The sequence below is a fragment of the Halichoerus grypus genome, chromosome 1, assembly GCF_964656455.1.
Source record: "Halichoerus grypus chromosome 1, mHalGry1.hap1.1, whole genome shotgun sequence".
In the NCBI taxonomy this organism is placed as follows: Eukaryota; Metazoa; Chordata; class Mammalia; order Carnivora; family Phocidae; genus Halichoerus; species Halichoerus grypus.
In genome coordinates, this window is record NC_135712.1 from 216,372,434 (window position 1) to 216,509,942 (window position 137,509).

At 56.7% G+C, this 137,509-nt stretch overlaps 6 protein-coding genes across 12 annotated transcripts in view; all 6 read left to right on the forward strand.

The window, feature by feature from the left end:
- The first annotated feature begins 12,859 nt into the window (after positions 1 to 12,859).
- CIMAP1D (CIMAP1 family member D) lies at positions 12,860 to 20,050 on the forward strand. The gene is made up of 4 exons (XM_078059591.1): positions 12,860 to 14,053; positions 15,769 to 15,876; positions 17,698 to 17,811; positions 19,566 to 20,050. The coding sequence occupies exons 1-4, from the start codon at positions 13,543 to 13,545 to the stop codon at positions 20,048 to 20,050; spliced, it is 1,218 nt and encodes a 405-aa protein (XP_077915717.1). The 5' UTR covers positions 12,860 to 13,542.
- A 2,605-nt stretch (positions 20,051 to 22,655) lies between these two features.
- Positions 22,656 to 52,014, forward strand: SHC2 (SHC adaptor protein 2). The gene is made up of 13 exons (XM_036100741.2): positions 22,656 to 23,195; positions 36,633 to 36,703; positions 38,458 to 38,518; positions 38,694 to 38,813; positions 39,997 to 40,050; positions 40,211 to 40,262; positions 40,357 to 40,483; positions 41,780 to 41,942; positions 42,600 to 42,663; positions 45,603 to 45,746; positions 47,530 to 47,840; positions 49,986 to 50,119; positions 51,713 to 52,014. The coding sequence occupies exons 1-12, from the start codon at positions 22,731 to 22,733 to the stop codon at positions 50,112 to 50,114; spliced, it is 1,761 nt and encodes a 586-aa protein (XP_035956634.1). The 5' UTR covers positions 22,656 to 22,730; the 3' UTR covers positions 50,115 to 50,119; positions 51,713 to 52,014.
- A 4,671-nt stretch (positions 52,015 to 56,685) lies between these two features.
- On the forward strand, positions 56,686 to 60,937 carry C2CD4C (C2 calcium dependent domain containing 4C). Its single transcript, XM_036100762.2, has 2 exons — positions 56,686 to 57,270; positions 57,882 to 60,937. Exon 2 carries the CDS (start codon positions 57,923 to 57,925, stop codon positions 59,183 to 59,185), a length of 1,263 nt encoding a protein of 420 aa, XP_035956655.1. The 5' UTR covers positions 56,686 to 57,270; positions 57,882 to 57,922; the 3' UTR covers positions 59,186 to 60,937.
- A 19,962-nt stretch (positions 60,938 to 80,899) lies between these two features.
- SPMAP2 (sperm microtubule associated protein 2) lies at positions 80,900 to 93,310 on the forward strand. Its single transcript, XM_036100722.2, has 9 exons — positions 80,900 to 81,201; positions 82,325 to 82,438; positions 83,212 to 83,283; positions 83,707 to 83,768; positions 84,640 to 84,709; positions 85,946 to 86,063; positions 89,225 to 89,384; positions 93,050 to 93,196; positions 93,231 to 93,310. Exons 1-9 carry the CDS (start codon positions 80,900 to 80,902, stop codon positions 93,308 to 93,310), a joined length of 1,125 nt encoding a protein of 374 aa, XP_035956615.2.
- Positions 93,311 to 98,259: 4,949 nt separating this feature from the next.
- MIER2 (MIER family member 2) lies at positions 98,260 to 123,242 on the forward strand. Of its 4 annotated transcripts, none has more exons than XM_078058790.1 (14): positions 98,260 to 98,310; positions 104,960 to 105,050; positions 106,193 to 106,335; positions 111,243 to 111,368; positions 111,801 to 111,924; positions 112,670 to 112,761; positions 113,185 to 113,254; positions 116,256 to 116,407; positions 117,647 to 117,728; positions 117,819 to 117,913; positions 119,993 to 120,117; positions 120,205 to 120,332; positions 121,359 to 121,788; positions 121,976 to 123,242. In XM_078058790.1, the coding sequence occupies exons 1-14, from the start codon at positions 98,302 to 98,304 to the stop codon at positions 121,977 to 121,979; spliced, it is 1,671 nt and encodes a 556-aa protein (XP_077914916.1). In that variant the 5' UTR covers positions 98,260 to 98,301; the 3' UTR covers positions 121,980 to 123,242. The 4 variants fall into 4 exon arrangements, with proteins under 4 accessions (XP_077914916.1, XP_035956542.2, XP_077914910.1 ...); XM_036100649.2 differs by having other exon boundaries at positions 122,232 to 123,242; XM_078058784.1 differs by having other exon boundaries at positions 113,185 to 113,245; positions 122,232 to 123,242.
- A 6,433-nt stretch (positions 123,243 to 129,675) lies between these two features.
- Positions 129,676 to 137,509, forward strand: part of PLPP2 (phospholipid phosphatase 2) — a 12,047-nt gene continuing 4,213 nt past the window's right edge. Inside the window, exons 1-3 of one of the 4 annotated variants that reach the window (XM_036100651.2) lie at positions 129,676 to 129,918; positions 132,811 to 132,962; positions 133,186 to 133,463. In XM_036100651.2, coding sequence (XP_035956544.1) covers positions 129,795 to 129,918; positions 132,811 to 132,962; positions 133,186 to 133,463 — 554 coding nt within the window. In that variant the 5' untranslated portion in view covers positions 129,676 to 129,794. Of the gene's footprint in view, positions 129,919 to 130,394; positions 130,955 to 132,810; positions 132,963 to 133,185; positions 133,464 to 137,509 lie in introns of those variants that run through there. The other 3 variants (XM_036100652.2, XM_078058808.1, XM_036100653.2) reach the window with 3 other exon arrangements.

Sequence of the window (137,509 nt, forward strand, 5' to 3'; positions counted from 1 at the left end):
CACTCCTCCCCACCTCAATTTTACTTTCCCCAGCTGCGTTTTCCTTGTAGCCCTTAATGACGTCATGTAGCTAAAACCTCATTTCCCATTTACTGGAGGTAGATCTTGTCTGTTGCGCAGCTCCACCCCACGACCCCAGACCCCATGCAGAGCAGGCATGCAGGAAGAAAAGAATGGAGGGTCCTGGTGTGCTTCAGGTTGACCTCAGTGTGTGGCTGGTGCCTCGCTTGCCCTGGCTTGGGAATAAAAGGAGGGACAGCCGGGCAATGAAGGGTTGAACCCCACTAGCTCTGCATCTGGGCCTCCTTCGTGTCTTAATTGCCAGAGGCAGAAACTGAGGGGTGAGAGGAGGGGCTGGGAGCAGAGGGGGGAAACTGAGGCCTCGGTGAGGTAAGGGTCCACCTGTGTGAACTTGGGAGTCCTGTTTTCCTTGGTCCCATCCCCCCTGTAGCCTTGTGCCAGGAAGGGTGGCACAGGAAGGTGGACTCCTAGGTGAGGCCCTCCCCAGGCCGGAGGTGTGGGCCTTTCTCGGGAAGCTGGGCTCTTAACCCGGGCAGGGGGCAGTGGGCCTGGTGAATGGGCCTCTTCCCAGCCCCTGACCCTGCTTCCTGCCTCCCTCCCAGCCAAGGCCCCTTGGAGGGCGGGACCTAGCTCTCCAGGCCCTGCCTCCCGCATCCATCACCGGTCCTCCATGGTGCTCATTCCAGGCTCCAAATGCTCTACCCGTGTGGATGGCAGACCTCCACGCTCAAAGACACACATAACTCTAAGAGAACAGAAGGAGGACCTGGTGATATGGGTGCCCAGAGGAAAGGGGGCAGGTGGGCTGATCAGACCCAGAGGGTTCTGGGCAGAGGTAAGGAAAAGCTGGAACCTAGGGTGGGGAGGGGCAACAGAGCGACAGAGGGAGGGAGGATGGCAGAAGAGGGAGGGGGCAGGGGCCTAGAGAGAGGGGCCCAAGACCAGCAGTAGCAGGGACTGAACCACATGTCCTGCCTGCATCTGGGACATCTGGTCTTGTGCTTGGGAGACTGAGCCCATGGAGCCAGCCGCCTCCGTGGGGACTGAGGTCATCCCTCTACCTCCCCCTGCCCCCGCAACCTGAGCTTCCTGCTGTGCTTGCCTGCAGATCCCCTCCCCTTCCCGGCATTGTCCCCACCCAGGAGGAAGTCCTCAGTGGCCTGAGCAGGAAACCTCCTTCCCATGGGGGGTCCCAGCCCCCCCAAGACCTGTCATCCTGGCCTCAACCTTCCATGACAGCAGCAGCGCTTTGAAGGGGACCTGGCCTCCTCAGAGGGTATCCAGGAAGGGCCAGCTTGCCCCAGCCCCCCAGAGATGCCCATTCTCTCCAGGGACACCCTTCTCACCTGGGCTGGGCCAGCTCCACTCATTGGTACCACCGGCCAGTTGGGGGCTCACAGCTCTTTCTTTGGGGTGGGCTGGGGCCACAAGAGCAGTGTCTTTCACACTGGAGGACCCCCTACCTGGGACATGCCCCCCTCCCCCCCCCCCCGCAGTCACTCCCTGCTTCTGTGGGTCTCAGGGATGGGGGAGGGGGGAAGGAAAGGGAGGTTGTGAATGATTATTTATTTATTTATTTATTTATTTATTATTTTTTGTGAATGATCTTTTTTTTTTTTTTTTAAAGATTTTATTTATTTATTTGACAGAGAGAGAGATAGCGAGAGCAGGAACACAAGCAGGGGGAGTGGGAGAGGGAGAAGCAGGCTTCCCGCCGAGCAGGGAGCCCGATGTGGGACTCGATCCCAGGACCCTGGGATCATGACCTGAGCCGAAGGCAGACGCTTAACGACTGAGCCACCCAGGCGCCCGTGAATGATCTTTTAATAAATACCCATAGAAGGCTCTAGAAGGCTGGAGGAATTGCCCTGAAGTAGCCTGGCTGAGCTAGACCAAGGGGGCTTGGCAGGAGGGATGACACCGAGGGCACCAAGGTTGGGGGCCAGAGCCCCAAGTAAATAACACCACATGCCCGTGAAGACAACTTCTCTCCGGGGCGCCTGGGTGGCTCAGTGGGTTAAGCATCTGCCTTTGGCTCAGGTCATGATCCCAGGGTCCTGGGATCAAGTTCCGCATCTAGTCCCGCATCGGGCTCCCTGCTCAGCGGGGAGTCTGCTTCTCCCTCTCCCTCTGCCCCCCCCACCCTGTGCACTCTCTCTCTCTCTCCCATATAAATAAATAACATCTTAAAAAAAAAAGACAACTTCTCTTTCTCTGGGAAGCTGAACCCCACACTGGTGGTGGCCAGGGCTGTCAGAGCCTGGTGTCTGCACACTGCCTGACCCCTTGAGGCCGGTCTGAGGGCCTGAGATTTAAGTTGTCATGAGCATCAAGGGGTCGGAGGCTTTGGGCTGTGACATCTGGGTTCAGACAGACTGGATGGAGGCCCTTGGGGGTGGAGTAGGGTCAGGGTGGCCCTCAAAGGCCCTGTAGCTGGGCCCAGCATCCCTGGGGACTGTGGCTCGTCCCCTACCAGGAGTGGAGGGTTCACGCTGGGGTAGCCCTAAATGACCTGAACAGGCAAGGGTGAGGGCCTTGAGGATCCTCAGGCCCCTCATCTGCCCCAAGGAGCAGGAAGGCACATCTTGGTGAGAGCTGATTTTGGGGTGCTGGCTCTACCATCCTGAGTCTGGGGCTCCCAGAAGTATAACCCCTGGTCTCAGGTCCTGTTGCTAACTCAGGCTATGCTGCCCTCCAGCACAGCTCCTTGCTGATGGGGCCCCCACCCGAAGGGCTGTGGGACAGCTTGGGGACCCCCACCAAGCTCCTTGTGGGCCCTGGGCTGCAGGGCCAGGTGACTGTGCTAAGGGGGGTCAAAAGGGTGACCAGGGGCTGGAGGAGAATGGGGCAGGTGCCAAAGAGAAAGAGTGGCCCAGGATGATGGTCCAGTGAGAAGAGAGGCCAGTGTGGTGTTCCTGTCCCTGGAGACAGGCAGGGGGACAGGTGGGACACAGGTGGGTGGAGGGTGGGACCTCGTCTGAAGGGTTTGCCATGTTGGTCCTGGCAGCGTTGTCCGGGGCCCCGAGCCACCATTTTGCTCAGCTCCACGTGGAACAGGTAGAAGACGAAGCTGTAGAGGGTGGGGCCCTTGCACAGGCCGAGGATGCTGGTGATTATGTTCTGCCCCACACCTGGGGATGGGACTGCAGGCGGGTCACCACCCCCCCAGACACCTGCAGGGCAGAGGGCAGAACACACCCAAACTGATCCTAGGAGGTGTGGGCAGACCAGGGTGGAGTTCAGGGGTGAGGTCATCATCTATCAGTCTAACCAGAGACTGACACGTTCATGCATCATCCACCCACCTGCCTGTCCATCCGTCTTTCCACTTATTGACCATTCGTCCACCTACCCATCCATCCATTCATCTGCCCATCGTCTGGCCATCTACCTGTCCACATGTCCATCATCCATCGCCCATCCACCCATCCAGCCACTCTTCTGTCCTCCCCCAACTGAGCACCCTCCCCATTCTGCCACCCCAAGCTGACCATGCCCTGTAGCCATCATGGAGTGGGGGCCAGCGGTATCTGAGGAGATAGTCACTGCTATGACCCCACAGAGATGCAGACCCAGTGTTGATGAATCTTTGGGTTTTCTATGAGGAGGTAGACCATCTCCCAAAGCAGATGTGTGGTGATAAATTCAAATAGTTCAGAAGGATTTGTCCACGGTCACCAGGTCCAGGGCTGGATCTGCTCTCCAGTGTCCAACCATGTGCTAGAGCGGCCTGGCTGCCCAACCCCCGGAGAGCTCGGCTGGAGAAGTGTCAACGCTGGGTCACACGACGGAGGCTAGGGCAGAGCTGCCAGCCATGTGTGCCTACTGACCACCTGAAATGTAACTTTTAATTAACATTTCAACTTAAAAGCAGATACTTGACTCATTTACTGGAAAACCTTAAAGTGACTTTGTAACAACTTGGGTTTGTGAATCTACTTTTATTTAATTTTTAATTTTTAAATTTTATTTATTTTTAAAGAATTTATTTATTTATTAGAGAGAGCACGTGAGCGTGAGAGCGCGGGGTGGGGGGGGAGGAGCTGAGGGATGGGGAGGGGGAAAGAATCTCAAGCAGACCCCTCCCAAGTACGGAGCCTGATGTGGGGCCTGATCCCAGAACCCCAAGATCCCGACCTGAGCTGAAGGCAGATGTTTAATGGACTAAGCCACCCAGGCATCCTGATTTTTATTTTTAAGTAACCTCTCCACCCAGTGTGGGGCTGGAACTCACAACCCCAAGAACCAGAGTCGCACTCTCCACCCACTGAGCCAGTCAGGAGCCCCTATTTATGCCACATTTTTTCCTGTTTTTTCAACATGGTTGCTGGAGAATTTAAGTGACCTGTGCGCTCTAGTGAGCAGGGGGCTTTGACCTCAGGCTGGGTTTGTGGCCTGTCCTGAGCACCGAATGGAAATGTCCTTTCCTGAGGTGGGGAGCTCCCCTCTGCTCCACCTAACCCCAGGCTGAGATGTGGGAACCCCTGGTGTTTTAATGGGTTAGGACAGTGGTTCTCACCCAGGCAGTCCTGCCCTGAGGGGACACTGGGTGATGTCTGGGAGACACACGTGGTTGTCAGAGCTGGGGTGCTCCTGGCCTGGAGTGGATGGGTGCCCCTGCTGCTCAACCCCCCCACGCCGCCCAGGGAACAACTCAGCCCCAATACCAGCGGTTGGGAAACACTGGGTGGGTAAGCCTGGGGGAGGCATAGGGGCTAGGCTGGGGGTCCCAGAGGCCAGACTGTGGAGGGAGGAGGCGCTGAGGCTGGGGGTCACAGTCAGCGCTCAGACCAGACCCCCTCAGGGAAGCTCTCTGCCCAAGGAGCTTCTTTCGGGAGCAGGGTCTGCACCTGCTCTGTGAGTGAGGCCCCGGAGCTTGAGCAGCATGGGAGTCTAGGAGCCAGGTCTGGGTGATGAGGTGGGGCCAAGATCAGAGCGTGGTTAAGTTGGAGCTGGGGGTGGTTCTGCAGGGAGGTGGGGAACTGAGGTTGCAGGGCTGTGCCTGGGTGTCTGGGTGGACCACGCTGGGTTTGGGGGTCCTGGGGAGGGAATGGCGCTAGGTTTCAGCGTCCAAGGCTGAGACTGCGAGTCCCAGCCGGTCCAGATGGGCTGTGCGTGCCCAGTAGGGTTAGAGTTGGGGGTGGGGTCCCGGATCGGGCTGGTGCCGAGCGCTCTCGCCGCCACCGAGCGCACTCTCGGTGACCATGTTCCTAGCCAGCAGGGCGCTGCGGTTCAGCCGCTTCTTCGTGCCGGTCGCGGGGCCCCGGCCGTGCAGCGCGTTCGCATCCTGCAGCCCTGCGCCCACTGGGGCCCCGGCCCGGCTCAGCTCCTCCCGCGGCGCCCTGCAGACGCTGCCGCGGCGGCCACAAGTCCCGGTGGGCCCCGCGCTCGCCCCGCGCCGCCGCACTACAACTCCCGGCATGCCGCGGGCCCCGGGGCGGTGTTTCCTCCGAGGTCGCGCGGGTCGCTGCGCCTCCCGGGCCCTGAGCCGCAGACCCGCAGGCCCGCAGACCCGCAGACCCGCATGTCGAGGCCAGCGTCCTTGCGGGTCCGGGCCCGGCCGCTCGCTGGGGGCCGAGGGCGGGGCTACGCGCACCCGGCGCCTCCGGTCCGCGCGACTCTTACAGGGAATGACCAGGACGCCGTGCTGGCCCCCCGACCCCGCGGGGTGGGCACCGTCCGCAGCCGGGAGGCCCCGCGGTCGGATGTGTGGGTCGTGCGGCCCTGGGACCGGCCTCGGGGAGGCGGCGAGGACGGCCCTGCGTGCCAGAGCCCAGAGGGCAGCGGGCGCGCAGGAAATCCGTGCGGAATGACCGGAGTCAGAGGCCGCGGTGTTTCTGCTCCCTTCCCCGCGACCGCGGGAGCTGCGAGGGGACCGGATTGCCCGGCCTAGGGTCGGGGTGCTAGGGAGCTCGAGGGATGTATCTAAAGGTGGAGGGTGTTTCTGGGGTCTGGCGAAATGGTGCTAGGGACCAGGGTCATGCCGAGGGGTGGTTCGTCATGGGGCCTGATGTCAAAGTTGGAGAGCAGTTGCTAGGGATGAGGGTCACTCGATTCAACAAGTATTTATTGAGGGCCTGCTGGATGCCGGGGTGACTGGGCAGACCCCTGCCCCTAGGAACTTACATTCTAATGGAGGCAGGAGGAACCAGAGGCCACAAGCACTAAGTGTAATGAACAGGCAGCTGTGTGTTGATAAATGTTGAATCCTGGCTTCAGCCGCGTAAAAAGCCTAACTCTGTAGTGCATGCTGATTCCTGTAGGCATTCCCACCATGGCTGATTTCAAGCTACCAACATGACCTCAATCAGCTCACAAAACTCCAGCCCACCACCGTGCAGTGGGTAAAGGGTATACTCTGTTTGCTGGTGATAAATGCTGTGAGCAAAAGAAAAAGTAAAACGGAAGAGGGTCTGGTAGTGTGGAGATGGGGCACATTGTAGGATTAAATTGAGCACTCAGAGGAAGATTAGATGGAGAGGCCTGAGCAAAGACTTGGAGGAACTGAAGAGATTTAGCAAGCATCTATGTGGGAAAGGGCATACCAGGGAGAGGGTACAGTGAGTCCAAAGGCCCTGAGCCTGGAGCTGCCTGGTGTGTTCTAGGAAAGCAAAGAGGCCAGGGGGGCTGCTCCAGGGGGATGGATGAAGCCAGAGGGAGAGAAAGGACCTGGTTGGGTGGGACTCTGTAGGCTTCAGGAAAGCCGGCCGAGACATCTATCCAGCCCTCCAGTCTTCTGAATACAAGCCTTCCTTCCTCTGAACCTCAGTGTTTGCGTCTGCAAAATGGGGACTTGGCAGACATGCAGCCAGGTATTCAGAACACAAGAGCTGAGCCTACCCCTGCTCTGTCCCACATGGAAAGCGGCCACTTTCCCGGATGGAGACAGGAGGGGAGGCTGGCAGGTTCACTGAGTTCTTGTCTTGGGGAGAACAAGTCTTCTTTGTTAGAGTCCCGTCGGAACAAAGGGGCAGGCAGCCACAGAGGCGCATGAGTCAGGGGGCTGGCCTCGGGACAAAGGACAGTTGCAGATGCCCTGGGGGAGTAGGTGGGAAGTGACAGATTGTGGCAGATGGGAGGTCAGAGCTGCATCTGACACTGGAAGGGGCAGCCTATGAACACCTGTTCGGCTGCCACCCGCTTTCCAGCAACAGAAGACAGCAGGTCACTCAATAAACCCAGCCTTCTGGGGCGCCTGGCTGGCTTAGTCGGTGAAGTGTCTGCCTTCTGCTCAGGTTATGATCTCGGGGTCCTGGGATTGGACCCCACGTCGATCTGCTTCTTCCTCTCCCTCTGCCCCTCCTTCCTGCTTGTGCTCTCTCTCTCTTTCTCAAATAAATAAATAAAATCTAGGGCGCCTGGGTGGCTCAGTTGGTTAAGCGACTGCCTTCGGCTCAGGTCATGATCCTGGAGTCCCGGGATCGAGTCCCACGTCCGGCTCCCTGCTGAGCAGGGAGTCTGCTTCTCCCTCTGACCCTCCTCCCTCTCATGCTCTCTGTCTCTCATTCTCTCTCACAAATAAATAAAATCTTAAAAAAAAATTTTTTTAAAAATCTAAAAAAAACCCCAACAAACAACCCTCCCCCCCCAGCGTTCTGGGGGCACATCCTCACTTTCAGCCTCCAGATGATTTTAGAAAGGGATGGTAGGAACTTGGACCGACAGCAGCAGTAATGTCGACGAGGGTCCCCTTCACCCACGTGTCAGTAGGAGTTCGTTGTGCGCTGGCTCTGTACTCCAAGACACGACAGGCAGAGCCCCGGCCTCTTCCTGTGCATGTTCCTGTGCGGTGTCTGCCCGGGCACGTTACGTGCAGGGGTGCGGCCGTGCAGGGGTGCGGCCGGGACAGGCAATAAACAACTAAAGGAATCGACAGGCCCCTCATCTGGGTTCAGCCTCAGACCTGTTCTTCAGGAGATTCAGGTCAAAGCCTTGTAGCCATTCTTGACTCCTTTTCTCTTATACCTGACGTCACCTCTCCTCTGCCCAGAGCCCTTCAGGCTGCCCACCCCCCTCAGGGTAAAAGCCCCCTCACCCTGCCCTCATCCCCTCCCTACCCTTAACTCCTCTTTCTCTCCCCCCACTTACACTGCTCCAACCACAAGGGCCTCCTCACTGTTCAACACATAAGCCCAGTGCTTCCCCAGGACCTTTGCACAGCCTGGAATGCTGAGAACAGCATTATCTGCAGTAGCCTCAAAGGGAAACTCCCTAGCAGCTCGTCAAATAAAGTGTGCTGTCTTCATGCGATGGAATTACACTCAGCAATGGAAATGATTGGTCTACAACCACACCCAGCAAGAGGATGGATCGTACACACTAGGTCTAGGGAAAGAGGCCTCATAAGAATGAAGTGCACAGTTCTGTTTATATAAAGCAAAAAAAAAAGGGGGGGGGAGGGGCGGCAACAGCCTCACTTCTGAAGTCAGGACAGTGGTTACAAGGTAGAGGGAAGGAGACGACTGGAAGGGGGCATGATGGGGCTTCTGGGGGGCTGGAAGCATCTTGTCCCAGGATCTCAGAGCTGGCTACACGGGTGTGCTTGATCTGTGAGGAGGAATGCTGGTTGCAGCCCTCTGCATCAGGCTACCCTCCGCATCCCTGGCCCCCACACACTGAATGTCAGGAGCACCCTTCCCACTCAGTCTTGGCAACCGAAAGTGTCCCCAGATATTGTGCAGTGTCCAGGGGCCGAACTGCCCTAGGCTGAGAACCACCAGACTAAGGGAACTCTAAATCTAAAGCACTCTAGATCTGTGCTGACGACACCGTGGCCACCGAGTATTTGAACTGCGGCTGGTCCAAACAGATGTGCTGTGAGTGCAAGACGCACACTGGATTTTGAAGCCTTAGCGGGAAGGAAAGAATGTAAAATGTCTCAACCACAGTTTTTGTATACTGAGATGATACTATTTTGGTTCTGTTGAGTTAAATAAAATGTATTATTAAAACTAATTTATCTTGTTTCTGTTTTTTGATGTGGCTACTAGAAAACTCAAGATGGCACATGTGGTTTGCATTCTGTGTCTTGTGGGCGGTGTCGGTTGCCCCCGCACAGAGGCTGGTACACGGTTGGTGCCCAATATGTGCAGTTCCTGCCCTCAAAGCCAGACATAGGCAAGGTTAGAGGTTTGGATTTGTTCATGGCATAAGGAGAGCCAGGGGAATTTTTGTAAGCAGAACATAGACACGGGGGTAACTTTCGATTCCAAAAGATCATTTGGTTCTTGTGCAGAAAATGGGTTGCAGGGGAAGAAGGGAGATGAGTGAATCTGGGGGCAGTGATTGAAGAAGGAACTAGAGGATTCAGGAAGAGATGGAGGGAGTGGAGAGAGGGAAGAACCAGGGCCCTTGGTAGGGACACCTGCTCACCATAACTGTTATAAATAATATCAGCTCCACCTGGCATATTGCTGAGACTTTTTCCTTTGCTGGCTTTGAAAAACTAAGCAGCCAAGTTAGGAGGCCACCTGGCCAGAAGCCAGTTGGAAGGGGGCTCCCAGTCCTACAACCACAAGGAAATAAATCCTGCCACAACCCGAGGGAGCTGGGAAGTGGATGTTCCCTGTTGGAGCCTCCCGAGTCAGCCCTCAGCCCCGCCAATAGCAGCAATGCAGCCTGAGCCGAGGACATAACTCTGCCACCCTCCGAAACTGTGACATACTAAATGTGGGTGTCTTTTAAGCCACCGAGTTTGGGGGACTTTGTTAGGTGGCACAGAGAACCTACAACCTGGACCCGCACAGCTGCTGTCCACCAGAGAGGCCACATCCCACCGTCCCAAAACTGAACTCTGGATCTTCTCTGAACACCTGCGTTTCCCCTCCCAGTCACAGGCAGCTCAATCGGGTCCTGTTCTCAGGCCCAAATGCTGGAGGCAGCAGATCAGATGGGCCCACAAAACCCCTTGGTTTTAGTTTTAAAATAGATCCGGGACCCACCTGCTTGTTACCTCCTGCTCGACCACCAGCTGATGGAGCCTAACCCTTCCCCCCCCCATTTCCCACCCCCGCCTCTTCCCATCTCCCCCTAATTCCCCATCTCCTCTCTCCTCTCTCCCCCCACCCCCCACCTCCATCCTCCTCATCTTCTCCCTCTCCCCATCTCCTGCCCCCACCGCCTCCCCCCACCTCCACCCCCACCTCCATTCTCCTCCTCCCCATCTCCCGCCTCCACCCCCCACCTCCACCCCCCACCTCCATCCTCCTCCTCCCCATCTCCCACCTCTCCCCCCACCTCCACGCCCCACCTCCACCCTCCTCCTCATCTCCCCATTCTCCCCATCTCCTCCCCCCACCGTCTTCCCCCATCTCCCCCATCTCTTCCCCTACCTCCATCCCCCACCTCCATCCCCCATCTCCCCCCGCCCCACCAGCGCAATCCCATTCCTCCTCGCCTCCCGGCGCCACCCGCGGTCTGTTCTCCACGCGGCAGCCAGAGGGCGCTGGTGAGCACCGAGTTGGGCAGGTCCCTGCTCTGCCCCAGCCCTCCCCGGGACCGAGTTGGGCAGAGCTGGTGAGCACCGAGTTGGGAAGAGCCCCAGCTCTGCCCCGGGTGCCTCGGCGCGCGTAAAAGCCCCAGTCCTCTCCCGGGACCCTGCACGACCTGCTCCCTCTCTTTACCCATCACTCACTCCGCTCCAACCAATACGGGTCTCCTCGCCGTTCCTCCGGAATGCTAGGTGCACTTGAGGCTCAAGACCTTTGCACCTGCTGTGCCTTCTCCCCAGATCATCCCCTGGCTCCCTCCTCACCTCCTTTAGGTCTCTCTTGAATGTCACCTTCTCAGTGAGGCTTCCCCTGACCACTCCATTTCAAAACTGCAACTACCCACACCTCCAAGTCCTTCTTGGCCTCGATTTTTCTCCATGACTTTGCCTTCTAAAGTAATGTAAAACGCACTCACTCGTTTGTCTCTCTCAACAAAAGGGTGAGGAAGGGAGCTGACGGGTTTTGTTCACACCTGTTTTCCTAGCGCCTGAACCGTGCCTGGCACACAAATAAATAACAGTCGGATTGATAATTATGAGCATCGATGCTATCAGCTCAGTCCCTGCAGCCTCTTCTGGGGGTACTGAGGCCCAGAGCCTGCCGTCCATCACCTGGGCCCCCCCAGGCCGCATCATATTGCTGAGGCAGGAGCCTTGCACCCTATCCCAGTCCAGGCTTCCTTGTTCTATTTTGCTCATTTGCTCTCCTCTGTGGATTAAAAACATGGCTCATTTGCATGGGTTTAGAATTAGCTTCTCATTTACATGCCATTACTTGGCGGTGGTGAGGAGCTCTGAGCCAAAAGTGAGTTGGTGGAGAGAAGCTGGTGTGATCAGTTGGAGGACCGGCTGGGGGGGCGCATCTCTTGGATAAGCTCAGTCTGGTGATATTGCTGGACCTTGCGGTCTCCAAAACCTCCCCTTCAGGCTCAGGCAGTTATTCCTGTCTGTTTCCCACCCCGCATTAGCGCTTTGCTTCTTCCCATGTCACGATGGGGAAACTGAGGCAGTTGGGGCCAAGTCCCAGCTGGAACGTGGATGAAAGATCATCCTCCGGCCAGGACCCTGGTCCTTTCTCTGCCTGGTCCTGGGTCCTTGAGGCTGATCTCGGTGATGGTATCCCTGGGTTCCTGCACTTCTGGCCAGTTTTGGTCAGTGGGACAGACTGATTGGCAGGAGGAGGAGGTTGGGGTATTTACCTCCTGTCTCCCTCATCAATGCCTAGTTCTGTTCACAGTGCTGGGGTTTGTGCTGCTTCTGGAAAGAAGCAAGTGGCTTGTCCAATTTGGGGGGCCCAGAGGTGACTGAGAAAGGAGCTGGCTGTGGGCTGGTTTGTCGGCCAAGGTGCCCCAGGTGGAGGGAGCTCAAGTAGGCACCCTGAGGTGGGACCTGGTTGGAGTGGCTTCAAGGAATAAGAGTGCTACTGTGACCAGAGGAGAATGAGTGAGGACTGAAGGATCAGAGGCGAGGGCAGAGGGGAGGAGGGCCAAGACTGTGCCTGGCACTGCCTTGTGTGCCAGCGAGTGCTTGGATTTTATCTTTGGGGCTGTAGGAGTCCACAGTGGGTTTTCAGCACTCCCAGAACAGTGAGCTGGGATTAGAGTTTGGGAGAAGCCCTTGACCCTAAACTTTGAACTAAAATCTGAGTCAGAATGTCCTGGATTCAACTCCTGGCTCTGCTGCTAAGTTACTCAGGGACATGCACATGTCACCTCCCCTCTCTGAGCCCCAGTTTCCCTATCTATGACCACAAATGAGGTTTAGCCACGGCATTTCCCTCAATGGGATGCTGAGATAATTAACCAACGTGATGCACATGAGGTGCCTGAGCATAAAAAGGATGGGAGTTTTTCTGCTGGTAGCTTCACATAGACCCTATCATCCCTTTAAGGCGTGGGGGTCTGTAATGATGTCTCTTTTCCATTCTTGATATTGGTCATTTATGTTCTTTCTCATTGTTTTTCGGTCATTCTAGCTTGAGCTTTATCAAATTTGTTGATCTTTTTAAAGAACCAGCTTTTGGGGGGAGGGGCTTTGTCGATTCTTTCTACAGTTTTCCATTTCATGCATTTCTACTATTATGTCTTTGATTTCCTCCCTTCCACTTATTCTTCTGTTTCTAGCTTCTTAAGGTGGAACCTGAGGTCACTGGTTTTAAGATCTTTCTTCTTTTTCCCCCCTTTTTTCTAATATAAACATTTCAGACTCGTTTCATGAACTTTTTAACATTTTGATTAAAAAGTTAAAAAACTATAGGATGTATTAAAATTACATTGAGGAGTGAATTGCATCATATGTAAATTGTCACTCAATAAAGCTGTTAAAGGTGACAGTGCAAAACGGCCTGGCAATACAGCGACACACATGGAAGACATAGGAATTTGAATTCTTAGAGCCTGACACAGCGGTTGCCTTTAGTGCAGGCAGAGAAATAAACTCTAGTTGGGGGGTAAATCTCTGTTGGCTTCTGGGAGGCTGTGAGTTGTCCTGGAGGACTGCCATTGCCCTCTTGCCATCTTTGCCTCTGCCCCAGGGCCTTTGCACGGCCATTCCCTTAAGACATGCTCTCCTTTCACCTTCTCAATTCAGTGACCTGTCCTCCTGCCCCAACACTTGGCCTGCACCTGCGCTGCCATCGAGGGCTCCCATCCTGGCCTTGTGTTTTCTAGCACATTTAACACCTTTCTTATATACTATTTGCTCATTTATTAATTCATTGTTTATTTCCTTTGTCCCCTACTGAGAACATCAGCTCCTCATCTGTCTATTCCTTCGTGTCCCCGCCAACCCAAACAGAACCTAGTACGCAGTAGGTGCTCAATAAGTGCATATTGGATGAAGGGAAGAAGGAGGGAAGGAATGCAAGCAGGCAGGTAGGCAAGTTTCTTGGCCTGAAGTTGCAATTCCCATACAGGGGCAAACTCACCGTATGACCTTGTGCTGTACCTCAGTTTCCCCAGCTGTAGAAATGGGGCCACACTGCCCAAGACCTCACCAGTCCCTTCTGCTGCAAGGCTGTAGGTGTTGTGTTTATGGCTTTGGCTCTCTGGAGGCTTCTCTGGCCCCGGCTGCCCAGGTTGGCTGCTCCCTGGGGACCTGCTCTGCTGACACAGGATTCTTTCCTGGACTATCCAGCCCCAGGCCGACACTCGATCCTGGCCCCACTTCCAGGCCAGCGTCCGCTGATCGGCCTGCTAGGGCCAGGGCCCCAAGACTCTGCAGAGGGACAAGGGACTGTCTGTGCAGTCTCCGGGGGGTGTGTGGTGAGGCCAGGGCCCTGCCAACATCAGCACAAGCCGCAAGGACTGAGGACAGTGCCGGGACCTGCGGCCCAGAGCTACTGCTGTGGAGGAGACAGCACCAGGCGTGGGTGCTGCCTGGCCCCTGTGCTCCTTGCAGCTCCTCACCTGCTCACCATGGGGACCCTCAGCTGCAGCCCTGATCCACGGCTGACCACAGCACCCCAGGGCTGGCGGGCCACTGAGTGCCAGATTCTGGAGACCGGCTTGAGGAAGTCCTGCGGGATGGACACTGTGGAGAATGGTACGCTCCAGCTGTGGAGGAGGGAGGCCGTGGTGGTGGAAGCTTGCCCTGCTCTATTTTCCCCAGCTCCGCTGTGGCTTCTGGAAAGTTCTGGGAGCCCAGCTGGAGGTGGGAGTCTCTGACAAGTCCTTGCCCTTCCCCAAACCTCAGTTTTCCTCCCAGTAGGATGGGTGTGAACGTCACATTTCCGTTGGCTCTTGCGTGGGCTTCCACCCAACAAGCACTGAGCATTTCATGGGCAGGCACCTTGGCAGGGGCTGATGCTACAGCAATGACAGAGTGGCAGAGGTTCGTGGGGGAGACAGACGCGAGGCAAAACAGATAAGAAGTCTTTGGTGTATCAATCAGTGAGGAGAACCTTGAACAACATAAAGTAGCAAGGAGAGAATAGATGATTGTGAGGCTTGAAGGTCTGGACGTTCTGCAGGGTCCTGAACATTCCCAACTTGAGGCTAACTGTGCGTTCTCGGTGAGGCCCCGGCCCTGGCTCCTGCATCTGTGCGCAACAAAACAGCAGGAGTTAGGCTCCGGGGCCCTGATGTTCCTGCCGAGGCCACCAAACACTGCAACTGTGACAGCGTATCTCTGCATCTGGGCCTGGTTTCCCCACCTGTGACAGTGCATCTCTGTGTCTGGGCCTTGGTTTCCCCCCCTGTGACAGCTTGTCTCTGTGTCTGGGCCTCGGTTTCCCCACCCGTGACAACGCATCTCTGTGTCTGGGTCTCAGTTTCCCCACCTGTGACAGTGCATCTCTGTGTCTGGGCCTCAGTTTCCCCACCTGTGACAACGCATCTCTGTGTCTGGGCCTCGGTTTCCCCACCTGTGACAGTGCATCTCTGTGTCTGGGCCTCGGTTTCCCCACCTGTGACAGCTTGTCTCTGTCTGGGCCTCGGTTTCCTCACCCGTGACAACGCATCTCTGTGTCTGGGCCTCGGTTTCCCCACCCGTGACAGCTTGTCTCTGTGTCTGGGCCTCGGTTTCCCCACCCGTGACAGTGCATCTCTGTGTCTGGGCCTCGGTTTCCCCACCCGTTACAGTGCATCTCTGTGTCTGGGCCTCGGTTTCCCCACCGTGACAACGCATCTCTGTGTCTGGGCCTCGGTTTCCCCACCTGTGACAGTGCATCTCTGTGTCTGGGCCTCGGTTTCCCCACCTGTGACAGTGCAACTCTGTGTCTGGGCCTCGGTTTCCCCACCCCTCTGTGTCTGGGCCTCGGTTTCCCCACCCGTGACAACGCATCTCTGTGTCTGGGCCTCGGTTTCCCCACCTGTGACAGTGCATCTCTGTGTCTGGGCCTCGGTTTCCCCACCTGTGACAGTGCAACTCTGTGTCTGGGCCTCGGTTTCCCCACCCGTGACAACGCATCTCTGTGTCTGGGCCTCGGTTTCCCCACCGTGACAACGCATCTCTGTGTCTGGGCCTTGGTTTCCCCACCATGACAACGCATCTCTGTGTCTGGGCCTCGGTTGTCCCAATGTGCCCTAAAGCAGGAGGAGACTGCTGGCCCTGTGGCCCCTCCTACCTTTGACTCAGGTTTGACTCACAATGCCCCTCACTCACTTTCCCCCTGTGGGGGGGTGGGCAGCTCCCACCCCCACTCCTGCCATGGAGGGTGGCAGGCAGCCCAGGTCGGGGCTCAGGGGCTGGGCCCTGGGTTCCCGCCCCTGTGTCAGCGTCTGGAGCCGCAGGCTGTGACCTGAGGGCTTCGGTCGCAGGCTCAGGGCCAGGCTTGTACGTCCTGCCGTCCACCGTGGGCTACATCAACCACGACTGCACCAGGGCGGTCAGTCCGGCCTACTCCCTCTTCTGGAGACCCCGCCCCAGTAAGATCGGTAAGATTGGGTGCCGGTGGGGGCTGGACGGGTGGGGGAGGGGCCCTCTGAGCCTCCCGTCTCCCCTAGGTCCCCGCGGCCCCGTCCCCTGCTTGCGGAGTGACCCTGGGGAAGCGCTATGTCCTCTGTGTCCTTGGATAAGAAGGGAAGGTAGAATGCAGCGTGCTGCCGAGCCCTGAGCCTGTCTCCTGGGCCTCGCGGCTTCCTTGCTGCCTGACTTTGGACAGGCTGCTCAGCGGCTCTGTGTCCCAGTGTCCTCCCCCACGAACAGTGACAGTGTGCCCCTTACAGAGCTGTCCTCACATGAAACCAACAGGTGCCTGCAGACGTCCGTGAGCCAGGATCAGTGCCTGGTGCCTAGACAGCGCAGTGGAAATGGGCTTCACGGGGGTCCTAGTCTCAGTATCTGCGTCAGCAGGACGGGGCTCCTCACAGACAGCTGTGGAGAGGGCAGGGTGGTGCGGACAGCCCGTGGGCGGCGGGGCTGGCCCGGTCAGTGGGGTCCTTGCTTCCGCATCGCCCACCTTGCCCCTGGCCAGAAGAGCTGCATCAGGATGTGTGCGAGGGTCAGCACCGTCAGTGCCGCTAATGTGGGTGGCCGTGGCCCCAGCTCACTGCTCATTCCTGTTAGTGGAATCGCTGCCACGTTCTAGCAACACTCTGCCCTTCACATGAATGCCCACAGACTCCATCACCCCATTTTCTAGAGCTGAGGTCCCGGAGCGCCCTGGTTGGGGAGAGTCCCGCACGAGGACTTTGATTCACAGGGATGAAGGTTTGGGGTGGGGGTGGCTGACGGACGTGTGGGGCAGCAGCTTCTTCTCAGCCTTTAGAATCAGCAAAAATCCCAACCCAACCTGAAACAAAACTCCAGAAGCTCCAAGGAAGGGTTAAGAACTTCACCTCTGGCCCAGAGCGGCCTGGGTTCCCCAGGGACATCCTGGGACAGAGGGACAGACAGGCCGGGGAGTCAGGGGTGGATGGGGGGCCAGGGTAGACTTTGCTGGTTCCCCAGGGAAGACTTCTTGGAGGGGGAGGCATGTGGTCTGGGCTTTGCAGGATGAGGGGTTCAGTAGAGCCCCCAGGAGAAAGGGACTCGGTAGGGCTGGCAGCAGACGCATGGGCCTGGAGCTGGGACGTGCTTGTGCGCCAGCTCGCATGTTGTGCCACCCGGTGAATCCATGAGCTGGCGTGTCGTGCCACCCGGTGAATCCGTGCCAGCTCGCGTGTCGTGCTGCCCGGTGAGTCCGTGCCAGCTCGTGTGTTGTGCCGCCCGGTGAATTTGTGTCGCAGCCATGACACGCAGAGGCATGAGCATTTATGGCTCACCAGTGGCGGTGACATCAGTCCCAGCGACTGGTCCCAGCAGTGAGGTGCCCCGCACTGGGCCGCCCTCCACGGACCCTCCCGCCATTCCATCTCATCCCGCCACTGAGGAGACCGAGGCAGAGACGCAGCTCACGGGGAGCCATGCTGAGACCCACGCAGTCCCACCCAGGGACAAGCCCAAGCATGCAAAGAGCCCCTCCTCAGGGTCTAGTCTTGCTGTACGTGCAATTCCAACCAACCCACCAGCTGCTTCCCTGGTCTGAGGGCTGGGACAGCTGTGATCACAAGGACACAGAAATGCTCATCAGGACAAAGTTAAGGCAGAGACCCAGGCCCCTAGGTCAGAGCAACCCTGCCTCAGTGGTCCAAGGTGGGGCTGGGGGCTGTCTGGAGGGTGGGAGTGCCTTGGGGTGGACCAGGGGCACTGAGCGGGGTCGAGGGGGCATCGGAGGTGCCCTTAGGACTCTGGGCTCCTCCCCCCAGCATCTCCACAGGACACCATCCCCGGGCCTGTCTACTTCCTGGACCCAAAAGTCACCCGGTTTGGCCGAAGCTGCACCCCTGCCTACTCCATGCAGGGCCGGGGCAAGTCTCGGGGTGAGTATCTGACCAGTGCTGCTCCACAAGGACCCTGCCTTTTCAGAGTCCTCTCCTTCCCCTCCCTTCACCCAGTTCCTGGAACTTCAGTGTCTTTGGATGACAAAATCAAGGGGCTCTGAGGAGGGGCTGGGGGCCCTGAGAGAACCTGAATGCGTGAAGTGGGCCAGGGTGACAGTGACACTGAGCACATGTGGTGCTGTGAGGGCAGCTGGGGCTCATCTTTGGCATGGGGGGGACAAAGGGCATGGTAGGGACTGTGGAGCATACAGCAATCCCCTTCACGGGCTCCAATCAACTCACTTCCACCTGACATACCTGATTAAATGACCTGATTCCAGTCTCCCATCCACCCACCCTTTCATCTTTTGACCTATCACCCATTTGCTCATCCACTCACTGATCCTTCAGTTCATCCATCCATCCATTCACCCACCTATCTATTCAACCTACCCAACCATCCACTTGTTCAATCATCCAATCCATCTATTGATCCACTGATTCATCCATCAACCTATTTATCAATCCATCTATCCCTCCATCCACCCTCCATGTATATTATCCATCCATCCATCCATCCATCCACAATCCATCAACCCATTTATCCAGCTACCCAATCATCTACCCATCCAACCACCCATCCATCCTTCCTTTCATCCATCCATCCATCCATCCATCCACCCACCCAATCATCCATCCTTCCATATCCATCCATCCATCCATCCACCCAATCACCCATCCATCCATCTATCCATTCTTCCATGATCCATCCATTCATCCTTCCATGATCCATCCATCCACCCAATCATCCATCCTTCCATCCATCCCTCCATCATACGTCCATCCATCCATCCATGATCCTTCCATCCTTCCATCCCTCCCTCCCTCCATCCTTCCTTCCATGACCCATCCATTCATCCTTCCATGATCCATCCATCCACCCACCCAATCATCCATCCATCCATCCACAGTTCAGCTATTGATCCAACTATCTACATATCCATGGATCCATTCATCTACTTATTCACTCCTTACCCAACCACTCACCACCCATCCTTCTACTCATTCATTCAAACATGTATTAAGCTGAGGAGATGAAGTAGATTTGACATACCCATGCTTTTTGTAAGACCCCAGTCTGGTGGTAGAGTTAGGTCCAGGTGGAGACCATCCCACCTCACTGTGCTCATGTCTGGAGGGGAAGACCCAAGCCTGGGGGAGGTCCTTGGAAGGGCTGCGAGGGCTCTGCCTAGGAGGAGGGGGTGGGAAAGGCAGCAGGAAGGAGGGGCCTTTGGGGCTATCTGGAAGGAAGAGAAGCAGCTCCTGGGAGGTGGGAATGGGAAAATGGAAGGTATGCCTGGCAGAAGGTTGAGTGTGGGCAAAGGCCCGGAGGCTTAAAAGAGGACGGGGCAGGGGGGTACCTGGGTGGCTCAGTCGGTTAAGCATCTGACACTTGATTTTGGCTCAGGTCATGATCTCAGGGTCCTGAGATCGAGCCCTACGTTGGGCTCACACACTGGGCGTGGAGCCTGCTTAAGGTTCTCTCTCTCTCTCTCCCTCTGCCCCCCTCTCTCTAAAACCACAAAGAGAGAGGGAACAGACTACTCTACAGGGAGGTCTGGGAAGCAGGAGAGATACCTCAGGGCTGCTCGAGAAGTGCTGTGAGTTCCAGGAAGCATAGGGGCAATGGGCAGCCATGCAAGGTCTTTGAGCAGGTGAGGACTCCTGCCAACCCTCCTGTCTCATTCTTATAGGTCTGGAGGTGACACCAGGCCCTGGGGCCTACAGCCCAGAGAAGGTAGCCCCTGTGCGTCACCGGACGCCTCCGGCTTTCACTCTGGGATCCCGCCTGCGACCACAGCTCCAGGACACCTCAGCCCCTGCCCCTAACACCTATACCCTGCCCTCCCTCTGGGGCTCCCAGATATTCACTAAGCCCAGCAGCCCCAGCTACACAGTAGCAGGCCGCACACCCCCCGCTCGCCCCCCTCAGGACCCTGCTGAGATACCAGGTCCTGGCCAGTATGATAGCCCAGACCCCAACACCTACCGTCAGCGCCGGCCCGCCTTCACCATGCTGGGCCGGCCCCGTGCCACACGCCCCCCGGAGGAGACTCCTGGGCCTGGTGCCCACAGACCTGAGCAGGTCACCATGACCACAGCCAGGGCCCCAGCGTTCACCATGGGCATCCGCCACTCCAAAAGGGCTACCACCATGGGTGTGGACACCACACCCTGACACCTTTGGGGTCAGGACTCCCAGCTGCCCCTGGACCGAGCCTCAGTTTACCTCTGTGGTCACATGGGGTGTGGGCAGGCCCCTCCTGAGCCTGGCTTTGGCTGGTGGGGCGCTTGGAGAAGTGGGGGGCAGGTGCCTCTTTCCTCCTTTTTTCTGAACTCTGAGGTCCTTCTAGGCCACTTGCTTCTTTTGGTCCCTGGAGGCTGTGACCCTGCAGCCCTGTGCAGGGTGAGCTTCCGTCCAGTGCCCCAGTTTCTTCCTTCTGGTCACACCAGGCCAAGTCAGGCCAGGCAGAGAAAGGGAGAGCCCCAGCCCTCCCCAGCGGCTGGCTGGGGATGAGCTTCCTGTGTCCTAGAACTCGGTGTCCACCCTGCTAGGGCCTGCATCCCCAACACAGCTTGGGTTTCTGCTGAACTTGGGCTCTTCCCTGCTTCTCAAGGAAGCACAGCTGCCTGCGCTGGTCCCAGCCCCAAATCAGGCTGATACTCCTCCCTCTAGGGGCCTGCCAATAAATCTCTCTGTGGTACAAGAGCTGTCAGCATCACACATGTGAGTGCATTTAACCCGCTGTCCACATCAAAGGAAGGAGACTTAAATGCTGCTCTTAAGATCCAGCCCCCCAATTCTGCAGCCCCCGGGGGACTGGATGGGACCAGAGGAGGGATCCAGGGCTGGGTAAAAGCCAGGGCTTTGAAAGGGGGAAGCCAGGTAAGCTTCTTGGAAGAGGGGACATTGAAACTGGGTTTTGAAGGATGTATAGGAGTTTAATGTATTCTAATTTCCATCATCAGTAGGTGCCTACCATGTTTCAGATATTGATAAAGATCATTTAAGCGTCACAGCAACTCAGGAGGCAGTCAGTGTTTACTGAGAGAAAATGGGGCTTTGGAGAGATTGGACCCTTGCCTGAGGGCACACGCTGAGCCCTTGTGTCTCTCTGATGCCAGGATTTGAATCTTGGCCATTGGGCTCTGTTCCTGCCATGCTTCCCTAGGGACAGGAAGGAAACACATGGATGGTGTCATGTGACTGAGCCTCCTGTGTGATAAGCCCAGGTCTTATAAACCCCTGACCCAGAAAGACCCTAACCCAGGAGCTTGGGAGGGACAGACTGCCACCATGAGGAGATGGCCCAGGGGTGGCACCTCAGGCATGACCCAGAGGGGTCCTGAGATGCATGACCCTTACTCTGTCCCTTTTCCCCAGCCTGGAAATGCCAAACTTGAACATGCACCCCTTTACCCATGTAGGTGGATACACACCAGAACTCCTACACATACATGCACACCCACCCCTCAGGAGAACCCAGATGCCCCCCTCACATGCATACACATGTTCAAATATACACACAGTAGACAAACAGGCCAACTCTCATACGGTCCACATGTATGTAGAGACACACAACACACACAAACCCAGATGGAGGCTCCAGACCCCGACAACGCCCCCCCCCCCAGCAGACCCCAAGGACTTGAGCGCTGTATACCCTCTCATCCCGACCCTGCAGATGCACCCAGAGCAGTCCCAGCGTGACACACGCAGGCTTGGGGCAGCATCACCGACCTCCGCCTCACCCCAACGCCGGCCAATCCGCCGCGAGTCCCTCCCCCGCTTCGCCTCCTCCTCCACAGGCTTCGCGGGCCACCGCCAGGCTGTGATTTCATTTCTCTGATTTATCGATCCCGCTCCAGGCAGCCTCACCCCTCCTTCCCCACCTGCCCGCGCGCCCCGGCCCCCTCCCTTTGTTTCCCGGCAGTCAGCCCCACCCCAGGCGGGGGAGGGGAAGGAGGCTCTGTCGAGACTGAGGCCAGGAGGCTGGGTCCTGCGATGACCGGGGCCTCTCGACCCCCGGTGCAGAAGGAAGCCTTTGAGGTCTGGGTGGGGGACAAAGAGGCTGGAGACGGAGGGGCAGGCCGGCCTGAGAGGCCGAGGCCCAAGAGTTCAGTTGGGTTGATGCCAGACAGAGCTCCCCAGAAATGGAGGAGGAGCCCGTGACCCCCCCAGCTCATGCCCCTGGCTTACAGCCTGGAAAACTGAAGCCCAGGGAAGAGCAGCAGAAGGGGGACTGGGCTTCGCTCCTCCCTCCCAGACCCAGACAGCCCAACCCACACTCCTGGGCCCGAGTCTCCGCTGCGTGCCCCTCTCTGGGTCTCAGTTTCCTCATTAGGAAACCGAGCAGGGCATAATTTTCAAGTACCTTTCAGCTGGAACAGTGGGAAGGGAGGGGCCTGACCTTAGGGTTTGGGGCTCTCTCCTTCCCTGACCGCGTCCCCACCCCTTTCCAGGCGTCAGTTTTCCCATCAGTCAAAAACGGGAGAAGGCAGGTGATTTCTGTCTCTCCCACCTCTGTCCTTCTAGGAATTTGGGCAACGGGTGGGGGGCGAAGCTGGGGTCGCTGTCCGGGTCTTGGATTGGAAACATTGCTCCCTCCCTGGCTGCTGGATCCGAGGCAGCCTCCATGCCTTCAGCGGGCCTCAATTTCCCCAGCCTCCCTGCAGGCGCCGGGACGCCCAGGGCCCGGGTCCCAGGGGCGCAGCCCCCCGCGGCTGCGCGCTGGGCCGGGCGGATGACATCACCGGGCCGGGGGGCGGGGAGGGAGCGGGAGGGAGCGGGACGGAGGGGAGGGCCTCCTCCGCGCCAGGCGCAGCGCCCGGTCGGGCTCGGTCGGGCGACCGCGGCCATGACGCAGGGTCCGGGCGGGCGCACGCCCCCCGCACCCCCTGCGCCCCCGGAGCCCGAGGCGCCCACCACCTTCTGCGCGCTGCTGCCGCGCATGCCGCAGTGGAAGTTCGCCGCCCCTGTGGGCTTCCTGGGCCGGGGCCCGGCGGCACCGCGCACGACCGGGGGCGCGGGGGCCGCCGACTCCCAGCCCGAGCCGGTCGGCCCGGCTGGCGTCCCAGCGCTGGCGGCGGCGGTCCTGGGCGCCTGCGAGCCGCGCTGCGCCGCGCCTTGCCCGCTGCCCGCGCTCAGCCGCTGCCGGGCTGCCGGGGCCCGGGGATCGCGCGGCGCGCGGGGGGTGGCCGGGCCCCCGGACGCCGCCGCCGACGAGTGGATCCGCAAAGGCAGCTTCATCCACAAGCCGGCGCACGGCTGGTTACACCCAGACGCCAGGGTCCTGGGGCCCGGGGTCTCCTACATCGTGCGGGTGAGTGCGCCGGCCGGGATCCCTGGGATTACATCTTCCCCGGACTCCTAGGTTGGGGCTCCCCTTCCCCCTTCTCTTCGACCCTGAGAGCCAGGTCTCTCTTCTCTATCCTTACTCCTCTCCCCACCACCCTGGACCCCCATCTCCAGCCTGCGCGGCGCTGGCCGCCCCCAATGGGGCGGTGCTGGGGTCAGGGTTCCCACGGCGTCACGTGGGGAGGGGCGGGGAGAGGGCGGCAGGTGGGTGGAGAACACGCATGCGCAGGTGAAACATTCTCCCGCTCCATTGGTATTGCTTAGAGGAGTCGGTGGGGGGAGGACTTCGGTGGGCGCATCCTATCCCCCAGACCACCATTAAAAAGCGTCTTCGCTGACCGCCGGGTCGGAACCTGCAGATGCCTTGGCCAAGGTGGGGGGCGCGGGGAAGGGGTATCTGGAAAGGGGCCGCGCCCAGCCAGACTGCAGGATTCGATGGGAGACTGTGGGACTCGGGATGGGGTGTAAAGCGAGGGACCTTCTTTTATCCTGGTGCTTTATTGTGAACCTTTCAAACAGACGGAAGAGTCGGACGAATAGAGCACCTGTGTATCTCTACCTACGACTGTAAACATTTTACCTTCTCTACGCAAATGTCTACCCCTGTGTGTGCTTTTCGGCGAACCAGTAGAGTAAGCTCCCCCTGATGACACTGACTGTTAAGTGCTTCCGCACGGTCTCCCAAGAAAGCGGTCATCTTACCCACAGCTCATTGTCCCGTCTGAGAAATCACCAGAGATTCCAAAATGTCATCGAACATTGGGCAGGATTCACACCCCCTCGATTGGCTTTTTGGGACCAGGACCCTGGAAGTTAATGCGTTTCCATTTGGTTCTGTCTGTTCCCTTTACAACTGTCCCCAACACTTCCTGTCCCGTCTCTCCCAGGGCTGAGTTGAGTAGTGTCCCCTGCTGAATTCATGTCCATGGGCACCTGCAAATGCAGGCTTCTTTAGAAATAGGGTCTTTGTAGACATAATCAAGTTAAAATGAGGTCATCCTGGAGTAGGCTGGTGTCGTCGTCAGAAGAGGGAAATGACACAGACACACAGGGAGAAGCCACGTGAGGAGAGAGGCAGAGGTTGCTGCTTACCACCCCCAGGAGCTGGAGGAGGCTGGGAGGACCATCCCCTGGGGCCTCCAGAGGGTACGTGGTCCTGCCTACACCCTGATTTCTGACTTCTGGGTCTCCAGAGCTGGGAGAGCATACCTTCCATGGTTGTAAGCTGCCCGGCTTGTGGTACTTTGTTATGGCAACCCCAGGAAAGTACTGCGTCCCTGGTAGTGTCGCCATTTTGAGTGTCCCAGACCCTCCCTCCTCCATGCATGGTTCGGGTCTGAGCATCGTATCACGGGGGAGCCTAGGAGATGCGTAGAGCCTCAGGCCTAACCGTGGACTTGCCAGGGCCATGGACTGCCCCACATCCGGGATCTGTCCCTTTTCTTGTGGCATCTTTTAACTTGGTCCCTTGCCCTTTCTTTTCCTGAATCCTGGCAACGGGTCTACAGGCCTGACTGGGTTCAGGACTGGCTTTGTAGCAGGGGTGTTTCCTGGATGGTGCTGTGGACTTCAAGCACGGGGAAGCCGAGTCTGCCCCTTGGCTGTGGGTATGGGGGGTTTAGAATGTTCAGAATTCAGATGCTTGCATTGCGGGGTGCAGGCTGTTGGGTTATTCCCATGATCATGACTTTTTTGTCAACGCAGCAAATATCAAATGCATGCCCGTCCTGCCAGGCGCTGACGACCTGGTGGGAAATAAGGAAGATCTGGTCCCTGCTTTTACCGGGCTTAGATTCTAGAGGGAGACACTGACAGTAAATACAGAAGAGAACAAATAAATGGCAGATCTTGGCAGGTGCTAAATTAAAATGCAGAAATTTAAATAAAGTGATGCCAGAGTAAGCGACTGGGTGGTTACTTCAGCAGGGGTAGTAGGGGAAGGCATCTCTCAGGAGATGACATTTAGACTGAGACCTGAAACCATGAGGCCTCAGACACGAAACAACTAGGGAAGAGAGTTCCAGGCAGGGGCACGGCAAGTGCAAAGGCCCAGTGGCAGGGAATGAGCTTGGCATGTTTGGGTAACAGCAGGGGACCCATGTGTCTGGAGCTTATGGAGAGAAGGAGAGGAATAAGAGATTTGTGGGCAAGTTTGCGTGTAGGTGGTTTTAAGCAGGGATCAAAGGGTGGAGTTTGAAGTTTCGAAAGGGCCTTTCTGGTAGCTCTGTGGAAATGGGGTGGGGGTGGGGGCCAGAAGGGCCGCAGAGGGACCCAGGAGGGGGCAAGGAGAGATGACCTGGACCAGGGCAACATGGGGGTGGAGAGAAGCAGGGACACTTCTGTGGAGACGGAGCCCACAGGTGTCTCTGATAGATGAAGGGCCTTGACCTGGGCCCCATGGGGTCTGAAACAGTCTCGGTCCTCTGCTTTGTTTGCCTGGAAGCCTCACAAAACCCTAGAATGATCCCTGTTTGAGATGAGAAGGCGGAGCCCTGGAGGACAGAGACGGGAACGTGGCGTCTGAGTTCTAGGCGCACAGTTGAGTGCTGTGCGTGGATCGGTGTGCATTATCCTCACAACCCTGAGGTTGCCCACCCATTTTACAGATGAGATGTCTCCGGCTGCATCACCCTAAACCGCACTCAGAGCATTGAGGTACAGGATGTCCATTTTCTCACGTGAGAAGAGACCCCGGGCGGCAGCTCTGTGGCTGTTTAACTCAGCAGCTCGGTGACCTCATCATGGATCCAGGCTCTGTTCATCTGTGTTGGGGTGAATAACATCCCCCCAAATTCACGTCCACCTGGAACCTTAGAACGTGATCTTGTTTGGAAACAAGGTCTTTGCAGATATAATTAAGAAGAGGTCATGCTTGGGGTGCCTGGGTGGCTCAGTCGTTAAGCTTCTGCCTTCGGCTCAGGTCATGATCCCAGGGTCCTGGGATCGAGCCCCACATCGGGCTCCCTGCTCCGTGGGAAGCCTGCTTCTCCCTCTACCAGTCCCTCTGCTTGTGTTCCCTCTCTCACTATGTCTCTCTCTGTCAATTAAATAAATAAAATCTTTAAAAAAAAAAAAAAAAAAGAAGAGGTCATGCTGGAGTAGGGTGGGCCCTGAATCTAACGTGTCCTTGTAAGTCGTGTGAGGACACCTGGAGAAGGGGGCCATGTGAAGGGGGGGCGGAGAACAGAGTGACCTGGCTGCCCGTACAGGGACACCAAGGACCGCCAGGCTCTGGAGGAGGCAGGAAGGACCCTCCTTGGGGTGTCCAGCCCTGAACACCTAGATCTCAGGCTTCCAGTCTCCAGACTGTGAGAGAATATGCTTCTGTTGTTCCACGCTGCCCCATCTGTGGGGTGACAGCCGCCCCAGGAGACGAGTACGCCACCCTTGATATTGACTTCCCTCTCAGACCAGGTCCTCTCCTGGCTGTCCCATCATCCTACAGAAAAGAGCCTTCTTCCCGTGGGGTCCTTTCATGAGTAAGGGAGCCTTTCCCAGAAGTGCCCAGCCAGCTTCCCCTCATGTCTCATTGCCAGACTTGTGTCCGGTGAACTTTGCCTAAACCAGCTGTGTGGTGAACCGCATCATCACTGCCCAAAGACCTTCCTGAAGCAATGGAATGTTGGAGATCTCTGCTGTCCAATATGGTAGCCCCACGTGGCCACAGAGCCCTTGAAATGTGGCTAGTGTGACAAACGAACTAAATTTTAATTTTACTTAATTTTAAATTAAATTCAGGTGGTCATACGAGACACGTGCTTGCCCTGTTGGACAGCTCAGCTCTAGTTGTCCCCGATCTTCTGACCTTTCTGAAGGGTGGATGTCTGAGCAAAATTTTGTTGTTAACAAAGTGAACCCGCACTGTGGACAAGCCAGAATTTGCACCAAGCTCTGTGGACCACCAGTCCTGTCTTCCTCTCACTCATACCATTTTGACACATTGGACTTCCCCTTTCACAAAAATTCCACTGATAGGACCTTTCTGCTTTTTAAATTTTTAAAAAAGATTTTATTTATCTATTTGAGAGACAGAGTAAGCGAGAGAGAGAGAGAGCACATGAGCAGGGGCAGAGGTAGAGGAAGAAGCAGGCTCCCCGCTGAGCAGGGAGCCCGATGTGGGGCTCGATCTCCCACCCCTGAGATCATGACATGAGCCGAAGACAGATGCGTCACTCACGGAACCACCCAGGCGCCCCGAGAGCTTTCTGCTTTTTTGAGGTGCCCTCACTCATGCCCTCTCACAAGCTCTCCATGAACGAAAGTTTTTAAACTGTGTGCCCAGCTCTGCTCATGGTGCAGTGGGGCACAGAAAGACAGTGACCCTGGCCAGGTGGACTGGTTCTGGCTGGGGAGGGAATGGAGCTCAAGCCTGCACACATGTCAGTGAAATGACCAGGACTCTGTGTCACTCAGTTTTTCCTGAAGTGTGGTTTTCATATGCTGGTGATATGCAAGGGAACCATGGGAGGTTAACTGAGTAGAGATGTTTTTACCTGAAATGCAGCTTATTCCTCAAAGCAAGGGGTAGGGTGTCTCCAGGATGACTTAATTCAGTGGCTTGACAACATCCTTAAAGACCTGGGTCTTTCCATCTTTTTGTGCTGCCATCTTTAGCATGCTGGCTTAGCTGCCCTCATGGTCACAAAATGGCAGCCACAGCACTAGGCATCACACATGGATCCAACCATGTACACTGGAAGAAAAAGACCATCCCTTCCTTAGTTCTCTTTGTAAGAGACTGTCCACCATTCCCCCCACCCCACCCTGCCACACCTCATTGGCCCCAAATGGCAAAACCCATTCATAGCAAGGGGGATGGGATTACCAGATTGGCTTAAACCAATGCTGAACAGTGTGTGGTGCCCAGACATCTGGGAACTTGTTATAAATGCCCATTCTTGGGCTCCACCCCAGAGCTGCTGAGTCAGAAACTCGGGGTGGGCCCAGCAATCAACGTTTCCTGGTGATTCCAACATCCGTTAATGTTTGGGAACCACCAGTTTAAGACAACTGCTTGCAGTCCTGTTGGATTAACCGCTACTTATTTATACCCAGTATTTCGCAACCCTCCACCACGAAATGAACTTCAAATGTATATATATGTAACACCTCCCTGCACATTTATTTCCCCTGAGAATCGATATGATGTAACAAAGCAGCAATAAAAAGGAGAAACACAATGACAACAATGCATAATAACTTAAGATATGTTTCAATATGTAGATGTGTAGACTTCACTCCTGTAGACGCCACAGGGAGGTGGGCAGAAGCTTCCCTAGACAGGGCGTAACTCCAGCAACTCAAACACCATTGGATTTGCTGTAGGCAACGTGATATTCTAACCTAGTGCACAACTCCTGGTCATGATTCAATGTGTATTAAGACCGTCCAGAAAAGTTAAACAGAATCCCCATGTGACCCAGTCATCCCACGTCTGGGTGTACACGCCAAAGGAGTAAAAGCAGGGACCCCAACAGGTACCCACAGCCCTGTGCTCACAGCCGCACGAGTCACAGAGGCCAAATAAATGGGGGAAACACCCCAGTGTCCATGCACAGGTGAAGGATGCACCCAGCACGGTCCATCCATGCGCGGGAACACAATCCAGCCTTAGGAAAGAAGGGACCCTGACACCTGCCACGACGTGCAGGACCTCGAGGACACGGGGCTCAGCGAGAGGAGCCAGACCCAGAAGGACACATCCCGCAGGACCCCACTCCCAGGAGGTCCCCAGAGGAGTCCCATCCACACAGACAGAGAGGAGAGGGTGGGAGCTGGGGCTGGGGCAGGGGGTGGGGAGTCTGTGCTTTGTGGGGACAGAGTCTCCGTGTGGGGAGATGGAACGTTCTGGAGACGGAGGGTGGGGGTGGTTGCAGGACGGTGTGAGTGTGCTTCATGTGATGGTTACGATGGTGACTCTTATGTGTATTCTACCACAGTTAGAAAGTAAACAAACAAAAATTGCCCCACATGCCTCATGTTATGGGTGAAGTGAGTTAGATTGGAGGCATGGTGATCATACAGGGCATACACGAACGCCTGGCAGGATGTTCTGACGTCCTGAGGGACCTAGGACTGTGGTGTGAATGTGAGACTCCCAGTGCGAAGAGCGGGGTGCCCCATGCACTGGTGATTTTGCAGCTGTCTCTTGGCTGGTGTCCGACGGGTGTTTGCTCACGACTGGGTTCAGGTTGTGCATCCTGGGCAGGAAGCACAGGGCTGTGCTGTGTCTTCCCCATTAAGCAAAGCAAGAGGCGGGGATGGATGCCAGTCCTGATACCGATTCTGGAAACTTGGGTCACCTGGTGTATTGGTAAGAATGGTGTCCCCCCCCCCCCACTTCATGTCCACTGGGACCTCAGAATGTGACTTTATTTGCAGATATAATCTGGTGATGATGAGGCTGTCCTAGACTATTAGATTAGGATGGACCGAAAATCTTTATTTAGAGAGAGAGAGAGAGCAGGGGGAGGGGCAGAGGGAGAGGGAGAGAGTCTCCAGCAGCTCCCCGCTGAGCGGGAAGCCAGAAGCAGGACTCCATCTCACGACCCTGAGATCATGACCTGAGCCGAAATCGAGAGTCAGACCGACAGAGCCCCCCAGGCGCCCCAGAGCGTGGGAGTCTAACAGGATGGTGTCCTTCTAAAGAGAGAGAAACGGACACATACGTAGGGAGCAGCCATGTGCCGACAGAGGCAGCGACGAGCGTGTGCCTGCAGGGGCCTGGGGCCATCGCTGCCGGCAGAAGCTGGGGCCTTGCCCTGGAGCCTCCAGCGGGAGTGCCCCCTGCCCACATCTGATTTTGGACCTTTGGTCTCTAGAACCGGGAGACAATAAAGTCCCATTGTTGTCAGCTGTCCCGGTTGTGCTGCTTTGTTAGAGGGCCCAGGAGACCCACGCGCTGGCTAGGGTGACCTTTGTCTCCTTTATGAGTAGTAAGTTTCTGTGCGGAGGTACTTTTTTTTTTTTTAAAGATTTTATTTATTTATTTGAGAGAGAGGATGAGAAGAGAGAGAGAGCACATGAGAGGGGGGAGGGTCAGAGGGAGAAGCAGACCCCCCGCTGAGCGGGGAGCCCGATGCGGGACTCGATCCCGGGACTCCAGGATCATGACCTGAGCTGAAGGCAGTCGCTTAACCAACTGAGCCACCCAGGCGCCCTGTGGGGAGGTACTTTTTAATTTGGGGTCAGACCTTCAGAATTGAGGGATAATGAATGTAAAGCATGTACCGGAGTCTCAAGTTCATGGCAGGACTCGGTTTTGCTCACCAGGAGCGCGGCCACCGCAGACCTAGCCTAGCTGTGCTCCTGCCCTGCCCCAGGCACCTGCAGAGTCCCCCCCCTCCCGCCCCCCGCATCCCCATACTCTGGAACTTCCCTGGGGAGGAGGATTTAGAGGCTGTGCAAACATCCTGGTTGCCTACAAACTTCCACTGGTTTGTCCTAGCAAAAATTGCCTGGACGGACACTTCCCATTATGATCATGGCATGTTCATTCTAGTGCTTGTCAGGAAAACTCTACTAGGCCTCAAACCAGAGGCTGGTGGGAGCAATAGGCAGTTTCCTCCTTTCCTCAAACAAATGGAAAAAAAAATTTAGGATTCAATACCATAAAATTTGCCCATTTAAATTGTACAATTCAGAGGTTTTAGTACATTTACAGAAACCCTCATCCCAGAATGTTCCATCTCCCCAAAAAGAAACCCTGTTCCCATCAGCCATCATACCACCCCCCCAGACCCTCCTTCAGCCCCCAGCCCCCGAGAGCCCCCTTCCCGTCCGTGGATGAGCCTGTGCTGGACGTGTCACCCACATGGACTCACACCCCGTGTGGCCTTCTGTGTCTGGTTCCCTCCCTGAGCGTCGTGGGCTCGGGGTCCATCCCCGGGACCGTGCGTGTGGGCGCCTCGCTCCTGCTTGTGGCCGAGGGACGCTCCGGTGCGTGGTTGACCCACTCCATGGGTCTGATCATCTATTGATGAAGACTTGAGTCATTTCCTGCCATTTCCTTAAAAAATAAACCCAGTTATGTTTTTTTTTCTTTTTAAAGATTTTATTTATTTGACAGAGAGACAGTGAGAGAGGGAACACAAGCAGGGGGAGTGGGAGAGGGAGAAGCAGGCTTCCGGCTGAGCAGGGAGCCCCATGCGGGGCTTGACCCCAGGACCCTGGGATCATGACCTGAGCCGAAGGCAGACGCTTAACGACTGAGCTACCCAGGCGCCCCAACCCAGTTATGTTTATAAATGGAGTCTACTTAAAATAAAATGTTAAGCAAGTAATAGTCTGGGCCATACACGTAAGGAAGTCGACAGGTGTTGGAGGGTCTCCCCTGCTGGGAGTTTGGAGAGCAGGGTGCTCATCAGATCTCTAGCCTGGCCTGCTGCCGGAGCTCAGCTCCGTCCCTTCACCTCTCTGGGCCTCAGTTTCCCCATGTGTAAATCAGCTCCTTCCCTGTAGCATTCTAGGTTGGGCTCTGGGCTGCCTCTACTTCCACGTGTGAAAAGGGGAAGGTGGGATACAGAGCCATTTGGGGTCTCCTCCTGACCTTCTGTATCAGTGTCCTGGGTGCTGTAACAAATCACTGCACACTGGGCAGCTTAAATCAACGGCGGAGTCTTCTTCCCCTGAGGCTGCGGGTCTGAGAGGCTCCTGCTGAGGCTCCAGGGGAGGATCCTGTCCAGGCTCCCCCAGGTCCTGGAGGTGCCAGGGGGCCCTCGGCTTGTAGATCGGTCACTCTGAGCTCCGCCTGCATCTTACTGGGACACCCGTCTTGGATTTAGGGCCCATCCGCGGGCTCTGGGGGTGAGCAGGTGGACAAACCCTTCAGCGAGGCCAGCATCCGACCCACCACAACTGGTGTCCAGTGGGTTGTGCTTCTCGGGCAGAGGTCATGTTCACTGGCAGACCCAGGGCTGAATCTGACCTCTGAGCTTCTCCCCCTGCTGTCTATTTAAAAGTAAAAATTCAATTTCTGGTCAATGTTTACAAATTAGGAGGTTTCACACAAAAGCCCTGGATTTCTGGTGTCTTTTTAAAAAAAAATCAGGTGTCTGGCAGCACTGGGCCCCTCTGGCTATGGAATATGCAGTGTATGCACCCCCCCCCCACCTCTGGTCGTGCACTGGTGGGACTCCAGAGCCTGAGGGTGTGGGTTCAAATCCTGCCTCTGCCACCTACAAGCTCGTAACTTTTATTGAGCCTCCTTGGACCTGCGTTTCCTGAGGGTCACAGTTGTCACTTTGGTGTGGGCACAGAGCATTAAGAGAGGTAATTTGTCCCGCGTGCTTACGTGGTCAGTAGGTACTACTGTCTGTGGGTGCAGGAGCCCACTCTGACCATCTGCTAGCCTCCCCTGCCTGGCCCCATCAGCATCTGAGTTTTCAGTCCCTGTTCCCAGCCCTCCGGGGTGGCCCCATTGCATCCCCTCTTGTGTGAGCCCCCATCTCTCCAGTGCAGTTAAGTCGTGCACCCCACCCTTCATCCAAGCAGGGACTGGGGACACACTGGAGCAGTTAGAGAGGACTGGACATTAATTGGGGTGAGCCTGGGGGTGGTATGGGAATCAGAACCCCTCACCCTGGGCCTAGAACACCAACACCCACTGCACAGATGCCACACCCAGAGGGATGATACCTGTTGGGCAGCCAGCGTCCCACCAAAGCTGTCCTCTCAGTGAGAAAATCCACTCCTGGGAGCAGGGACCACAGCAAATTCCCTTTGAGGTCCCACATGTCTAACACATGCCTGGCATATAGGCCATGCCCATCCATCTGTCCATCTGTCCATCCATCATCCAGTCGTCCACCCATCCACCATCTGTCCACCCATCCATCCCTCTGTCCATCCATCACCTGTTTATCTGTCCGTTCATCATCCATCCATTCATCCACCATTCATCCATCCATCATCCATTTGTCTGCCCATCCATCTATCCGCCCATCCATGGCCCATCCTTCTGTCCATCTGTCATCTCTCTATTCATCCATCATATATCCACCCATCCTTCATCCATCCATCCATCCATCCATCCATCACCCCTCCATCTATCCATCCATCTACCCATCCATCCATCATCTATCTATCCATCCATCTACCCATCCATCCATCATCTATCTATCCATCCATCTATCCATCCATCATCCATCCGTTACCCATCCATCCAACCATCCATCATCTATCCATCACTCATCCGTCCACCCACCCATCCATCACCCATCCATCCAACCATCCAACCATCCATCTATCCATCCATCATCCATCCAAGAGAAGGTGAGACAGATCTGTTCACTCCCCTACTTAAAAGTCTTCCATGGCTCTCCAGCTTAACCCGGCCCCTCATCACAGCCCTAGGGCACTGCAACCTCCTTGCTTATGTCCTGTCATCTTTCTTTGCTCCTTGATTCTCTGCTCTAGCTACACTGGAGTGAGTCTGTGGCCTCTCCACACTTGCTCTCACTTCTGGGTCTTGTACTTGTCATTCCCTTTGCCTGGGTCTTTGCTTGGCTTGCTCCTACTCTTCATCTGGTCACTATCTCAGTTAGCAGTCACCATGTAACAAATCATCCCACAATCTAGTGCAGGACAACAAACATTTATTATTTCTTGTGGTTCTGTGGGTCAGCTGGGGCTGAATGGTCTCTTCATTCACATGGCGATTGGCCAGTGTCAGCTGGGATGATGGGGATGGGCCACATGTCTGTCCTAATGGAGCAGGCTGGCCTGGCAGGATTGCAGGGACCTGAGACCAGTGCAGGGACAAGCTCCAGGCACAAGTGCCCTTTAAACCTTGACTGTGTCACCTTGGCTGACATCCCATTGGCCCAAACAAAGTCCCGTGGCCAACCCAAGGGCTTGGATGGGGGGAGGAATGACTTGCGGACATGTTTACAGTCTGTCAACAGCATACGGTTTCTCTCCCAGAAGCACCCACTGTAACCTGCTAGAATTATTCATCTATGCTCGTGCAAACACACACACACTGTATTTACATGCATGTGTGCACGTGTTCCTCCTTGACCCCTTGTCCACATGAATGGTGACTCACCAAGACCTCTGTTCTACACATTGTTTTTGCTACTTAATGATAGACCTTGGAGATAATCTCATATAAATACATTAAAAAATTCTTGTCTTTTTTACAAATACATACTCTTCCATTCCAAGAACCATGATTTGCTTATATTTAGCAAGAAGACAGGGCACCCAGTTAAATGAAAAGTTCCAATGAACACCAATAATTTTTGGTATAAGTATGCCCCATGCACTGTTTGGGACATACTTATACTAAGAAAATATTCATGGGGCGCCTGGGTGGCTCAGTCTTTGAGTGTCTGCCTTCAGCTCAGGTCATGGTCCCAGGGTCCTGGGATCGAGCCCCGCATCAGGCTTCCTGCTCTGCGGGAAGCCTGCTTCTCCCTCTCCCACTCCCCCTGCTTGTGTTCCCTCTCTCGCTGTGTCTCTCTCTGTCAAATAAATAAATAAAATCTTAAAAAAAAAAAGAAAATATTCATTGTTTAATGGCAATTCCAATTGAACTGGGGTCATGTATTGAATCTCACAAAACTGGATGTGTTGTGTTTCAGGGTGTCTCTAATTTCTTGCTAATTTGTTCAGTGCTACGGGTCCCCACAGGAAGGCAGGGTGTGTGCAAAAGGTGCACCTGAGGGGCAGGACTCACAGAGGAGGGCCAGGTAGAGGGAACCAGCCCCCGGGGCTAGCATGAGGGGGAGCTTGGGGGAAAAGGGAGTGGGTGGGCGCTGACGCACTGGGGCTGTTTGGGGGCAGCAAACACCTGCCCACCTGTTCCCCTTCTAGTCCTGCAGGCTCAGAGCCCTGTGGAGAGGGCGGGACATGGGCCACCCCACATGGTGACTTTGCACACACCGGCAGTCCTGGGGCTGATGTATCTGTGGGGTAAAGTCCTAAAAATGCAGTTTCAAGGTCAAAGTGTGTGTTCGTCTAGGTTTTTTAAAAATTGAGGTAACATTTACAATAGTTAACCATTAACCATTTTATTTATTTATTTATTTATTTTTTAAAGATTTTATTTATTTATTTGACACAGAGAAAGCACAAGTAGGCAGAGAGGCAGGCAGAGAGAGAGGGAGAAGCAGGCTCTCCACTGAGCAGGGAGGCGGACGTGGGGCTTGATCCCAGGGCCCAGGGATCATGACCTGAGCCGAAGGCAGCCGCTTAACCGACTGAGCCACCCAGGCGCCCCTATTTATTTTCTCTTCTATTCTATTCTATATTTTATCTATTTTATTTTATTTTATTTTATTTTATTTTATTTTATTTTATAAGTAAGGTCTAGGCCCAGCATGGGGCTTGAGCTCATAACCCCGAGATCAAGAGTGGCATGTTCCACTGACTGAGCTGGCCAGGCGCCCCAACCATTACCCATTTTGAAGTCTACATACAATTTAATGGTATTTAGTACCTTCACAAGGTCGTGCAACCATCACCACTCTCTAGTTCCAGAACATTCCCTCGTCCCAGAAAAACCCGTCCCCATTAGCCGCCCTCCCCGCTCCTCCTCCAGTTGCTGGCACCTGCTGACCACCTTTCTGTCTCTGTGGACTTGCCCGTTCTGGACGTCGCACACGCATACCGCGCATGTGCATAGGAGCGGTGCTGCCCCGTGCTGTCGCTGCCGACACCCCCCAGCACCCAGACACCAGCTGGAACGGGGCTCCAGGCCCGGGGCTGGCCCCTGCTCCCCCTCCCTTGGCAGAGGTTGGAGCAGTCTGGGAGCTCTGCAGGCTGTTTCTACCTCTGCTGTCCCTCAGCATCATCTCTTGGAGACTCTGAAGCCCCTTTCTGTGGCGAAGGCGGCCCAGGCCGGAGTTAGCACGCTTTTCCTGGAAAGGGTCAGATAGTCAGTGCGTTGGGTTTCATGGGCCAGATGGTTTCCTCCCCATCTGCCTGCAGGCCCTGTGCTGGGCTTTGGGGCTGCAGTAGTGAGCAAGAGCATCCCCATCCTGGTCACCATCCTGGTCCTCCTGGGCTCCTGCTCTAGTGGAACAGAAAGCGAGAACAAACAGCAGATGGTTAGACCAACAGCATGACTGAGCCTGGAGGGATCAACCAGGAAACAACTTGCTTAGTGTCAGGGAAGGCGGCTCTGAGGAGGTGATGCTGAGCCTGAAGATAAGGAAGGAGCCAGTCTGCACGTTGATGGGAAAGGGAGCAGCAAGGAGACAGCAGGTGCAAAGGCCCCGAGGCAGCAAGGCTGGACGTGGTCGAGCACAGGGGACAGGGCTCCAGCCCAGTGGGGGCAAGAGATGAGAGTGAAGCACTTGCTGGAGGAAGGGCTTGGGCTCACCTGTCCCCCGACCCAGGCTCTCCTGGGCTGGGGCTTGGGGCCTGCCTGCTAACCGCTCGTTCTCTCTTCCCTTAGTACATGGGCTGCATTGAAGTCCTCCGCTCCATGCGCTCTCTGGATTTTAACACCCGCACCCAGGTGACCAGGTGAGCCTTTGAGACCGGCTGCTGTGGGGCTGGGGGTTCGGAGCAGCTGGGGGAGGGCTGATGGGAGGCTTCGGAGAGGCGGCTCAGACAGTTTGCCCCGGGAACCCAGGATGGCAGGCGCAGTGACATTCCCTCCTGCCGCACAGCTTGGGGAACAGTGTGGCGTGGACTTAGGAGGGCCTTGGGGTGGGGCACGTGGTGTCTGAGTCCCAGCTCTGTCCCGCCCTCCAGGTGCCCCTGCTCCTCAGACCCTGGATTCTCTCTGTCAGGTGGAGATGACACCTGGTCCCTCCCAGTGTGTGGGTCCCACAGGGGTGCCGGGAGATGCCTCAGCAGGTCGTGGGACCTGCGGGTGCTGGCTGGTTCCCGGTTAGGACTCAGGTCAGGGCTGGAAGGGGCTGGGAGCCTGTCCAGGGCAGGGATAGCATTTCTGTTGTCCGTGCTTTTTTTGGTGCAGAGAAAGCACATTGATCTCATGATGCTCTGAGCTGCCAGGAGCAGAGTCATGAAGAGTCATGGCTACAACCAGGGCTGAGACAGAAAGGATCGACATCTTTTTGCATGTGAAAACTGAATTAGTCCTTTCACCGTAGACACAGAAACACTCTACTGAGATGTAATGCACACATCAAACAATTCACCCACTTAAAGTGCACAATTCGATGTGTTTTGGTTTCCTCACAGAGCTGTGCAACCACTCCCTCCCTAATTCCAGAACATTCCATCAGCCCAAAAGGAAACCCTGTCCCCATCTGTCACCCCCTATTCTCCCCAGCCCCCGGCCCCCACGAGCCCCCTTCCTGTCTGTGGATGAGCCTGTTCTGGACGTGTCACCCACGTGGACTCACACCCTGTGTGGCCTTCCGTGCCTGGTGCCCTCCCTGAGCGTCGTGGGCTCGGGGTCCGTCCCCGGAGCAGCGCGTGTGGGCGCCTGGCTCCTGTGCACGGCCGAGGGATGCTCCCACGCGTGGGGGACCGTGTGTGTATCTGTTCACCGGTCAGTGGACCCTTGGGTGGCTTCCACCTGTTGGTGATTATCATGATGTGTGCTGCTATGAACAGGTCTTGTGTGGATGTGTGTTTTCATTTCTCCTGTGCATGTTACCCGGATGTGGGAAGGGGGTGCTGGGCTGTGCGGTGACCCCATGTCTCACTGTTTGAAGGGCTACTGGACCGTTTCCAGGTGGCAGCACCGTTTTACCTTCCTGCCGGCTGGATGTGAGGGTCTAGTTTCTTCTCGTGGCACCAGCATTTTTGGGGGTCTGGTGTGGTCTGACCTTTAGGGTCCTGTGAAGTTCTGGTCCCCCCCGGGGGATTAGCAGTTTCACAGTGGTCTGTTCCTTACTGTCTGGGGGAGCCCAGAGCAAAGATCACTCTCTCATGCCACAGATGGGGATCTTGACTGGCCTGTGGCCACATGGAACTTGGGGTCTAGGCTCAGGAGCTATGCTGGTCCCCCTGGATCCGACCCCTATGGTTTTGAGTTGGGCTTGTGGCCCAGGGATGCATTGGTCACTGAGAAGGAGGTGCCAGAGGGCGAGAGCCAAGCGCGGTGTGTGTGGGGGGGTCTGCAGGTACAAATGGGGTGGGGGCTGGTAGCCTCTGGTCCATGGCTCTGTTCCTTCCGCCTCTTTCCAGGTGCCCTAGCTTCTGTCCCTCCTGTGAGCCCCACACTCTCTGAGCTCCTGCCTCCTCCCCACACCCCCCTCCCCACCTCCAAGCTCACTAAGCCCCTCCTCCCTCCCCCCACACAGGGAAGCCATCAACCGGCTTCATGAGGCGGTGCCTGGTGTCCGGGGCTCCTGGAAGAAGAAGGTGGGTGAGGGGCTTGTGGTCCCTGAGTGGTGCTTGTGGGTGTGGCTGGAGCAGTGGGGGCGCCGTGGCCGTCCTTGGACCCTGCCCCAGCCAGAGCCCCTCTGCAGCCCCACCTTCCCCAGTGCCCAGGCTCCCCAGCCTGCAGGCCCGGCACTGCCCTCTGCCCCGTCCCCAGGCCCCCAACAAAGCGCTGGCCTCCATCCTGGGCAAGAGCAACCTGCGCTTTGCGGGCATGAGTATCGCTGTGAGCATCTCCACCGATGGCCTCAACCTCTCTGTGCCTGCCACACGCCAGGTGAGTGCCACCACCTGCATTCCCAGCCCCGCTCAGGGCAGCTCCGGGGACTTGTGGGTGGAGCTGGAGGGCTGGTGGGTGCAGGGCTGTGTGTGGACACATTCACCTGGAGATGTGCTGAGACCCCCCCCCCCCCCCCCCCACTGAGCCAGGAGCTGAGCTGCCCTCGTGGCAGCCACAGTCTGCATGAGGCGCTGGGGCCAGGGATGCGGCCAAGCCCCCACCGTGCCCACGACGCCCCTGCAGAGAGTGACCCAGACCCAGTGTCAGCAGTGCCCAGGGGGAGGGCCCTGGCTTGGAATCTTCTGGTGGAAACAAACCAGCTAAATAAGGGAATAATTACAAATTCCCAAAAGGACCGTGGGGCCAGGCAAGGGATGTTGTAGGCGTACAGCAGGCACTGTGACCTAGCGGGGCGTCATGGAGGGCTTCCTGGAGGCGGTGACACTAGGGAGGAGGTAAGCAGAGGACATCCCAGGCAGAGGTCCCCCTGTGGGGGGACAGAGCTGGACAAGTCACAGCTCTAGGATTTGTCCGGAGAGCATTGTGACCCCGGGAAGTGCCGTGACCTGTGGCTGTGGGGGCACGAGGAGGGAGGGAGCCCAAGCCAGCGCATCTGTGGAGAGCCTGGGGAGGAGGAGAGGAACGTGAGCACTCAGGACAGCAGTGGATGGTGGCAAACGAGCACACAAATGAACATGGAAACGAGTGTGCAAATGTGCACACAAGACAGCATGCAAATACGGGGACGCGTGCACAAGTGAGCGTGCGAGTGAGCGTGCGAGTGAGCACACGGTGCCGGTGTGGGGACTGGAGCCTCGGGGGTCCCGCCTGTGTCTCTCGCTGCCTGCAGGGCCGCACTGGGTGTGCACATGAGTGTGCCGCACCCAGGTGTCTGTGTGAGTGGGCGCGGGTCAGGGTGAGAAGAGGTCTGGGCGTGTCCGAGTGTGTGGCTCTGGTCCGTGTGTGAGCGACTGCGTGTGTCTGTACGTCTGTGATATCTGGGGGTGTTGATGTGCTCGTGTGAGGGTGGGTGTGGCCTCTGCGTCCTGCCCTGGGGCGCCCCATCCAGCTGCGTTCCTGGTCCCCTCCCGTGGCCCTGGCCTAGTGACCAGCCCCAGCCGTGTGTGGGAGGCATCCCCCGTGACCGCTCCCGTGACCGCGTGTGTCTCTCTCTGGCCAGATCATTGCCAACCACCACATGCAGTCCATCTCCTTCGCGTCAGGCGGCGACACGGTAAGGCCGGCGGCTGGGGGGTGGACCCCTGGTCCCCTCTGTCCCCTGCGGAAGCCTCCTGCCCCCACACTGCTACAGATGGAGACTGGCATCCTGGCCAGGCTGGCCCGGGCGGGTCCAGCTGACCTCTTCCCCGCCCCCCCGTCCTCTCCCTCCCCAGGACATGACGGATTATGTGGCCTATGTAGCCAAGGATCCCATCAACCAGAGAGGTGAGGTCCCGGCGGGGGTGGGTGGGGGCCCTGTGGCTGGTGGGCCAGCCAGCCCAGGCCAGGCTAATGCTGCGTAACAAATAACCCTCTGCAGCCTGCCACATCCTGGAGTGCTGTGAGGGCCTCGCCCAGAGCATCATCAGCACCGTGGGCCAAGCCTTCGAGCTGCGCTTCAGACAATACCTGCACAGCCCCCCCAGGGTGGTCGTGCCCCCAGAAAGGTAGCAGGCCCACCTCGTCCCTGTCTTCCCAGAGATAGCACGTCACCTGACCGAGGCCAGATGCACAGTCCCCATGCTCACCTCCTCCGTGCCGGGTGCAGGTCTCCACTTTGTCCTGTCTTTCCTCTGTGCGCCCCTGTGGGCTTGTGGCTCAGCCGCCAGGTCCCCATTCCCTCGTCTGTAAACCCGGGATGAACACATCCTGCTCTGCCCCGGCCAAGGCGAGGAATCGGGGAGCCAGTCCACAGCTGCTGTCATCCCCAGGCTGGGCGGGGGTGGCCCACACTTCCGCAAAGGGCCGGTCAGTGTTTTCGGCTTTGTGGCCAGACCACCTGTCTCAGCCGTTGTGGCAAAAGCAGCCGTGGGGGGATGCTTAAAAGGATCAACGGGCCCCGGGCCAGGAAATCTGTATTTATAGACACTAAGTTTTGAATTTCATGTGACTTTCACATGTCACCAAATATTGTTCTTTGGATGTTCTCTGAATCATTTAAAAGTTCTGTGGCTTAAAAGAGAAGAAACCATTCTTAGCTCCTGGGCTGCACGCATACGGGCAGCCGGCCAGATTTGCGGAGCCCTGCTCTCAGCTACTTAATACACTAGGTAGAAATTTGCTAGACTAAATAATGAGTAAATGAATGTGTTAGAAATTCAAATGTGTGCATGATAAGGAAGAGGCAGAGTATGCAGGGGCAGACAGGGCCGCATGAGTCTCCACCGCACTGCCCCTCACGCGCGTGTCTGGGCCTCCCTCCCCACAGGTTCACGCTCCATCACACATGCACACCCGTGTTTGCCTCCCGTGGCAGGGCATCTGCAGCCGCCTCTGCCTCGCAGGGGCTGTTGGGGGGGGCCCTCTGGTGCCAGCAGCTTCCCCTGTTTTGCTCTCAGGACCCACAGGTGCCATTGCAGGGCCAGAGGGCAAGGACGTTGCAACGCGGAGGGCACTTCCACCCTGGCCCCGCGGCTCTGGGTGCAAGCTGGGGGTAGTGTTCTCTCTCGGGGTCTCCCTGGTGGGGCCAGAGATGGGCAGAAGGGAGCGAGGACCTGCTGTAGTTTAGCAGAAGTGCTGGGAAGTGCGCGAGATCCTGTTTTGTAGAGGAGGAAAGAGCACCCAGCTCCCCCTACCCTCAGCCTGAGAGGAGGCAGGGTCAGAGTCCCCGAGGCCTGGCTCGTCCCACCCACTGGGCGAAGCTCAAGCCACAAGGCCTTGGCACCCTCTTGGGTGTCCCCCATTCTCTCTGCCCCTGAGTCCTGGGGCTCCTGCCTGTGCTCCCGCTTGCTGTCTGTCCCCAGGCTGACCAGGCCAGAGGAGTCGGCCTGGGGGGACGAGGAGGAAACGGAACACAATTACTACAACAGCATCCCAGGGAAGGAGCCGCCCCTGGGTGGGCTGGTGGACTCCAGGCTCACCCTAACTCAGCCCTGTGCCCTCGGGGCCCTCGGAGCCCTCGGCCAGGTCAGCCTCTGTGGACCTCGTGGGTGGGGGCGTGGGGGGCAGGGTTGTCCTCAGGCACTGACTCCTTGGGCCTTACCCTAGAGTTTCCTTCTGCTTCTCCTTGATCCCAGTGGAGGGCCCTGTGCTTCCTTTCCCCCTTCCTCCCTCCTTCCCCAGATGCACAGAAGGTCTGGCCCTCCTCCAGACTCAGACACTGAGTAGATCCTTGTATCAGCAGTTTCATCAGGGCCATGAAATGGGAGTCCAGGGGCAGTAATGGGAATATACGATGGGGAGACTCACTCTGTGGTCAGGAGGACTTTCATGAAAAAGCAGTGTTTGGGCCGGGCCCTGACAGGTGAATAGGAGTTGCCTGGGAGAGCGGCACAGGGAGGGGCATCCAGGTGGAGGGAACAGCATGTGGCAGGTGGCAGGAAGGTGCAGACCCCTTCTGGAACCGAGAGGGCAGCTGAGGCTGCAGCAGAGGTGGGTGGAGGGATGGGGAGGGCAGTTTCAGAGCCAGGGGCTGGGGGAAGGGTTTAGAGGGTTTAGAGCTTCCCTTTGCCTCTGACTTAGGTCTCCAACCATGCAGGAGGGTGGGGCGCTGGGGGAGCCTGGGTGCTGGGCTGGGAAGGGGGACTTGCACATGGCCGGAGGACCCCTCACTCTCTTTTTCAGGGGGTATCTCCTGCTCGAAGGGACACGCGCAGCCTGCCGTGGGACCTGGGCCCCTCAGGTACCGGTAGGTGCCCCAGCCCCTCCCCACACTGTCTCTCTCTTTTCACTTTCACCGCTGAGACTATGCTCACTCCCCATGCTCTTAGGAGGTTTGACGACATCAGTTTCTTTTTATTCTGCACAGACTAGTTTCATTGCATTTTGGGGAGAGATACTGCATTTACATGGTTCAAAATGCCAGAGCATAAAAAAAGCATTCAGTGAGAAGTTGCTGGGCCCCCTGCCCACATCTGCCTATCCACCTCCCCAGTCAGGCCACCAACTGTTAGTAGTTACTAGTTTCCATTATGTTCCCAGAATTCTCCACGTACATTCAGGCCCATTCAAGTGCGTGTGTCAGTTTCCGCAGTCCTACGGATGGTGGTGTGCCGTGCACAGGTCCACCTCGCTTTCTCCACGTAGCCATCCGTCCTGGAGTTCGTTCCACGTCCATCCACGCAGATGTCCTCACCCTTGTCCCCACAGTGGACTCCTCCACCCTGTGAAGGGTCTTTTCTATTTTGCCTCTACTTGACTCATAGGCATGTGGGTAGACCTCCAGGTGTTTGCTATGACAGCATGAGGCGGGTTCAGGGGTCTCAGTAGAGTCTGTCCCCAGGGGAGTGGCTGCTTGTTCTACTTTGATGAAATCACGCAGTTGCCCTCCCATCAAGGTACCATGGGCTTTTGTTTTAACAAAATGATTGCGTTTTTAGCCCGTGAGCATCTTATCCCGTTACACGTAATTAGAAGTGACCTGCGCCCCGCTCCCTGTCCGGGAGCTCACCCACCCTGGCACATTTGTGTCTCCTTTCAGACGTGGGGAGAAGCAAAAAGATGATGGCCCCCGAGGCATGCTGGTCCTTGCTCACCGTGAGGTCCTTCTGAAGGGCTGCAAGCTCTCGCCCAGGCCCCGCAGTTTGCTCATTCCTGCGGCCTCTCTTGCCAGGCACGGAGGGTCTTTCAGCCCTGTGTCTGCCCTGCGGAGGCCGAGCTGGGGGACAGCCAGGAGCAGAGCCTGTTAGTCGAGCTACCAGAGGCTTCGAGGCTGTCCGCCCACCAGCCCCACTGCAGCTGCCTGTTCCCCCACGGCCTCCCTAACATCTGTGCTGGGTTTGGGTTTTTTTTTTTTTTTTTTTTTTTTAGATCTTCCCAAATAATCTGGGCATTTTCGTGACTCCCAGCATGGTGCTTAAAGACCACTTTTGTCGTTGGGCACCCAGCAGGTGCCCAGCTAAGATCTGGCCCTGGTACCTGGGCTGACTGCCCCCTGTCACCCCGGACTCCCAGGGCTCCCCAGCATCTCCCAGCCCTGATCCTCTGCACAAGCTGCTGGTGCTTCTTGTTATGCCTTTCCCTGTTCTCTAGCCAAGAACTCCTACCAGTATGTTCATGCCCCAGCTCCGATGTCCAGGAATTCTCTCTCAGTCTGGATTCCTACAACCTGGGCTTCTTCCCTCTTACCTGGCCCTGGCTATGAGGGGCTGGGAGAATTGGTGCCTCCGTCCAGGCAGACCAGGAAGCCTGGGCTCAGACCCCTCTGCCCGCAGCAGCCACCCAGGGCTGGCACATTGTCAGCACTCATATTGAATCATAATATTCTTTTTATAAAGATTTTATTTATTTATTTATTTATTTGAGAGAGGGAACACAAGCAGGGGGAGTGGCAGAGGGAGAAGCAGGCTTCCCACTGAGCAGGGAGCCTGATGCGGGGCTCGATCCCAGGACCCTGGGATCATGACCTGAGCCGAAGGCAGACGCTCACCGAAAGAGCCACCCAGGTGCCCCAAAACTAATTTTTTAAAAAAGGTTTTATTTATTTATTTGACAGAGAGAGACACAGCGAGAGAGGGAACACAAGCAGGGGGAGTGGGAGAGGGAGAAGCAGGCTTCCCGCTGAGCAGGGAGCCCCATGCGGGGCTCGATCCCAGGACCCTGGGATCATGACCTGAGCCGAAGGCAGACACTTAACGACTGAGCCACCCAGGCATCCCTGAATTGTAACTTTTGCCATATACTGTTCTAAGGTTTTAATCCTCAGCCCTACTTGTAAAGGAGCTACTCCTATCTCCCCACTTCGCCGAGGAAGAGACTGGGGCGCAGAGAGGTTAGCAGACTTGCTCGTGTCCACAGAGGGCAGGTGGAACTGGTATGTGAGTTCACATGTCCACAAGGGTAAAGATGTAGCTGGCATAACATGGATGTAATAAACTGTAGGGTGCTCGGGCTGGATATGGCCACGCAGTGTATTGAAATCATTATTTCTCTGCCAAGGATTAAAAACAGTGATGTTTAGAAATGAATAGACAGTTCTGAGAAAAATACACACGAATGCCTTCTGAATCTGGGAAGAGAAGCTCAGCCTTGCTCAAAATACGAGAAATGGAAATTAACATCCCCTAGATGCCATTTCTCGCCTCTCAGCCCAGCAAAGCCCTGGCACCTGGTAGGACACCTTGGGGGAGGCCAGAGGACTGGTCAGGATCCAGCAGAATCCGAGTGGACCCAAGTGAAAAATTCCTCTGAGGGTAACTTCTGCTGTCTGTGTGAGTTTTGAACCATGGTGATGCTGCACACACAATTAAGAAGGAGAGAAAGGAAATCCTAAAATAGAACAGGAACAGAATCAAGTGACCCACGTGTCATGTGGATAGGATAACATAATTACAGGGAGACCAGTTTCATCGTGATTATTTTTTGGATGTAGGCATTTAACGTAAGCGTGGGGCTTTCTGCCACCGTCCTGCCTGGTGGCAGTGGCCCCTCCTTGGGCGGTGGCCTTCTAGTGCCCCACAGCCCCTGGATGAACATTTACGGGGTCTGTCACTCCAGACGGTGCTGCGCGAGCAGGCCTACCGCTTCCTGGCGGGCGGCAGGTGTGGGTGGGGCTCCCGGTGGGGTTCCTCCTGCTCCCCTCTCCTGGGCTCCCCCAGCTGACCCCTCCACTCCTCCTGCGCTCCCCAGGCCCACCAGGGGACGGCTACGTGCAGGCCGACGCCAGGGGCCCCAGGGACTACGAGGACCACCTGTACGTCAACACGCAGGGTCTGGATGCCCCAGAGGCCCTGCAGCCAGAGGACAGTCCCAAGAAGGATCTGTTTGACATGCGTATGTGGGGGCAGGCCCCCTAGCAACCCATGGTCTGATGGGGGTGGCCCGGCCTTCTTCTCCTTGGGACTTTGCAAGTTGGTGAGGGTGGAGTGGGGGGACTCTCTCATCTGATAGGGGAAGCTCTGGGGGCCCCTCTCCCTGGGACTCTTCAGTTTCTTGGGGGTAACCCAGTTTCCTCTCTATAGGGGTCCCTAGTCTGAGGGGAGGCCTTGAACGAGTGGCTGGTATGAGGGGGGAGGCTCAGGCCCCTCTTCTCTATGAGACTCCTCAGTCTCTTGGGGGAGGCTTAGCTCCTTCCCTCTGGGTCTCCCCAGTCTGATGAGGGAATTTTATCTCCCTCCTCCGTAGTTTGAGGAAGTGGGCCCAAACCCCTTGCACTGGGAATCCTGGCCTGATGGGGGAGGCACCCTTAGGGGGACTGCTCCTTTGGGGGAACCCCAGTCTAATGAGGCAGGCCTAACCACATGTTGATAGAGTGAACCACTGATGGGGGAGCCCTGTCCTTCCTTCCCTCTGGGACACCCTGGCCTGAGGAGGACTCGGTCTAATGGAGGAGGCTTGTGTCCAAACACCCTCCTTACAACACCAACACCACCCTCTTCCACCAGCACCACGGGGCTCTTGGCTCCATGCTGGCCCAGGCAGGGTCATTTCCCTTCCTCAGGACACCTCTCTAGTGGAAGATCCCCAAGAACCAACCAAGTCAGCTGGAAATTTCTTCCTTCACAAAGTCTGCCACGCCCCTCCCCCACCATCTGATATGACACGAGCTAACGTCCATTGAGCACTCACTGTGCACCGGTCAGCGGGCTAAAAGCGTGGCCCCTGCTGGCTCCTCACAACAGTCCTCAGATGGGAAAGGAGGTGCCCCAGTGTGTGAGCTTCTGAGGCCAGCTGTCCCCTTGGGGTGACCAGATGGCCCAGCAACCCCAGCAAGCCTTCCATCGAAAATTCTGGGTCTGCGTCTGATTTGGCCAGCCTGGGTCAGTGGGGGGGAGGGTGAGATGAAGATGTTCACTGGCCAGGCCTGGTCACGGGTCCTGCTAGCTGGAGGCTGGGTCAGCCACACCTGGACCACTGAAGGAGTCAGGCAGGAGGGATTCCCGAGGAACAGAAAGGGGAAGGCGCGTGGGGGCACAGAACCTAGCCGTGCAGGGTTGGGGTCAGGGGTTCTGATCTGTGCTGCCCCACGTCCAATTTTGCAAGCAGGACACAGGCTCAGAGAGGGCGAGCAGCCTGTCCACTGTGGCACTGATGCTCTGCAGACCGCTAGGAGCTTGTCTAGGAGAGTGTGCAGGAGAAAGGCATGCGGGCAGTCGAGATGCAGTGTGGTATGAGGGGCTGGCCGGTGTGATCGGACAGGCAGTGAGCCAGGAGGCATACGCATTGGGAAGGAAGCCAAAGTGACAAGACAAGAAAAAGAAGGATGTGTACACATTGGAGAGAAAGAAGCACTTTATTTGCATATACGTTATGGGCATATACATAAAAATCCAAGAGAATATCCCGCATAACTCCCAGAACCCAACAGACGGTGAAGGCAGCACGCAGCGTGCACACAGAGCACATGAACACACCCACTCAGCACACACGCAGTGCACACTCAGCACGCAGCCAGTGACGTACGGTGGGCTCAGTGCAAGGTCTGACGCACCCTAGGCGCTCAGTTCCCCAGGGTGGGGCGACCACCTGGAGCTCTCCCTTCCCAGCCCAGACCCCTCCCTTTCCAGCAGGGGGCAGCTGTCCGCCCCTGCCTCCTGCACTTCGTCCTCGCCTGCAGGACCCTTCGAGGATGCTCTCAAGCTGCACGAGTGCTCTGTGGGGACGGGCACGGCGGCAGCGCCCCTTCCCTTGGAGGACCAGTGGCCCAGCCCCCCGACCCGCCGGGCCCCCATAGCCCCCACGGAGGAGCAGCTGCGGCAGGAGCCCTGGTACCACGGCCAGATGAGCCGAAGGGCGGCGGAGAAGCTGCTTCGAGCCGACGGGGACTTCCTGGTGCGCGACAGCGTCACCAACCCTGGGCAGTACGTCCTCACGGGCATGCACGCGGGGCAGCCCAAGCACCTGCTGCTCGTGGACCCCGAGGGCGTGGTAAGGTGGGGCACAGGGGCTGGAGGCGGGGCCGGAGTTGGGCGGGGCGGGGGCGGGTTCGTAGGCGGGCCGGGGCGGGGGAGGGTCCGCAGGCTGGAGGCGGGGGCGGAGTGGGGAGGGTCCACATGCTGGAGGCGGGGCCGGAGTAGGGCGGGGGCTGAGTGGGGAGGGTCCGCAGGCTGGAGGCGGGGGCGGAGTAGGGCGGGGGCGGAGGCGGGGAGGATCCGCAGGCTGGAGGCGGGGCCGGAGTGGGGCGGGGCGGAGGCGGGGAGGGTCCGCACGCGGGGGCGGGCAGGGGAGGGTCCGCAGGAGGGCACGGTCCCTGGCGCCCGCCGCAGCAGCCTTTAGGTTTAATCAAGTATTTTCCGGATTACAAAGCCCTTTACATTTACAGATTCTGTTCCCGTTGACGAGGTAATTTAGAATTACAAAGTATTTTCCACTTTAACAAGAATTTTAGGATCTGTAAAGAAGTTCCGAAGTCCATACAGCATTTTGGGGGTTACAAAACCTTTTCCAATTTCAAGGCCTTTCCGGGTTTACAAAGCACTATATTTGATGCACTTTTCTCCCACGTTCCATCAGCATTGTGTATCTTACAAATAATGATGTCTTTGAGTGATAAATACGATGTTTTTCTTTTCTAGTGTATTTCAAGGCTCACAAAGCATGGTTCAACTTACAAGGAGTTCTAGGGTCTACAAGTTACTGGATGCACACTTTTCTCTCACTCTGACGCCTTTGAAGCCTGCATGTTTTTTAACTCGGTCTTTGAGCTGCCATGATTATTTTGCTGGGAGGTTTTCCCCTCTCTTTGTGGAGCATGAAATAGTGATGCATCTTAACATTGCTTTGAGTCCGTTTGAACTTTGGTATTCTACAGTTCCTAAAGCATTTTGGGGTTTACAGAGCATTTTTAAATTTACAAGGAGCTCTGGGGTTCATGAAGCATTTTGCAGCGTCCAAGGGCCTTGGGGTTTACAGGTTATTTCCCAGGGGAAGGAGCTTAGGGGTGTTAGAGTCTTACCAGGTGCTTTTATTGCATCCAGCCCAAGCCTCAGAACCGCCCCGGGGAGCTCCATCCCCTCTCTGTCTGTCCGTATGGGTCACACTCCCTAGTGGGGCCGAGGCTCCGGGGGCCTGTTCTCAGTTTACCTTGTGTCTGGCTCACCGCTGCAGCCTCTGGCCTCGCAGGCCCCATTCCCTCTCTGCTAAGTGGACCTACCTGATAGGGTCAGCAACTCCTAAAGCTCCAGAAACTTCAGAACTTCCTCAAATACTTGGTTAAAGGGCAGACTCCCGGGTCCCAACCCCAGTTCCAAAGAAATAGACAGTTTTGCCATAGGGCCCAGGAATGTGCCTCCTAAGCCTGTTTGTGTCCGGTGAGCCTGCTTTGCCCATGAAATACCTGACAGTGGGGCCAGAGGGTTACCATCCGTGGTGTATGTGGTGATGCTCAGATTTTCTCATTCTAAGAGGCAGCAGATTGCTTTCCATTAGGTGTTCCCAAGATTTTCTGGGGCTGCCCTACCAAATGGCCACCAACGGACTGGTTTAAACAAGGGAAGAGTCTTCTTCCCTGGCTCCAGAGGCTGCAGGTCTGAGATGCAGGTGTCATGGGGCGGGCTCCTGCTGAGGCTCCGAGGGAAGATCCTGTCCAGGCTCCCCCAGGTCCTGTAGGTGCCACAGCCCTTGGTGTCCCTGGCTAGTTGACACATCCCTCTGGTCCCTGCCTTGCCTGCTTTCTGTGTCCAACTTTTCTGCTCTTATAAGGACACCAGTCATTGGCTTTGGGGCCACCAGAATGAGCTCATCTCAAGACCCTTCACTTAATCACATCTGCAAAGACACTTTTTCCAAATAAGGTCCCATCCGCATATTCCAGAGGTTGTGACACAGACACATCTTTTTTGGGGCCACCGTTCCACCTGCTGTAGGAGAGGTGGCCCCAGAATCCTGTGGCTTTGGAGCCCATGTCCTTACTAACTCTGGAATTCTGATTCCATGGACGCTTCTGAGCCAGGAGTTCTCAGACTTGAGGGTGCATCAGGCCTACAGGGAGGGCTCCTGAGAATGCAGATTCCCATTCAGCAGGACTCTCTAGCAAGCTCCCGGTGGTGCTGACACAGGCCTCTGGCCCTGCAGGTGCGGACCAAGGATGTGCTCTTTGAGAGCATCAGCCATCTGATCGACTACCACCTGCAGAACGGGCAGCCCATCGTGGCTGCCGAAAGCGAGCTGCATCTGCGTGGTGTGGTCAAACGTGAGCCCTGAGCCAGGTGTGTAGTCCGCCCCCATGGGCTCCCAGCATTTACCCATTCACCCAGTTTTTTTCTCATTTTAAAAATTAAGAAAGAATTCACAAACCACACAATTCACCCATTTAAAAGGTACAACTCAGTGGTTTTTAGTGTGTTTAGAGATGTGCAATCATTCTCTACCTAATTCCAGAACATTCCATCGCCCCAAAAGGCACCCGGCCCCCATCACCCCCTCCCCTCCCCATCTCCATTCTCCATTAGTCGTCACTCCTTGTCGCCCAGCCCCAGCCCCCGGCCCCCACGAGCCCCCTTCCCGTCCGCAGACGAGCCTGTTCTGGACGTGTCACCCACGTGGACTCACACCCCGTGTGGCCTTCCGTGTCTGGTTCCCTCCCTGAGTGTCGTGGGTTCGGGGTCTGTCCCCGGGGCAGCGTGTGGGCTCCTCGCTCCTGTTTGTGGCCCAGTGACGCTCCGGTGTGTGGATGGACACATGTTTACCTATTCACTGTCGATGGACATTTGGGTGTTTCCACTTTTTGGCTGTTACTAATAATGCCACTCAGAACATGCATGTCCAGGTTTTTGTGTGAATGTGTTTTCATGGCCCCTGGGTCTATACCTAGGAGTGGAATTGCTGAGTTGTCATGGTAACTCTGGGTTTAATTGGTGATAAAACATCTCTGGGAGGAGGTGGCTCTACACCAGAGGAAGGACTAGGGTGGCCTGGGTCTGTCTGGTGGGCATTCAAGGAGAGGTGGGGGAGATGGAAAGGTAAACCCTTGGCCTTTTGCTTTTGGTGCTGGGGGGCCATGGGAGGGTTTTGAGTTGGGGAGGGACAGGCAGGTCTGGGTGATTCTAGGACCTTTGTGGTGAGAGACTGGGGCTTCTGGGGGCAGTGGGGGGTGGTTTAGGCAGGAGAAGGTGTGGCTGAGCTGGGCTGCATGCACTGACTTGGGGAGGAGGGAGAGCTAGGATCGGGATTTGGGAAGCCAGGAGCTGGGGGTTCAGCTGGGGAGGGAGGGGCTGCAAGGGAAGAGGGTTGTGGGATTTCCCCCCCAGGGCTCAGCAGAGAGGAGTTTCCAGCCAGGTTGGGCTGCTCTCCAGTCCCCCTGACCACGGCCCCTTCCTCCCTCCCGGTCCCCAGCCAAGCCTGAGGCTACGGGCACAGAAGGGATTTCCAGTCTGGGGACAGGCTTTAGGGGCTAGTGGGCACGTGGAACACTGACATGATCTGCAGTGCGTTTGGGGCTGTGTGTTCGCACGTGTTAGGCTAAGACGTGCTTCCCTTCCGTCCCCAGAGGGGTGTGTGACCTGAGAAACAATGCCGATGGCAGCAGTGGCCAAGTCCAGGCATGGTGCTCGGCACCTCCCAAAGCCTCCAAGTCCCAGGTGGTTCTGAGCATTTTCGCAGAAGAAGGAAGGGCACAGAAAAGTGAAGGCCCTACCCTAGGTCACACTGCAAGAACATGGGGGAGCTGAGACCTCTCCCTGGCCCCTCAGCCTGAGGACCCTCACTAGGCCCCGTAACTGAGGTTCGGGGGGCCACTTGAGCCCAGGTCTCTGGTTGCTGTCACAGCTGACCCTTGACCTCGCCTTCTCTTTCTTCCGCAGGTGATGGTTCTCAGCTCCCGCTCCTGTCCTGCGCTGCAGACGCTCCCTGTCGTGGCCTTATGGGCTCCTCAGCCTCTCTCTGGACCCTGGTCAGGCTGGAGCTGCCGCTGTCTCTCCTTCCTCCAGCCTCTAGATCTTCCTTCTCCAGCCGGCCCCGGGCTGGGCCAGTGAGGCCAAGAGATGGGGGCCCAAGACCCTTTAATCCCACTGACCCCTGCCTGCCTCCACCCTCTGCCTGGGGTGAGGGTGTCCATACCAAAGACAGAACTTTTCTCACCTTTAAAGAAAATATCTTACAGAAACCCAGTCCTCTCTCTCCGAGCCCTGGCCAGGGTCGCCGCCGGGTTCAGGAGGCACCATCTCTCTCCCCAGAGGGACTTCAGCTCACCTCCCTGGAAAGATGGATTCCTGTCCTTGACAGCTCAGTTTCTCCACCTGAAAAATCAGTGCACAGTTGTCTTTTATGGGGAAGAATTGAGGTGTTTGGGGTCCTCAGGCCAGGACACCTGTGAATGTTGAAGTGTGGGGGGGCACCTCAGGGCTCAGCTGGGACAGTGGGGGGCATCCAGGCAGCAGCCGGACAACCCACCCTGGTGGGGGGTGGTCATGAGGGCCCTGCCCTCCCAGCTGTCCACGTGTACTGGACATTTGGGGTCTGTTTGTAATTACACGTGGGGACGATGGTGAGGAAGTCAGCCTACCTGACACTGAGGGGCCCTTGGGTTGGGAGGCCAAGGCCAGTCTCCCAGGTGGAAAGCCAAGGCACACGTGTGTCCTCCTGCAGCTGGAGGGTGTGGGGGATGGAGAGGAGGGTGCAGGCCTGGAGATGTGTCCCTGTGGGGGAGCACTGTCCCAGAACCCCCAGCACCACCCTCACACTTCTATTTCCACCCCCAGATAGAGCACCCCACTCCTCTATTAGACACAGCCCTGTCCTCTCCTGGGAAACACCGTAGCTTATCTCTTATATGCTGTAGACCCGTGTCTTTCAGGATGCCCCGAATATCTGGCAAACTGTTCTTCATTTCTTCTCTTGACTGCTCCTAACTTAGCCCTGAATGTGGCCTGACTTCTCAGGTGTCCCCACTCCTGTCCCCCTAGGAGCTCCTGCTTATCCCCGATGCCTCTCCAGACCTTCCCTCCCAGAGACCTCATCTCTCCCTGGGACCCCTCCTCTGACTATCCTGAAGAGGCCTTCCTGACCCTCACCACACCCTGCCAAGGCCACACCTGTGCTTAGGGTCTGGCTCATCAGCAGGCCCCACCCCCATGCTCTGGGGGAGCCTGGTGAGGGTATGGGGAGCAACGGCCACTCTGTCTGTAACTGGGAGGGGCGGAGGGAGAAGCTATCAAACGGCAGAGCCAGAGGGGACTCTGATGCCTTGTTTCTTACTTTAGAGGGGCCAGTCTGTCCATCCATCCATCCACCCATCATCTACTCACCCATCCATCCACTATTCATTCCATTCATTGGTCCATCCACCTGTCCCCCGATCCTGGTATCCTTTAGTATGCCTGCGTTGGGCTCCCCTTATCTGCCAGGACCTCTGGTGGGTAACGAGGATGCAGCAGTAACCAAGACTGATCTGTCCTCATGGAGTCGATAGTCGAGTGACATCAAGCAGCAAATCACCACTAAGTGTGTAATGACAACGTGAACTTAGCCCAGGAAATCCAGGAGGGTGGGAATGACACAGGGGATATGGTCTGGAGGATGAGAGCCCCAGGGGAAGAAGACAGAGTTCTAGGCAGGAGCGATAGCATGTGCAAAGGCCCTGTGGTGTGTGGCTTGCAGCACATTCAGAGACCAGAAGGATGACCTGTGTGGCTGGTGGTGAGATCAGAGGGGTGGTGGAGTGGAGGACATGGCTGGGGGGAAGCTTGGAGCCAGGGAGAGCTGCTGGGGAGCTTTGAAGCACAGAGATGATAGGATTCCCAAGTGGGAAGTACACTGTTGGGGACAGGAGAGGAATGGGGGGCAGTTGGGAGAATTCACTAGGTTCTGGACTAGGGGAATCTCCAAAAGTATCTGATTTCAGAGACTTGTAGGCTAGAGAGGGGTCCTAATGCACTTTGTTCATTCATTCGTTCCCCTGTGTCCTCCTTCAAAGCCTCTATGTATCCAGGACACCTGCTGAAGCATGTGCTAAGAACAGCACCGGCTGTGGGTGCTCAGATTCTCCCCACTTTACAGAAGGGGGAGCAGAGGCTCAGAGGGTGAGGTGGCAGAACTGGGATTCCCACCCCATCACCTCCCCTGTCCTGCTCTCTGAGCCGGGAACGCCAGGTCTGGGGTGCCCATGCAGTGAGGGGGGCCGCGAGCCTGGCTGCCGCTGGTCCCCCACACTTTTCTCCTGCCCCCATCTACCCTCAATTATTTGGTCGGCAAATGCTCCTTGGGCCAGCCTTGTTCTCAGGGAGCCTTGGGGTGGGAGGCAGGCACCATGCAGCCTTGGACTGCTTGCTTCCCTTCCCTGAATTGGGCTACTCCCCTGTGCCTCAGTTTCCCTGTCTGTAAACTGGGGATTGTGGCCCTCCTCCACAGTGGGTTAACCTGTGCCTTGTTGGGCCGAGGTCTCTCCTGGGAGCTTTGGACAAGCCTTCTGGTAGCTCTTCCAGGGGAGGAGACAGAGCTCAGAGGAGAAGCTGTTGGCCAGAACTGCATGGGTATAAGGAGGCTTCTCAGGACTGGAGCTTTTTTCTTTGAGCTTCCTCAAGGACCTGTCTGCGGGTGGCTGCAGGGGGCAGTCTGGCTCCTGGCAAGCCCCCTGTCCCTCCTCTCTCCCACAAGCTTAGGTCCCTGGTGGGTGGGAGTTGAGGACCAAGGCCTTGCAGCATGAGGTGGTGTGACTTAGGGTGGGAGGGGCTGGTTAATACCACCTGGGCCCCTTTGCCAGCCTCCGCATCTCTGATCTCAGGAAGGCTGCAGCCTGGGGTGTGGGGGGAGTCCTGGGGATCTGCCACACCACACCAATCAGCCTCAGGGCTCTGCAGAGGAAGTAGGTTTTGTTGACTGGAAGAGGTTCCTGTTTAGGGACCACAAGGCTAACTAACCAGCTGGAAGGGCCCGCCTCCTGGACCCCGCCCCTCCGAAGGCAGATGTTTGGGACCTATCCCCAGGTTCCTGGTCTCTCTGGGCCTCGGTTTCCCCAGCCCCCAAAGGTGATGGGGTGGGGGCCAAGGGGAGGGGCTTCAGCTGAGCTGGCTGTGGTGGGGATCAGGTTCTGGCGTCCCTTTCGAGGCCGGGCCAGCCCCCTTTCTCACCAGTAGCAGCGTCCAAGAAATGATGACCAGCGCTCCCATCACAGTGTTCTAGGCCCTGTTGTCAGCCCTCTGCGTGTCCTCACCGGTTCATCCTCACCTGAGGCCGTGGTACAGGGACAATCTTTATGCCTGCAAACTGCCCCGGGGACAGAGGCAGAGGTCTGGGCACCTGCCAGCAATCACACCACAGGGGAAGCATCGGTGTCAGGCTTCCAGCCCCAACAGAGCACCTCCAGATGAGAGTCCCCAGTTGCTCAGCACGGGAATCAGCACAGAACAAGCTCAAGGCCTCCTCCCTCAACCCAACTGGGAGGAGACCCTGCCCCAACTGGGTAAGGGGGAGTGGGCAGTGAAGCCCCTAGCACCCAGGCCGGCTTATCATCAGAAAACCCCCAGAGACCTGACTCAGTCACTTCCCCTTTGTGAGCACCACTCTCCCTGTCCATGCGATGGAGGAAGGTGGCTTTGTGGCCTCCGAGCTCCCCCCTCCCACCCGCTGCAGGACCGAGCGCTATTCTAGGACTCATGCTTTTTACTGTGGTGCTAGTTCATCCATTTGTCTGGCAGGTATTTATTAAAGTGTCCCCCCAGTGTCTTGGGGTCACAGCAGGGATAAGGCTGCCTTCCTGCCTTCCTCCCAGCAGCTCCAGGCCCGACAGGGGCAGTGGACATCAACCAAATACTTGCTCTGGGGCATTCTTCACCATAGCTAAAGTTGGGGTTCAGTGGGCACAGTTAGGCTGTGATGACCGGCCAGCCCAGGCTGGCTGGCAGGGCAGGCTTTTTGGAGTTAGAGGTGAACTGAAGCATTCATTGGCATTTGCCTCCCCTGTTGGACTTTGTGGCCATGCCAGTGTTCCGCCCAGCACAAAAGGGGGCTCAGTGTTTGCTAAGAGAGCAAAGCTGAGACAGACATTTTGGGGGAGTCATGGACCTCTCAGAGCCTTGCTTTTCGCATCTGGACAAGGAACTCCAAACCCCACCTCACTCCAAGGGAGTTCTGTCCCACTCCCACCTGCCCCTCTGCACCCCTTCTGCTGATGACCCAGTGGTCACTGCAGACCAGCCCTCATCCTAGCTGGGGCCGCAATGAGGAACGCAAGAGGCTCCTGGACAATCATAATTTAATAAAGTCCAGGCTTTGGGTTAGTCCTGGCAATCCACTAACTTGCTGGCTTCTCACCGACCAAGACTGGACCTGGGACTGGTTGGCCTTAGGGTCCAGAAGGGGACATGGAGGCTGAGAGGGAGGGCAAGGGGTGAGGAAGCAGAAGTTGAGGCAGGCAGCATTCAGGGCAAGAGCAGGCGGCATCCAGGGGACCCTGTGGTTTCTGGAGCTGCCAGGCCTGGGGCTGCGGCCTGGTCCTGCCCGTCATCAGTCTCTGAACTGTGAACAGCACGGTGGGGGTGCTCGCCCCTCTCCCCTCGGATCACGTTTTCCTGCTACACGTTTGTCACGGGAGCTACAAACCGACACTTACAATGTATCTGTGTACCTGTCCACTGGCGTCCCTGGCACTGGGAATCATCAGAAGGCTGGACGCGGCGTCCACCAGCTGCTCAATAAACATCTGTTCTCGAAATGCAGGCCGCTCCTTGGGCGGCTGCAGAGTGGACACCCGTTTACCGTTTACCGGGGAGGAGCGCGGCTTAGCTGCTGGGTCCTTATGTCCGGAAGGAAACCCTCACTTCGTCCTGCACTGACTGGGGAGGGCCACCGCCGGGTTGCTGTGAGTCCTTAGGGGCCTGGCCCGGACAAGGCGCTCAGTGATAAATTTAGTTGCGCCCCTTGTTGCCATTGTTTGATTCATCACCCGGAGTCAGGAAAGCGGCTCTCCAGAGAACCTGCCTACAGCGAGTGTGGGTCTGGGCCCCGCCCAGGTGGACTGAGGCAGGGGCCAGGGGCTCCCGGGGGTCCCCGACTTCGCGGGTCCGCAGGCTCAAGCGCTAGGGGTGGCCATCCACAGGGCGCCACCACCTGCTGCCCACCCACCTGCCCCCACCAGCCCCCGGGGTCCGGCCGAGGGGCAGCCCCCTGCGGCCTGGGGGCGGGGCGAGGCGGGGGCGGTGGCGGGGGCCGCCTGTGCGGCCGTACTAGGAGGAATACGGCGGCGCGGCGGCCGGGCTGGGCGGTTTCCCGCCGCCGCCGCCGGTGAATGAGTCCCTGCTGCGCTGCCGCCGCCGCCCGTGCTAGAGCTCTGGCCGCGTCCCCCGCGCGGGCCCCGGACCTTCGCGCCAAGACCCCGGCGTGCCCGCGGGACAGCCTCCAGCCTCGGGCCACCACCCCGGGGCAGGTGAGTGCGGGGACCCCGCCACGGTCCGCAGGGTCTGCTGAGACCCCCGCCCCCACCCCAAGCTGAGTCTGGCGGGGGTGGGGGGCGGAGAACTGGCGGGAGGGGTCAGCTCGCTGCGCTGTCAGGCCCCCGACTCACCTCCTCTCCCTGCCCCCACCCCGGTGCCTGGGCCCGCAGCGCTGGGCGAAGCCACAGGTGGGTGGGAGCTTGGGGTGGGGGGGCGCGGGGCTGGGACATCCTGGGGGTCCGCACACACACCGTGGGTATCTTCCCTTTGGATTGAGCGCAGACCCTTTAGAAAGCGCTTTGAGATCCTTAAAACGGGGTGGGGGCGGGAGAGGGGCCGCTCTCCCCTGGGAGCTTCCCAAGAGTCGGAGCGCCGCCCCCCACCTCCCTCGCTTCGGCTCTCGGGTCTGGGAAGTTAAGCCCGATCTCTCTTGGGAGGGGAGGGGAGGCGCGACACGCCCTGAGTGACCCTGCTGACGCCCTGCTAGCTCCCTGCTGGCCAGGGCCTTGTCCTTGTGGCCCCCTACACGGGCGCCAGGAGCCCCCTCTTCCAGTCCCCCGGTGCTTGGGAGCCCGCAGCTCCTGACCCCTGCTTCTCTTCCCAGACTCTGCAGAGCTCCTCCTGACCTCCGTCCTGCCTGCCCCCATGAAGAAAACCAACCTGTGGTTCTTGGAGCGTCTTCGGGGGTCTGGGGAAAACGTCACTCCTGGGGGCGAGGCCGGGGACAAGGCTTCCAAGGGGCCCCTGTACAGCAATGTGCTCACACCTGACAAGATCCCTGACTTCTTCATACCCCCCAAGCTGCCCGCTGGCCCCGCAGATTCTGAGGGGCAGGCTGAGCTGGGCCCCGCCTCATCGGAGCAGAACCTGGCCTCGGGGACGCCCCGCCGAGCCCCCCGGAGCCCGCGGCTGCCTGCCAAGCTGGCAGCTGAGAGCAAGAGCCTGCTGAAGGCAGCCACCCGGCACGTGATCCAGATCGAGAGTGCGGAGGACTGGCTGGTAGAGGAGGCTGCCACCAACGCTGACCCCCAGGCCCAGGGCGCCATGTCCCTGCCCTCCGTGCCCAAGGCTCAGACGTCCTATGGCTTTGCCACGCTGGCAGAGAGCCCCCACACGCGGCGTAAGGAGTCCCTGTTCCACAGCGAGCATGGAGCCCTGGCACAGGTGGGATCCCCAGGTGCCGGTCGCCGTCGGGGGGGCACCAAGGCCAATGGGGGCGATGGGGTGCCCAGGGAGGCTGGTGGGGCCCTCATGAGCCCCAGCCGCTACTTCAGCGGTGGGGAGAGTGACACAGGGTCCTCAGCGGAGTCCTCCCCGTTCGGGTCCCCTCTGCTCTCACGTTCCGTGTCGCTGCTGAAAGGGTTCGCGCAGGACAGCCAGGCCAAAGTGAGCCAGCTCAAGCACTCGGCGGGCCGCCACAGCTCCCTGTCCGCTGAGGACAGCGCACCAGACACCAGCCCCGGGGCGCGGCGCCGCCTGACCCGCAGGGCCACCCCAGAGCCGGGCCCTGAGACTGGCCAGGCGCCCCGAGCAGAGCACGCGGTCCGCATGGGCCCGCGGGGCAGCGTGCGGCTGCTGGCGGAGTATGAGGTGGCCCAGGCCCGCCTGCGGGTACGCCTGCTGGCCGCTGAGGGTCTCTATGACCGCCTGTGTGATGCCCGCAGCATCAACTGCTGTGTGGGGCTGTGCCTGGTCCCCGGGAAGCTGCAGAAGCAGCGGAGCACCATCATCAAGAACAGCCGCCACCCCGTCTTCAACGAGGACTTCTTTTTCGATGGCCTGGGGCCGGCCAGTGTCCGGAAGCTGGCCCTCAGGATCAAGGTGGTCAACAAGGGCAGCAGCCTCAAGCGGGACACGCTGCTCGGGGAGGAAGAGCTTCCGCTGACCTCCCTGCTCCCTTTCTTGTAAAGGCCCCTCCCTGCCTCCCTCGCTCCCGAGGGGGCAGAGGGAAGACCCCCTCCCCTCCCACTCAGATCCCCGTGGGCAGGAGGCCAGCAGCCAGGAGGGGGGCTGGAGGGCTGTTTAAACTCAGGCTGGGCTGCCGTCCATGCTGGGGGTTACTGGGTTGCCAACGGTGACCGGAACACTATCTTTCATGGGTTAATTTTTTCAGAGGAGGAAGAGAGGGGGCAGCCAGGGAAGAGAAGGGGACACTTTGCAGGGCTGAGCACCCCCCTACCCCGTGCCCTAAGTTCCATGCCGCCTCACCCCTTTCAGAGTTCTGGAAAGGGGTTCTCCCGGGGCGGGGGTGGCCAGGAACCTGTGAGACACTTTACCGTAGGCTTCCCAGTTCCCCAGTGACCCTGCAGGGGCCCAGAGGGCCTGGAGGCCGCAGAAGTGGATCACAGACCTAGAGGTGGCCAGTTCTGAGGCTGAGCCCAATATTTCTCTTGGTTGCATGAGAGTCCTCCTGCCCCGGCCCACCAGACACCCCCCGCCCCCTCTGCCCCCACCAGACAGCAGCACCAGGTCTGGGATCTACCAACAGCGCCCACGAGGCTGCAGGAGACACCCCACCTGGGTTAGGCTCCAGAGCAGAGCAGGTCAGCGAGGCAGGTGCACCCGCTGGGAGAAGACAGGCAGAGAAGGGAGGCAGCGTTGCCGTGGGGCTGGAAGTGGGGGAAGGCCCGGGAGAGGACAGCGGAGGCTCGGGCTCCCCTCCGGCCCCTGGGAGCAGCTCTCCTGTCTGCTATTTTCCTCCAGCACCTTCCCTGCTGGGCCAGCCCACCTCACACTCGGGAGCCTTCTGCCCCTGGAGGGGTTGCTCAGAACAGGCCCAGAGCGCGGCCCCCAGCCCCCACTCCGCCCCGTCCCTCCAAGGCCGGGGGCTGCCACCCCCCTGCGCAGCACCCTTGGCCGCAGGACGCCAGGAAGTGATAGGGACTGATGGCTGGGTTTTCACTCTACACAGTAAATAGCTTTTGGTTAGTGTGGGCGGAAGCTGGCAGGCGGGGAGGACCCTGGTTGTGCACCTTCATGCTGCATGGGTTTAAAGTTGTGTCCATATGTGGGTCCTTGAATGATGTCCGTGGATGTTTCCCAGCTTAACACAACAGAAACGGTACAGTTTGAAGCAGGGGCCGGGCCAGGCTGCCTGGTGAGCATGGTTGGACGGGGGCAGTCCCTGGGGATCCCGGGGCACCCCTCCCCATCCAAACATTGTCCCTCCTGACTAGGTTTCCAAATCCCACTGGGGGAGGGATGAAGGAGATTTCCCCCGTAGCCGGGGAAAGCACTTGTTCCCGTTTGCACTTTGGGACTGAGAATTTGGGGCCCTTGGAGCTGAGGTCCCTTGCTGTGCCCGCTCTCCCCTCCCCACCTCTGTCCTAGGCCTGTTCCTTCATGCTCCCTGCTCCTGGTGTCAGAGGGGGGCTCCCCTTTACTCTAGAACCTGGAGACCCCCCCAGGGCCAGGCTTGTGGGCTGGAGCACGTGGACAGAGGACCCTGCACTGAGTCAGATGCTTGGAGCTTGCACCCTCTCCCTTCCCTCTGACCCTGACCCCTGCTTTCCCTCTGGGGAGGGCCCATTTTATATGTCCCTGCACTATTTGATATCTTTGTGTTACAAGTTGACTGTGGGTAAATCCTTAAGACAGCCTCTCCCAAGTGTGTTTGTTTATAAATGCTGTTTTTAGTGCAATAAAGGTGTTTCGGGAGTGCGGGGGTGGAGATCTGTTTGCTTTGGTGTTTAATAACAAGAGGAATTTTGCCTTGAGCTCCAGGGAGGGTGGTGGGGGCCTTCTGATTGGCGGAGTCCTCTCAGCCCATTCGGATCCTCTGGGTCTGTCTCCTGCTTGGGGTGGGGGTGGGAAGGCAGACTGCAGCAGGGTGGTGCCACTGGGGACCCCGGGCCCTGTCACCGTGGCGGCTAGCATGCATTTATTCAGCGGGTCTGTGTACAGGTCCTGTCCTCGCCCTCCGTCTGCACACACGGCGTCCCACCTCACAGATGAGGGCAGGGGTGCTTTAATAACATGCCCAAGGCAGCCTAGCTAATGAGAGCCAGGACTGGAACCGGCACCCTCACTGTGGCCACTGGAAGGAGGCCAGGGCCTGCCCCTTCCAGGCTCTGCCCACTTGGGGACACACTGGACTTGCAGCGTCATCACCAACAGGGACCCCGTCAGATGCCATCGGCTGCCAAGCAGGAGCATCCCCCCTGACCTGCCCCTCACCCTCATCTGGTCTGCCCCAGCCCCTGAGATCAGACAGATAGCAGAAAGCAAGTGCTTCAGCCAGGAGGCCACCCCCACCACTCCCACATGACTTGGAGACACATGATTTGGAGGCTTGGGCTGCAGGTCATTCACATCGATGCCGGTCCCTGGGCCTGGAACGCCTCCCATCCCCCAACTTCACTTTCAGGCTTCAGCTGAGATGGTACCTCCTCCAGGAAGCTTCCCAGTCCTCTCGGCTGGGGAAGGGGACTTTGCTCAGTATGTCCTGCATCCGATCTCAGCTCACATGCCGACTGGGGCTGGGACAGGTTCATCTTGGTCAGTGGTGTCCTCAGCTCCAACACCAGGCTGGGCACCCACGAGGTGCCTGACCAGTAACTGATGAGTCATTGGAAAACCATGGCTTGACCCCATGCCTAGGCCCCTGCAGGGTCACTGGGGAACTGGAAGCCTGCGGTAAAGGGCGAGGGTCCCACCCACCCTTCACCCCACCCCTGCTCTCACCGTCGGTGGAAGGGCTGAGTTGGCGAGACACGTGGAGAACCCTTTCCAGCGGAGGCGTGATGGGAGGTGGCATCCATCACGGGAGGCTGGGGTTGGAAAGGCGACATCATGAGGAGGAGAGCAGGTCAGGCAGCAGGGGCCTCCTCCGTCTCAGGGAGCGCAGAGCCCGGGCTGACGTGGGCTCTGTTTACTCCTGACTCGCTCTGTGTGACAGGTGGGGAAACTGAGGCCCGGAGAATCGAAGAAGGCCAGCTCCACCTTCACGGACTTGCTCAATGAGGAGCTGTGCTTCCTTCACCCCAGTTCTGGGATTGAGAGGTAGATGAGGCAAAGCTGGGAAGAGGAGCCTCCCCAGGTGGTAGCGACCTGAGGCGAGCGCTGGAGGCTGGGCACAGGAGCAGAGTCACGTCATCGAGTCCAGGGGGTACAGTGGGAGGGAGGGACGCCTGAACCACAGCCTGGAAGACACGCAGGATCAGTGAGGTGGGTTCCAGGAGAGGGCAGGTGCTTCCCTGCTGCCCCTTACTCGGCAAAGCCTGTGTTGGGCATGCCTGCCCCATCCTGGTGCAGCCAACGCCCTCCAGGTAGAACCGGGAGGCCTGGGGGGTCCTGCCAGCCTGGGGGGCTGCGGGGAGAGCAAACACATCTGAGCGGTCGGCCTTTCTGCCTGGGAGCATTTATTGTGTTCCTGCTGTATGCTGGAAACAAGACCCCCTTGGGGCCAGCGAGGAAGCCCCAAGTCACAGGTAGAGAACCCAGGAGCCAGGTGGGAGAGTCAGGATGTGGCCCTACTGCATGCAGCTCCTACACCCCGGGTGTGCCTGGCCTCCTATGCGTGCACCCACTTCACAGCAGAGGGAAAAAGGGTGCAGAGCAATCCCAGAAAGGAGGGGGCCTTGAACCCGTGCACAGTAGGACAGGAGCACAGACAGGCTTGGGCTGGGTCCCCCCCACTGCTGGCTCAGAGCTGGGGTCCCCTCGGACCTGCACACTGGAGCTGGCTTCCTCTGGGATTCTTGGGCAGGCTGAGAGTGCTCTGTGCCCCTGTGCAGGGCCCTGTACCCCCACACAGGTCCCAGGACTGAGTTGTGTCTCCCCTTCGCACGCCCCAGGGCAGGGTGCGTCTCTCCCCACAGCTCCCCCAGTGCAGGGCCCTGACTCCTACTCTGACCCTGGGCCTGGCTCCTCTCTCTCCTCTTAGCCCCGTGGGGTCCAGACTGTCCATTACAAAGCCACCAGGAGCCTTTGTGCGGGGTTAGGGTCCCGAGCAGCAGCCCCCCGCCCCCGACAGCCTGCCAGATGAGCCACAAGAACAAGGCCTGGTCGGGTCCCAGGATGTGTTGCCAGGGCAACCAAGTACCTTCTTGCCTCTTCCCTGCTAGCCACTGATTGCTGGGCAGCCTGTGCGTGTGCGCGTGTCTGTGTGTGCACGCGTGTGTGCCATGCATGTGTGCGTGTACACACGTGAGCCGCATGCATGTGAGTGCAGCCCTGTTTGTATACACACAAGACAGCGCAGTGCAGGCCCGGGAAGGCATGCGTGCACGCCGGGGGGGCCATGTGCGACTTAGCACATGTGTGTGCCCGCACGCTCCCATGTCTACACGGGCGGTGTGTGTGTGCTTCTCTGTGCAAGTCGGTAGCAAGCTATGTCATGCACGTGCACGTGTATGTGCTGTGACTGGCCGTTGCTCAGGACACCCGAAAGGACATGCCCCAATGGGACCAGCAGCCTGAGAAGACTCCGTCCTCCCGTCTGCTTGCTGGCTCCTCGAGGGAAACATCCTTGCCGTGAGCTCCATTCTGCCTTTAGGTCTCAACCCCCTTCTCTTTCCAGGGCAACCCATACCCCACTGAGGTCAGATCCCCCTCTACCGCCTGTGACAGCAATCTGAGCAGGATGGTCTGTGTTTGCACCCAGCGCTCAGCCCAGGGGCAACCAGGGGGAGGCATCAGTCCTCTCTCCTTGCAGCCTGGCCGCCACCCCAAATGTAGCTACTCTCAGGACAGCCAGGGACATCCAGGGCCCCCGCCAGCAGTAGGCACCCAACTGGGTGCCAATCATGAAACGCTGCCCCTTTCTCTGAGTGGAGCCAGCACAGGCCACAACAGAGCCAGGAGAGGAGGAGTCCAATGCCTGCTCACCTTGTGGGCACCTGGATCTGGCTGTGCCTGAAGTCCATAACTGCATGCCATTTCAGTCCAGAGGGCCCATAAAGTCCCTTCTTGGCTTAAACCAGTTTGACATTAGACAGCAAGTCTTCAGTCTGGGGAAGTAGAAACAACGCTGACCTGTCACAGTCTGACATGGGAAAGCAGAAGGCAGGCAGCCCCTGGAAGGCCTGGGGTTTGTATGTCCCACTGAGCTGGGAATGGTGGCAACTAAGGGCGCTCCGTTAGGGCACTGATCAAGGAGGGCTTTGCAGAAGGGGCAGAATCTGAACAGGGAAGGGGTCCTGGGGCAGCAAGGACCTTCCCAAGGTGGAGGAAAGGGGCTTGGGTATGGGGCTCCCCATGGCCCCATATCCCCGCACTGGAGACTCACCTGTGCCTGCCCCACCCTGTGGCTCATGCCCCTTCCCCAGGACCTTTGCTTGTGTGGTACCTGCCTCCCACCTCCCTGGGCCTAGAGTTCTGAACCCTCGTCTGGAAGAAGTGCAAGGGGAAGGCTCCGTGGTGGAATTCAAGCCCCCCATTCTCCACTCTGCAGGCGGTGTGGCCTCGGGCACGTCACGTGGCATGTCTGAGTCTCAGCTGCCCCATGCACAACGCTTGGGTTGTGATGAGGTCCAGGCTCCTTTGTGGGAAGAAGGGCTCGATGCTCAGGCACGCTCCGCGGAAGCAGGCACAATATTGTGATGATAATTAATATAATCACATTAGGCTGATAATTATAGGCTACCATCAGACCCACTGAGGCCGGGCTCTCCCTCAGCCTCCCGGTGCGGGGGCGGGGGCAGGGGCGGGGGGGGGAGGGGGAGGGGGAAGGGCAGTTCTCCCAGCAGCACCTGCTCCTCCCTCCAGCTGCCTGCACCCTCCCTCCAGTGTGGGATTCAATTAAGCTTCTGTTTCCTCCTCAGCTCCTCAGCAGCTGGGAGGGAGGGGCTGCCCCAGCAGGCTCTGGGGACCCGAGGAGAAGAAATGACCTCGGTAAAAAGGAACCGCGGGGATGGAAGGACCCGCGTTTGCATGCCCTCCTCGCCACGGGGGGAGGGGGGGCGCCTCCCTCGCCCCTCTCGCTGCCCGTGTGTCTGGCTAGCGGACTGCGGCCGGAGTCTGGCTGCGCTGCTTGCAGGCTCCCTGGGGCTCAGTTTCCCCTTCTGTACCATGGAGATGTTACTCCCCTCCAGCGTTACATAAGATATGCACATACCGTGCAGGGCCCCTTTATTAAGCCCAAAATGGATGACGAAGGATGGCCCACATGCAGCGTCTGCTGACCCTCCTCACACATGGGGAAACTGAAGCACAGGGGGGCAAACCCAGCCAGCAGGTGGCAGGAAGGCAGTTCCTACCAGTGCTGGGCGCAGACCCGAAGGCTTCCACCTCACCCGCGCTGCCATCCCCCATCTCCCCACACCCCCACAGTCTCCTCATGAGCGGCACCGACCCCCAGCCTTCCAGGCCCTGCCTGCCCTCGGGCCTGGCTCTTCTGGGAATCAGTTTCCTCCCAGGACCCCATACTCTACACCGTGCTGGTGGGGCTGGGGGCAAGGTCTGAGGCGTACAGGCGTGGCTCCCAAACCTGTCCTGGCAGAGCTGGCCCAGAATTTAACCTTGTCCAGAGGGGCCTGGGAGGTGAACCTTAACATGCCTGACACCAGTGAGACCAGCCCTTGGGGCACTGATCAGTGGACCTGAGACTGAGATCAGCCCCGTGGGTCAGGCCGGATGTGGCAGGAGGCCAGCTCCCGTGTCTCTGCTGACTCCACCCCTGGGCACCTCCTTCGGCCCCAGTCCCTGTACAGTAGCCTTCCCTGTGTGTTCAGTGAGTTCCGCGAGTGCCCTCCAGAGAATTCTCCAACCTGACGGTGGTTTGGGGGGTGCCCGAATTTGGCGGAGACTGGGCTGTCTTCTTTTTCTAGCTCGGCTGCTTCTGGGACCCTCCACCCCAGGCCCATACCCTCCCCGGGGGCTCACATTGCCATGGTGACACATGAGTTCTCCCTCCAACCCCAGCCCCTGACTGGCTCCTGGGCTCCCCATCCCTGTCACTTCCCTAACCCTCTGAGTCCCTGGATCAGGCCACCCCAATTCCCAACCTTACTTCCGCTCCCCCAGCCAAGCCACAGAGCCTCTTGTTTATTCCTTGACATCAGGGAGGCCCCTTGAATCATGGGTGGCAGCCCTAGGTCCCTAAACTCCCCACAGAGGACCCTGGGCAAGACCCCCGCCCCCAGCCTCAGGTTCCCCATGTGCAAAATAAGGTGCTAAGCTTGCTTTCAGCTCTGGGGGTGGGCCAATGGCAGAGTCACAACATAAACCTCATCAAACACCCAGTGACCACGCGTGTCACAGGTTTATCTGGGTGCACGCTGAGGCCCAAAGGGATGGCGAAGCTGCTTCAAAGGAGACTCACGTTCCAAGTTTAAGGTGAAGCAAAACTAGTTAGGGCAATAAAGTGTAGCCTTGTGGACAGAGTTCACCTGTTTGCAGCTTGAGGGTCCTCGGGTTAGCAGCCAAGCCCGCATTTGCCGAAGCATCAATGAGAGTGAGTGAGCGCCTTCCCCTGGGTGGCAGGTGGCCTGGCTGCTCAGAGCTCTACAAGGTGGTTCTCACTGGCGTGGGACACTGGGTGACATTGGGGGACATTCGCAGTTGCCACAACTGGGGGTCCTTGTGGCATTGAGTGAGTGGGGGCCAGGGATGCTGCTGGATGCCACACTGTGCCCAGGACCACCCCACCCCAAAGAATGACCCTGCCCCAATGTTGGCGGTGCCCAGGGAGAGCCCCTGGCCTACAGTGGTACTGCACAGAATGATCGTTGTGCCCCTTTGCAAGTTCTGGGTGCTTTCTTCTCACATGAGGATGATAAGAGAGAAAGCATGGGAATTGCCTGGCATGGTGGCCACCACATTCTCAACACTCAATACATGTTCGCTGTTCCTTTTTTGTGTGGCAGATATTGACCAAGTAAGGGCCCGCCACCTGCCGAGCCTTTGGCTGGACGTTGGGGACCCCACGGCAGGCCACGCAGACAAGACTCCTGCTGTGGCAGACCACAGCTTCCACAGGTGGCCTCTGGGATGGTATTTCCAGCCCCACGTGCTCTTCCAGATCCTGGCCTATCCCCAGCAAGGGCTGGATTCTCGGTGTCCCCCTCCTCAACTCCGGGAGGCCCCGTGTCTGCTCCAGAACGTGGCCGAAGGGACACCATGTGACTTCCAAGGACAGGCCACCGCGAGAACACAATGTTGGCCTGGCTTCCTCTTGGGATGCTCACCTTCGGAGCCCTGTGCCATGCTGGGGGAGGCCCAGGCCCAGGAGGGGTCAGGCTGGTGGTCCCAGTGAGGTTTCATGGAGCCAGTGAGTACCTGGACTGCAGTCATCTAGCTGGCATCCCCGATATCGCCGAGCAGAGACTCACCTCCCCTGCCCAAGCCCCTGGGGTACAGGGTCCAGCAGCATCGTCGCTAATTTTCGGGGTACGTACCCTGTCTGAGTGACCAGAGCCCTGCCCTCGGGGAGCCTTCTGGAGGAAGAGACAGGGGACGGGGAGGGGAAGGAGAAGAGCGGCGCTGACAAGGGCAAGAAGTGCTGTGCGCCCCGAGAGGCCAGGGGTCTGAGGGGTGTGTGGACTTCACTGGGGCAGGGGTCCCCCGGGGGGTTGGTGGGCTCTGATAAATGTCCAAGAGAGACCTTCTGGTGTCTGGGAGGAAGGGGGACTATTGGCCAGCACGGAGCGTGGGAGGAGGCTGGGGCTGCATCGCTGGTATGGAAATGGGGCGTGTGTGTGTGGGGGGAGCAGGCAGGATATATTTGAGAGAGATTGAGGATGTAAAACCTCTGGCATAGGGACACCTGGGTGGCTCAGTCGGTTAAGTGTCTGCCTTCAGCTCAGGTCATGATCCCTGGGTCCTGGGATCAAGCCCCGCGTTGGGCTCCCTGTTCCGCGGGGAGCCTGCTTCTCCCTCTGCCACTCCCCCTGCTTGTGTTCTCTCTCTCCCTCTCTGACAAATAAATAAATAAGATCTTAAAAAAAATAAAACCTCTGGCATGTGCTGTGGGGATGCGGGTGGGGGTCACGCCAGGCTTCCCTCTCTCAGCCCCACCCTGTCATACCCACCAGCAAACCCAGAAGGTTCTGCCTTCCAAACACACCCAGAACCATCCCTGCAAAGAATGAACAGCATGGATGAACCCTCACACGTAATGTTGTGTGAAGAAGCTGGACATGCTGAGCGATTCCATTTATAAGGAGTTCAAGGACAGGTAGCATGAATGTGGGGTGATAAAGTCAGGATGGTGGCCACAGCGGGGGGGGGGTCATGAGGAGGGGGATGAGGTTGGCCTGTGGGAGCTGTTGCTGTCGATATGCTGGTCTGGGTGGTGGTTACAGTGGTGAGTTTATTTACACATGCTCACTGAGCTCATAAAGTTCAAGTATCCAGAATATATTTTAAAAATTCTTTCAACCCAGTAAAAAAAAAAAAAAAAAGACAAACGACCCAATTAAAAAATAGGCAAAGGACCGGAACAGACACGCCTCCAAAGAGGATACAAAAGTGTCCAGCAAGCTCATGGAAAGATGCTCAACACCATCAGTCACCAGGAAAATGCCAATCAAAACCACGAGAGATACCGCTTCTCAACCACATGAAAACCGTGATTGAGAAAACCAGAGAACACGTGTTGGTGAGGGTTAGACAGACTAGAGCCTGATGTAGGGCTGCTGGGGATGGAAAACAGACTGGCATTGCCTCAAACCTGACACATGGAATGGCCAGCAATTCCACTCCCGGATGCACCCGAAGGACTGAAACGGTGCCTCAAACAAAAACTTGTACTTTAGTGTTCACATCAGCGTTACTCACAGCTGCCAAAAAATGGACACTGTCAATGTCCGTCCACAGATCAAGATACAAACAATGCGGTTCACCCACCCATCAGCCACGGACAGGAGCGAGGTGCCCACACGTGCTGCCTCGGGGACGGACCCCGAGCCCACGACGCTCAGGGAGGGAAGCAGACACGGAAGGCCACGTGGGGTGTGAGTCCACGTGGGTGACACGTCCAGAACAGGCTCATCCGCGGACGGGAAGGGGGCTCGTGGGGGCCGGGGGCTGGGGGCGAGACAGGGAGTGAGGGCTAATGGGATGGGATTGCCTTTTAAGTTGATGGAATGTTCTGGAATTACATAGAGGTGTGGGTTGCACAATATTGTGAATGTACCAGATGCCACTGAATTGTTCACTTTAAAATGGTTAATTTTATTTTATGTGACTTCTAGTTCAATTTTTAAAAAAGCTCACTGAGCTTGATACACTTACGATTTGTGCATTTTACTGTATTGTAAGCTATATTTCAATAGAAAGGATATGAAAAAATTTCTCAGCACTCACCCATTTCTTGCCTCCACTTCAGCCTCCGCCTGGTGAGATCCCACCCCCCCCACTATCCCTCCCCCCCCACTATCCTTCCCCCCCATCCCTACCCCCAGCCCATCCCCAGAATTCCCCCCTCCCCCCTCCCTGCCATCCCACTCACCTGTCCCCCCACCCTCACCCCCACTGTCCTCCCTTCTCCCCCCTCCCGGCGAGCCCCCACTACCCCTCCTCCTCCACCGGTCCCCCCACCATCCCTCCCATCTCACCTCCCCCGCTGTTCCCTCCGCGATACCCCCGCCCCCCTCCGCCGTCTCCCCCATCTCTCCCTCCCCCTCCCCACCTCCCCCCACCCCTCAGGGACCAGCGCAGTCCCCTCCCCCTCGCCTCCCGGCGCCCCCCGCGGTCTGTTCTCCACACTGCCGCCAGAGGGCGCCAGTGAGCACCTGCGGGCCGGGAAAGCCTTCCCGTGCAGGCGTTCCAGGAGCCCTGGGCGGCTGCCCGCAGGCCGGGGTGGGGGGTCAGGGGAGTTTGGGGAGGTCAGGGGTGCACCTGGCGCACCCCGCACACACATCTACCCATACACAGGGTGGTGGGCCAGCCCTGTAAAGTCACAGCCCCGATGTCATGGGGTCCTCTTCGCCACCCTCCTCAGCCCTTCACTCCCCTCTGGCCTCACTGCTGCCCTGCGCCCCACATACCTCACCCCTACGCCTTTCCTCTGGCTGTACCTCTGCCGGTGCACCACCCCCTCCTTCCCCACTTCCTTCCCATCTCTGCTCAAAGTTCCCCTCCTGGTAAAGCCTCCTGTGGCCACTTTATTTATCTTGCCCCCAGGCCACCCTGCGTCTCTGCGGGATTTCTCTCCTCCTAACCCGTAAATCACTGATTATCTTATGACCCTTGTGACCTTAGGTGAGAGGTCAGCTCCAGGAGGGCCGAGATTTTTTGTTGGTTTTGTTCATAGCTGGGTCCCCACTCTGCCAGGGTGTGCACAGAGTAGGTGCCTAATGTATGCTTAAAGTGTATGTGAATAACTGACTGACTGTCCAGGGCCATGGCCAGCTCTTCCTAGAAGTGTCTGAATCTGGATTCAGTGCTCCCTAAGGGGCTGAGTGGGATCTGGGGAGGTGAGCGGCCCCTCCCCCCACTTTCCTGCCCAAGATGCCCCCTGGACTTGTCTTCTGGGTTGCTGCACCAATGCCATACATTGGACAGTGTAAGCAACAGAGACGTATTCTCCCATCGCTCCGGAGGCCAGAACTCCAAGATCAAGGTGTTGGCATGGCTGACTCTTTCTGGGGGCTCAGGGGGAAACCTGTTCCAAGCCTCTCTCCCAGACCCTGGTGGTGCCTATGGTCCTTGGCCTTCCTTGGCTTGTAGACGCTTGCTCCCATCTCCAACCTCTGTCCTCTAAAACCTTCTCCTTATTCCCTCTCATAAGGACCCCAGTCATTGGATTTAGGGGCCCTACTCCAGGACAACCTTGTCTTGATTCAAGTTTATTTCCAAACTCCCTGTTTTCAAATAAGGTCTCTCTTACAGGTTCTGGGAGTTGGGACTTGAACATGGGGGCCACATAGTCCAACTCACAACACCTTTCTTGTCCTCAGCTGCTGGTTAATTTGGATTCTGGGCCTACCTAGACCTGCAGAGCCAAGTCTTTTGGAGGGGTCCAGAACTCTGCATTTTGGATGTTGTTTTCATAACTTTTAATTTTGATATAATTTCAAATTTACAGAAAATTTCAAGATTCATGCCAGAAACTCCGGTAGACTCTGCCCAGATTCACCAGTTGGTTGCATTTTGCCCCATTTGCTTTGTCATGTTCTGTGTCTACACCTGTCATCCATATGCACACACTCATATTTATTTATTTTTATTTTTCTAAAGATTTTATTTATTTGAGAGAGAGAGAGAGATCATGAGAGAGCATGAGGGGGGGTGGGGAGAGGGAGAAGCAGACTCCCCCCTGAGCAGGGAGCCCGACACAGGGCTGATCCCAGGACCCCAATATCATGACCTGAGCCGACAGCAGACGCCCAATCGACTGAGCCACCCAGGCGCCCCCACACACTCATATTTAAATGCACTTTTCTGAACCATTGAAGACTGGAGGTGCAATGCCCCTTCACCCATAGCGCACCACAGTATATTTTCTAAACACCAGGATTTGCTTTTAGAACCCACTGCGATGATCATGACTGGGAGGTTTCACACCGATACAGTGCTCACATCTAACACCCTGTCCATATTCAAATGTCACCAGTGGCTCCGATGGTGTCCCAGCGGGGGGCCGAGCCGGTTGCCACAGCAGCAGATGCTGGCAGCCAGGTCAGCAGGTGGCAGCTCAGAGGAGCCTGGGCTGTGCCTCCCGGGGAGCAGCCTGGGAGAGGAGGGCCCAGAGGGGGCAGGAAGGCAGCCCCCCTTATGCTTGGAGATGGTCCTCGCCCCAGAGTCCAGGTTCATGGAGCATTCGGGAACTCATAGAGTGAAGTTCCTCCTGGTCTTCTCAGATCACTGGTGGGGAGGGGGTGTTGGGATTTGAACATGTCTTTCTGGGGACATCCGATTCAACCCAGGACAAGTGAGTCCAAATTCCCGAGGGCACAGGGTTTAGATATCAGCTAAGGCATTGCCAATCAAGGCAGTGGGTGTCTTGTTTTCTGTTATAGTCATTCCGTGTAGGGTAACTTCGAGCTGTCCCCTGCCTTACGGGCTTTCCACTATTGCTCCCTGCACACGATGCTGCCTTCTCTTGGTCCAGCCTCTTGTACTCCTGGGGGCAGACACCGCTGGCCACCAGCCACCTGCCAGTCTCCTCCTTGTGGACAGAGCCTGGATACTGTTTGGGTGTCCACTCCCCACTGTGGGACTCAGCCCACTCTATCCAGGTGCTGGCGTAAATCTTCACCGCTGTTTCACCTCTTTGCTGGGGACTGGTTTATGAATGGATGTGTAACCCCCTTCTGGCCAATGAGATGTGACAGAGGTCTTGGTGTGTGTGTGGGGGCAGCTTCTAGAAGCCTCTGCATTCCTCCGCTTATGACCCTTCCAGCTATGTGGGCTGATTCCTCATGCTGCCAACTTTCTGGCTCTCTCTTCTGCCTCCTGCTTCCACTTACCAAGACCCTTATGATTACATTGAGCCCATCCAGATAATCCAGGATAATCTCCCCACCTCAAGGGCAGCTGATTAGCAGCCCTAATTCCATCTGCAACCTTGATCCCCCTCATCACTCAACGTAACGTATTCCCAGGTTCTGGGGACTTGGAAGTGAACATCTTTGAGGCTGTTCCTCTGCTGACCACAGAAAGGTTCCGAGTGGACCCAGTGTCTGTGGCTGTTGCAGCTTCATGATGAGACGTCCGGAGTAGCCGCAGCCACGCTAGTGCCCATGTGAGGAAGCATGCAGTGCAAAAAGGAGCAGAACCAAGAGAACCACAGAGCAACAGAGCGGAGAGGAGTCCAGGGGGGTCGAAATAGGGCGGCCTGCTGGGAAACATCCAGGAGCCATGGGGCGGGGGCAGGAGAAAATACGTGCCTCATTGCTTAAGCCCATTTGAGGCAGGATTTTCTGTTGCTGACCGCTGAAGGCATTTATGGAGGCAAATGTCCTTAAACGCGCTCGAAAGAGAACCCCAGTTTAGAGCGGCGGCTATAGTCAAAAAGACTCTATGTCCCAGCCTCCCTTGCAACCAAGTGTGGCCACGTGACTCCGTTCCAGCCGATGGGACGTGAGAAAGGGTGGCTGAGCCTTTCGGAGACCTGGAAGCCCCCCGATTCGCATCTTCAGCGGAGCGGCCCAGCGAGCGGCGTGTTGCCTCAACGGGACTCTCCTCAGCGCCGAGAAGGAACTCAGAGGAATTTCACGCAGTTTTGAGCTTCTCAGGCCAAACAGAAAGGAATCCCACGGATGCAGAGCTAGTCAAAGCGCAGGGATGCGGACGGAAGTCGGGAGGAGGCCGGGGGAGGCGGCGAGGGGCCGGGGGCTTCCCGGAGCTCGCAGGAGGGCACCTGCTGTCCCACCTGCTGTCGCACCTGCCCCCGCGGGAGGGCACCTGCTGTCCCACCTGCTGTCGCACCTGCCCCCGCGGGAGGGCACCTGCTGTCCCACCCTGAAAAGTCAACCACAGACCCCAGAGCGAGGGCACAGCCTCTCCTTCCCCCTCTTTCTTGAGGGGCGTGTGGGCTGCAGCGCACGGACCCTGACTTGTGCGAGAAAGAGAGAACCTTAGGGACCTTCTGGGTCTTTGTTGCAGCCCGGGAGCGACTCTGTATCGTGACAGAAAAAGAGACTGTCCTCACCGGCATCAGAAAAATCAAACCTAGGACAAGCGTCCTCTTCAGGGTCAAAGCTTCTTAAACACGAGTGAAGGGTGTTTTTCTATTTCAGACGAGCGCAGACGGCACGAACTTCTCCCTGAACGCACACAGCGCACCAGACCTCACCAACATGCTAGTCCTCGCTGGAGGGCTGTCCTGCCCCAGGGGACATGGGGCCGTGTCTGGGGACGTCCGTGTCTGTCACGCCTGGGGAACTCTTGGCACCTCCGCACAGTGCCCGGAACACCCGCCAGAGAACCACCCAAATGTCCACAGTGCTGACATGGAGAACCCTGTTGTGTCCTAATAAAATACACAGCAGGTGCCACCTCCAACAAGCAAGTCCTGGTCTCCCCCTCTCAGATCCTGCCGACCTCACGGGGTCCTTCTGTGGTCTCCACCACCTGGGTGGAGGGCAGCTGGGTAGGGCTCATGGGCTGGCTGCCCCAGGATCTCCAGTGTGGACTTACGCCCCACTCATTTACCCCTCCCATTTGGGGAGGACTTAACTGAGTCTTACTGAGGGTGGGGTCAGGACGCTTTGCTCATCCTATATTTCTGCCCCTTGCATCTTCACAGGGACGGCACAGTGCTTTGAGGTTCAGAGGGGAAGAGTCTTGGTACTCAGAAGCCTGTGTGCGTTTCTGCTGGAACACCCCTTCCATGATGTGATGGATACTGCCCAGAAGGAGGAGGGGCAGTCCATCCTTCAGCTTTTGCCACAAAACCGCTGGGAGGACAAAAGCCACACACTTGGGGAGCTGCACTTAGCAGTAGGCACTTGCTGCAGGGGTGATGAGCATTGTCTGAGCTCACCCACGTGTTGTCTGGGGTCGCCCGGCCGCACCGACCCCACTGTGACCCGCATGTCCCTCATCCTCCAGCAGGCTCGCCCAGGCATGTGCTCACGGCCACGGCAAGAGGGGACGCACGAGGCTTGGAAGAGGCACAGCCACTCTTCCACACTCTTGTTTGTCAAGGCCAGTCATGGGGCAGAGAATTAGATTCTGCTCTGGAGGAAGGACTCCCAAGTTATGTGACAAAGGGCATGGGTAGAGGGTGGGCAAAGAATCGGGGCCTCTGTGTAATCGTTCTCCCATCGTCATACAGTTTTGGAAAATATGGCTTGGTGGGGGACAAATTGATCATAACAAAATACAATCTTGCCACGCACAAAAGGACTTAGGATTTCAGTACTGCTGAGGTTCCCTTGCACAGCCCAGAGCAGGTGATCTGGAGCATTGACAAGTGCAGGTCATTGGCACCCCAGCTCAGCGCTGGGGGAAAAAAATCTACACTTCCCAGAACCCCCTGCCCTCTCACTTCCACCAATGGGAGCTCGGGCGGGACCCTAGAGAGGAGAGGCTGGGGTGTTGTCTCTCCTTTCTCCTGGTATTGGGTAGCATCCGCTCTGAGGCTCTGGCCCCCTGGAAGGCCTGAGCAGTCCCCGCTGCTGCGAGGCGGCTTCTGCTCTAGCCTCTGATGGTGGTATGATGCGGCTAGTCTTTAAGTCGACACCCTGTCCCCTGCCTGGCTTATTGGAGCTATGGGAACAGATTCTCCCCTGGAGCCTTCTGAGGGAACCAGCCCTTCCCACACCTTGCCTTTAGCCCAATGAGACCCAGCTAACTTCTGACCCCAGAACCATAAGAGAATAGATGTGTGTAGTTTTAAACCACTCCCTCTGCGGCAATTTGTTATAGCAGCTGCAGGGGACTCATCCAATACGACCAGGCAACGGTCTTTATGGGGAGGAGGACTCCCAGCTGTCACACATCACTCCCCTTCTAGAGCTCGTGCTCGGGTGATTCACAAATCTCCAAAAGCAGCCTGTAGTTGGGAACTATCATGGGGGAGCCTGCAGTCTGAGGAGAGCTGTTCTCATTGAGCAGGAGGAATTTTTTTTTTTTAAGATTTTATTTATTTATTTGACACAGAGAGAGAGACAGAGAGAGAGGGAACACAAGCAGGGGGAGTGGGAGAGGGAGAAGGCAGGGAGCCCGATGCGGGGCTCGATCCCAGGATCCTGGGATCATGACCTGAGCTGAGGGCAGACACTTAACAACTGAGCCACCCAGGCGCCCCGAGCAGGAGGAATTTTGGGAGAGGGGCCTGGTGTGTCAGCTGGAGGAGACCACACAGCCTATGCGTCCCCATCAGTCTTGAGCCTTTGTCACGGTTTTGGCCCACTCTTTTGCACTCTTATGTCATGATATGCTTAAGTCAGGCATGGACCCATTTCTGTTACCTAAGTAAACTTGTACAAAAAAAGGGTGTATCATGTCTGGAAATGGGAAACCAGCACGGCTTTCCCTAAAAGGAAAGAAGTAAAAGTCGTGGATGAAAGCCTGATGAGAGAAAACAGGATTTGCATCATCTTAAAGTATCTCTCAAAAGATTATCTGTTAATTTCAAGGGGAAAACATGGCACTTTCCTTTGGAGAAACCTGGACAGACCACCTGGGTCAAAGGATGGAGATGAGTCTCAGCAGTGATGACTCCATGGGCAGCACCCGCTGAGGGACTCTTGCCAAAATGCACCGACATGCATTTTATCTCATTTTATGCGCATCCTCTCACCGATCATGAGAAAATATTAGAGAAACCCAAACTGAAGGAGCCTCTATAAAATAACTGGACAAAACTCTTCAAAATTGTGTAGTTCATGAAATAGAGAGTGAAGAATTGTCCCAGAGTGGAGGGTACTGAAAAGGCTCATAAATATGACACCTCACTTGGACTGGCTTGGGAGCCGGGGGTGGAGGGAACCGTGGAAAGGACATGATTGGGACAACCTGTGATATATGAATAAGAATTTTTGACTAGGGGCACCTGGGTGGCTCAGTCAGTTGGGCGCCTGCCTTTGGCTCAGGTCATGATCCTGGAGTCCTGGAATCGAGTCCCGAGTCGGGCTCCCTGCTCAGCAGGGAGCCTGCTTCTCCCTCTCTTTCTGCTGCTCCCCCTGCTTGTGCTCTCTCTCTCTATCAAATAAATAAAATCTTGAAAAAAATTCTTGACTAGATAATAGTATTTTATCAATGTTATTTTTACCGATTTTGATAACCATGCTGTGGTTATATAAGGGGACATTAGAAACACACACCGAGTGTTCAGGGGTAAAGGGTCATGATGCCTGTTTGCAATTATTATGTAACAATCACAAAACAAAACCAGAAACAAGGTGTGTAAACCAACAGCAGTAAGAACAAAACAAGTTTATTCGAGTCCAGCTTTCACAGCCGGGCCCAGACAGGGACCTGCTCTCTCTTGGTTAAAAGGGATGAACAAAACTGGAGAATTCAAACCTCTGCTAGCTGCCAAGCTGAGATTTCCCTCTTGAGGTACCCAGAAGAATTGTAATTAAGGACAAGGAGGAGTGATTTCTCATCACCTTATTTGATGTCATTTAGCTCTGGGCCTGTGTCCCACTTACCGGCCCTTTGAAGACACCAGTCTGTGTCCCTGCTTTGGGAAATATCCTTGTAGCAGGCGTGAGGGAAGAGCACAGTTGGGGCTGGTCTCCAGTGAGTTTACTTTAGACCCAGGAAGCCCCTGCTCCCTGTGTCATCTTTGGTCCAAGGCACTTCCCAACACCACGGAATTTTGCAAATGTGGTTCCAGCTGGAGGCCCCACCCGAGGCAGCCCAGCGCTAACGCTGCGTGTTCGAGCGCCGTGCACACCCGGACCACGGGTCCTTCTGGAAGGAAGGGGGAGGAGCGACAGTGCCGGGGGGCGGGGCGTCGAGGAGCTGGGGGCACGGAGTTCCCGGCCCGACGCGCCCGGCTCGCGGGGAGCCCGCTATGCCCTTGAGAGGGGCGACCTCTGGTGGCCAACTCGCGTCACTGCGGCGCCTCCCTGTCTCCGAGGGGCCGACGCACGCACCAGCAGAACGAGGTATTCTGCCCGCCCCCCGCCCCAGGCCCGGTCTCCTTATTTTGAAAGGAGCAGGTGTATGGGATGCCTTTTCTCTGCAGCCCCTGCTTCATCTGGAGTTATTTAAAAGTAAACTAGGTGGAGGACGTTTTAGTAGTACATGGTTATCCACCACTCCTTCACCCCTTTCCTCCCTCCTCCTCCTCCCTCCCTCTCCTTTGTCCCCTGGCAGGTGTGGGCAATCCCAGTGGCGACCATGTGTCCTTCCCAGGACGCCAGCGCTGTTAGTCCGTGTGTGACCCTCTCGTAAGTCTCACGGCCTGTTTGGCTGCTGGTCCAGGCATTCACTCTTTTATGAGGTAATGCCAAGTTGTTCTCCAAATTTAGACCGAATTCCTCAACATATAAAAGAGATCATTCTCTCCAACGTTTTACTGGTCAGTCCGTCACTGAGTATCATCTGTTCATGTTCTCTGTGAAATGCCTCTTCGTGTCTTTTTCCTATTTTTCACTTGGTTTACCTTTTTTCTTATTGACATTTAGATCCTGAAATCATTTAGAGTCAATTTGTGTGTGTGGTGTGAGGTGGGTGAGGTAGGGAGAACAGTCGCTCCAGAGATGAGGTGGACATCGTCCACATCCTCATCCCTGGAACCTGGGCACATGGGACCATATGTAGCAAAAGGAACTGTGCTTATGTGATTCAGGTTACAGACCCTGAGCTGGGCACACTGGCCTGGATTATCCAGGGGGGCCTCATTTAATCATGTGGGTCCTTAGAAACTGGGGCCCTTTCTTGGCTGAGACCACAGACATGAGAAGAAGCAGGACAGGGACGGTTCTCACTGCTGGCTAGAGATGGAGGAAGGGCCCTGGGCCAAGGCTGCAGTGCCTCCGAAGCTGGGACAGCCCTCAGCTGACAGCCACGGGAAGTGGGGGCTCTGGGTCGAAACCGCAAGGAGCTGAGTTCTGCCAGCACCCTAGAAAGCCGGAAACAGATCCTCCCTTGCCACGTCCAGAGGGACCCAGCCCTGCCGACCTCTTGGTCTGAGCCCAGTGGGACCCACTGTGGACTTCTGGCCTCAAGAACCTCCAGATAACGAACTACTGTTGTCGAAGCCTCGAAGTTTGCCGGTGTTTGCTATGCAGCACCAGGAAAGGAATCTAATAGGGGTCCAATTTGTTTTCTGTTCTATGCTTATCCCAGGTCCGGGCACCATGCAGTGAGATGCCCCTCCTTCCCCACCACCTTCTGTCCTCCCCACCAAACTCCACACACACTCAGCCAGTTCCGGTCCCCTCTGTTTTCCATTCAAAACATCCTACACATCCAGAGATCACCCCCCTGGTTCCAGCTCCTCGGCGGTGAACTTTCTTGCTTTCCCACATATTTGAGCAGCAGAAATGGACCTCCCAGCGCTCCCTCCAAGGCTGGTGGAGCTCTGGCCCCTCCGGCGCCTTCTCCTTGTCCTCGTGTAAGTGCCTGGCTCCCGAGACCCTGTTCCTCTTGTGAGCTCAAGGCAATGCCTGGCCTTCACGGCGCCCGTGGATGCTGGATGTGGCAGATACAGGCTTGACTCATGCCAAGAAGGTTTAATGAGCTTCTCTAGTAGGAAAGTGGGCTTGAAAAACAATTTTTATTATTGCAGTGTACTCGACACACAATGTTCTGTTAGCTTCAGGTGCACAACATAGTGATTCCACAATCCCATATGTCACCCAAACAATGTTATTACGATATTATCGTATTCCCCATGCTGCACTTTTCATCTCTGTGACTAATTTTATAACTGGAAGTTTGTACCTTGAATCCCCTTCCCCTAGTTTGCCCATCCCCCAACCCCGTCCCCTAAAGTGGACTCATGTTGGAACAGAGATTGCTTACAGAACTTTGCAATGATGACAGGTCCCTCTGAGTGCAACAATATGGACTTTACCTTTTTGTGAAAGGCGCCTGTGGATCTTGGTCAGATTTAACTTAAGAGGGAAAAATAAATCTCTGAGTGCAAGGGGAGGGTTTAGGACACTTAAGGCCAGTAAAGGGGATTTTTGCAAGGGTCTTACAGATTGAACCAGATGCCCTCAAAAGCCTTTCTTTTGGAATCATCCAAGAGACTCCTTCCTTCTCTCCCTTTCCTGACAGAGGTGATGGTGGGGCAAAGCATTAGGGAGGCAGGATGGATAACTGGAAAGGACTTTGCAACTTCACGGTTTGCACAGGGAGGGTTCCCTCAGGCCCTGGGGATGAGCAGCCTGGGCTGGGGGAACAGAGCAGGACCTGGAGGGCAGGGCTGGGCAAGGGAGGGTCTTAAACAATGAGCAGGAAACAGCCAAGCAGAGAAAGGGAAAGGCATGATATGTGGAGTGTGGCCTGGCCGAGGCAGTTCCTCTGATGGCCTGCAGGGAATTTTTCAAAACTGGAGCCTGGGGTGTGCGTCGGGGGCCATGAGAATACTTCAGTTACCATAACTACCGCTTTGTTTTGACAAGGTAAGAAAGCCTGTTGAACACTGGCTGTAGCTGAAGTTATTTCTTGAAATGTTGGGGCTGGAAGACTGTGTATCCATTAGGGTGCTTTTGGCTGCAAGCCTCGGGAAACCCAGCTACGACTCGCAGCTAAGAGAACTCACTGCCCAGTAACAGGAAGGCCAGACACACAGCCTGCTCCGTGATTGCCAGGTTCAGGGGCTCAGCCACGCCGCAGAATCCTGCAACCCACCATTCGCAGACTCACAGGCGGTCTCATGGTCACAAGATGGCTACCTGTGCTCTAGACATCACCGACAGTCCCCAAAACCGCCAAGAAGAAGAGATGGGCTCTCTTCCTCATGTGTCCTTTTGAGAGCGAGGAAGCCATTCCCAGAAGCCCCCTGCAGCTTGCCCCTCAGGTCTCACCCTAAGCCAATGCTGGGAGGGCAGAGCCCCCAGCACTGGCTCCTTGAACGGAGCACAGAGGGGGTCTCACTAAGAAGAAATGTAGGATGGGGCTGGGTACTAGTCCTGGTTTAGCCAGGAAAAGACAGAGAAGGGGCTGAGGTCTGGTGGGTGAGCAGGCCCCCATGAGGAGCTGCCATGCTGGGAGTGGAATGTGGGCGCCCAGAATGCGGGCGGGCCATTCTCCTGTCGCCGGGTGACCACAGACACACTTGGGTGTTTGGGGAGTAAAGCTGCAGGACTGCAGAGGGCCCAGTGCATGGGGGACCAGTGGCAAAGTTCGCTCCTCAACCACCACAGCTCGGAGGCCGAAGGCGGCCCACCCAGGGGACAGGACTATGGCGTCCTGGGCATGCAGGGAACAGTGTCCAGGAACCGACGGACCACGGACACCGGGTACCCAGATGACGGGAAGCTGAGATTTGAAGACCAAGAAGGGGAGACTCTCCCAGAGGAGGTGACTGGGGAAGAAGTGCCCAGTCCCCGGAACCCCAAGGTGGCCCTCCCGCAGCTGGACAGGGTTCTGGAGAAAGACGCCGACGAGGGCGTCTCTGAGATGAGGTGGGCCTGCCCAGCTGGGGTGGGGGCAGTGGGGGGAGAGCAGCGGTCCCACCCCCGCCCCGGGGTGGCCCTGTGTGCCCTTGCTGGGGACCGCGGCACCCCTAGTGTGAGCTGTGCGGGACAAGAGGGCGGCCCCTCACTGGCCTCTGAGGCAAACACAGCCACATCAAGGCCAGGGGGGTGGGTGGAGGGGGGGGAGGGTCAGAATTGGAAACCTTACAAAAGCACTGATTTGGGGAGCTGGACAGACAGGGTTCGGGTGCCAGAGTTGGGAAGCCAGGAGTGGAGGCCCTCAGTCAGAGAGAAAGAGAAATGGGGAGAACCTCCCAACTCAAAGCCAAAACCATTCCAAGGACCTCAAACTCCCAGAAGCGTTTGAGACAGCCTGGACGACGCACTCCAGATCAAGGGGTAACTGGCGGGCTGAGTGTTTGCAGGGAGTGATTTGTGGCAAGTTGTGGAGTCCTGGAAAGAAACAGGAGCTCTCTCTCCTGCGGGACTCCGAGCTCGGCTCCTCTGCCGGAACCCGCGTCCCTCCGGCCTGCCCTGCACTGGGTCCACGCTCTGGGTTCACTCTGGCTCGGCTGTTCCGGTGGAAGAGCCTCTCCCCTTGTCCCCCCCACTGCAGATGGACCCCGCCCCCCCCCACCCCCACCCCCGCTCTCACAGAGCTTGTGTCACACACACACACACACACACACACACACACACACACACGGTGTGGCAGGTGGTGGCCGGCGACATCTGCTGTGGGGGGAAGAGCGCAGGCCAGTGAGAGGGGCCTGGGGGATGGCATTTGGGCCAGGGGTGGCACCCAGCGAGGGAACAGGCAGGTGTCTCAGCCCCAGACACCCTATTCCTCCCAGTCTCTGGGCTTCCGGAGGCCTGGCCCACAGTTGGCACTTAATACCTGCTCATGAGATTTAGTCCGCTTTAGTCTTCTCAGGTGTCTGGTGCCTCGGGAGCAGGTCTCCCCCACTTTGCAGAGGGCCTCACAGTGGTGACTCGGCCAGTTCCGAGCCAGGACTTCCACTCAGGGGTCTGCGATTCCAGACACCGCCCCAGAGAGGCCCCTTCTCGCTGGGCAGGGCCCTGACCCACTCACCGCCCACCTCTCCCAAAGCCGGCTGTCCATCACCCAGAGGTTCCCCAGCATCTCCTCCATCAGAGGGAGGAAGAGGAGGAGGGTCTTTGAGCTGGCAAAGCCCAAGACCAACTGGCAAGTCTCGAAAGACAGGTGAGGCCTGTGGGCTGAGTCGCTGGAGGCGGGGGTGGGGCCAAGGAGGAGGAGGAGGAGGAGGAAGGTGTGCCGCTGGAGGCAGGGGTGGGGTCCACGAGGAGGAGGAGGAAGAGGAGGAGGAGGAGGAGGAGGAGGAAGGTGTGCCGCTGGAGGCAGGGGTGGGGTCCACGAGGAGGAGGAGGAGGAGGAGGAGGAGGAGGAAGGTGTGCCGCTGGAGGCAGGGGTGGGGTCCACGAGGAGGAGGAGGAGGAGGAGGAGGAGGAGGAGGAGGAGGAAGAAGGTGTGCCGCTGGAGGCAGGGGTGGGGTCCACGAGGAGGAGGAGGAGGAGGAGGAGGAGGAGGAAGGTGTGCCGCTGGAGGCAGGGGTGGGGTCCACGAGGAGGAGGAGGAGGAGGAGGAGGAGGAGGAGGAGGAGGAGGAGGAAGGTGTGCCGCTGGAGGCAGGGGTGGGGTCCACGAGGAGGAGGAGGAGGAGGAGGAGGAGGAGGAGGAGGAGGAAGGTGTGCCGCTGGAGGCAGGGGTGGGGTCCACGAGGAGGAGGGCAGCTCCTGGGGGTCTGCCCTGCTCCCCCCCCCCGCCCCCCGGCTTCCTGGCTCCCTTGTCCCACCTCTCACCCGTGTGATGACCCCGGGGGTCAGGTACAGAGGGAGGCTAGAAGTCAGGGTTCCAGAGATGGGACTGGGGTGGCTTCCGGGTACCGGTAAGGACAGTGAGGCCTTTGAGCAAATGGGGCCACAGAGCAGTCGGGGGCTAGGGCCTGTCTCATCGCAGGATGGCGTGCTGCTGTAAGGGCTATGCCTGGGTGTCCCGGTGCAAGAGGAACTTGCAGTTCTGTGTCTACTGGTGAGTCCCAGGGTGCCCCTCCATCTCCTGCCATGGGGGGGCATGCTCCAGGGGATCCGTCCTCCTCACCAGGGGCAAGGATTGGGAGAAAGGGCCCTCTGATGGGGGGCTTCCTCACCCCAAGGGCCATTCCCAGCTCCACCCTGGTGCTCTGGACGCCAGTCCACCCAGCTGAGAAGTGGGTCTGCTCCCGTGATAGGGCCCTGGGTCCTGCTCTTAGCTGTGCCTTTTTTTTTTTTTTCCAGCTCTCCCTTCTCTGAACATCAGCCCTGCTCAAAAGCATCTACAGTTCCCCACATGCCTCACTGTCTCCCTCCTGTACATATCTGTTTGTAAGGTGCCCTGAGTTCTGTTTCAGAGCAGGGCACAGGAAGCCTGTGTCTCAGCTTCCTTGACCCTGAGCCATGCCTCGGTGTATTCCAGGCCTTCTGTGTACTGGACAGAGAGGTTTCTCGAAGACACCACCCTCACCATCACAGTGCCAAGTAGGTGGAGCCCACCCACCACCTCCACTTCTCCATCAGGGGTCACCTAGCTCAGGGGTGGGCCGGAGGTGGCCCTTGTCCCAGCTCTCATGCTGGGTCACCCCCATTCTACTCCAACCTGTGCCCCAGATCCAACCGAGGAGATCCAACTGGGGTCTCCCCTAGCCCTAACCTCACCAGAATTCCCTATTGCTGCTCCCCCAACCCCCATCTCCCAGGTATCTCATCTCTGGCCTCTGTCTCTGGAGGAGCCAGAAACGCTGGAGGCTGGTCCTGGGGTGAGGGGTGTGGGGCAAACTCTCCAGGGGAACTCCCAATTTGCACTACAGCCAAAATGGGGGTTAGTATTAAATTTATTAAAAGGCTCTTTGCCTTCCCTTCTGCAATGGTTTCTACACTTTTTGAGAGCAGTGGATCCCTTCAAATAAACTATTTCAAGAAATCTCTTACTGGAGAGAAGTAATAGGGCAGGTTCTCTCTTGGGGGTTTTAGAATCTTCCTCAGAGTGGACACTAAGCTCTTGTAAACCCTAGGTGTGTACTAACTGCAGACCAAAATCCACTTTCCCAACCAGTGGGTTGTTGGAGCCACACTGAGCTCTGTTGAGGAACTGATGGGCCTGAGCTCCCATTCCAGTCCTGCTGCTCCCCTCCTGTGTGCGCTGAGTAAGGGACTTCAGGCCCCTGGGACCATTGTCCCTAGAATGGGGATAGCAAAAGTCACTTCTCTGCAAGGTATCTGGTGCTCAACTCTCTAGGCCCTCAGTGCCTCACATTGTGCCTCTCACTCCAGCTAGTGGAACACTAAGCAAGAAGGAAACCTCTGAGGGTGGGCAGGTTTCTCAGTTGGGGCTGTTTCCGATTTTGCATAGAGGTGTCCCGCCGAGTGGAGGAACTGGCTCGACCTAAAAGGTTCTACTCGGAGTATTACAACAACAACAGGTAAGGGAAGGAGTGCTGAGCAGGCTGAAGGCAGAGTTGGCAGAAAACCTCTCCCTTCCCTGACAGAGTGTGGCATGGGGAGAGTCCAGGTCCAGGGAGTAGATGACCTGCCTTCAGACTGGGGTGGGCTACTCCCCAGCTGGATGCCTGTGGGCAGGCACTTGACCCTATGAGCTACAGCTCTCTGTCCACCTGTGGGATGAGTGGAGGTGGGGATCATACTCAAAAGGTACTTAGCACAGTACCTGACCCAGCAAGTGCTCAACAAATGTTACTTATCACCATTCTGGATTTTGTTGGCCCTAAAAAAGCCAGCAATCCTAAGACCTTATTTTATGTACAACTTTTAACACAATGCCTTCTTATCACTTAGAACTTTCATGCTTGTTAAAAGCTATCTTTAGAGTTATTTAGACATAGATTTTAATTACCTATTTTTATGCACATAAAAGGAAAATAATAGCGGATGAATTAGCTAAACTGTGTCTGAATTTTTTGAATCACTTTTTTGACTCAGATGTTGACAAGTTTCCCCACACTGTTTTTATTGCCTGTCTTTGTGATGGTAACTTTCCATTTTATTGCTGAATCATCGTGTAATCTGAAGATAACTTAAACTGCAACTAGACTTAACATCTGTAGATCCAAGAATGCATATAATTCAGCTGAGGCCATTTCAGTGCCAACAACCACCCCAGAGTGCACGCAAGCGAGGACACCCATGGGACTTCTGACGTTTGGCTGACAGCATTTATAAGCTGCATTCCAACCTCAGAGATGTGAAAATACAAACCCGTCTGCCTCAGATCAATGAAACATAGCTTTCTTTCTGGGGCAGAGACAGACCTGACATCTGATTTCAGGATACACAGGCCCACACCCTTTCATCCCTTATGTCCAGTCCTGACCCCAGCCCCAACAGGGGTGTGGGCGAGAGGCCCTGGGAACCACTGTCAGCACAGAGGGGGAGAGGGAAGCACTGAATTGGAAGATGGCCATTGCACCCTGAGCTGGGATGACCTTGGGAGAGGGTAGCTCTGTCCTTGAGAACACTTAGGGGCTTTCTTTTAGGGATTCTTTCCTGAATCCCTTCCTGGAGGTGTTTTCAAAACCCTCCACCGTCCCAGGCTGTCCCTCATTCCCGAACTCAGAGACAGGCTGAGAGGACATGACACATGCAGAAGACAGAACCGCGCCCCTGGCTGAGCTGCTGTGTCAACTGTGGATGTCCCCTAGGACCACCCCCATTTGGCCCGTTCCTCGGTCTTCCCTGGAATACCAAGCTTCCAGTCGCCTGAGGGAACTGGCCGCCCCGAGGGTCCGGAATAACATTTGGAGCATAAACATGTCTGAGGTAGGTGCCTTGCTGTGCTCTGGCTCTCCCCGGGGGCCCACGTCAGAGAGCACACACTCCGGGGCGGTCTGCACAGCACTGCTCGGTCGAGCAAGCGGGATTCCCTGGTGTGTGTCTGCGCAGGACGGAGCTGGGTTTTCCTCTCACCACTGCCTTGAACCTGCTCAGGGACCCCCTTCCCTGCCCGTTTCAGAGGTCATGACATAGTTAGTTCAGTTCCCCACTCAGGCCCAACATGGCCTCTGGCAACTGCGTCCTGTCCCCCATTCCCACAATTTTCCCTTCTCCTGAGTGCCGCATGACGGGATAGAGCTCTCGCAGCTCAGCTAATGTATCTGAGATTCTCGAGCATCTCAAGAGTTCTTGCCTTTTGAGCACTGGGTCATGTTTCATCACGTGGGTGGACCAGTCAGCCCCTGAAGGACATTTGAGTTGTTTCCAGTTTTTGGCTCTTACAAATAAAGCTGCTGTGAAGCTGGCATCTCACTGTGGTTTTAATCTGCACTAAATATGTTGATGGGGATTTTCACATGATTGTTTTCCAGAACCCCCACTTCAAAAAAATTTTTTAAAGTAAATCCAGACATCATACCATTTCTCTTCTACTTCAGTATGCATTTCTAACTGACATCCATAATAACAATGATCACGCTAAAAAATTTAACAATAACACCTTAATACCCAAATACCCAGTCTGTATTCACTTTTCCCAGTTGATCCCCCCCAAAAGGGTTTTATGGCCAATTTGGTTGAATCGGGATCCAAAGGAGGGCGCTGTCCTCTCGACCTGTCCCACCTCTTACCTGAGATTCACCCGTTGTTTTCTGGGCTGCCTGCCTTGCCTTTGCCAGTTCAAGCCTGCCCTGATGCCTCTTTCCTTCTGTGTGCCAAACCTTTCCATGGTTCCCAGTCCCTGGGAAAGTCCAGATTCCCAAGCTAAGAACTGAGGGCTCAGCAAGACTTGGCTCTTCCTGACCTCTCCTTCTTCATATACCTGCTTTGTTGGGCTACACGCAGGACCCTCGATGAGCCTCCAGGTCTTTGCCCACGCAGGTCCTGCTACCTCTATCTGTTCACCTCTCCCCTCTCTAGCCCCTTTGTACTCAAGAACCCTCCTCTCCTTTGCCCGACCCTCCCGTTCTCAGCCAGGCTGGTGGGAGCCCCACCTCCAATATCCCTGCACACTCCTTTGCTCCTTCCCAGCCCCTAGCACAGTTTCTGGATGGACTGTTGATTCTTCCACCAGACTGGGAGCAACCCGAGGACGGGGACCACGTCTTTCTTGCTTTTAGTGGCAATATTCCTAAGCTCGTATTACCCTATGCAAGGCACAGAGTGGCAACCAATATTAGTCTAAGACATGGACAGGTGAATGTTTACCTGCCTGCCCACCCCTCCAGGCAGGACTGACATCAGGCTCATTTCCCCCCCAGCAGTCAGGCCTGAGTTGTGTCAGTCATGGGGAAAGAAAGGAGGAGGGGAGAGGAAGGGAGGAGAAGGAAGGAGGAAATGGAGGGTTGAGTGGGACATAAATTATAAACACCAAGATGTCTCTGACAAGAGTAGCGCCTGTGATTTTCAGGGAAGACAATTTTAAGAGGAAACGGACTCAAATTTCCGACTGACCCCGGGAGGTCATTTCAACCAACCTCTGCTTCCAAGAAGGCTCCTGCTAAAACTACTGTATGGAGAGCTTTCCTATGACACGAAACATTGCAAATACACCGGCACCAACCACAACATTTCCACAAGTTTATTCAGACCTACTCCTCCTCTTTAAGGAATAAAACATTTCAACAATTACCCTGGCTTCCTCCTTCCCTCTCCAGAGGTATCAGGAATGGCCAGCTCATCTTCCCCTTGTCACCGTTCCAGACGTTCAGAACGTTATTTTGCCCACTCTGATTCATCTGCAGGCAGACTGTTTGCACACGTGCGGGAGCCAGCTGGAGGGCAGGCGGGTCAAGGAAAGAAGCTGGACAGGACATATGCTAAAGAGGGGGCAGCCTGGGAAGAGTGGGTCTTGAGTGCATTTTTTGGGGGTAGGGAGACAATGATTAGCAGTCGGCTAACAGAGGTCCATCTAGGTGCTGCCTTTGAGTAGGCTGACAAGTATCAAAGCAGACAATTTTGGTAGTGCCTGGATTCTCTGGAAAATGCTAAGAAGTTATCTACAGAGCAAGTGGGTCAAGTTTCTCAGTGAAATGTCTGTCAGGCCTCTGGCAACCGCGTCCCCATCAGAGCAGCTCTGCCTCATTGCCATCATTTTAAACTTTATTAGTATCTAGACACATCAACTGTAATCATAGCATTTTGTGTTTTTAATACACATACATGGCGTGTTAACTTTCTTGCTTTCCCCTCAATATTTGTTTTCTCAAACATGGCATATGATATATAGAGAACCAATATTTTACTGACTGGATTGCATCCTACCATAGGAATATACTGTAATTGATTTACCCAGCCTCCGACTGACGGACAGCCTGGTTGCTTCCAAGTGTTTGCCTTCTGAGCACACCTGCCTCCATTCTGCTTGGGCCTCCCCACTGGCCCTTCCCATGTCCTGGAATGCACTCTCCAGACACCAGCTCACTCCTTTGCCCCCTTGCTGAGGCCCCTCAGTGCCCTATTTCATTCTACAGTGACTATCACTGCCTTCATTTCCTTGTGCTCCAGGGCAGGGGGTTTCTCTATATGGTGGTCTTCAAGTGTCCACATGTTCAACTTGAGAAGAACAAATGCTTTCCAAAGTGTCTGTACTAATTTACTCTCCTAACAGCCATGCATGAGGATTTTCTCTCCTTCCATGTTCTTGCTAGGGCTTGATAATTTTTTCAGACTTTTTCATTTTTGCCAAATTTGTTGGCATGGAGTGATATTTTGTTGTTTTAATTTATATTTCCCTGGTCAACAGAGGATTATCGATCTTTTAGGTTTACTCTCCTATATGATTAGCCCAGGCCCCTATTGGTTATTGGGTTATTGATTTAGAAGAACTCTTTATATATGATAACTACTAATCCTTTGCTGAACTCATTGCAAACTAACTTCTTCCCAGTGAGTCCTGTGTCTCTTACTGTTGCTTATGGGGTCTTTCTGATCCAGGGGCCTGTGATGAATCATGGACTGTTGTACTCTTTCCCTGTAATTGTTTCCAGGTGTCCCAGGTATCCAGGGCAGCCCAGATGGCCATCCCCAGCCCAAGGATCCTACGGCTGGCAAAGCCCAGGTCCCCAGCCACCCTGTTGGAAGAGTGGGACCCCATGCCCAAACCCAAGCCGCACGTGTCAGACTACAATCGCCTCCTTCACTTGGCCAGTAAGTAGCTCTGCTGGGGCGTGGCACTGGCCACAGGCCGTGGGGTGGGGTACAGTCAAAAGACCTGGGCTCCAGGTCTGCTTCTTCCAGATTCAAGCTTCTCTCTTCCTTCATCTTCTCCTGAAACTGCAGACCAGTTGTCCAAACACCTGTGCACCATTCATAGCATGGCTCACTCAAGCTCTCCTGGGAGCTGGCAGAGGGGGCCATTCCCCAGGAGCAGAACTGAGAGGGGCTGTGACCTGAGTGCATCTCCTGGCAAGGGCTGTGGGTGCAGGAGAGCAATGCGGGGTGTGGGCCCAGGCACCAACCCTAGAGCCAAGCTGAGGTCCGAGGGCAGCTTTAAAATGGCATTGACCTGATTCTTCCCCTTTCCTTTAAAACGAATGAGAAATGATGCAAGTAACGCACACAAATTGTAGAGAATTGGACGGTGCGGAAGGGCATAAGGAAGGAGATAAGGCAGTTCAGTGTGTTTCCTTCTGGGTATGCACACACGGTATACACACAGATCCACAAAGTCGTGGGGCCGCATGTCTATGCGTGCCCGTGAGCACCCTTCCAGATGCTCTCCTGGCCTGGCATTCCTGTCGCGCCCTCCACGTCCAAGGCACGGAGGACCCCTGTGGGCCGTGCCTTCTGAGCACACCTATAGCTGCCCCGCGTCCCCTCCCCATGCACCCCGTCTGAGGCCCATCATCAGTCCCTGAACCAGAGCTGTAGCCTCTGCCCTGATCCTGGCACCACCCTCACCTGTCTCCATGTGGCTGTCAGAGGCATCTTGCTGGACTCAACTCAGACTCGCCCTTCCCTGCTCATGACCCTCCCAGGGCTCCTGCCTCTCTCGCGTGGGCACGGGACCTGTGGTCTGTCCCCTGGCTGCCTTGACCTGCCTCCATTCTGCTTGGGCCTCCCCACTGGCCCTTCCCATGTCCTGGAATGCACTCTCCAGACACCAGCTCACTCCTTTGCCCCCTTGCTGAGGCCCCTCAGTGCCCTATTTCATTCCACAAGCTGTGCCCGCCTCTGGGCACCTGTGAGCCCCTGTCACTGCTCTTGCTCTTTCCCCACAGCACCTGCCACCAGGTAATGTGCCTCACAGTGTATTTCTCTGTCTGTTTGTCGTGTGTGTCTGTTACACGCCGGCCCAAAATGTCAGAGGCACTTAATCACCAGAGAGCTTGATTGGCTGTTTTGGCTCACTCTGTTCTATCGTCCTCCAGGTTTCCCATTTCCTTTTTTTTTTTGGTTATTGACTGAGAGCCGCTCTTTATATAAGACAATCACTAATCCTTTGTTGAGCACAATGCAAAATAACCTCTTCCCAGTCTGCCTCTCTTCTTTTAACTGTGCTTATGGGATCTTCTGTTTATTCATTCATTTATCTGTTCCCTTAATATTCCTTACGCGGACAGCTAAGTGCAAGGAAGCACGTGAGCACACGTGTGCGAATGCCCTGGGCCGTCCTGTCTCTCTCCCTCTCTCTCACACACACACACGTACAGACATGTGCGAACGCACTGGGCCGTCGTGTGTCTCTCTCTCTCTCTCACACACGTACAGACATGTGCGAACGCACTGGGCCGTCCTGTCTCTCTCTCTCTCTCACACACGTACAGACATGTGCGAACGCACTGGGCCGTCGTGTCTCCCTCTCTCACACACACACGTACAGACACGTGGGCAGTTGTGTGTACACGCGTCCGTGCCGCAGATGTGCCCACGAATAGACACGCGTGAACTGTGCTCGTCAGGGCGGCGTGGGGTTGTCTTGTTCACAGAGCAGACTGGCGCCCCCCCCGTGGCCATGACTGGCACTGTCAGAGAGAAGCGACCCGCGTGGGGCTGTGCAGGCACGGGAAGGGTCCTCGGCCGCTTGCCACTCTGTGTGTGTCCAGTGTGTTGTGTGGTAGGGGACTGTCACCACGTCACTGTCAAGTTTTCACTGGCAGAGTTTTGTTTTTAATTAATTTATTTGAGGGAGAGAATCCCAAACAGACTCTGCTCTGAGCATGGAGCCCGACACAGGGCTTGGTCTCACGACCCTGAGATCACGACCCAAATCTCGACCAAGAGTCGGACGCTTAACGGACCGCGCCCCCCAGGTGCCCTGTCATTGACAGTTTTAAAGCCCGGATGTCACAATGGTAGGAGTGCTTCTGAATTCTCAGAGGAATTCAAAGAAGCCGGGGCCTGGGCATGGTCCTCCTTGGGGCCCCCCTTCTGCTTGGCCCCTTCCCTTTGGGCACGTCACACGCACACCCCACAGCTCTGTCCAGCCCTGATGGCTTCCTCCCCCAGGCCCCGCGTGGACGGGTGCCTGCCTGATGGGAGGGACCCTGTTCCCTTTCCCCAGGGTCTCTCCACTGAGGGCTTACCTGCTGAGAAGGGGTCAACCCTTTTTCATTTGCCCAGAGGCTCTGGGCAAAGGGGGCTTGGGAAGAATACTGGAGCATCCCTCCAGGACCCCAGGGTCCTGAAGCTCCCAGAGACCGAAGGCTAAGGCAGTGACCACTGGTGACCACCCCTCTTCTAGTCCCCTGACAGGCCATGTGCTGCAGGAGGGGGTGGTGGGGGCAGGGGAGGAGGAGCAGACCAGCATGAGAGGCCTGGGGGTACCAGGAGGTGAGAAGAGGGAGCCTGGCTGAGCCACAGGCCTCTACTCCCGAGAGGTCAGTCCCCAACAGCAGCCACTCGCCCTGTGCAGCTATCTCAATGCCATTAAAACCAATCAATCGGTTGATCTAAATGAGTTAATCAATTTCATTACAATTGAATCAAATAAAACTCCAGCCCATATCAAGCACTCTAGTCACACATGGCTGGTGGGAGCCGTGCCACCCAGTACGGAAAGCCAGAGCCCAGAGGAGCCAGGACAGCCTCAGCCAAGAAGCTGGTGCCGAGTTCCAAAGGGGTCCTATGCCGGGGAGTTGCCCCTTGGTCCGCTGACCGGGCATGCAGCACCAGCCAGGGAGAGGAGATGCCTCCCATGCCTGTCCGCTCGCCCCCCCCCCCCACTGTAGCACTCGAGCAGGGAGGGGACTAGGGGAAGGGGCCGGTCAGGCCCCCCCCCCCCCTTGGCCACTAGGCTGGCCCCTGTGTTCCCTGTCTGGGACCCGTGGCCATTTGAAATAGTTTTTCTTTACAATTCACCCTTTTAAAGTGTACAATATACTGCAATAAAAAAATAAAGTGCACAATTTAATAGTTTTCAGTACATTCACAGGGTTGTGCACCCATCACCACAATCAATTTTAGAATTTTCATCTCCCTAAAGGGAAACCCCATCTCCATTCTCCATTAGTTATCATTCCTTTTCACCCTCGCCCCAGTCCCCGGCCCCCACGAGCCCCTTCCCGTCCGTGGATGAGCCTGTTCTGGACGTGTCACCCACGTGGACTCACACCCCACGTGGCCTTCGTGTCTGGTTCCCTCCCTGAGCGTCGTGGGCTCGGGGTCCGTCACTGGGGCCAAGCGTGTGGGCGCCTCGCTCCCGTTCGCAGGTGAGTGATGTTCCAGCGAGTGGATAGGCCATGTTGTGTATCTCCACTCTCCTGTCGATGGGCAGCCCATTGAACTTGGGAGCTTTGACCTCCACAGACCTGAGCGGCCACGCGTCTGAGACCCCAGTGCCTGACACGGTCCCCTTCTCCTGCCCTCTCCAGTGCCCAAGGCCCAGTCAAACCAGTGTGTTCCTGACCGAGATCCACGCTGGGAGGTGCTGGACGTCACCAAGAAGGCAGTGGCCAGTCCCCGGATCATCTCCCTGGCCAAGCCCAAAGTGCGCAAGGACCTCAACGAGGGCTATGACCCCTACCACATTTCCCCAGCGTCCCTGGTGGCTCGGGCATCCCCTCGCTTGTATGAGCTCGCCACCCCCAAGAACATCACCAAAAAAGTGTGAGCGACCCAGGCCTGGCCTCTGAGATCCCATTCCCAGTAAACACCCAAGTGCATCCTAACCCTGTGTGTGGTCGGCTCTGAGTGTTTTGGCCTGAAGGCGGGAGGGCAGGCTGGATGGCCAAATGGAGGAAGAGGAGGAAAATAATAATATTTATGTTTGCATCCAACCTGCGATGTGTATGGCCCTGTTATTTTCCAAATCCCTCTCTCCTGCCCTTTCCCGCTTCTCAGATGCCCGACTTCTGCCTCCCTCAACTCCAGAACTTTCCTTCTGAATCTCCTATGCCCACACTTGCTTATCCAACAACATCCTGGGCGTCTCCACGCACCTCAAACTCAGTGACCTCCATAATAAAACCAGCTGACGCCTATTCCATAACGTCTCGATCTTTACAGTGACCCAGTGAAGGGGGCTGTAATTGCACCCATTTACGGAGGTGGACACTGAGGCGATTTTGTGGAAATTTGTTATATTAGCAAGAGGAGGCTAGTACAGATGAGCGATCCTAAAGACTGACTCCTCACACTAGGCGGAGGAGGAAGCTGCCGAGGTTGCAGTGTACCTGGCTGCCCAACAGACAACGTGGATGGTGGGATTGTCAACCTTAGGAACCTTGAAAACAAGACAAAACAAGAGCTCCAGAAGTTTTTTTTGTTTTTTGTTTTTGAAGATTCATTTTTAAGTCATCTCCACACTCAGAACGGGGCTGGAACTCACAACCCAAGATCAAGAGTCGCACGCTCTTCCGACTGAGCCAGCCGGGCACCTCAAAAGCTTTAAACCAATTGAATATCTAAAATGACGTGCACAATCTCTTGTCAAAGACCACCTCGTATTACAGTGTTCTTATTAACACACGAGCTTCACACTAAGATGTCTTCACAAAATAAAATTTAACTAACCTACGTTTAAATTCTTATCTTGAAATTTAAAGCGTTAATGAAGAACCACGTGTGTTGCCTATAACAGCCGTGGTTTGTGGTCAGCTTTATTGAGATAGAAAGTACAGACAGCGGGATTTCTACTTTTTAAGGTATGGTTTCATGAGCATTGACAGGGGCACACAGCACCGCCCACAGTTGAGAGAGACAACAGTTTCATCTGCCCCCCAGATTCCCCGGTGCTACTCTGCTGTCACCCAGTTCCCCCATCCCCACTCCTCTGTTCTCTGTCCCCACAGTTTGGAGTTTTCTAGAACACTGGTAAACTGGGAAGGTGTATACTGGTGGAAGACAGTGCCATGTGACCGATTGTCTTTGACTTCGTTCAGCTTGTCCCTACTTTACAGCACGTGGGTGGGATTCGCCCTGTCATCCGTCCGGAGAGTCCTCTGAGTTTGGCCTGTTTACCTCTTGGGACAAACATTCGGGCTTAGTTCTCCGTCATCTTTATGCTGCACTTTAAAATTACCCGACTTCTTTTGTTTGTTCTTTAAATCTTTCAAACTACGACGCGCCTTGTGTCAGAGGTTATGCCCTCAGGAAGCAGATTTTGAGACCGAGATTAGGGACAGGAGAGTGTCTGGGGCCGGTACCTGCCAGGGAGTGAAGGAAGAAGGGCTGGACAGAGGGACAGCGGGCCTCAGTGATGACAGTCTCAGCTGACCCCACAGGGGCCTCTGGAGCTTTGGAGTTGTCCCGTTGTGCATCTGCATGGACAAGTGCCTGGGTGTGGGCAGCCTCCGTGAAGGAGGGGGGACTCCCTCTGGCTGAAGGCAGGGCCTGGGAAACACTCAGCTTAGAGCCATCAGCCACCACCACCCCCGGCAGCCGGAAGAAATGCTGCTTCCATATATTTGGGGAGCTTGGATGGTGTATCCACCACAGTCCACCCGGAACTGCTCAGCTCCATGTAGTATGTTCTGGAAACATTTCACCCAGGATTGTTAGGCCTCTTTTTCTTTTTCTTTTTTTTTTTTTAAAGATTTTATTTATTTATTTGAGAGAGAGAGAATGAGAGAGAGCACATGAGAGGGGGGAGGGTCAGAGGGAGAAGCAGACTCCCTGCCGAGCAGGGAGCCCCATGCGGGACTCAGTCCAGGGACTCCAGGATCATGACCTGAGCCGAAGGCAGTCACCTAACCAACTGAGCCACCCAGGCGCCCTAGGCGTCTTTTTCTGAGGGAAAACTTGCAAGAAAAAGCTTAGTGGGGTGAGCCACAACCTCCAGAACCACCTTGAGCTGCGGCTGAAGCTTGTCACCCCCCGTCTCCAGCACACACTCTCCATTGCTCTCTCGCTGCTCTCAGAGGCTGAGCTGGTGATGGGGTGGCCCAGGCCCCAGTCCCTAAGGGGCCCGAGAGCTTTGTCACTAGCCCCCGTCAGCCCATGGGTGCTGCACACTCCCTATCGAGCTTGGGCGGTTGAGATCCAAGAGAGGCTGACTGCATGGGCACAGGGGCCCACGCCCACTCAGGCTTCCGGGCCTCTGCCTTTGCTGTCCCCACTGCCGGGGTGCCCTCCTGGCCTCTCTTTTCCCTCCTTTAAGACTTGGCTAAGGACACGGCTTTTTATGTTCTTAGCTTTATTTCTTTTACTTTTTTATTTTGAAAACCATTCAGGTTTATAGGAGAAAGAAATCTCCATATACCCTTTCCCAGATTCAGCTTCTCACATTTTGCCCCATTTGCTTTATCATTCACTCTCCCCCTCCCCGCCGTGCGTGTTTTATAGATACAAATTACACTTTTCTGAACCACCGAAGTTGCATGCATCATGGTACCTACCCTTGTCTTAGTCCCTTTGGGCTGCTCTATTGAAAATGCCCTAGGCCAGATGGTTTATAAACCACAGAAATGTCTTCTTCACGGTTCCAGAGACTGGGAAGTCCAAGATCAAAGTGTCAGTAGATTTGGTGTCTGGTGAGGACCTGCTTCCTGGTTCATAGGCTGTCTTTCCCCTGCATGCTCACAGGCCAGAGGGGCGAGTGTGCTCTCTGGGGTCTCTGTTATAAGGTCGCTCATCCCATTCATGTGGGTTCCACCCTCGTGACCTCCTAAAGATCCCACCACCAAATACCATCATACTGGGGACTAGATTTCAATATATGAATGCTGGGGGGACACAAACATTCACTCTATATTAACCCTAAATATGTCACTGTAATTTTTTTACAGAACCACAGACCAGTTATCAATTTCAGTAAACTTGACACTGATGTAATAGATTTATCTAATCCACATCTGAATTCCAGTTTTGTCAATTGACCCAGTAATGCTCTTTATAGACTTTCCCTCTGCACTGCTAGTTGTCTTGTGTGAAAGGCTGGTTTTTAATGGCATTAACATTTCTAAAGAATACAGTCCTTCTTTGTTCCTCATTTGGGGTTTGTCTGCCGTTTTCTCAAATATAGATACAGGTTATGCATTCCTGGCCAGATTAAGTGATGTGGCGTCCTTCTCAGGGTTGGGAGGTACATGGTGTCCCTCTGCCCCTCACTACGATGTTCATTTTTTATCACTGGGTCAATGTTACCTCATTTCTACACTGTAACTAATGATCAGTCTGTGGAGAGAGACTTCCAGACCTTAAAAAGGTCCTTCTCTTCATCCGGGTCCCTCCCCTCCCCCTTCACATCTCTCTGATGATTCTTGTCAAAGCCCTCTCCAAGAAGTCTTATCTGGTTACCCCAGGCTGACTCAAACCCTTTTCCTGGGTTTCTGCCCCGTGTTATAACACAGACACCCCCTCTCACTGTATCTATTGGTCATCTCCCTGGCTCGCTGGACCCCTGCAAGCCCAGCACCTAGTTGAGGGCTGAAGGGGACAGCTGCTTAGTTCACTGATTGACTCGATGAGTGAATGGATGAATGACTAACTGCTCTATGGATCAGTGCAGACTCTCAGTCACAATGGCCTGAACCTCCAGCACGAAGAGCAGGGAACTCACTGACTCATGCAATTGTCAAGGGCAGGGCAGACCTTTCAAGAGTGGTTCTCTCTCCTGACAGGTGGATTCTCAGAGGGCTGGGATAATGCTTTTATATCCAGCATCAGGCGTGATGGATCTCAACTTTCAGTACTCCATTGGCTGACAGCTCTTGAGTTCGCCACCTCCCCAGTCTTGGTAGGAACACCATCTACTCATTTGTGCCAGCCAGAAATTTGGGAGCTGTCCTCACACTCTGTCCACCTTCACTGCATTGGGGGCCTTCTGGGGTCTACCTTCCCAAACTGTCCACCTCTGTCCCCCCCTCCACCCTCGTCACCAGCTGACCTCTCTGCCAGCTGATGGCCTCCCCACTGACCTCCTTGCTTCCTCTCCTGCTACACCTTCTGCCCTGACGCTCACAGGCCTTGTCAGTCTGAAATCTAAAATGTGGTGAATGTTTAAATGCAATTTAAAACGTTAGGGGTGTCACGTTCAAAGTCTCCCCCAGTGCCTAGCACAGGTTCGGAACGTGCACACTGCCCACACACATTTAGTCGACAAACTAAAAACAAGGGGCTTCAGAGCCAAAGAGCCCCGGGTTCGGATCCTCCCCTGCTGCGGGACTGGCTCCGAGCACCGGGCAGCCACATTTTCGCCAGCCTCAGTCGACGCTGCGGCACAAGAGATGGGTCCTCGCTGGGGCAAAAGTGCAGAAAGTTCCAGAAGCACGCTGCCCAGCCTTCCATCCTGGCTCCAGCAGTTGCGCATGGGCGGCCCGTTGCCGCGTCCCCAACTCGGGGCACTGGTCGTACTCAGCCAGGATATCGGAAGGAGGAAATGGGACAGGGCTCCCCGCGCAGGTGTGGCTCTCAGGGACCAGCGTCTTCGCCCGCCGCACCCGCCCCTCGGGCCCGGCCCCGGCCAGCGTCCGGCGGCGGCCCCGCGCATCCCCATCCGCGTGCCCGCTCCGCGCGCCCCGCACAGCCAGCTTCGCGCACCTACTACGCGCCCGCCCGCGCCCCGCCCCGGCCCCGCCCCGGCCCCGCCCGGCGCCCCCGCCTTCCCGGGCGCGGCAGCCAATGAGCGCGTGGCCCCGCATCCGGGGATCCCGGCGCGGCCACCGCCTCCCGCGCACACACGGCCATGGCGGAGGTGAGTGAGCGGGCCGGGGGAGCCGGCCCCCCGCCCCCGCGCGCCCGCGGCCACCGCCGCAGGGCCCGGCCGTGTTGGGGCTCCGGGCGCGGAGACCCCCGCCCCGGGGCGCGGAGGCCGGGCTCGGGGCGCCGCGCCCGTCGGGGCCCGAGGGGCGCGGAGCTCCGTCGGCGGCCGCCCCCGGCCACCCCCCCCCCGCCGGTTGCCACATCGCGGGGTGCAGTGCGCATGTGCGGGCGGGGGGCGGGCGCGCGGAGTGGGGTGGGGAGGGGCGGGGCGGGCCTGCGGGGAGAGGGCGGACGCGGGGTGGGGGCGCGCGCCCCGGTAGCCGGCGCGGCTTCCCGGGCCCTCGACCCCCAGCCCGGGTCCCGCGGTCTTCGGTCCTGGACCCCCGCTCCCGGCGGCGCGCAGCCCTGCCCTCCCCGCGCTCGCCAACTTTGCGGAGTGCGCTTTCTGGGCGCGCGGTTGTGGCGCGCCGCGCTCACCCGTCGGGACCCCGGGTGGGACCCGCACGGCAGCTCGCTTGCGAGCCCTCAGGGTGCGGGGCACCGCAGAGTCGTTCCGTCCAGACCCCGGGTGGGACTCGAACTCCGACCGCGGGCCGGCCCTGAGCACACCCGGCACGGGGCGGGGGGTGCGATGGGGGCCTAGGGCATCGGGGCTTTCTCGGACGGGCCGACCAGCCTTACTTCTCAGAGCCTCCCCTCTTGGTCCATGAGACAGGCGTGAGACCCCTTACCCGAATCCTTGCGGCTCTGTGTGCTTTGGGATGCAGAGATTTTCTGATTTGAGGGTATGTGGGGTTTGGAACTGTGACGCTTGATCAGACTCGTCTAGGACCGTCTGGGCAAACACAGTCAACAAATAGCTTCACGTCACGTCAAACCGGGGACGGAAAACTTTCATTTTGGGGTGGGCTTTTTTTTATTTTTTACTTTGAAATGTTGGATAAGACAGGGCGGACTGCTCTCACCTTTTAGGGCCCTGCTGAGGATTAAATGAGACAGTGCACCTGCCAGGGCTCAGTAAATGTGACTCTTGGTACATGACTTTTCAGTCTGGGCACGCAGAAGTTAGGGCCCACACCACACAGGTCCACAGACTCAGCAAGTGATGCTCATGAAATGGGTGGGGCCCCTGAGACCCGGACAGGAGAAGGTACCCACCCAGCCAGGCATAGCACGTGCTTGGGGTATTTGGCAGGGTTGTGGGGTGAGTTGGGCTGTTCTGTTTTAGCACAACAGGGGTAGGTGTTGTGCAAGGTGGGAATGGCCATTCTCTCCCACCAGTGACCTTCTGAGGGGCAGCAGCAGGCCCTGCATTTGCGCCAAAGAGGGTGTGGGTGTCTGGGTGCAAGGCCAGACCTCAGCATCCACTTGTGCTGGGTGGCTGGACCCAAAGGGTTCTTAGACAGTTCTCCTTCCTTAGGGGGCGTTTAGGGGAACTGAAGCCGCACGGGGGCAGTGGCTGGCCTAGGGGATCGGGGCAGAAGCCAGGTAGGGGTGTGGTGGTGGCGTGTTGGTGTGCTCCTGGTTAGGGACACGGGTGGTGGGTGGGCAGCATGCTTGGCCTGGCAGAGCTTCGGGGTTTGGCTTTGACTCTGCCTTGCCTGGTGCAGAGCCCCTGGAACCCTCACAGCGGCCAGCTGCCCAGCGTGTCCCTGTCCCACCTGTTGACTGTGCGCGGTGCTGCCCCGTTGAGTGAATTTGCGTTGGTTTCGCAGGAGAAGGTCTGTGTGTGAGCTTCCCCGTGTGCCTGGCTCTGTGTGAGGCCCCGAGGGTCTGACTGAGCACAGACCCCACAGTGCCTGTCCTAAAGGGCCTGAGAGACTGGTCAGTAAAGGACCGGGAAGTGTGGAGATGTCGGATGTGATGAGCCACAGCCAGCCTCTGCCCAGGGCACCTGTTGCAGAGCTGGAGCCTCCCACTCTCTGTGACCTTGGGCAGGTGACTGAGTGTTCACAGCTTTGTTCTCCCATCTCTGAAATGGGAAGACCCTGGAGTCAAGAGGTCTCCCGAGATCTTGGCCCAGTGGCTTGCACGGGAAAGCTGACCCTTTTGAAGTTACTGGTAATGAGCGGTCTCTAACCAATAAAGACGGCGGTTTGTAAGCTCCCAGTAAGTGCCTGATCTGCGTTAGCGGCCCGAGTTCTGTCGTTGCTGGAGTAGCCGGCAGCGCCACGAGGGAAGATGGGAGAGCTTCGTCCTGCCTGCCTCGGGATACCAGATGAGTGTGTGAAAGACCCAAGTACACTGTCTTTGTCCTGTACTTAAAACCCTCCAGAGGGCGCCTGGGTGGCTCAGTTGGTTAAGCGACTGACTTCGGCTCAGGTCATGATCCTGGAGTCCCTGGATCGAGTCCCGCATCGGGCTCCCTGCTCGGCGGGGAGTCTGCTTCTCCCTCTGACCTTCCCCCCTCTCATGTGTTCTCTCTCATTCTCTCTCTCTCAAATAAATAAATAAAATCTTTAAAAAAAAAAAAAAAAAAAAAAACCCTCCAGAGCTTTCCTTTGTCCTTGGGGTAAAGTGCATCTCCTCCCCGTGACCCTCTGCTCAGTGATGTGGTCCCCGCAGATCTCCCCCTGCCCCCACTCCCGCTCTCTGGCTCCCTTCCATTTCTTCCTCGGAGGGACTCCGCCTTCTCCCCTCAGTACTGTGTATACCCGCTCCCACTTGTTTGTTCTCCGTGTCCTGGTGAGACAGGTAACTCGCGTGGGTGGAGACGGGCAGAACCTGTTTCCCCATTGACTGCAGTGCACCCAGGGCCTCCTCCTCACCTGGCCCAGCGTAAGTGTTGGGGGGGGGCAGCCGGGTGTAGGTGGAGGCTCTTCCTGCTGTCATTGTGTAAGGAATCACTTTGAAATTCACGGTGTGAAAACGATGATTGTTTTATTACCTTTTGTGGTATGGAGGGTTCGCTGGGCTGAGCCGGGCAGGTTTCACTCAGGGTCCTCATGCCGTGGCCCTCGGCTGGTGGCTGGGGCTGGAGCTGACCCCAGGGGAGGAAGCTTCCCTGCTCACACGGGGTGCTGCTGGCTGGGACACCTCCCCAGGCCTCTTTGTGTGGTTGGGCTTCCTCACAGCATGGTGGCTGTTGACTGTCCCAGAAGATACCCGATGGAAACCGAGCTGCATTTTAAGTCACATGGAGCCCCCTGCCCAGAGTCCCAGACCCATCCAGGTCCCCAGAATCCCACTTCTGGAAGGGGGAGGCATGCCAGCGTCACAGTGGGAGAAGAGCACGTGGGTGCCGCCAGTTTGGAGTGTGGAATCTGCCACGTCGTCGCTGTGGGTTATGCTGGGAAGGGCAGTGGGAGGACCCTGCCCGGGGAAAAGGGCCCCTGCATTCTAGTCTCCTAGTGACTGGCCTCCGCATTCGAGCCATCAGGGTCCACCTGAGACAGGACTGACGAGCTCGCCTTGTCCTTGCCAAGACCTGGGTTCCCCACTGCTCTGGGACCACATCTCTACTGGTCCTTTTCTCCTAATTCCTTTAAGCCCTCTCCCAATCCTGTTTTTTTCCACCTCTGCAAAATGGACGGCTTTGACTCTGATGGAAACATCCAGAGTGTTCTGAACAAAGGAAGTAGAGCGCCTGGGAATCCCACTGTTGAGGGTGGGCTTGCATCTAGAGGTCAGACGTTGGGGCAGGGGAGTTCCTTGGTGAGTTTCGAGGAACCTGGAGTCATCTGGGAATGAACTTGGGGATCTGAGGCGACTGGGTGCTGTGAGCAGCACCCCCTCACCCCCGGCCCCCGCCCCCTGCCTTAGGGGATGGAGCTTCCCTGCTGCTGCCCTTTCTGTCCCTCCCAGCTGTTCCTCTTGGCTCCTTTGCCTGAGTGTCCATGTCAGATAAGGGCCAAGTCCTCCTCAGAGCCTGCCGGGGACCTCAGACCGCCACACCTGAGGCCCTCCTGCAGGCAGCAGAGTTAACTCTCCCTGGAAAATGGGCCGTCCAAACTCTGCCCTCGCTCTGTTCCCCTGTTAGAGCTATGGTAGCAAGAGACAGAAAGCCTGCCCTGGCTGCGATGGGAAAGGGAGCCCAGGGAGGCTGGTGTATCAGCAGTCTGCAGGGTCCTAGAGAGGGCCCAGGTGACGTCAGAGGACACTTAGGGTGCTGGCCCCGCGCACCGTGTGGGCTAGTGGCTGTTCCTGGAAGGGCAGGCCGCTGTGCGCTCTGCTCCCTGCCTGCTTCCAGGTCCCCCCCCACTGACCGCCTCTGCCACCCTGGGGCTGCGCTTCCTGGGACACGGCCTGCTCAGAGCTCAGAACTGCCCGTGCTGTTGGCAGAGGCCGCACCGCGCACAGGCCCGCGCACACACCACACCCACAGCCACTTCGTGTCCCAGCTCTTTCTCGGGGCTTTGCTGAACTTTCATGTACGTGCTGCCAAGTACAGTGAAGGGTCTGTAAAGGGTCTTTGAGTCACAGAGCCTGAGTGGGGGTTTGTAATAGCACTGCTTACATGCTGTGTGAGTTGGGGTGAGTGACTTGATCTCTCTGAGCTTAGTTCCCTTGTTTCTCTTAGTAGGTGAGGGATTACACAACCTCTTGAGGTTTTCTTGAGGACCCAGTGAGGAAATTCTTAGAAAACTTTTTCTAAACCCTAAACCTAATTTTATTACATATTCAGATCTTTTCTGTGTGTGTGCAGACAGCTTTGCTGAGGTTTATTCATACAGTTCATTTTCACGTGCAGAGTTCAGTGGTTTTCAGTACATTCAGAGCTGTACGACCATCTGTGGTCAGCTTTAGAACATTCCATCGCCCCAAAAGGAAACACTACCCCATCAGCGGTCACTCTCCATCCCACCCCAGCTCCCGGCCCCCACGAGCCCCCTTCCCGTCCGTGGATGAGCCTGTTCTGGACGTGTCACCCACGTGGACTCACACCCTGTGTGGCCTTCTCTGTCTGGTTCCCTCCCTGAGCGTCGTGGGCTCGGGGTCCATCCCTGGGGCAGTGCGTGTGGGCGCCTCGTTCCTGCTCGAGGCCGCGGGATGCTCCTGTGTTCTGCTTTGGTTTGTCTTCATCAGCTGATGGACGTTTGTATTCTTCTTACCTTTGGCTCTCGTGAAGGTCCCACCATGAACGTTCACGTGTGAGCTTTAGCGTAGATGTGTGTTTCTTCTCCCTTGGGCATCTCTTTCCCTTCCCCTCCTCGGTTTTCAGGTGGGGCCCTGTGATTTAGACTGACAAAAGACAGATTATTGAGAGAGAAGTAAGCAGTTTATTAACTCATGTAGCACACATCCCACAGGAGAAGTCACAGTGAGTAACCCAGGGGGTGGTCAGGGCTTGGGCTCCTGTGGGCATGTCAACAGAAGAGTGGCCCACGTGGACTGAGTGTCACGACACAGAAGGACTTAGAGTCTGTCTGGGCACCAGGTCGTGGGAACGTGGCTATGCAGGGAGGTAGTGGAAGGCCTGGCTAGTTAGTAAGGTGTGTTTGTACACACGAGCTCCGTGCTAAGCTGCTCCCTGCCTGATTTGGGGGCAGGAGGGGAAGCACCCACATGGGACTTACGTCTGCTGTGAAGCAGGCCGGGGCAACGCAGAGGTCATCCTGTGTCTGTTTTTGCTCAGTTGGCTTCACCTCAGAATAACCCTAATGCCGAATGGCGTATGTTGGGACGACAGACTGACCCCTTCAGTGTCTGCCTAGCAGTGGACTTGCTGGGTTGTCCTAACCCGGCTTACCTTCTGCAGGACCGATGACTGCCTCTCAGACCTCCCGCTTAGCGTTGCATTCCCTCCTTTGATTTGTGTCTTCCGATGAGCGTTTTCTCGTGTGCTTATTGGCCACCTGTGTATCTCTTTGGAGAAATGTTTGTTTAGATCCTTTGCCCATTTTTAAATTGAGTTACCTTTTCATGAAAGGTAAACTCGTAAGAGTTCCTCGTGTATTCCAGATGCAGGTCACTTCTCGTGATCTGCAGACCTCGTCTCCCTCTGTGGGTTGTGTTCTCACTTCCTTAGTGATGTCCTTTCAGGCAGAAACGTTTTTATTTGTGTATTTTTCCTCTTGTTGCTTATGCTTTTGATGTCCTATCTAAGAAACCATGTGTGTGTGTCCAGGGTAGCAGATTTATTCGTGTGTTTTCTTCTAAGAGTTCTAGGTTTTAGGTCTCATATTGAAGGTCTTGGGTCCGTTTTGAGCTCATCTGTGTGTGGTGTGAGTAGGCACTTGTCTTCATTCTTTTGCTTGTGGACTTCCTGTTGTCCCAGCACCATTTATTGGAGAGACTGTTCATGCCCCACTGAGCTGTTTGTCACCTTTGTTGAGATTCAGTCGGCAGTACGGCTGTGGGTTTATTTCTGGATTCTCAAGTCTGTCCCGTGGCTTATGTGTCTAGCTTTATGTCAGTGCCACGCTGTTCTGATTACTGTAGCTTTGTAGTAATTTTGAAATCAGGAACTGTTCTATTTCAGGATTGTTTTGGCTTATCTGGGTCCCTGGACTTTTTGTATGATTTTGGGAATCTGTCACTTTCGGCATAGAAGCCAAGGGAGACTCTCCCAGCTGAGGCCACTTCCTGAGGTTGCCTGGGGAGTCGGGCTCTGAGCTGTCCCTGCTCCCCGGCGTCCTGCAGAGACATCTGCCAGTGGGTTCCAGACCAGCCGAGCCAACCTTGCTTCTGTTCCTCCGCAGGCCTCCTCACTGGAAAGGCAGAGCCCTGGCGTGGCCTCCTGCCTCGCTCACAGCCTGTGCCCGGGGGAGCCCAGCTTGCAGACCGCAGCAGGTACCCTCCTTGCCCTTCCGCTCCCACTGCCCAGGGCTACCAGGGCCTCTGTGGTTGTAAGAGACAGCGTCTTGCTTAGCCAGGCAGAGCCGGACACAGTGTGCTGGCTCCCAGAGTCCAAGGACGGGGTGTGGGCCTAGCAGCCAGGACTCTCTCCTCATCTTCTAGTGGGGGCAGGGCAGCCCAGGAGAGGACCAGACGGCCTCTGGCCTGGGGTGGCCAGCCTGGCAGGCACCCCAGCCAAGGCAGGAAGACTGGGTTTGGCGCTGGGTGGGCACTGTTCCCAGGTGCTCTGCACCCCCTGCTCCAGAAGGCGGCCCCTTGCAGCTCCCCCTCCTCCTGCGTGTGGACCCAGGTGGAGGGAGGAGGCCAGCCTCAGCCTTCACTGCTCCCTGGCCTGGGTGGATGGAACCCTCGCCATTTCCTTTTGTCTTTGTTCTCTTTAAATTTGACTTACTGAAGAAGACCAGAATGGGGAGAGAGCGATAAACGCATCCTGGTTTTTTTGGGAAAACCAAAAACCTGGCCACATCTGCCACCCATTGGCCCGTTGCGGGTGGTCGCGCTGTTGTCCCGCTGAGGCTGGAGGAAGGACTAGCATTTGTTGGGCCTCCTGTGTGTCCCCCCGCACTGTGCTGTCCCTGCGGTGACGTGTGGGTGTGTGCATGCGGCATCCCCTCCGTTCCAGGAGCTGAGGGCCTGCCGGATGGGGCACCGGCCCTCTCGGGGCCTTCTGTTCTTTCTGCCCGCCCTAGCTCCCCTGGTGCTCACTTCTTCCTAGTCTGTGGGGTCCTCCCCACGCCGCCACAGGGGTGTGTGCTGAGGGAGACAGGGCGAGCCTCCAGGACCGCACACCCCCCACGTTCCCAGAGTGCGTGCGTACGGTACACTTAGCTGGCGTGCTCTTCCCTTCGCAGTGCTCCGTGGTGGCGGACTGTGCTGACTACCAGTGTGCGCACACGCACACACAGCCGTTCCCATGTGTGCGCACGAGCACACGTGTACACGTGGCCACAGGCTGTGGGGCTTGTCCTGGTGACAGCAGGGCCACTGTCGGGTCCTACCCCCGCCGCCCTGCGCCTTGCATGATGCTTGGGGTCTGTGGGGTGAGCAGCTCATGCAGGCTGGTGTCTCCTCCACAGTGGTGTCCATGGGCTCTGCAGACCATCAGTTCAACCTCGTAGAGATCCTGTCCCAGAACTACGGCATCCGGGAGCAGTGCGAGCAGGCCGCGGGAGACCCAGAGAAGCCCGAGGGGGAGCTGGAGAAGGACTTCATTGCCCAGGTACTTGGCTGAGCTGGTCCCCTCTGCCCTTGTGTGGGTGGGGCCCCCTGGGCAATGTCACGTTTCTGCATTTGGTGGAAGCAGTCTGCAGGCTGCTCAGATTTCACAGGGACAAGTACTGCCTGTGTGTCTGTCTGTGAAGCGCCAGGCGCTGTGCTAGGAGCAGAGGTCGCGGGGGGTCAGGCCAGACCTGGTCGTGCCCCTGGGGCTTTAGGGCTATAGGCATTAAACACACTGTTCTCTCTTTTTTGGCCTCAGAACCCCCTTTATGCTCTTAAAAAATTATTGAGGATTTCTTTTTTTTTTTTTTTAAGATTTTATTTATTTATTTGACAGAGACACAGCGAGAGAGGAAACACAAGCAGGGGGAGTGGGAGAGGGAGAAGCAGACTTCCCGCTGAGCAGGGAGCCCGATGTGGGGCTCGATCCCAGGACCCCGGGATCATGACCTGAGCTGAAGGCAGATGCTTAACGACTGAGCCACCCAGGTGCCCCCCAAATTATTGAGGATTTCAAAGAGCTTTGTGTAGGTTATATGGTAAATGCATTGTTAGTAGAAACAATTTATAAAATTTGTAAAAATGAAAAAAAAAAATAGGGGCACCTGGGTGGCTCAGTCGGTGAAGCGTTTGCCTTCAGCTCAGGTCATGATCCCAGGGTCCTGGGATTGAGCCCCGCATCGGGCTTCCTGCTCCGCGGGGAGTCTGCTCCTCCCTCTCCCTCTGCCCCTCCCCCTGCTCTCTCTTTTTCTCTCTCTCAAATAAATAAATCTGTAAAAAAATGAAAAAATAACTTCTAAAACAAAAACAGGTTGGGGGTGCCTGGGTGGTATAGTTGGTTGAATGTCCGACTCTTGGTTTTGGCTCAGGTCCTGATCTCATGGTATTGGGATCGAGCCCTGTGTGGGCTCTGCCCTCAGCGGGGAGTCTGCTTGGGATTCTGTGTCTCCCTCTCCCCCTCTCCCTTATGTTCTCATTCTCTATCTCTCTCTGGAATAAATGAACTTTTGGGACTTCATCAAGATAAAAAGCTTTTGCATGGCAAAGGAAACAGTCGACAAAACCAAAAGACAGTCTACAGAATGGGGGAGGATATTTGCAAATGTCTTATCAGATGAAGAGCTAGTATCTAAAATCTGTAAAGAAACTCATCAAACTCAACACCTTAAGAACAAATAATCCAGTCAAGAAATGGGCAGAAGACATGAACAGACACTTCTCCAAAGAAGACATCCAAATGGCCAATAGACACATGAAAAAATGCTCCACATCAGTTGCCACCCGGGAAATACAAATCAAAACCACAATGAGATATCACCTTACACCTGTTAGAATGGCTAAAACTAACAAGACAGGAAACAAAAGTGTTGATGAGGATGTGGAGAAAGGGGAACCCTCCTACACTGTTGGTGGGAATGCAAGCTGGTGCAGCCATTCTGGAAAACAGTATGGAGGTTCCTCAAGACGTTAAAAATAGAGCTACCCTATGACCCAGCAATTGAACTCCTGGGTATTTACCCCGAAGATACAGACGTAGTGAAAAGAAGGGGCACCTGCACCTCAGTGTTCACAGCAGCAATGTCCACAATAGCCAAACTGTGGAAGGAGCCGAGATGCCCTTCAACAGATGAATGGATAAAGAAGATGTGGTTCATATGTACAATGGAAGCCATCAGAAAGAATGAATACTTAGATTTGCATTGACATGGATGGACCTAGAAGGTATTATGCTAAGTGAAATAAGTCAATCAGAGAAAGATAATTATCATATGATCTCACTCATGTGGAATATAAGAAACAAAACAGGAGCGTAGGGGAAGAGAGGAAAAAATAAAACGATGAAATCAGAGACGGAGACAAACCATAAGAGATTCTTAATCATAGGAAACAAAATGAGGATTGATGGAGGGATGGGGGGAGGGGGTAACTGGGTGATGGGCATTAAGGAGGGCACATGATGGAATGAGCACTGGGTGTCGTGTATGCAACTGATGAATCACTAAACTCTATCTCTGAAATTCATAATATACTATATGTTAATCGAATTTAAATTAAAAAAGTAATAAAAAATGGAATAAATAAATCTTTAAAAAAAAGAAAACCCAAAAACAGGTTGGGGAGAAGAGTGGAATAGCTTTATATTTTCGTAAATGCAGGAGCGAACATGAGAACCCAGCTGCTGTCTTGTTAATTTGTTCTTTTGGTTGAAGTAAAATCTGGTCTCATACGGATCTGTTCTTGGAAGAGGGGAGAGTACTTAACCAGCTTCTCAGGTAATTGTGGATATCCCTTGAGGCTGCACCCGAATCCAGTAAGTGGTAGCTTTGGGGCGGGTGCAGAGTGGCTTCTACAATCCTATCCTGTGAACTTTCTGGATGTGATTCTGTTGGAATCTCCTGGTGGTGAACTTGCAGTGGCTCTCCCCACTGTGTGATCATATTACCTTCTGCGTGGTGAGATGTTTGCAGCATACTGGTTCTCCAGCCTGCCCATCTTGCAAATGTAAGTTCACACTACAAAATCTGAGAACCTCGCTTGTTAATACCGTAGACGGGGGGCTTAACCAATGTAGTTGTGGAGGCCATAAGTCTGCGTTCAGGGTCAGGCAGGGTTGTTTCTGGTGAGGGCCCTCTTCTTGGCTTACACACGGCTGCCTTCTCTCTGTGTCCTCACGTGCCTGAGAGCAAGTAAGCTGTCTGGGGTCTCTTTAAGGACCTAATCCCACTGGATCAGAGTCCCATCCTCACATCCTATGTAACTGTAATTCTTCCTGCAAAGGTCCGTCTCCAGATACAGTCACGTTGGGGGTTAGCGCTTTGGCATGTGAATTTTCAGTTCATGAAAATATCAACACTGATTTCATCAAACATCTTTAAAGTATTGAGAATTTTTAAATTTTTTTAAGCAGTAATCACGGGGCATTTACCTGGTTTGGTGCCATTTATCGCTTGGTGCCAGTTTGGTCTTATAACCAAAGACAAAAGTCTTCTCTTCGAAAAGGGAAAAACAATTTAAAAAAGTTTAAAATGAATTTAAAACATCTCAAAATTAACCAAAAACTAAAATTAGCTATGTATTAAATATCTCACCTAGGTTTTCTTCAGCTATAATATTTAAAAACTAAGATCAGAGAAAGACAAATGCCATGTGATCTCTCTCATAGGTGGAATTTAAGAAACAAAACAGATGAACATAGAGGAAGGGAAGGAAAAATAAAGTAAGATGAGAACAGGGAGGCAAACCATTAGAGATGCCGAACTCTAGGAAAGAAGCAGGGTTGCTGGGGGGAGGGGGTGACTGGGGGACGGGCCTCAAGGATGGCACGTGATGGAGAGAGCACTGGGTGTTCTATGCAGCTGATGAATCTCTGAACTCTACCCCCGAAACCAATACTACACTATGTGTTAACTAATCTGAATTTAAATTAAAAAAAACTGATTAAGAAAGAATGTAATTTCCAAGATAAAAGCAGAAACACTGCCGTTTTTGTATCACCTTAACAAACGATATTGCAAATTTATCAAGCTCATGTTGTCAGATCCAGATTTTCGAAAAAGTTTCTTGCTCAAAAGCCTGAGGTTTGCTGTTGCAGCGAGCACAGTCAGTTGTTTGTCTGGAGGGATGGCTGACCGGGCTCTTGTCTGAGACGTCTGCGCGGCGCCCGGCAGGAGGCCTGTCATCACCTGCCGGCCGGTCTGTCCCTCAAGAGCGGAGCTGTGCGGTGGGGACCGCTGCCGCAACACTCAGGCGCTCCCGCACAAACCCGCACTTTGGGGGTGGCAGGCACTCCCAGTGCTTCCCCTTTCCTCACACGGAAAATTAAAACGACATCTGCTCCGCGAGAGCGAGAATACAATCAGGAATGTTGCACAGGGCATCCTCGAGGGAAGCGGCACGTTTACAACTGAGTGGGTGGCGGGGAGGGATGCCCGCTGACGGCTCGCAACTGTAGGGTGCTGTGTCCCACCCGTGACTCCCTCCCTCAGCACGCGTGCCGGCACGGAGGGCGGAAATAATGCCGTCGTATTCTCAGGACAGTCGCTGCGAAAGGGTCCCAGGCATCTGGGGGTCGTAGGGCCCCTGTGTTAATTGCCCAGCAGGCGCACAGTTAGAAAGTGTGAGAGGCATCCTGAACATCCCCGTTAGTGGGGTCCTGGAGGGTGGGAGGGGGCGCTTGGGCTCCACGGGGAGGGGCGAGGGCGGGGCAGGAGCTGACCTGGGGGGATGAGTGAGGGTGTCTGGGGGGCTGCCGGTGTGAGGACGTGGTGCGGCCAGAGAGTGTCGGCGTCAGGAGCAGAGAGGCAGGCGGGAGAAGCGGTGGCCCGGGGACAGGACTGGAGAGGAAGGTGATGGTCGTGCGCGTCTTCCTCGCCGGGCCGCTTCTCGTCCTGTTGTCTCCGACTGTCCGTTCCCTGTGGTGGGCTTGAGCCTCCCTTCTCGGTCAGCTGGGGTGGGGTTGCGCTGCTGGCGAGGGCTGACAGCGTCCTGTCGCATCCACGTGGTGGACTGCTCCCTACCCGATGCGATGTTGGATTTTACCAGATGTTTCTTGGATGGCCATGTTTTTCCCTTTACCGACGTCTGATTTACTCTGATTTACTCTGATTTTCCGACGTCACCAGGTGTGGTGGTAGATTTACAGATGTCGAGTCATCCTCCATTGCTGGGGTTAAGCCTGGGCAGGACCCTGTGGAGGGAGAGGCCATTCCTGGCCCCACTCTTCAAGGCTGGGGACCTCGGGCACAGAGCGGATCTCTCTGGGCACAGGTGTCTTGTCCCTGCCTCTCCGCGGGGTTAAGGGAGTCCTTGGATGCAGGACTGGGGTCTGGCTGGGGTTAGCTGCTGTGAGTGCGACGGAGGGGCTCGGAACCCCGAGCAGCCCCTCCTGACACAGCCCTAACCCTGCAGAGCAGCGACATGCCCCTCGATGAGCTGCTGGCCCTCTATGGTTATGAGGCGTCAGACCCCATCTCGGAGCGGGAGAGCGAGGGCAGTGACAGCGCAGCCAACCTCCCGGACATGACCCTGGACAAGGTGCGTGGACTGAGGACGGGTGTGACGGTCCCCCACACGGTCTGAGCTGGTGGTCCCAGCGGCCGCAGGCTGGGCTGGAGCAGGGGCGGAGTGGAGGCCGGCGAGGAGAGAGGCGGCCCAGTTCTCCTGGGCCGGGCCTTCCGGGTCCTGACAGGGCGGGTGCCAGCAGGGCGGGCTTCATCACCGGAGGTGGAAACTGCTTAGTGGAGAGCGCGGGGACTCCCTCGTCCCCAGGCTGCAGGGCTGGGCTCAGGGAGTGCCCCCTGCTGGCCTGCCCTTGTGCCTGGCCTCTCTGTCTGCAGAGGGGAGGAGCATCCAGAGTGGGCTCGTGGCGTCAGTCACCGTGTTAGCACTGTTACTCGCTGTTACTACATGTTATCTTGAGGTTGTCGAAACAAACCACAAACACCTTCTTTGCTTTCTTGTTAAAAGGAACAAATAGCGAAGGATTTGCTTTCAGGGGAAGAAGAGGAAGAGACACAGTCGTCAGCCGATGACCTGACCCCGTCTGTGACCTCCCATGAGGCCTCTGACCTTTTTCCTAACCGGAGTGGATGTAGGTGTCCCCCCTGCTCCTCCCCTTGCGTTGGCCTGGCGCGGCTCTGGGATGCAGATGGAGGGGCCCCGGGCTGCGGGGGGGCCAGGCACTTGTGCTCCCCCTTGCTCCTCCCCTGGGGTTGGCCCGGCGTGGCTCTGGGATGCAGATGGAGGGGCCCCAGGCTGCAGGGGGGCCAGGCACTTGTGCTCCCCCCTGCTCCTCCCCTGGGGTTGGCCCGGCGCAGCTCTGGGATGCAGATGGAGGGGCCCCGGGCTGCGGGGGGCCAGGCACTTGCACACAGATGCTTCGTACCCCGTGGGTGCCCTGACCTCAGTCTGAGCTCCTCTGGGCTTCCCACTTTCCTGATGACCTGTGAGCGGAGACTGAGTGGCTTTGGTTGACCTGAGGAGGGACAGGTTCCTGTAACTTGCAGTCTGTCAGGTCTGGGGCAGCGGCCTGAGACCGTCCTCCCCTCGGCTCTGCCTGCCTGTGCATCCTGTGAGGCTGGCAGGGTGAGGTGCTGGGCTCAGGGCTTGGCAGGGTAGCAACCGCAGCAGGGGGAGGCCTCCTGAGTCCCCAGTCCTGGGCCTGTTGCACAGCCGTCATGTGGCCAGGGTGTGGGCCACACTCCTCACGAAAGGCACAGTGTAGGGGTCCGGTGGACGGAGAGTCGGGGGGAGGTGCAGTGGCGCCCAGAGCCCGCTAGCCAGGGTGGGCCCCCCGGAGCCGTGGGCGCGACTCAGCTGCCCCCCTTTCCCCAAAGCCTGCTTCCTGGCTAATGCAGACAAAGAGCCTAGCTCCTCCACCTCTTCCGACACAGAGGAGGACCCTCTTCCTGCCAACAAATGTAAGAAGGTGAGTGGCCCTGACCCAGTGGCGCCCTGAAAGTGGGTCTCTGGCCCTTCAGGGCAGAGCTGAGCATGTGGCTCCTGAGCAGTGAGCTGGGCTAGAGCCTTGACTGTGCTCTTGTCCCTGTGATATGGCCCGAGGTCCTGTCCTGGGGCCTTTGGGCTGGACCTCAGACTCCTGGGTCCTCGGGCCTCACCCCCCTTGCCACGGGATTGGCTGTACCAGACGGACGGACAAGTGGGTGCAGACACTGTCACTCACACCCACACCCTTTTCTGCCTCTCGTGCTCAAGACCACAGGACTAGGCATCTGTGGGCAGATGGCACAGATGAGCCCGGGGCTCTAGGCGGCCACCCTGGGGCCCACGTCAGCACCTCGTGGCTGGGCCTCCCATCAGCCCTGACTGCCTTGGGCCTTTGCCTTTGCAGGAGATCATGGTTGGGCCTCAGTTCCAAGCCGACCTCAGCAGCCTGCAGTTGGACCGCCATGGTGAGAAACGTAAGTGGGGCTTTGTGAGCGTGGGAGACGGGGAGAAGAAGCGAGAACCCCAGTGTAGCCAGGAGGGAACTTGCTGCGTGCTTACCCAGAGCCAGTTCCCCAACCCTTGGAGGGAATCTGAGGGGCAGGAGGACATGGACCAGTTGACGTCCTCTCCCTGCTCACTGCCCCTCCGCTCGGCGCTGTGTGGTCCTGCCGCCCTGTGCAGCCGGCACCCGACTTCCCTGCCCTCAGCTCTGTCCACCCCGTCCTGCCCAGGCCCCTGTCCTCACCTCTCCAGGTGTGCACACATTTCCCCAGCCGGCTCTTCCCGTGTCTGGGCCTTGTCCCAGATGACCGCCAGAGACCAGTGTCGCTCTGTCCTGCGCTCTTCTTAGGGCACTACCTGTCCCGGACTTGATGGCCCCACTGGAACATGGAGCGAGGCCTGTTGTCCTTTGAGATAGGCATTGCCGTGTTTGCCTACAGGTGAAGAAAATAGGAAGTAAAGTCACCTGGCTATTGACCCAAGTCTTGTTTTCCTGGCCCCAAAGGCCCTGTGGGCCCGGGGCTGGCACCCCTGGCTCAGGAGTCTCTCCCAGGATGATTCAGTCGCTGAGATTGGCAGTGAGGTGGGACAGACAGAGGAGACAGGGACCTGCAGCAGAGATACCGAGGCCTTGGGCTAGGAGCTGGGATGTGGGCTTGGTGGCACGTGCTTGCTCCGCCGTAAGCAGTTTGGGTAAAGGAGGAGACAGGAACGTGCAGGTCAGCTGGGTCATGGGACCATGCAGGTGAGTCTGTGAATCTGATGACACATGAGACCCTCCTCCAGAGAAAGGCACCAGTGCACGCTTCTTAGCTACACCGTCAGGCTGTCCTGAACGCGTGCAGACCTCAGTCTGGAACCCCAGCCTTCACTGAGTGTGGCATTCGGGCCTTTTCCACTGCCAGGGAATGGCTGGTCCTTGGTCCCGAGGGGGTGGGAGCTGGCGTCTCCCTCCACGCCACATCTGGGAAGTGAAATCCGTAGTGTGGCACGTGGACCTCGTATGCTGTTGTGTGCTGTTTCCTGGTGTGGAGGGACCACGTTGCTCATCCGTTGTACTGTTGGTCGGTGGTGCGGTGGTTCCCGTGTGCGGCTCCGGATGTCTCTGCGTGCGTCTCTCTGTGGACATACGCGCTCTTCCTGGACAGATGTCTGGGCGTTGCCTGTGCCGCTCGGGCTCCCTCCAGCGACCTGTGGGAGTCCCCGTTGGCGTACGTCCTCACGCACACTTGACAGCGTCTGTGGGTGGGGTGGGGTGTCTTGTGGCTTTAATGGCGATTCCCTGGAGAGGGATCTTGTTTACTGGCCGTTTGCAGATCTCTTGGGAGGCACCTGCTCAAGGCTTTTTCCGCATTTTTAGATGGAATGGCCTTTCTCTGTCTGATTTGTGGGCGTCCTTGTGGCGTTCTGGATGCAGGGTTGTCTTCGGCTCTGGGCACCACCACGTTTTCTCCCAGTTGGCCGTGTCCTCACCTGGGATGCCGTCCGAGCTGTCGGTGTTTACTCTGACCGTGTTGTTTGTGCGCCATTAGGGAAGTTCTCGCAGAAGCTCTTGTCCTCTATTTTCCCTGTCGCGTAGGAAGCACCGATCCGACTATTTTTTTTTTTTTTTTTTTTTTTTTTTTTTTTTTTTTAAAGATTTTTATTTATTTATTTGAGACAGAGAGAATGAGAGAGAGAGAGTACATGAGAGGGGGGAGGGTCAGAGGGAGAAGCAGGCTCCCCGCCAAGCAGGGAGCCCGATGCGGGACTCGATCCAGGGACTCCAGGATCATGACCTGAGCCGAAGGCAGTCGCCTAACCAACTGAGCCACCCAGGCGCCCCCGATCCGACTAATTTAACGTTGAGCGTGTGGTTGGAGGTGTGGGTCAGGAGTCCTTTAACCTGTGCCGTGTTCTGGCCCTGCGATGGGACACGCCGTGCCGGCCTGCTGCACCGAAGACGTGCCTGTCAGGAGCCGAGTGTCTGTCACGCGTGCGTGTGTTGGGCTTCTGCTCGCTGGTCTCCCTTGAGCCGCGTCTGAGACCGTGCCCGTCCTCCGACGTCAGGAGCCTGATCGTACCTCCATAGAGGTTGCTGACCAGCTCGTCGGCTGCTTGATTTTGCTGAGAGTTGTGCTGAATGCTGAGGTTACTTTGTGGAGAGTGGATGGCAGCACCGTCCACGCCTGCGGGTCACACGTGTGGTTTCCCCTCTTGAAGTCCAGCGGAGTTTTTGTAGCAGTCTCGTGCATACCCAGTGGCCCGTTTGTGCTGTGGTAAAAGGTCTTTTGAAAAATTTCACGTGTACTCGATTTCTGTTAGTAGAAATGCAATTCGTTATTTTAATTGATCTTGTACATAGTGACTCCGCTGAGCTTATTTACAGATTTTAGTATTTTGTAGGTTCTCTTCTATTTTTTTTACATATGTGATCGTGTGACGTGGAATGATAGCTTTACTTCATTTTTTTGCAATCTCTGTGTCTTTTATTTCTTTTTGTCTCCGTGTTGTACCGGCGACACCTCCAGGACAGGAGGGTAAAGAAGAGATGAGAGATGACGTCTTGTCTTGTTCCCAAACTTGGGGGAAGTGTTCCATGTCCCGTTTAGTAAGTCGTTGGCTGTCGGCCGCTGTAGATGGTCTTTGTTGGATGAGGAAGTTTCTTTTTGTTAGCAGCTGACAGTTTGAATTCTGTCACATACTTTTTTGTGTTTCCTGAGACAGCCGTTTTTTTTTCTTTCATTCTCATGTTGATGGGCTTTCAGACATTAGACCAACTTTGCGTTCTGGAGTAAACGCTACCTGGTCATGAAATACCGTCTTTGGTGATCTGTGTGTAGTCATTCTTTGCTACGTGCGAGAGAACTAGGCAGGTCCTCCAGAGGTGCCCTGGCAGGCGCTTCTGACGGGGCTGTCAGAGGAGGGGGAGCTCCCTAGGCGTGGGCACGGACGGTGTGCCCGTGACGTGACCCCAGCACTCCTTCTCCACAGTCTATGAGAATGACGACCAGCTGCTCTGGGACCCCAACATCCTCCCCGAGAGGGAGGTGGAGGAGTTCCTGTACCGGGCAGTGAAACGGAGGTGGCACGAGATGGCTGGGTCGCAGCTCCCGGAGGGAGAATCAGTGAAAGACAGTGAGCAGGTGGGGCTGCCACACGGGGTGCAGAGGGCCGTGGTGCTGGAGCACCCTGAGTCGGAAGTCAGTGGCTCAGGTGTCTCGGGGGACCACGCAGGGGCAGGAGGGGAGGGGTGGTCAGGCATGGAGGGGCACGGGGAATGGAAAGGCCACCCCGGGAGGGTGGTGGGGGAGGTGTACCGTGAAGCTCCTGCCCAGTGTGGTCATGTGATGGTGACAAGTTGAAATGAAGAACACTCATTATGACAGTATGAGCACCCCCAGTGTCCCTGCCCCTGAGAGTGGTATGAACGCCCCCCCAGCATCCCCTCCCCTGGGAGTGATGTGAATGCCCTTCCAATATCCCCACCCCCGAGAGTGATGTGAATGCTCCCCCCAACGTCCCCGACCCTGAGGGTGGTGTGAGCGCCCCCCCAACGTCCCCACCCCTGAGGGTGATGTGAATGACCTCCCAACATCCTCGTCCCTGGGAGTGATGTGAATGTTCCCCTCAACGTCCCCGCCCCTGAGGGTGGTGTGAACGCCCCCCAACATCCCCACCACAGAGTGATGTGAATGCTCTCCCCAATATCCCCACCCCCGAGAGTGATGTGAATGCTCCCCCAACGTCCCCGACCCTGAGGGTGGTGTGAATGACCTCCCAACATCCTCGTCCCTGGGAGTGATGTGAATGTTCCCCTCAACGTCCCCGCCCCTGAGGGTGGTGTGAACGCCCCCCAACATCCCCACCACAGAGTGATGTGAATGCTCTCCCCAATGTTCCCACCCCTGAGGGTGGTGTGAACATTCCCCCCAACATCCCTGCCCTGAGGGTGATGTGAATGCCCCCCCAACATCCCCGCCCCTGAGGGTGGTGTGAACGCTCCTGAACATCCCTGCCTGTGACGGTGGTGTGAATGCTCCCCCAACATCCCCACCTGAGAGTGATGTGGATGCTGTCCCCAACATCCCACCCGCAGGGGTGGTTTGAATGCCTGCCCAATGCCCCCGCCCCTGAGGGTGGTGTGAATGCTCCTGACATCTCGTCCCTGATGGTGGTATGAATGTCTCCCCAGTGTCCCCATCTCTGGGGGTGGTGTGAATGCTTCCGACGTCCCTGCCTCTGAGATTGGTGTGAACGCCCCATCCCCGCCCCTGTGGTGTCCCCACCCCCGGAGGGTGGTGTGACTACCCCCAGTGTCCCTGTCCCTAAGGGGCGTGTGGGGTGAGGTGAACAGGTGGGAAGTCAGTGTGGCTTCTCCCCAGGCGCTTTACGAGCTGGTGAAATGCAATTTCAATGCAGAGGAGGCTCTGCGGAGACTGCGGTTCAATGTGAAGGTGATCCGAGGTGAGCACGTAGCCCCGGCCTTCCCTGCCCTCCGCTCTTGTCATGTCCTGGACACTGCTGATGCCACTGTGCTCTTCCTCCTGTTTGCAGATGGGTTTTGTGCTTGGAGCGAAGAGGAGTGCAGGAACTTTGAGCATGGCTTCCGAGTGCACGGGAAGAACTTCCACCTGATCCAGGCCAACAAGGTGAGGACGCTGTCCGCCCGGCTCTCGCCAGGCTCTGGCAGTGGCTCTTCGGGGCTGGGAGGGGCTCGGGAGACCGGGCACACGTCACCTTCACCCCACAGTGAGGTTGGGACTCCCCTGACCGGCCTCCTCCGAGCCATGGCTGAAGCCCTACTGCCCACCTCTGGCTCACCATACGTTCATTGATGTCTTGTTCTAGTCTCTGCTGATGTCTGCTGGGCCACCTTCCAGTCCCCAAACGAAGGCTCTGGTTTGGGGAAAGACACTGCTTAGGGGTGAACTTCAGTAGTCTTGTCTATTCGTGGCCCATTGGCACTGCTTTGCCATCTCCTTGCCACCGTGCCCAGGGCCCATGCCGCAGGGCTGACCCCTAACCTCGATCCTACTTGCAGCCCTAGATCTCCTAATTTCCTCAAAGGACGTGGGTCCTTATGCCACCTGCAGCAGACCTCATGATGGGAGGCGTTGCTGAGTGCCAGGTTACCCTGCCTTCCCCTCGACCTGGGTCATTGCTGGCGTCTGCACATCCCACAGTGATGCTGTTTGCCCGTGGCTTCGTGCATGACTCCTAGGGGGGCCTCTCGGCAGAGCCCTGGCCCCTCTGCCATGCAGCGTGGGACATCTGCCTGGCGTGTTCTGTGGTTCTGTGTCAGAGCCTGAGTTTTTCTCTGTCCGTCTCCCCACCTCACCCCTCATCCCGTCTGTTGTCCTGTCCTTCTAGGGCCAGTAGCCCTGGCTCCTCACGGCTCATGGGAACGTAGGCAGTAGGGAAGGGCCTGGCGGAAATCGGGCTCACGTGCAGGCCTCTGTCTTTTCCCAGGAGCTTGGGGTGAATGAGGTGCCTGCTCGGGGCTGGTGTAGGGACAGATGGTGCTTAGCTGACCATGCCCAGCGCGGTGTTGGATCCGTGCCTTGTGGCCTGCAGTTTCCTGCGCACTGTGTTTCCACCACAGCCCAGGCCACTTCTGTGAGCGCAGTGTTGTTGGCACAATGCCCTTGTTTCCTTTGTGCCCACCCACCCTGGTGATGGCTGCGGCCTCCCTCTGCATGCATTTCAGGCTTCTGCTGGAGCTGGCCCCAGGGAGACCACAGAGGACTTAACCCCTGGCAGGATGGATGTGCCAACAGGTCTCATTGAGCAGAACAGACGATATGTGTGCCCCTGTCCCCGCTGCTCTCCAGGTCCTCCTTGGCCTGCTGTGGGGTGACCCTCCAAAGTGGAAAGATGCCCCAAATCGTTAGAAGAGATTTCTAAGAGTTTTTTTATAATTGAAGTGTAGTTGATGCACAAGGTCACGTTAGTGTGAGGAGTGCACCAAGTGTACAGAATTGTGATGGACAGTCCCGTGCATCAGTTAGCGTGCAGCACGATAAGCGTGGTCACCTTCTGTTCTCGTACAATGTTGTTACGGAGTCACTGACTATATTCCCTGTGGTGTTCATTTGGTCTCCGTGATTTATCTTATGCCCTAAGAGGTTTTGCATGGAGTCCAGCTGTGTGCTGGACACATGTTTGTGGCACCTTTTCTTCCCAGGATACTTCACATATAAGGGTTTATTTGGTTTTCTGTGTCATGTTGTAAGTACGATCTTGAGTTAGTTTCACAAACCCATAGCATGTCCTTTAACGGTGTCTTGATGGCCCTCGTGGGCAGCTCTCCCACGGAGTGTCAGTAACACTCTGCACTCAGTGGGAAACGTGGGCTCACACATTGTCCTCTCTGGGCCAGGGGCTCTGTCTCTGGGTCTACACCAGGGTCATCTCTCCCCCGCTTTCTGGGCCTGTGAGGGGCATGGTGGATGCCGCTGTCTTCAGGAGCTTGTGGTCTGGGGCGAGGAAGGTGGACACTGGACACGTGGTCCCGAAGTGAGGATCAGGGTGCCAGGTCCACACCAGTAGGTGGTGGGCTCTTTGAGATGGGGTGCCGTCCTACTTCAGGTGAGGGGATGTGCCTCAGGGGCGGGTTGGAAGCGGGTGACGGGGGCTGCAGGCGGAGTCTTGCTTTGTCCAAGAGTGGCGGTGCCAGGACCCGTCTCTGCTCGTCTGGGGGCCGAGGTGACACATCTGCTGTCCCGCAGGTGCGCACCCGGTCCGTGGGCGAGTGTGTGGAGTACTACTACCTGTGGAAGAAGTCTGAGCGCTACGACTACTTCTCCCAGCAGACGAGGCTGGGCCGGAGGAAATATGGCCCGTCGGGAGCCACGTGCGTGCAGCGGGCTCCAGGGCCCTGGGGAGGGGAGGGTGGGCGTCCCGGGCAGGCGTCTCCCCTTCACGGCACACTCTCCCACAGGGATGCAGACCAGGACCTGGACGGCAGTGACCCCGACGGCACTGGTCGCCCCCGCTCGTCGCCGCCCCTGCCCCCTGCTGCTGACAGCCTGGGCTCTGAGCAGGACCCCTTGGCACGGATGCACACAGGTGAGAATGTGGGTGGGTCCCTGCCCTTGGGAGAGCCCTGTTCTCACTGGTGCCTTAACCTGGGCCCCCAGGGCTCTACCCCAGAGAGCGGTCCGTGGGGGTGTCGCCTGCATGAGTGGCCACGGGGACTTGCTGGCTTGTTGTGTGGAAGGGTACACATGTGTCCTGTGGCCCTGGATGGCACGTGGGAGGTCTCATGGGTGTCCAGGGCTCCCTGGCGTCCGGGCTCAGGGCTGCACAGGAGCAGACAGGGCCCAGCTCGGGACTGGAGTTTCTGACCATGACCACAGAGATAAGGATGAGGACCTTGGCTCTGAGTCTGTTGTACTCTGGGGTTTAGATTGTTCCAGAATCTGGTTGGTTCCATGGTTTGCCTAAAAGGGGGATGGCATCTTCCTATTTCTGGAATTGCTAATCACATAGATTCCACATTTATCCGCACTTTGCCTTCAAGCTTCTCTTATTCTGTTTTATTTGAATTTCTCTGAACCTGTTGTGTTTTGGTCTTGGTTTCAAAAAACAGGAGTTACAACCTCCCAATTCAGGGCCGTCAGCCCAGGTGCACAGTTTCCCTATAACTGGTTTCTCTTGTGTCTGTATTTCTTTTTTTTTTTTTAAAGATTTTATTTATTTATTTGACAGAGAGATAGAGAGCACAAGTAGGCAGAGAAGCAGGCAGAGGGAGAGGGAGAAGCAGACTCCCCACTGAGCAGGGAGCCCGACATGGGGCTCGATCCCAGGACCCCGGGATCATGACCCGAGCCGAAGGCAGCCGCTTAACCGACTGAGCCACCCAGGCACCCTCTTGTGTCTGTATTTCATGTCTCTGTGAAAATAGCTCCATGGAGAGGGGTCCACAGGCTTTGGTGGACCCGCAGAGGTTGGGCAGGAGCCCAGCGTAGGTTGCAGTCTGAAAGCATGAGTGTGATTTTAATGGGGTGTGCTCTCGCTGGGATGGCTGTGGGTCCCAGGAGAGCTGGTGTGGGTGCCCCGGGGGCCCAGCCTCAGCTGTGTTCTCCCCCGCAGAGCCGCTGAGTGTAGACAGCGCGGCCGGCAGTCTCAGTGAGCCTGGGGAGAGCTCCGACAGCCTCCCGTCCTCGGAGCCGGGGCCTTGTCCGTTCCAGCAGCTGGACACGCTCCCAGCCGTGCCCCTGCCCAGGCGGCCCCCTGCCCTGGCCGAGCCAGCCTTCTACCCCCCGGCCACAGCCCCTCCAGAGCCCGGCAGCAGCCCGAGACTAGCTGTGGACTTGACCCTGCCCGGGGCCCTCCCCGAGGAGCTGCCTCTCATCTCCAGCCGTGTGGATGTGAACGGAGAGCCTGAGGAGGCCGTGGCTCCGGCACAAGTGGCCTTGTCGGTCACCGAGTTTGGACTCATCGGCATTGGGGATGTGAATCCCTTCCTGGCTGCCCACCCAGCGTGCCCAGCCCCCGGGCTGCACTCGGAGCCCCTGTCACAGTGAGTGCGGCCCCTGCCCCGGGTCCCCCTGCCCCGGGTCCCCGCCCCCCAGCCTCAGGCTGCGCTGTGGAGAGGGGAGGGCTGTGTCCCGAGGGCCCGAGGATGGCTTGGCCATATGGAGCAGGCTCTGTTGGTTCTTTACTTTTATTTTCTACTTTTAATTTGGCTTATTTATTTTTTTGACTAGGTAATACATTCATATGGTTCAAAATCCAAAAAGGTACAAACGGGGCCGGTGCCAGGCTCCTCCCACCCCTGCCCCAGCCACCAGCCCTCCCCAGGCGCCACGGACAGTGCTGCCTTGGGGAGCCTGTCCACCAGCACAAGTGAAAACACGGTCTGCTGGGGGAGGTGAGGTCGGGAGCCACGGTTTCAGCCCACGGCACCCAGGCCGTGCCGTCTGTGGGACTGGACTGACCTTTTCTCGGTCTCTCCCCCTGCAGCTGTAACGTGATGACCTGTTGATCCCTGGCCACGGGTGGGCGTGCGTGGCCCGGACTGGACGTGGGGCCACCGCGGGGCCTGCCTCTGCCAGTCTTCCCGACCCCTCCCCTCCTCGTGGGCCTCGGGTAACGCCTCCTCTGCTTCAGAACACGGCAAGGACGGGGTGAGTGGTGGCCGGGCCGCTGCCCTGCCCCCCTCACACACAGACTGGTGCCCTTGGTGCCCGGCACCATGGTCCGAGCTGTCCAGGCTGCTGCCCCCAGCGCAGGACCCATCGGGTGGCCAGAGGCGGAGGGCCCGGCCCCGTCTAGCCAGCAGAGGCGAGGAAGGTGGGGAGATGGGGCAGGATGCTGCCCCCACCAGCAGCCTCTGCCCGGGGCACCCTCAGCACTCCGCTTGGCTCCATCTCCCTGCACCCAGCAGGGCCACAGTCTGCCCCAGCCCGGGGGTCGTGGGCAGCTGCTACTCGGTGCCAAACCCCGTGGGGCACAGAGCCATATACCTCGACGTCGGCCCCGCCTGCCCTCGACCTCCACCCTGCTCTCCACTTCAGGAAACGCCGCACTTTACATCCCCCCCCCCCCCCCGCCTCCTCCCTGTCTCCAGCCCGGAGCAGCCTCGGGTGTGGGGTTGAGACAGGTGACGCACCCCCCTTGGTACCAGGGCGCCGTTGCCTGCAGCACCGAGGGGCTGGCTCCAGCCCGTTGCCCTGACCCCGTGGGTCATACTTCTGTTGAAGCTCCCCAGCAAGATGGTTTGGGGTTCTGGTCCTTCTCTTTCCCAGCTTCCCTCGTTTTATTTATGTTTCTGTTTACAAATTGGAGTGGGGTCCTCCACGGGGCCAGGGCAGCGCTCCCCAACCCCTGGGTGTCACCAGGAGAGGGTTTTGGCTCGAGCCTGTCTGCAGAGTTGGCCTCGACCTTCCCTCACCCCACCAAGGACCACACTGTGAAGTGATAACTGCCTTGAATCCCTTGCTGTTTTATTTATTAAACTTGATTTGAAGTCCATGGGTGCCTCGTGGTAGATTGGGAGGACGGGGTGTGAGGAGGTGCTGGGGACGGCCGGTCACTTTGTGGACCCTGTGGCCTGGGCTAAGTCGTGGCCAGGATGGCATGGGGCTGCGGGGGCGCTGGTCGCGATGACTGACACGACGGGCTGCTTTGATGTGAGTCAGACCCCGGCCACAAAAACCACAGCAGACGCAGGGGCGGGAGGAGCCCTGGGTCCCACGGAGGAGGCCCAGGGTGAGAGCACGAGGGTAGAGGCTCGGTGGGCCAGGGATGGTCGGTTTCATTCTGGGTCTGGGGCCAGACCCGGGAGGGGTCTGCAGGGGTAAGCAGGGGCTTGAGACCACTTTTCATAGCTCCCTGTGGTTGCTGCACGGAGGTGAGGGGTGGGGGGCGTGCAGGAGCTGGAGCTGGGAGGGGTGCAGCCTGGTGCCTTCCTGGGAGGGAGCAGGAGACTCAGTGGGAAGGGGGGGTGCAGCCTGGCTGGGAGGGGGCAGGAGACCCAGTGGGAAGGGGGGGTGCAGCCTGGCTGGGACGGGGCAGGAGACCCAGTGGGAAGGGGGGGTGCAGCCTGGCTGGGACGGGGCAGGAGACCCAGTGGGGAGGGGGGTGCAGCCTGGCTGGGAGGGGGCAGGAGACCCAGTGGGGGGCGTGCATCCTGGCTGGGCCGGGGAAGGAGAGCCAGTGGGAGGGGGTGCAGCCTGGCTGGGAGGGGGCAGGAGGGAGGGGTCGGGAGAGTTGGTTGTCCAGTGCTGGGAGCCAGGGTGTGTGTGGGGGTGGGTGATGCGAGAGGGACTTCAGAGGATTTTAATTGGAGTGTTTTCCCCAGTACTTGAGAGAAGTTGCTCTCGTGTCTTCTGGTTGGCTCTGCTTACAACAAGAAATCTGCTTGTCTTAGTGTGTTCTTACTGTTTTTAAGATTTTTATCTTTCATGCTATTTTTTTTTTTTTTTGCCTCCCTATTCAATAACGCATCCCCTCATATCTTTGCTTCTCCCTTCCTATTGTTAGAAATATCTTTTGAATGTCACTTTATTCGTTTCCTCATCCTGTATAGTTGGCAGTAAATCACATTCTGGGTAAAGGAGTGAGTAAGGGGTTTGTTCCCTCACAAGCGAAGAGACATAGAAACACGTCCATAAATGCTGCATTCCGACACGGCGCTCTCATCCCGGAGAAACGGATCCTAAAACATTTGGCTTTTCTGGAGACTTCACACGCCCATGTGTGATTGTGTGGAGACCCTAAATAGGGCTTCCTGGCTGGTTTGGAGCAGTTTGATCAGGGGGTGCCTTGCTGTGTCCGCTTCGTGCATTCCGCGCTCCTCCTCGTCTTTCTGTGGCTTGACGGCTCCTGTCTTTGAGCGCCGAGCGGTATTCCAGCACCCGGACGGACAGCAGGTTATAACCCACTCTCTGCCGAAGGACACCTTGGCCACGCTCAGGTTTGGGCAGTTGTGGATAAAGCCGCTGTAAACATCTGTGTGCAGGGTTTCAAACCCGCGAAAGCCCAGAGCTGAATCGAACGGTGAGGGTCTGTGTAGTTTTGTGGGACAGCGTTTTGCGTTCCCGCCGGCTGCTCTGCGTCCTCACCAGTACTTGGTGGTGTCCGCGTTCTGGATTTCGGCTATTCTGAGACGAAGCGTCGCCGGAGCTCATCCTTGTCTGTGGCTTTTGAAGGTGGCTGTTTGTGCCTGGGCTCACTTCTCCCTTTGGCCCCGGGTTCGCCGGTGAGGTGGTCTGTCCCTGTAGGTGCTGCCGCGTGGATGGCGGCTCCGCGGCTGGCGTGCTCCCCGCTCTCTGGGCTGGAGAAGGCCCTGTCCCTCCACTCTGAAGCACTTCTTAGTTTTATTTTATTTTTGCCAGATATAGGGTTCCTGGTTGACTTTCTTTCACCATTTTGGATATGTTTCATTGACTCCTGGTATCTGCTGTTTCTGATGAGAAATCCCTGTGTTTCTGCAGGTCTGTCCCCGATGGCGTTGCTTGTTGTGGGTTTGGCGCCGGCAGGTGGATGGGGACGCACTTAGGTGTAGCTTGTCTGCGGAGCTGTTAGGGCTTACGGGCCGTGCCTCTCCTAGGTTTGGGGCATCTTGGCCATTGTTTCTCCCGACATCTCTGCTGCGCCCCCTAGTGTCTGGCTGCACAAGGTGACCCCAGCCTCTCAGACGCCGGCCAGTCCCCCACGTTCTTTAACTCACACCTTGTACATTTTGGTTCTAGTATGTGTATTTGGCTTTTTCTGTTTCTCTACTGAAATTCTTCATTTTCTACCTTTTCCTGTAGAAACTTAACCCGAATCTTCATTGTTTTCACCTGTGGGTCACTTCTGGATATTACTTCTCTTAACCGTTTTCCTCTGGATTGTGGGTCCCCATTTCTCCAGTTTTGCTGGTTATTTTATTTTATTTTTTTAAAGATTTTATTTATTTATTTTACAGAGAGAGAGAGAGTAGGGAGAACAGCCGAGGCAGAGGGAGAAGCAGGCTCCCCGCCAAGCAGGAAACCCGATGCAGGGCTCCATCCCAGGACCCTGGGATCAGGATCTGAGCTGAAGGCAGATGTTTAACACACTGAGCCACCCAGGAGCCCTTTGCTGGTTATTTTAAACGAGTCATTTTCCTTGTGTTGATGCGGACACACGAAGGCCCCGGCCAGGCTGTCCCGCGACCCTGGCTGCTGTGGCAGTTGGCATCTGTCTTGCTCAGTCCTGACGGCAGCCAAGGGGCTGGAAGCCGCAGCTACTGGACTTGCCCCTGCGGTCCATGCAGGAAGCATGTGTCCTTTCCCCAGTGGCTCCAGCAGAAGCCCCTGAATATCAAGGCTTGTGCCCGGGACTGAACGAGTGACCGGCCAGGCCTGGGTCAGCTGCCCACCTGAAGAGGGCACTGGCCAGGGTGGAGGGGGACAGGAGCAGAGAGCGTGTGGGCGGCGGGAGCGGCAGCTGGGTCTGGAGGAGCGCGGAGGCCGCAGGGCAGTGTTGGGCCAGGCGACGGGAGGTGTGTTTGGGAGGTAGCAGGAGCAGAGTTGTGCTTGAGGAAGACCGGCTGGGAGTGGACACCAGGGGCCGTGTTGGTCAGCCTGCACCACAGGTGCAGCCCTGGCTGTGAAGGAATGAGCAGCTCATGCGCTCTGGCCATGACTCAGGGAACGCTGACCCCAGGCTGAGGGTCCCTTGGTCACTAGGCCACGTTCATTCAGTCGGCACTGATTGGGTATCTGCTGGGTGCTGGCCTCTGCCCCGGCAGCTCAGGGCTGGGGAGGAGGGGATGATAGGCAGACACATGGAAATGACGCCAGAGCTCCCAGGAGGTGGTGGACACGGCGGGGGGTGGGGGGTAGGGGAGCGGAGAGGACTGTGCCATCGGGGCAACTTAACCCGGGATTCGGAATTCACTGATGTTGGCTTCTGAACTGAAGGTGACCCCAAGTACCTGCCCCATCGTTTCCCGTTTGATTAACCCTCCCGGGTGCTTCCTAAGGAGTTAGGCTCTCGGTCAAGCAGGTCAGTACAGTCTCAGGGCTTAGGTACCCTCCAGTGCCCGTTATGCAGATGGACAGACTGGCCTGTCACAGCCCCCCAGGGGTACAGGCTCGACTCCAGGACCCTTAGCGGGGGCAAAGCCCCAAGTCTGGAAGAACTCCACTGTGGCCTTTCTGAGCCCCAAGAGTACACTTTCAGGTAATCTCTACACCCAACACGGGGCTCGAACTTAGCCCCCAGAGAAGTGCATGAAGGCAGGAGTGGTGCCCTCAGGTGGCACCCACTGTGTGCCGGGCACCTTTCTGCCCACCTCCCAGGCATCTCTCCCTAATCTTCACTACACTTGGAGACACCTGGAGCCCATCAGGTTGACGAGAACTGACCATTTCTGAGCCCTGAGCTCCACTCCCTCGTGGATCACCAGGCACCGAGGACTTGGTTCTGTCTCTGGGGGACATAGACAAGTCCCTGGGACCCAGCTGGGGGCTGTCTGCCACCTGCAGGTAGGGGAGGAGCTGTCCAGGTCTGGCTCCCAGTCCAGGCTCTGTCCCTCAAGCAGGCCTCACTGGCCTGGGGTTCTTCTGTACAGACTCCCTGCGATGTGGAGGACCCCAGCGAGCAGATGCGGGAGCCCTGACCGCGATCCTAACCTTAATGCTAATCCTTGCTGCCCTCATTAGATTTTAATCCTGCCCCTGCCCCGGTGTTTTAAGGACAGTGTGAGACTGAGGTCAGCGGGGAGGGCAGTGGTTCCAGCCCCATGCGGGCCCTCCAGCCATGCTGTTTTCCAGGCTCATCTTCCTACCCATGGTTTCTGTGCCCACAGGAGCCTCCCTTAGAGACCTCCTGGGTCCCACCTGCAGCCCCGACTCAGGCCATCCCCAGTACCACGCCTCCTCTGGCAGGCTTCTCCCAGCGATCTCCCCACCCAGCACACAATAGGTGCTCAGTAAAGAACCCCACCTTTCCTCGACTCCAATAGAGCGCTTCACTTTCTCTACCTTAACTGAGAATGGGTAGTCACCCCGAGGTTAAAGTGAGAAAAGGTCAGTAATAAGGAGGCCAGGTAACACTTATGGAACGTTATGCCGGGCTGTTGCTTCACATATAACTGATGTTACATGCTGTGGATGCTGTTCACATAAAACTCATCGAGTAATTCTCACAAAAACCGTGATCCACTACGCGCTGCCTGAATGAGTGAACGAGTGAATAAGGGAGCCGGAGCCCGGGACTTGCGTCTCCCTGAGGTCCGCCCCGCTCTGTGAGTGGCAGCCGGAAAGCCAGTGAGCAGAGCCTGAGCCCACCTGGGCGGGGCCGCGCCTGCCGGAGTCGGAGACGCGCTGGATCCCGCTGAGCCTGAAACCAGCCCCTGCGACAGCCCCACCCCCGCCCAGACACCGGAAAAACCCTCCCGCCTGGAGGAAGAAGTCTAGGGACGGAGGAGGAAGCTGCATTTTTTTAGGATGTGCGCCCCCCCGCCCCCAACTCCTTGCCGTGTGCGGTTGGAAAGGGGAGGGTGCTGGGAATGTGCGTCCCACACCGTCTCTCCGCCACACCACAGACGGAAAATCCGAGTCTAGGAGTTTCCATGCTGGACTTTGTCATGTCCTGGGGCGGGGTGGGGTGGGGTGGCGTGGGCTGAGTTATTTTGAGTGTGCGTATGGGGGAGTGCCTCTGCCGGCTGCCCAGAGCGGGGTAAGTTGTCTGGGGTGCAGAGGAGCTGGCCCTCAGACATCCCGCCCCCCAACCGTAATGGCCAAAGAGCCCGAGATCCGCTGTGCACTGTCCCCCGACTTCCAACACCTTGGCTCCCTCTTGGAACCCCCTGCACCCCGCAAGTGCCGGTGTCCGGTCATCCTCCCAGGAAGCGGGGTCAAGGGGGCTCTGCGTGGAAGCCCCAGTTGCCTGACCTTGGGTCAGGGGCTGCCTGTCTCTGGATCTGACTCCCTTCATCTCTAAAAAGGGCCCAGAAACATCCTCTGTTTTAGGATTGTTGGAGGAGCTGGGGTGGTGAATGTGTTTACGAGGCCAAGGGAGCAGACCCTGGGGCCAGGCCCCCTGGGTTCAAGTCCCAGCTCTGCTTCTTCCCATTGCATGACCTAGAAAGAGAGATAGAACCTCACGTGTCATGTTTCCTGCCAGGTCAAGGCAGGGCTCTCTCCAAGGCTTCTCAGACGGTTTCAGCCCAAAGGATCTAGTAATGGCCCCTTGGGCCTCCGTTTCCCTGACGTGGATGCTCGTGACCGTTGGGCGCCTCCCAGCTCAGGGCTCCCTAGGACCTAGTTGGGGTGCGGGGCATAGACTGTTTTCAGCTCCTGCCCTCTCTGTTTGCTCTTGTTGTTAAGGTTGGGACAGTGAGTGTGCTACATGGGAGCGGGGCCCGGTGCCAACAGCCTCCAGGGTGGGTGTTGAGGAACTTGACCTTCTGAAATGCCACGCATCACAGGAATGCCGGGATTTTAAGCATTAGGCGTGAAGAAAAACCCCTGCAATGACGCCAGGACACTCCATCAGTTTTGGGGCACTTCCTGACTCAGAGGTACTCAGATGTACCCAGCATCTGAGTACGAGGAAACCCGGGGACACGTCCTGCCGGGTCTGCCCTCTCGCGCGCTCCTCCGTGTGTGCGTGGGTGCCTTCCTTCCTTCTGGCCACCCGCCCCTTCCCCGACCCAGCCGGCCCAACCTGCGGGTGACGCCCTGGGGGGCTCTGGACCGCTGTCCCTCAGCCTCAGCCTCCCGCCTGCGGTGGGGGAGTGCCGGGCGCAGACGACCTCTCCCGCCTCCAGACCCGGGTGGGGTCTCCCGCTGTCCCACGCAGGCACTCTCCACCCCGCCCCTCCCGGCTCGCCGCGGCGGGGCGGGGCGGGGCGGGGGCAGAGTCCGCCCCCTCCCCTCGGGCTGCTCCGCCCTCGCCCCGCCGCTCCCCTGCCTTCCCCTCCACGCCCCGCCCCGCCCTGGCAGGGCCTGGCTCGGCGGCCATGTGACCCCGCGGCCTGGCCGGGCGCGACGGGACGCGCTGGGACCGGCGTCGGGGGTCGCGGGCGCGGCCGGGGGCGGGGGCGGCATGGAGCGGAGGTGGGTCTTCGTACTGCTCGACGTGCTGTGCGTGCTGGTCGGTAAGAGCCGCGCGACCCGTGTGTTGGGGGAGGACCCCGCCCCCCGGCGGTACACGCCCCGGGCCCCCGAAGGTTGGTTTGTGGGGGCGGATCGGGGAGGCCCCTGGGGGCGCGGGACCTCGCGGACTGCCTCCGCGCCCCGGTGCCAGCGGGCGCCCTTCCCGGCCTCGGTTTCTCCCGGCCGTCCCGGGTCCCCCCGCCCGCTGCAGCAGGAAGTCGCAGCCGGGGGGGCTGCACGCGCCTCCCTCCCCGCCGCGCCCGGCCGGGGCGGTGATTCAGGAGGGCGGCGGTCCGGGTTTGGGGCGCGGCCGCGGGTCACCCGGGCGGACCTCCACCCCCTGTCCCGGGATCGACGTCCCCAGCGGGCACACGGCTGGTCGGTGGGAGTCGGACCCCCTGCTCGGGCGGGGGAGAGATGGAGAGAAAGGCTGGGCCCCGGGCTACCCGTGAACCCGGCGCCTCCGGCGGCGCGGACCAAACCTGTCGGGCGGGTTTGCGGGCCAGGCTGGGGGAGGGGGCGGCCCGAGGCCCCCTCCCCGCCCTTCCCCCAGGGTCCCGGGAACAAAGGCCGAGTGTTTGCTCTGGGGCTGTGCGGACAATGGCCCCAGAATTCTACCCTCGGCGCGGGGAGGGGCCCCTCGGGCCTAAATCGCCCCCCCAGGACCGCTCCCTCCCCGCCCCCATTTGGGGTTCCTGCTCCTCCGGCGGGGTCGGAGGGGAAATCCCTGACGGATTGGAAAGGCCAGGCTCTCCTCCTGAGCCCCAGACCCTAACCCTGACCTCTTTGGAGTGGGCCGGTTGGCAGCAGGAAGAAGTCCCCAGGGGGCGTCTGCCAGCCCTAGCCATCATGTATTGAATACCTGTTATTTATATTTAAACATGTGTGTGGCACGTCCTGTATTCTAGACAAGAAGTGACATGCACATAATGAAGCCGTTTCCACCAAACAGTCTGTCGGGCAGGTTCTGTTTGCCCAGAGAGGTTCAGGCACCTGCTGGAGGTCACACAGCAGCTACCGGTGGTGCTGAGATTAGGTTGTGTCTTTGTGCCAGGAGCTAGAGGCCCAGGCAGACCCGGCTCCCATTCTTGAAGCTTCAGCCCATAAAAAGTTGAGTTTCCTAGGGTGACAAGGGGGCCCTGATGAAAATACGGGCTGTGTGTGTGTGTTTCCGGGGGGGGGGGTGATGTAAAGGCAGGGATGTTCTGCAGGTGTCTGCCATGAGGGCATGAGCCAGTGTCCTAGGCAGAGAGAGGCCCCAAATCCAGTGCTTGGAGCTCTACTTCCCAAACCCACAGGTCTGGTTCCAGTCGAGGGTGACTGAGTCTGCAGTGGAAGGGGCTGGGGCTGGGGGACAGGAATTGGGAGACAGACCTCGCTGCCCAGGCACCTTATGCCAGCCTCTTTGCCCTGCTGCGGGGGCAGGGATGAGGCTTGACTTGATGTCTCAGCGTGTTCTGGCCCTGGCCTCCCCCCACCCCCAACTCTGGGGGGCTCCTGCCTGGCTTCTCTGCCTCCATCCTTGCCCTCACTGGTGTACGAAAACATGCTCTGTTCCTTTGTTCCCAACTGTCTGATGTCTCCCCGCTCACTCCCAGCAAGATTCCCATTCTTTTTTTTTTTAAGATTTTTTAGAGAGAGAGAGACTGCGGGAGTGGGAACACAAGCAGGGGGAGTGGGAGAGGGAGAAGCAGGCTCCCCGCTGAGCCGAGAGCCTGATGCCCAGGACCCTGGGATCATGACCTGAGACGAACGCAGATGCTTAACGACTGAGCCACCCAGGCGCCCCAAGATTCCCATTCATATAATACCCTCCACCCCCAGCCCCCAGCTCTCCAGCTCTCCAGGCATGGGCCCACCTATGGACCTTTGCACTGGCTGTTACCTCTCCCTGGTGCTCTTCTCCAGATCTGCCCTGACCTTCCTCAGCTCCCTCAAGCCACCTTTTCTGTGTGGCCTACCTGACAAGCCCATAGCCTCCCTGATTCCAGTCGCTGTCCCTAAGCCTCACAGCTCCATGGGCAGACCTCTGTTTCCTGACTCAGCACTAAGTTTGGTCTCTTGGGAGGAGGAGGAGTTGGCCTTGTCCCTGACTCCTGTGGTATTCAGGCCACAGAAGAGTCACTCCCTTTTATACTTGTCACCTGCCGTGCTGGGGGCAAAGGGCGCCCTGCCTGTGTTTGTCACCCTCAGCTCAGCAGGCCCTGGGACCCCAGAGCCACAGCTGCCGAAACTTCTGGCTCCTGAATGTGTCTTTGGACCGAGCTGTGGAGGCCCTTGGTCTGCCCAGGGGTCTGCGCAGGGTCTGTCGACATCTCAGCTCTGCCCCTTACTGTGGTGTGTCCCTGGTCTCTCTGGCTGGCCATAGAGTGAAGGGCAGGGAGTTCTCTCTTTTAAAAGATGCTTATTAAACATGTGCGCAGGCCGAGCCCTGGGAAGGCTCCAGGGACAGCCTTGAGCATGGCGGACCCCCCTCAGGTGCTCGGTGAACTCAGGTATCACATGGTGCATAAATACAAACAGTGCCAAGAGACATGGAGAACAGACATTTCATCTATGAAAGGGGTGCCAAGGTGGGCAGTCAGGAAGGCGGCTGGATGGAGCTCAGTTTGGAGGGAAGTCAGTCAGATGTTTTGGGCGGTGAGGACGGTTGCCAGGTTCCTGGTTGGGTGCCTGTGGAGTTTGCTCAGGGAGGAGACAGGAGGCTGGAGGGAAGTGAGAAAGGGGAGGGGGTGGGAGATGTGGGGTGGGGGCTGTACAATGGGCCTGGGGAGGATTTTGGTGTTTATCTGTGGATGATGGGGAATCACGAGGGGGTTTTAATGGGGCAGCAGCCTCCCATTTGCCAGGTTGGTGTGGAGGCGAGAAACCAGGGGACCAAGGCAGGTGGCCCTGGGGCTTCGGTGGTGGGAGCGTGCGGCTGGGGGAGAACCATCTGGCCACTGGCTTCTCTCCCCTGCCCCCAGCCTCTCTGCCTTTTGCCATCCTGACGCTTGTGAACGCCCCATATAAGCGAGGGTTCTACTGTGGAGATGACTCCATCCGATACCCCTACCGTCCAGACACCATCACACATGGGCTCATGGCTGGGGTCACCGTCACGGCCACCATCATCCTTGTAAGGCAGAAGAGGCTTGGAGGGTGGGGCTGGGGTGGGGGATGGTCTTTGGGGAAGAGGACCCCCTTTGGAGTTCCCAGAACCCCAGCCGACTCAGGGAGGCTGGGCGCCCTTACCCCCTTTCCGTGGGGAGGGCCAAGGCCCAGGGAGCCAGGGCTGGTGGAGACGCTCACAGCCGGCGTCCCAGCCCCGCCGCAAGGCCCCTCAGCTGCTGCCTGTGCAGGTCTCAGCCGGGGAGGCCTACCTGGTGTACACAGACCGCCTCTATTCCCGCTCCGACTTCAACAACTATGTGGCCGCCGTCTACAAGGTGCTGGGCACCTTCCTGTTTGGGGCTGCCGTGAGTCAGTCGCTGACAGACCTGGCCAAGTACATGATCGGCCGCCTGCGGCCCAACTTCCTGGCGGTGTGTGACCCTGATTGGAGTCGCGTCAACTGCTCCATCTACGTGCAGGTGGAGAGGGTGTGCAGGGGAAACCCCACCGACGTCACCGAGTCCAGGTGGGTGCCGGGATAGCAGCCTTCACTCTGGGCCATGCTGGGGGACCCCAGCCGCAGATATTCCCAGCCCTGGGGGAGGACCCTCAGGAGCTGAATGTGGAAGAATGAGAAGGTTAAGGAGGCAACTCCCTGAGCAGAGGATTGTGGGGTTGAGGCCAGGTGGGGCCCGTGGGCCTGGGTGGTGTGGGGGCAGGAGGGGGCGTGAGGTGAGGCGGGCTGTCGGACCCCACTGGCCTGCTTCTCTGCTTTGTACTCTCACAGTCTCTGATCAACTTTTCCATTAATTGCCATTATTGTTTTCCTTTTTATTATTTTATTTTATTTTTTTAATAGGTGTTGTGATACATCAGGTTTTTTTTTAAGATTTTTTTTATTCATTTGAGAGAGAGAGCACGAGTGGTGGGGGTGGGGGCAGAGGGTGAAGCAGACTCCCCACTGAGCAGGGAGCCTGATGCAGGGCTCGATCCCAGGACCCTGGGATCATGACCTGAGCAGAAATCAGGAGTCAGATGCTTAACCAGCTGAGCCACCCAGGCATCCCCTTATTTTCCTTTTTAAAAGATTGAAATAAAATTCACATAGCTAGGGGTGCCTGGGTGAGTCTGTTGGTGAAGCGTCTGCCTTTGGTTCAGGTCATGATCTCAGGGTCCTGGGATCGAGTCCTGCCTCAGATCGGGCTCCCTCCTCAGTGGGGAGCCTGCTCCTCTCTCTCCCTCTGCTGCTCCCACCCTGCTTGCGCTCGCTCGCTCTCTTGCTCACTCTCTTGCTCACTCTCAATCAATCAATAAAATCTTTTTTTTTTTTAATATTTTATTTATTTATTTGACAGAGAGAGACACAGTGAGAGAGGGAACACAAGCAGTGGGAGTGGGAGAGGGAGAAGCAGGCTTCCCGCTGAGCAGGGAGCCCGATGCGGGGCTGGATCCCAGGACCCTGGGATCATGACCTGATCTGAAGGCAGACCCTTAACGACTGAGCCACCCAGGTGTCCCTCAATCAATCAATAAAATCTTTAAAAAAATGCACATAGCTAAAATTCACTAATTTAACTATCTTAATGGGTACAATTCATTGATTTCTTAGCAATTCACAGTGTTGTGCACCCATCCCCACTATCTTACTCCAGAATATTTTCATCACCCCAAAAAGAAGCTCCTTGTCCATTAGTTGTCAGCACCCTGTCCGTCCGCCCATCCCCATCCCAGTCCCCAGGCCCTGGCACCCATGAGCCCCCTCCTGCTGTGGTCGTGCCTTTCCTGACGATTCACACATGTGGAGTCCCACACCGTGTGGCCTCTCATGTCTGGCTTCCTTAATGTTTCAGAGCTTACCCGTGTTGGAGCGTCTATGTGTGTTTGCTGCACCTGTTTTGGGGCTCTTGTTCAGTGGGTGTGTCTTTGTGATTGTTTTGTCTTCCTGATGGATGTGCTGGTTCTCACTGTGAGCCCTTTGTCTCTCCTAGTGGTTTCGTTTTCAGGGTCTGTTTTGTCTCCCAGCAGTGTAGCCACGCTGGCTTTCTTGTGGTTGCTGTTTGCATGGAATATTTTTCCCATTTTTGTACTTTTCAACCTATTTGTGTGTTTGAACCTAAAGTGAGTCTCTAGTACACAGCCTAAAGTTAGGTTATTTTGTAAATCTATTTTGTACTCTCTGCCTTTTAATTGGAGAGGTTAATACATTTACATTCATTGTAACTACTGATCAGGAAGGGCTTGTGCTGTCTTGTTATTTGCTTTCTACATAGTCTTTGTTTTTATGCTGACTTTTACATTTCTTCATTACTGCCTTTTATGTTAAATGGTTGACTGTGCAAGGAGTTTGTGGCCATATGGCGCTACCCCCTTATGAGATTATTTTCACAAATTATATTTTTATACATCGTGTGTTCATCAACTTAGATTTATAATTACTATTTTATGCAGTTTTTAAAACATTGAGGTATAATCGGCATATACCACAGTATTAATTTTAGGTACACAACATAACAACGTTTGTATTTATCTTGAAATGGTCACCACAGTAAATCTAGCTAACAACCGTCCCTGTATATGCAGTTAAAAAAAATTATTAGAAAAACCAGGAATCATAAGCCACAAGTATATTAATACTGATGTTTGTATTGTGTAATTACCTTTACTGGTGCTTCTCAGGTCTTTGTGTGAGTTTGATTTACTGTCTAGTACCCTTCGTTTCTCCTGAAAAGACTCCCTTTTGGTATTTCTTATAGGGCAGGTATTGGAGCAATGAATTATCAGTTTTTGTTTATCTGGGAACGTCTTAATTTCTCCTTCATTTTTAGGGGATAACTTTGCTAGATATAGAATTTTTGGTTCCTTTGAATGTGTCATCCCGCTGCCTCTGGCTTCCAGGGCTTCTGACGAGAAACCAGCTGCAAATTGAATCGTACTGAGGGCCCTTGTTCAGGAGGAGTTTCTTCTCTTGCTACTTGCATGATTCTCACTGACTGTCCTTTGGCAGGTTGATTACACCGTGTCTCTCTGAGTTTCTCCTTTGGGAGTTCATCAAGCTTCTTGGGTGTGTCGATTAATGTTTTTGATCCAATTAGGGAAGTGTTCAGCCATTATTTCTTCAAAGACTCTGCCTCTGTGTACCTCTCCCCTCTTTGGGTTCCCACTGTGTGGGTGGAGTCCCTGGTGCCCACTTCTGTTTCTCCCTTTTTTTTTATTCTCCGTTTGTCCGACTGAATTGTCTCTGTCGACTTGTGTCCATGGTTACTCTTCTGCCCATTCAGATCTGCTAGTGATCTTTTCATTTTGGATACTGCTGTTTTCAGCTCCAGAATTTCTGTTTGGTTCCTCTAGATAACCTCTGTGTCTTGGTTAGTATTCTCTATTTAGTGAGATATTGTGTAGCTCTTTGAACAGATTTTAAATGGTGGCTGAAACGTCTTTGTCCAGTAAGTCTAGCGCCTGGGCTTCCTCAGGGACGGCTTCTATTAAAAGATGTTTTTCCCCTGTGTGTTGGATACACTTTTTTTTCCCCTGCATGCTTTGTACTTATTTGGTTGAAAACTGGGCATTTTTTATATTGTAATGTAGCAGCTCTGGAAATCGGATTGTACTCCCCTCCCCAGGGATTGTTGTTGGTGTTTGTTACAGTTGTTGGTTGGTTGGTTAGTGACCTTTCTGAACGAATTTTGCAAATTCTGTATTCTTTGTCATGTGTGGTCATGAAGTTCTTTCTGTTAGCTGGGTGATCAGCTAGTGATTTGACAGAGATTTTTCCTTAGACACCTGGCCCCAGGAGAAATGTATCTCTCAGAGTTTACAGATGGACTCTGTGTGCTGTGCTGGGCCTGCCTTCAGTGTGCAGTACCTGAAGGTCAGCCAGAGGTGAGAGCAAAGGGCTTCTTTCCAGAGCTCCCTGGTGGGTCTTTGTGCTTCAGCTGCTGTGCATCACCCTGGAGAGCAGTGACAAACATTTGTTGTAAATGTTTCAGAGCAATGCCCCAGGTAGCTGCCTCAGCACCCGGAGAGTGGGGTACAGCCCCTCAGATCCACCAGATGGGGTCCAAACAGACAATCACAATTCTGTGCAGAGAGGTCTGTTCTGCTCTTGGTACATGTGGCCACTGTCAGTGCAATTCTGTTTGTACAGATGTTTTTCATTTCTCTTACAGATGGCTGGACCTTTAGAGTTTCTTTATTGGCTGCTTTCTCTTATCCACTGATGTCCTTTTTGCTAAAACTTGAATTTAATTCTTGTGTCAAGTACCACAGACGGAAAATAATCCTGAAACTGTGGTGTTAACTGCTTGCCGGACACAGTTGTCTGCCCTGGTTCCAAGTCTGTGGCCTACAATGTCCTTGTTAAAGACTGTGAGCCCCAGTTGGAGACTTTCTGTTGCATGGTCAGAGAAGGGAAAAGGGGCCATGTTTCCCCATAAAACCCTTCCTGTGCTGGTACCCAGACTGCGGGAAACACAGTGAGATGGGGGCCCCGGGGGTTTCAAAAGCAGAAATGGGAGTGAGCTCCCCCATCCCTGAGCCTGGGCCCTGGGCTTTGTTCTCTGTGCGGCCCTCCTG

Excerpts from the sequence above, each read along its gene's own strand:
- CIMAP1D (XM_078059591.1), top strand. The coding sequence starts at position 13,543 with ATGGCTTTGGCTCTCTGGAGGCTTCTCTGGCCCCGGCTGCCCAGGTTG. Across the intron at positions 14,054-15,768 it reads GATGGACACTGTGGAGAATG|GCTCAGGGCCAGGCTTGTAC; the intron begins GTACGCTCCAGC and ends CTTCGGTCGCAG. Across the intron at positions 17,812-19,565 it reads GGGCCGGGGCAAGTCTCGGG|GTCTGGAGGTGACACCAGGC; the intron begins GTGAGTATCTGA and ends TCATTCTTATAG.
- SHC2 (XM_036100741.2), top strand. The coding sequence starts at position 22,731 with ATGACGCAGGGTCCGGGCGGGCGCACGCCCCCCGCACCCCCTGCGCCC. Across the intron at positions 40,051-40,210 it reads TCGCGTCAGGCGGCGACACG|GACATGACGGATTATGTGGC; the intron begins GTAAGGCCGGCG and ends CTCCCTCCCCAG. Across the intron at positions 41,943-42,599 it reads CCCTCGGAGCCCTCGGCCAG|GGGGTATCTCCTGCTCGAAG; the intron begins GTCAGCCTCTGT and ends TCTCTTTTTCAG.
- C2CD4C (XM_036100762.2), top strand. The coding sequence starts at position 57,923 with ATGAAGAAAACCAACCTGTGGTTCTTGGAGCGTCTTCGGGGGTCTGGG.
- SPMAP2 (XM_036100722.2), top strand. The coding sequence starts at position 80,900 with ATGGGGGACCAGTGGCAAAGTTCGCTCCTCAACCACCACAGCTCGGAG. Across the intron at positions 83,769-84,639 it reads CCTCACCATCACAGTGCCAA|AGGTGTCCCGCCGAGTGGAG; the intron begins GTAGGTGGAGCC and ends GATTTTGCATAG. Across the intron at positions 86,064-89,224 it reads GGAGCATAAACATGTCTGAG|GTGTCCCAGGTATCCAGGGC; the intron begins GTAGGTGCCTTG and ends AATTGTTTCCAG.
- MIER2 (XM_036100649.2), top strand. Across the intron at positions 117,729-117,818 it reads CAATGTGAAGGTGATCCGAG|ATGGGTTTTGTGCTTGGAGC; the intron begins GTGAGCACGTAG and ends TCCTGTTTGCAG. Across the intron at positions 120,118-120,204 it reads TATGGCCCGTCGGGAGCCAC|GGATGCAGACCAGGACCTGG; the intron begins GTGCGTGCAGCG and ends ACTCTCCCACAG.